This window comes from Podarcis muralis, chromosome 8, assembly GCF_964188315.1.
Source record: "Podarcis muralis chromosome 8, rPodMur119.hap1.1, whole genome shotgun sequence".
NCBI classification, from domain to species: Eukaryota; Metazoa; Chordata; class Lepidosauria; order Squamata; family Lacertidae; genus Podarcis; species Podarcis muralis.
In genome coordinates this window covers 86,310,420-86,432,315 of record NC_135662.1, presented here as the reverse complement: position 1 = coordinate 86,432,315, position 121,896 = coordinate 86,310,420, and the positions used below count along the sequence as shown (strand labels likewise).

The window sequence follows — 121,896 nt, the reverse complement described above, 5'->3', positions numbered from 1 at the left end:
ATTTGGAATGGTGCATGAGAGGTGGGGGAGGTGCCAATTTGGCATTGCACAAGGTCCCACTGAGATTTGAGAACCCGAGGTCTGCCATGGGGGGGGGGGGCAGAATCCAGACTGTGCCGTTGCACCCATGCGATGGGGTGAAGCAGTCACCTCGGGCAGTAGGCAGCAGCAAGGTGCCCCCTTTGCAGCAGTCCTGCCCACCCAACTGCCTCCACCACCGGCAGAGGAGCCAGGCGAAGTCAGTGCCTGAAATCCCTGCAGAATGTGTCCCTCCTTTAGCAGGCTCAGCTGGGGAATGGAAGGAGACAGAGAACCAGGGAGTCTCTTGTTTCTGCAGGATTGGGCAGCATGGGGAGGGAGACATTGGAGGGGAAACATAAGGGAGGGGTGTGTGTGTGTGTGTGTGTGTGTGTGTGTGTGTGTGAGAGAGAGAGAGAGAGAGAGAGAGAGAGAGAGAGAGAGAGAGAGATAACATTGGTCATTTTCTCCAGCTCCTGTGTTGGTCCCCTCTGCCAAGAGGAATAAGCCATTCTGCTTTCTGCTGGTTCTCTTCCATTCATTAAAGGACCCTTTTGTTCTGGAGTCCATTTTTTATTTATCTGAAAACAGCCGGTCTCCATGCAGAACTTTGCTCGTTCTGTGGGGAAAGTGGGTCACGCTGTGCCTATGACTCTTGGGTGCCCCCTGCTGGTGCCTTTCCACGTATGCACAGAGAAGTCCCAGACCCATTGTGCTCTTGGTGAGGATGTCTGCTCCTGTCAGCCTCCTCACTCTCCCTCCATCTTTTATAATCCTGCAGTGAGCAGAGGCTTCTGTTGCTGGAGGAGGGCAAGAAGAGATGAATAATTCAGAGACAATTCTGCAGCAGCAGCCAGGAAAGCCTGCCATTCCCCACTAGGTTTCCACAATGAGATTCGCTCTCCTTCCCCCTCAATTCCGGCATCTGATACCCAGAGCAGGTCACAGGCCTGGCTTGTGTAAAGGAACCAAAAACATCCCGCCGGAAAAGAAGAGCTGGCTCTTGGCTGCAGGCCTCCCTGTTGCTCCCGGCAAGTTTCCCCCCCCCCGAGGCCCAGCCATTTCCTCTGGATGCACCTGGGTTTGCTCTTGCTGACAGGAGGCAAAATCTATTTTAAAATCCTGAGGAAGTCACGCTGGGAAGGAAGATGCCTGCAATTTCCTGGTCCCTTATATTTGTGTCAGAATTGAGGCCGTGGAAAACAGGCCTTGATCCTGCCTGTGAGCTGGACCAAGAGAGCCACAGGCCCCGGCAACCCAATTTTCAGGTTTTAGAAATAGCAAGAGGGAGGACATACCACCCCCCCTCTACACACACACACACGTACGTAATTATCTACTAATGAGGGAAGTGATGTGAGAGAGCCCAGTACATATATATTTATAACATAGCAACAGTTTCACATGAACGAGAGAAGTGAAACTAGGACAGATATTAATTAATTATGGAGAAACAGAGAGCTGGCTTTGGCTCGCTTAGTTCTGTTCCTCGGCTCCTGTTGGGATTAGCTGTAGAGATTCTTGCTCTGCTGCTTGATTTACAGTGTTGTTTTTAAACAGTCATTTAGAAGAAACAGGACGTCCGCTCATCTTTCTCCATAACTGCCCAGTCCTCAAGAGTACACTGTACCAGCACACAAAGCCCACTGAAACGAGAGGCATTTGAGCCTATTCAGGCAATACATGAGATTTCATCCAGCTCCCCATTACTTTCAATTTGCCTTCTCCCCACCAAAAAAAGCTTAGCCACTCCTGGCTTTCCAATGTCTTTGTATTTGCTCGCCTGGCACATCCAGACAAGGTTCTTAGTGGGCAATTGCCCTGCTTTAGCCACTCACCTTTTCATGGGGAATCTTCATGTCATCAACCAGTCATTGCTCCCGTTTTCTTCTGTCTCTTCTCAGGAAGTCCAAGGGTGCACCCAGACTGGGACATTACTTGCAAATGAGCTGTTGACAACAGGCTTTAAAAAAAAAAAAAGAAAAAACTTACCAGAATAGAGGTTGGCTTTTTGATGCCAATGGCCTTGCGTGGAGGGTGCAATAAACTTCCATGCACTAGAAGTACGATAAACTGCCATCTGGAAGCTTCTCAACTTTCCTTTAGAGTGCACAATCTCTGCTTGCTTAGGAAGCCTTGGTGCTATTCTTCTGCCAGGGGCAGGTGAAGGCATTGCCAGCCAACAGACCACTTTTCTAGTTGGCATCATTTAATCAACCCCTTCATTTTTATTCCGTCTCCTAAATACAATGGTACCTTGGTTTCCATGGCTTGGGCGTGCTGCAGACCAGGCCCTGCGGTAAGTGCTGCCCCCCAGGATGTGACGCCCAGTGTGCCCCCCAGCTATGCGTCTGAACTCAACAGAATGACGTGGGGTCACATGTTTTTTGCCATTTTCTCACCCCGCTCAGTGACCCACACCCACCGCACACCCCTTCCTATGCCACTGGTACAACTGCAGTGGCCAATACACTTTTCTGTCTGTACATACAATTGTGCAATACCACCTAAATGTTTTTAAAGAGCAGTGATGTCTCCATTTATTTGCCAGGGGTGGGGTGGGAGAAAAAAGCACTCCAAAAACAGTCAGCCAAGGGCAAAAGCCCACTCCATCTCCAGCAAAGGTCCTATTGCACCAGGGTCCTGGGTGGGAATGGGTTGTGCCACTTAGTTTGGGAGATGAACCTTTCTTTCATCCCATGCAGATCAATGGAGAAACCAGTGTCTATTGGCTTACCCAAGGGTGGGAGAGAGGAGGACGCTACCCCTCCCCCAAAAAAACGAGCAACAGAGTTTTCCAAGGAGATGGCCCCACTTTAGCCCTTTACGTATTACTTACGTATTACTTAATACGTATTACGTATTAAGTGGTGCCTTTCTCCCATGCAGTGCAATGGAGACACTGAATTTTCCATTCAGTGCTCCTACCTTAAAACTAAACTGCTTATTTATAAATTTTCTGTTTTCCATCATATAGCTACGATGAAACTATACAAGGTTGTGGATTTGATGGAAGAGGGTCTGTATGCAGAGCTAGAATATAGGGTGCCTGCTTAGATGAACAAATGGGCTGCCTGAGGCTGTTCACACAAGTGCACCTCAGACACTGTGCAAGCAGGGATCCTGGATCAATCAGGATCTCCACTGTGTGGGGCGCTACACATGCAGGAATTGGGGTGCAGAATACTTTTCATGTGCATGGGTGATGGCTCTTTTATTTGGAAGGCTAGCCTCCCCGTGTCTCCCTCCAGTTTTCTGAACATGTGTGTGAGGGGGTTTATCTGAACTGACCCTCCCAAAGGAGACTTCGCATCATCATGATCAGATCAATCAGTCAATCGATTCTGGAAATATAATGACATATAACGGGCCCACTGTATTGCCTAATTAAATAAAAGGGACACAGGGAGCAAATAACTTTTTTTTATTAAAACTTTTGAGCAAAATAATTATTATATCCCCTCTCCAGAAAAAAACACCAAATATTCTATCAATTATAATTTTTACACTTCTGAAATATAACTTAAGCACTGTGAATTACTTTTTTTTTTTTTTACTTATGAAATAAAACAAAAACTACAATAAAAAGTAGGTTGGCAGTCTGCAGCAGACAAAATGACCCCTCCATGCTGGGAAGCATCCTATTGCTTTGCTTTTCCCTGAGCACCCCTAGAAAACACAGCCTTCTAAGTTCTGCCCCCTTTGGGAAAGGGTGACCAAGGCGCCAGCAAGCAAATGTGATGCTGTGGTGGTATGGTGCCTGCTCCACATCAAACCCCCCATTCAGGCAACTAGATTTCAAAGGGAGAGGACTGAGTCTTGCCATGTGCTGCTGCAGGCATCAAAAGAACCCCACCAAGATGACTCAGTTTTGATCACCTGTCCCTACAGGGGGAAGATGGAAGATTTCTGTGGGACCAGGCCAGGTTAAGCCACCAGTTGGTGCCTACATGCCTAAAACACTAAAATGTCTCTACAGGCATTCTTTGCTGAGTATGAAGACAAGCAGCATCAAACATCTGGCAAAGGGTTGTGGCTGGTCAGTCGGAGAGGGCAGGACAAGGTCAGAAGAACTGACTAGAGAGGAAGAGGCGGGCCTAGAGTTCTTCTGACCTTGCCCTGCCCTCTCCAACTGGCCAACCACATCCCTATGCCAGATGCTTGATGCTGCTTGTCTCAGAGAGCCTGTGGAGACATTTTACGCCTTTTGATACCTTTTGTACAGGACAACTCAAGAGAGGAGAGAAACCAGAGAACAGCGGGGTCCAACAAACGGCCATCGAGGCCTTTTGCGTCCCTCAGCAACATTTGATGCTTAGTTGGCACTGGGAAGGCAGCACAAGGCTGGGACATTAAATTGTGACCTTGCTTCCTGTCACCCATGCTCGACAAGGAAGTGGGGCCCGCGGGTTCCATTTTGAATTACCCTTGCTACCCAATGGTATGGTCCTCCCCACCCTGCCTGCAGGTGTGGGAGCCAACACAGCAGCAGCTCTCATCTTTGCTCAAAACTATGGTGCATGCTCAGCAAAAAGCTCTGCAGTTCTGATTTTGAGAAAGGCAGGTGGCAGATTCAAGAGGAGATGTCCTGTACTATGGTATAAAAAGGCTTAAAAGAAGTTGTAAAACAGCCCTAGAAGGGGGCAAGGCAGAAGTGATTCCATTATTTGTCTCCTCGTCTCATGCCCGTGAAAAGTAAAATCAAAGACTGCAAAGTGACTCAGTGTTTTTTAATTCCTCTGCCATGTGTCTCTCTCTCCTGCCACAGGCTTCAGTCCTAGCCTGGGCTCTAGCTCTGGCGGCTGTTCCCCTCCGTGAAAGTTTCATCTGGAGTATCTCCATTGGGGGCTTCGGCTTCTCCGTCTTTATCCTTCTTTAGCTTCTTGTTTTGCTTGCTTGAACCCAGAGCATCTTCCTTTGTCAACTCCGAGGCTAGCAATGAAGTGACGGCACAGCCAACTTTTCTGTTTGCTGAGGTGGGTAGAGAGACGAGGGGAGGAAGAGAGACAAAGTTAAAACTCCCAAAGGAAGTCCAAAGCAGAAGAACAAGCTGCTGCACTTTGGTAGGTGTTGCTCCGAAGAAAAGGAGACATGAAGCACTGAATTTACCACCCAACCTCTCCACATAATCCTTTCAATCAACCCCAACGGTAAGGATATGGGCAACGTAACACCAGTGCAGGCATTTCCAGAAGGGCAGCTGTTTCCACTCTGTTTCAGCAAAACCACCTTAAAAATTAACAAAGTTATTACAGCAGAAGCTGTTGGGGACTGCAACTCACTTCATCAGACGTCTGCTATCCTCAGCTACAAGGATATTTATGTATTGGGGCACAGGGAGGCGTTGAAACAGTGAGGTCAGAGTGGAATGAAATGCAGAAAGTTCCCAGTCAGTGATAATTATTTAATTAACAGTGCTAATTCACTAAAAAGTAGTTGTTGAAAGCACAGACAACAACTGTAGGCTGAAAAAAATAAGACTGTAGACCAGGGGTCCTCAAACTACGGCCCACAGGCCACACCCAGCCTGCCAGGGTCCTGAACCCGGCCCGGCCAGGTTTGTTGGGTCAGATTTCACGTGGTTTGAGGAGACAGCAGGCCCATACTTCCCATTGAAATACTTATAAGTTTATGTTGATTAAAATCATTCATTTTAAATATTGTATTGTTTTTCCTGTTTTTTGTGCCCTACAAATAAAATATGTGCAGTGTGCATAGGAATTCGTTCATATTTTTTTCAAACTATAGTCCGGCCCCCAACAGTGTCTGAGGGACAGTGAACTGGCCCCCTGTTTAAAAAGTTTGAGGACCCCTGCTGTAGATCTTCCCCAAGTAGGTTGCCTGCACTTGGATATAAAGGTTTATCACCACTCGACTGCTTCCATTGGTAGAAACGGCACGGCTGCAGGTGCCTGTTCTGCACCTGAATGAACTTGATTGTTTAGTGTGGCAGCACCTGCACTTGGGAACTCCCTGCCTAGGGAGATCAAGCAGGCGTCTCCACTGTACTCTTTCCAGCACCAGCTGAAAACATTCTTGTACCTGAAAACGATAAAACTATGTTTATTCAAGCACTTTGATGTTTTGGAATTATTGGCCTGGAAAATGAGTAAGAACTGACCCAATCTTCACAAAAACCAAGACTTCTGGCTTTGTGGACTGGAGAAAGGGCTGTAGTGAATGACACCATTTTGTCCTATTTTATTTAGAAGGGCTTACATAGCTGAAAAAGGGATACAGCAAACTGATTCTGCAAAAGTGGTTCTCAGAGAAAAACAGCTCAAGAGTGTTTTCTAAGATGAAGCCTTTCTGCTAATGACTGTGTCTTCTGAAGAGACAAAACACTTGTGTATACACACAGTTCTGTGCAACACAAACCACTTGGTAGGACTGTCTCCTAGAACACGCTACGTCTAGGAAGGGGCACAATCACCTGTTTCAGAAGAGACACTCCTGAGACACATGTTTTGGCACAGACTGTGTATAGAGAAGTGGATGTCTTCCAAGCTATAAATATGGATAGCTTCTAGCTCATATCAACACATTTCAACCGCCTGATAATGTCAGTACACTCTCGCCCTGGAGGTTATTGCCTCTTGTCTGGATTTTTGGTATCTGTTGCCATGCAGGCTGACCCCTAAGCGGCTTTGGTCAACGAAATCAAACCCTCTTCCCTCTGCTCCACCTGCAGCTCTGACAAGGACAATGAACAGAGAATGCCCCATGCCTGAACCTATTACAGTCACAAAAAAGCAATACTGCCTTCCTGCTGCAAAGAAAGGTATGGGCACCCCAGGTTTTGGGTATGATACCAAAGCAGCTGTTAAGCTGTGAAGATACCTCTTGAAACGGGAGATCATACAGATCACAAACCCTAAGCATCATGAGGGACTGTGGCTAGAGGTTCAGTCATAGAGAAGGTTAAGGAGGATTTGGAAAGCTGGAGGGGTCACTTTTGGCCTGCCAAGACAGGCAAACAAACATTCAACACACAGATCATAACTTGTGCAACATACACACACTTTTACATTATGGCACTGTACCACATGAGTGTGCCCATAAACCTGATCACAAACAGAAGTCTAGAGAAAACTCCAGGGTTTGGGAAGAAGAATGCAGAAGCGAAGACAACCATGGGAGAACCAAGTGGCAGCTCTGGTTGCTGATCTGAGATGCTGCAGTTCCATGGAGAATTCAGTTCACCAGACACGGAAGGAAAGGGCACACTTCTGGTGTCGCATCTAGAGCAAACACCTGAACACCATGCAAAGGGAACATGCAACTGGCAGAAGAACGACAATTCTAAAGGCAAAGAAAATGCTCCTTGTCACCTGCTTGTGCCTGCCTACCAAGTTGTACTAGGACTATCCTTGAAGGGCAAACCCTGAGAAACGCTTCCTATAGCCGTAGAGCTCAGGGTTGTAAATATATGAAGCAATAAAGACAAAAAGGAACACGTAGAGGTGTCAGCCAGCTGCACTGCCTGGATGATGGATCACTGCAGTACTGGAGTTGGGAACACTGCACATGCCGACAAGGAGGGAGGAGGGTGAGGAGAAAGACAGCAAGGAAGCAGCCTCGGAAGGAGCCAGGAGAACCAGGAAGGTTGTCCTGGGCAGGGCAGGCCCATGCTCCAAGACAGAAGTGAGGAGGGATCCACACTTCAAAGGGACCAACTATAGTGAGTCACATGTACTCAAGGTGACTCATTCGGAAGCCCAAAGACAATCAGTTCTGGGCAGACTGCTGAACCCAGCATGGGAGGCTGCCTGAACGCCCATCTCCTCTTCCAAACTTCCTGCCTGCAGCACACGAGGACGTCACACACAAATGGAGGGGAGTGGGAGGAAAGAACATCCACATGCCCATGGGTTACCCGCTCAGGTGTGTGTTCCTCCACCTCACAAAGGGACAGGACAGAGTTTGCTGCGAGGAAATAAAAAAAGCGCCCATCAGGTTACCTGTTCAGGATGCTCCAAAGCTCTGACTGCCTTCCCCACAAGAGAACAGAGGCAACAGGAAACCCCTCTGCACAATTCCAGAGTACCTGGGCTCTGTATGTATTTACAGGGGGCTTATGATCCATAAGATACTGCAAGAGACAGGGCCTTGTGTACGTTTGATCAGTTCACGCTTTCGCAGCTGACTGGTCCCTAATTCTTCCATCAATATGAGGAGCAGGGGGACAGCCAGAGACCCACAATTCAAAAGCGTGAGCTTGTGCCATACTGACTGCCAAAGCATGTGAACAAAGCAGGTGATAAAGTCATTTCCCCCCTGCAACGAAGTCAGCACAGAACCATTACATTGTGCTTTAGTTCTCAGAGGTTAAAAATTAATACCCAGGCTGTACCACTTCAGACTGCAGGGCACAGGGGCTTCTATGAACAAATGCTCTTCTCCCTAACATGCCAGATTTCTATGTGAAGGGATTCCTACCCTTTGTATGGAGCACTCCATCTTGGGAGCGCTCACCTACAACCTTAAGTACTATTACAGACCAGATTCACCACCTGTCTTAGAAATAACTAGGTCTAAAACATGTGGATGGAGCTTCTGGTGTTATGGTTTTTATTTCAGATGGAGACTAAACAAAAGGAGCTGGATCAAGGAAGTGGAATGACCTCATAATCTGAACTCCATCACCATAGCAGCAGATGGTCTGCATGATGTCAGGGCTGTGGACATCAATGACAAGATGAGTAATCAAAATCAGAAGGGCTGTCTGAATCAGGCTGAAACCATGACTGTAGGACTATCACTGAGGCAAGCTGCATGGGGACAGACACAAGGCTATTGTGCATTCCCCTCCCTGCAGACGGCAGCAACTGGCAGGCCTTTCTTAATGAACTAGCAGGAACAATAACCCTGCTGACTTATCCCACAATAACTACTTAAGCTATTCAGTGGAGCCCACAAAGGGCTATTCGCTTTTTCATTCCTTCACATCCTAGCATGAATATGCCAGTGCCACTGAATAGCGACAGCTGCTCGTCAGCAAAAGCAAAGTCAAAGATCAGAGCCAATTGTGTTGATAAGCAGTTACTCTGTGGCAGTGATAGGATGTAGCATCCCTCCCTGCCCCCAAATCTTTATGAGGAGGGGCTGTCTCAATTTCTCTTTGAGGGCACATGATGTTAGCAGTAGATGATTCCAGTGAAAGAGTAGCAAAACCCTTTGGAGAGATCAGCAGTACATCTCTGCTCTACTTTATTTAGATGGTTCCTGTTAATTTCATAGCTCTGAGCATACATGAACCTGGAAATCAAGTCTCACCACTGGGCTGAAGCAGAAAAGAGAAGTAGCTTTGGAGAAATCAGAATCAATTTGGGGTTACTCCTATACATCTTTGTCACTACAGGCCCAAGGGACCTCTGCACCTAGAAGTGCCTTTTGCCAGGTTGAAATTGGCTGAGAGGAAGAAGCAACACAGGGAAGAGGCCAGAAGAGACTGCCAGCTGGCCTGGGAATCTGATGCTGCAACCACCATTTATCTGCACAGACTCTTCATCCTAACTGGCGTGGGTGGTTACCTTCCATCTTTCCTAGCTCCTCCTCCTGCCATGTTGACTCTTAATCCTAATCAGTGGCAGCTGGAGAAGCCTAAGGTCCCCAAACTGTCCAGACTGGCCATCTATATCTCTGCAGTAAGGGCCCCAGGGCTGGCAGTTAGAGGAGCCAGTGGAGCAGGGCCAATGTGTGCACAGGGGTGGAGGGCAGCATGTTCCAGTTGTCCCTCCACGGCTCACCTGGGTAAGCTGTCACACTGTCTTTTGCAGTGCCACCTGTAGCACGAGAACATTTCTCCATTTTTATTATTTGTATAGACAGAAATATGTGGCACATCTGCAGAATGGAGCAACACAGAAACTGGCTGGAATTTCAAGTAATACTCAGCAGTGAATGAACAGTGGCTCCATTCAGACATCACACCAACCCAAATTTAAGCTTTTTAAATGGCAGATTGGTATATTGTAAGAATTGAACCAGTACTGCATGGATCTTCAACCCTTGCTCTGTTCAACACATGGGCCCCTCTTAAAGGTTGGTTGCTGCTGAGAGATCATGCCCTGCCTGCTGACTTAGCTCTCTCCTTAAGACTGCTGAAAAAGTGCAGAGCAACTTAAGTCCAACCCTAACCCTAAAAAGCCCTTAAAGGTAAAGGTAAAGGACCCCTGACAGTTAAGTCCAGTCGCAGACGACTCTGGGGTTGCGGTGCTCATCTCGCTTTACAGGCCGAGGGAGCTGGCGTTTGTCCGAAGACAGTTTTTCCGGGTCATGTGGCCAGCATGACTAAGCCGCTTCTGGTGCTATGGAACACTGAAACCAGAGCAGCGCACAGAAACGCCATTTACCTTCCCGCCGGACAGTACCTATTTATCTACTTGCACTTTTTGTGTGTGTGTGTGTGTGTGTGTGTGTGTGTGTGTGTGTGTGTGTGCTTTCAAACTGCTAGGTTGGCAGGAGCAGGGGCCGAACAACGGGAGCTCACCCCGTCGCAGAGGCTCGAACTGCTGACCTTCCGATCGGCAAGCTCAAGGCTCAGTGGTTTAGACCACAGCGCCACCCGCCTTAAAACACTCTAATAAAGTGATTGTGGCAGGCTTATTGCAGCTGCTGCTATCCCAAGAAGGAGACTGTGGCTGCTTTGCTCCTCCCCGGGCTCAGCACAGGCCAGCAGCTAAACCAAGGTTTGACATGGCATGTTGTCCAAACCGGGGATCATAGTGAAGGTTCCCCAACTGCAACCACAGTTTCTAACTACAGGATAAACCTTGAATACAGATGACTACTTTGGCTTACTGTGGCATGTGAAACAGGCCAAACCCTGCCCTACCTATTCAAAAGACCAGCTCATGCAACGTTTCCCTGCCTTAGGGATTCTTTTCCTTTCCTCCCTGCCATAATGCAAAGGCAGATCATTGTGAAGACTCTCTTGCTCTGTGAAGCACCATCTACTTGATCCCAATGGCCCAAAAGGTGGCAAAAAAAGCTTAAACCTTAGTACTGCAGTTTAAATTTTAGTATTTCAGCTTAATTATCTAAGATGCAGCAGGTTGTAACAAAATAAGCCATTTTTGTTCTGTTACCTGCTCTGGGTTGCTTTGACTGACTTTCTGCAAGTTATCTACAACTCCTCAGGTGAGTTTGGCTGCATCAAAGCGAAACTGAGGAACGACTGGTGCAGAACTACTTCTATTTAGTGCCTAACTCATAGGGTTTTGCAATGTCTGCTTCTTCAGAAAATTACTATTCAAACACATAACCATTTCTAACCTCAGAATGCCATAAGAATTTGAAACTAACATGCTTTCATATATTTAATAAAATTACTTAACACTTAAATTGGTCAATTTCTAAAGACCTGCATATTATCAAATTCTTACTTCACATTATTAAATTAAATATAACATTCCAATGATCAGTTAATGGAAAGACATATGTATATTTGTGTATGTGTGTGTATCTGTACATAATAAAGTATCAGTGAAAGGACACTTTTATTACACACATTGATTACACTTATTTCATGTTTTTCCTGTAAATAAATTCTTTGAAATGTCTACACATACACACACAGACACAGAGAGAAAGTTATTTACCATGAAGGAAGACCTTTCATTTTACAGAAAAAGCATGAACAATCTTGTTATCTTGTATATTAATGGGGCATTAAATATAATTCTGCACCAAGCAGCTTTGTCTGAATCAGCAAATTGTGCTTTTTCTTGTCAGAAATCATGTGAAAATCAGCCCTTCTGGACATGAGCTCTCCCAGAGGCTTCTTGTAGTAACGAGAGAGACTTAAAAGGAAAAAGTGGTGAAGCCATCCAAACTTTCTTTTTAAATTGTCTGTACTCCAAATGTCAAATTGAACCACAAGAACCAGGGAGTGCCTAATAGCTTAAATAGTGTTGGGACTATTGATTTCATCTTGTAATTACTACGTATTTTAGTCAACTTGAGCTGCTCACTGAACTTGTGATGTTAAATAAGAGCTCTTTAACACATTGCCCCATGTTACATGTCCTTTCCTCCATAGGGTCAACCAGCTAAAAGTGCTCCAGATTTTTCTCATGGCTTACAGAATCCAGGAAGCTGCAAGGTGTACTTTGGCTTGTAGACCACCTGGCTATTAAGAGGAAGCAACAGTCGGGCAGGGAAAAGGAGTTCAAGACAAATGAACAGTCCTGGCATGGAAACACAGCAAGCATCCTTTTGCCAATACTCTCCCAAACGTTCTTTTCATAGAACATCTTACCACTTCAGGCATAAAGGCATCTATAAGCAGATTAATTACCGAATCATTGCCACAGGTATGCATTCAAGAGCTGTGAAACCCATCAAGTTTGATGGGTGAGTTAGAGAAGTCTGGTCTTTCCCCGAATCTCAAATACCCACTCTGAAGTGAAGAAGCTGGTCTCAGTTGCACCCGCTACAAAAATGCTGCATAAGGTTGTATATAAATACAAACCAACACCCAATACTGAACATTGGCCCAAGGTCACTCACTGAACTTCAAAGATAAGCAAAGGACTTTTTAGCTGCCAGATTGAAGACTAATTTTTTAAAATCAAGTTGGCTCTTACATTGCCAGCAGAATGGCAAAGACAGAAAACTGTGAGTTGCCATCATGCCACAAATGTGTGCTTGGTGAGTTAAACTCCTTGGCATGCCTGAAGTTTCATCTTTCTTCCATACAATTCAGTTTTGATTAACAAGAGGATCCGACTTCTGGGTCAAACAGAACATACCTTGGCGTGGTCCTCTTTTCCTACGGAAGGCTGCTCCCGATTGCAAGGCCTCCATTAGACTGTCCATGACTCCTGTTTCATCGCCCTCTGCAAAGTGCAAAAAGAAAAAGAAAAAAGAAAAGGTGACTCACATTGCCTTCATATTCTTACAGATGCAAAAGATGACACCATCTACCAGGTGGATACCGCTTCCCAAGACACCTGTCCAAGGAGCGCATGGGAAGATCACCCACCAGGCTCCCATCAAATAGTGCATGGTGAAATATTTTCTGGCTCAGGGTGCAGGTATTGGGGAAAGGATGGAATGTATATTTGAATGCACTCCCTTGTAAACAAACAAAAAGAACTTTATACATGTGGGAAATTGACATGTCAAGGAGAAAGCCACACTAAAATGCTTCTCAAAGTGATTTCTAACGGACATGGGGAGTAAGTTCTTTTTATGACATGGGGAAATATTAAACTAGGCACTCACACTATGTAGAGCTGCAATCCCAAAAACAATTCTGCTGTACATTAGATTCAGAACCATACCTGCCGGTTTGTGTTAGTGTTAACTTTTACGTTAAAAGGAGGGGGGGAGATAAGAAAAACCACTCCTCCCCTGCCTTACCTCACTGCTTTAATAACTCACCTCTGATAATCAAAGTGAGAATGCAGGAAGAAAATGTCTCCAAGCAGCAAACTCTGAGAAGGTCAGGCTAGGGAAGGGGCAGGTTTTCCTTTAGTCACTCACGGGCTTTCCCCCCCACCCCAGTTTCTTAACTGAATTGGCAAGCACGGCTGGTTTGGCCTTCAGCAATCATGCTTTCTATTCTACTAATAAGAGGAAATAAATTCCTTCTTTATCAGCACAAAAACTGAGATGAAACTCCCCATCGCAGCTCTCCTCGCTTCATTCCAGTTATTCCATCACAGGGCTGAGGAATGGCTCAGGCCTCCCCTGCCCCCGCAATGGCAAGGCAGGCAGGGATGGAAGAGCCTTTTCTCTGGTCACCGTTTTAAAGGAAACTGACCTAATTCACACACACACTAAAACAGCACATGATTTGCGATAAAAAAGGAAAAGCAAAATGCAATAAAATAACATATTGATTAGTCCGTCCATCCCTAAAGACAGGCTTGGGAGGAATCCCTCTGAAAGGCAGCTCCCCCCTCTAACACACATGTTGCAGTGGGGGTGGGGGGCTTCCTGGCAGGCTCCCAGCAGCTTTTAATGGGTCCAGCTACTGGGCTATTCTGCTGCCTTGATGTGATTAGCACCCCCAGGGCTTTTGTGCCATCCATTTCCCATTAATCTCCTTTTTGCTCTCAGCTGTTCTCTGGCTACTAAGGAGATTAGCTGGCCTGTCTCAACTGATCGCCTTCCCCTAGCAACAAGGATGCTCCTGGTCCAAAAACCATGTGCCAAGGGAGACCCCTGCATTGTTCCTTTGGCAGAAGCTGTGCACTGCCATGATCCTCTCTTGCCAGAGGAGCAGCTCAGCCTCTCTGGGAGATAACCTCACTAAAGCAGCCCAAAGGAGATGCAGGAAAAAAGAACTGAGGGGCTGTGCCTTTGCTTGGTATCCCTTCTCACAGGAAGAAGGGAAACCAGCGACACCTTCTACAGACATTATGAGGGGTGAGAGGAAACATGGCAGAAGCAAAAGCTCTTGCAGCCTTTAAGGTTTTGTGAATGAAAACTCATGATTTGGTGCTGTCTCTGCATTCGGGGAGCTGGTCCCTCTAACATCCTTGCCAGGATACAAAGGCCCTGCAAATATGTCTGCTGAGAAAAGGAGAGCCCAAAGATTACATTATCTGCAGGAGCACAAATGTTTCTAATTCATTTAATTCCACTGTGGTCATCCCCGGCTCCCATCCACAGGGAGCCTGGTGCTGAAAGCGTTAACCACTAATTCACAGGCCGCCCTGCAAATCTTGGTTTCCGTGGCAACAGCTCCTGGCTAAACATAAACCTATAAAATCACACTAGAACATCTGTTGGGTACTTTTGGTGGGTCTGAATCCATTATCCACAGCGCCACCTGCTGGCAAAAATAACCTGCTACACCTGACCTATATCTGTATATTCAACCTGCTAAGCTATAATAATAATAATTTATTATTTATACCCTGCCCATCTGGCTGGGTTTCCCCATCAACTCTGAGGTGGCTCACAACAGAATATTAAAAACATGATAAAAATAATCAAACATTAAAAACTTATCTAAACAGGGTTGCCTTCAGATGTCTTCTAAAAGTCAGATAGTTGTTTATTTCCTTTACAGCTAAAAGGCATGCATATAAAAATGCCCTCTTAAAGGAAATGTGTCCACCAGTCAGCTCTGAGATAAGCAAGAAACAGTCAAGAGAGCAAAACGTTCCAAGTGGGAAATAATCACAGCAGTCCTCCAGGACCAGACCAATGACCCACCGAGTCTAACATCCTATTCCCAACTGTGGAACATGGGGACACTTGCCTAACATCAAGTCAAGATCTTGCAGGAAATCAGCACCTATACTGGCACCGCTTCTCTGGCAGAGGTGGGGGGCATGAAATGAGGCACCCATGAGGGTGCTGCCATAATAGTAGAGGGCTTGTGCGCTTTGCTCCAGAATCAGCCCCTCCCTTCAGTGTCAGTTAAGAAGGACAGTTAAGAATGTCAGTTAAGAAGGGCCAACTGTCTCTTTCTTGTTCCTTGCCTCAGACTTGCCTCATGTTGCTGTATTTTGTTTCTCTCGTTATGTTATTTTGCTACAGTTTTCTTTATTATTAAAGCTTAAAAAGGACCCCTGACAGTTAAGTTCAGTTGCGAACGACTCTGGGGTTGTGGCGCTCATCTCGCTTTACTGGCTGAGGGAGCCTACATTTGTCCGCAGTTTTTACGGGTCATGTGGCCAGCATGACTAAACCACTTCTGGAGAAACCAGAGCAGCGCACAGAAATGCTGTTTACCTTCCCGCCAGAGCGGTACCTATTGGTCTACTTACACTTTGACGTGCTTTCGAACTGCTAGGTTGGCAGGAGCAGGGACCGAGCGACGGGAGCTCACCCCATCACAGGAATTCGAACCGCCGACCTTCCAATCGGTAAGCCCTAGGCTCAGTGGTTTAGAGTAGACCAGTGTTTCCCAACCTTGGGCCTCCAGCTGTTTTTGGACTACAACTCCCATCATCCCTAGCTAGCAAGACCAGTGGTCAGGGATGATGAGAATTGTAGTTCAAAAACAGCTGGAGGCTCAAGGTTGGGAAACACTGGTTTAGACCACAGTGCCAACCGCATCCCAAATATTATTAAAGCTTAGTTTACATTTAAATAAATAATAATAATCAAGTCAAGCCACTGGTCCATGCAGTTCATTCTCACTGAACCACTCCCAACCTGACTGAATTATTCTGCAAGTTTCATGGTGCCAGCTCTTGATTTCTATAGATAAGGGACCCCTTTCTCTTCTCCCCACCTCTGTGTTTCATTAAGGGAAGAAGCAGGAAAACAGCACTGGCCTAAGGGAGATGGAGGTACCCCTTCTTACTGCTGTTTCTCTGCTTGTTCCTGAAGCTTAGTGAAATATGTGGAGAGAGGGAGAAGTGAAAGGGGTCCCATATCTACAGAAATCAAGAGCTGGCACCATTGAACTTACAAAATAGTTCAGGCAAATTGGGAGTGGTTCAGGGAGAACTATGGGGGCCCTCCATCTCCCTCACATCCTTCTTTCACTAGGCCAGGTCTGTTTTCTCTGCTTATATATTACTCACAGCACTGTTTCACCACAGTAATCCAAGACAAAATTGTGGGGGAAGGGGAAAGGAATGTGAGGAGAACCATAAGCCATGTCACTCAGCACAACTTCGAGTTGCTCAAAGGCAGGGGTAACTGGCAGGAAATTGCGGGAGACAGGAAATAAGCAGACAGGGGTAGTAATTGAGTCCATATGTTCTAACAAAGGAATGTTTTTGGTAGCTAAGAGAGGATTGTGTCTGTATGTAAGGAAGCCTTCTGGAAAGACACAGATTAGCAGACGGTCACTTGGCTGGGCGATCAGAACCAGCATTTGGAAAACTTGCGCTAATATTGGAGGCATGAATCAGAACTGTAAATTGACGAAAGGGCCTTCATTAAAGCCTTCTAAGCATCTAGGCAATTAGAAACTAAGATCTAGATAGGATTCTAATTAACAAATGCTATCTATTTAGATATGTGACTGCTGCATTAAAAAGGGGTAAATTAGTACTATAAAGTCACACAATTGCTGTTCAATTGCAAGACATGCAAGTCAAGCAAAGTGAGCTCAGTCCATAGTTCCAGGGTCCATTACAATACCCTACGCTTTCAGGGGAGTAGCTGTGTTAGTTTACCGCAACAAAAACAACAAGAGGCTTGTAGCATCTTAAAGATTAACAACTTCATTGTGGAGAAAGACAGGGGTGGAAGACCCGTGATCCTCCAGAATTGAGGCTATATACTCTGACCAATGGGCCAAGATCATCATTAATGGTAATGTTGTTCTTAAACCACAACTTCCATCTTCTCTGACCCCTAACCATGCTGGTAGGGGCTGACAGAGCCCATCATCATATGGAGGGCACCACATTGGCTATCCCTGGTGGAAGCTGTCATAGGTTAGAGTTCATCAGACATATAAAATGTTTTCCTCAGTTGGCATGTGTATATACACACACACTTTGGTGTAGAGAGAAATAATGGTGTTCAGTGGAGTCAAAGAGCAATAAAATGCAAACAGTCTGTACAGTGGTGCCTTGCAAGACGAAATTAATTCGTTCCACGAGTTTTGTCGTCTTGCGATTTTTTTCGTCTTGCAAAGCACGGTGTCGGGAAAGTTTTGGAAAAGCTTCAAAAATCACCAAAGTCTTCAAAAACGGCTACCACACTGCGTGCTATGAGTTGCTCCTCGAAGTCAAGTCGCAACTGTATTAACGGTGTTAAGAAAAAGGAAACAAACTTGCAAGACGTTTCCGTCTTGCGAAGCAAGCCCATAGGGAAAATCGTCTTGCGAAGCAGCTCAAAAAACAAAAAACCCTTTTGTCTAGCGAGTTTTTTGTCTTGCGAGGCATTCGTCTTGCGAGGTACCACTGTATAGCACTTCATGCATCTGATGACATGGGCCCTAATCTATAAAAACTTAAGCCATAATGAATTTGTTGTTCTTTAAGGTGCTACAAGACTCTTTCTTGTTTATAATGAACTACTGTCTTAAATAATCCTGGGCTAAAGTGGTACTGCTGTTATCTAGCCCCATTTATTTATTTACAAAGTGTTCTCAAAGCTGTTTGCTGAGGAAAAACTGAGCATAGACCATCATGCAAGCTGAAACATACACAAGAACAAATTCAAAGCCCTGGCAGTAAGCAAAGAGCTTAGCTCTCAAGGCTTGGCAGAACAAAGTTTTTACTCGTCTCTGAAAGAAGACAAGTGAGGCAAAGTACTGGAAGGGATTCCACAGGATTTAAATGCCATGGAAAACCATGAAAAGGAAAGGAGCAAAATCAAACTGAGCTCTGAAAGGAAGAGGAAGAGGAAGAGGAAGAAAGCACCAAAAGAAATCATTTAAGCATACCATGCTGATGAACAAAGCCCACTAAACCAGAAAATTCCTGCACAGAAAGCACTTTTATATCGAAAGTTGCATTAAACTTGTACATAGAGAATCATAAATGTAGAGTCATTTTGCTTCATGTAGATATGATGGAAATGGACCAGAAAACTGTGGTCCATCACAGTTTCCCACCCCATTTACACCCAGCTGAAGACACGCTGAGGCTATCAAAATGTGACTCCATGAATATTACTTAATCTCATTTCACTTCCAAAGTGCGTCCAGGGTAGGTCTGTGCCAAGTATGAAGAGCCTCTTCAGATTTCAAGACACAAACCTAAGAGCTGCTGCTACTGAAACTTCTATGATTGAGGTGCAAATTGGTATATAACTAGGGATGTGCCTGTCAGTTAAAGGGGCTTAAGTTTGGCTTCCTTTTCCCCTCCACACAGCCATAATGGCTAAATAGAATCTCCATGTTCAGTGGCAGTACCCCTAGGGGGCAAACAGTGCGTGGAGGGTTCTTGCCTCCTTATCTCTTCAAGGAGACTGGAAGGCAACAGTTGCAAGCAAGATGCTGGACTCCGGGTCTGATCCAAAAGAACTTTTATGGGGTCCTTAAGGGAGAGGAGGCACTGACCCTCCTTCCTGCAATGACTCTGCCCCCTTCAAAATAGCTTTCCATCCACTGAGACAACTATAGAATAAATCCACTGGCACTGTTAGGAAATCAGTATCACTAGGCCAGGATCTGTTACTGTACTCACTCAAGACTTCAGTGCCAAGTCCCTCTGTTTTGCATTCGGTCCCCTCTTCCCTATTCTTACCACCAGGCTGCTTTACATTACCTGCATTCATATCTATCAGTTGCTCTCTCTTCTGTTGTTTCTCCTGCCGTTCCTTCTCAGCCTTCTCTTTGGCAAGCTTAGCTTTACGCATCTTCTCTTCCGTCTCCCGCCGCTTCTGATTCTCCTTTACGGCTTGCTGAAAACCAGACACAGTTGGCTGGTAAGATGGACTACGGGGGAGTTATGGCAAGGATGTCCACCTGATGTTTCCTTCTCATTGGCATAAAAGGTAGCTCAAGAAAAGAATTAGGACAATGCGAGAAAAGAATTCAACAGGTTTGTGTAACTTGGGTCTACTAACAACTTTAGCTATGTTAGTTAAATGAAACCTCCAAGTTCTTAGGAAGTAAATGCTAGTTACTGGACACAATGCAGCCATATGCCTTCCAACATCTCAGATGAAAACAGACACATGCATGTTACTGCACCAAAACCCACACTACACTTCTGGTCTGACCAGAACTCTTTTAAAAAATATGCAAAAAGAAAAACCTTTGGCATGCTTTATCTCTCAGCAGATTTGGCTGTATAACTGCAATGCAAACACATTAAACAACATTTATTATCTGAATAGGCATTGACACACACACACACACACACACACACACACCTTTAGGTGAGGAGCTGAAGCCTCAAGAGTAGCAATTCTAGTGTACAAACACATTTCAAAAACACCTCCACCAAAATCTCTGCAAAAGGCCTAATAAGGGCAAAATGGAAAACTCATGCAATGAGAGGGGGCTGTCTCCCACCAGGCACTGTTTCATGTGCTGCTGGAGGCACGGCGCTGGGTGGGCTTTCACAAGTCAGACACAAGCAAAGCGGTTTGCATGAGCAGAGGGTTGTATGCAGCTTAGCAGGCCAGAGGGGATGCTCACCATAAACATGATTCTGAAGTTGTGCAAATCAGTGAAGAACTCCTCAGAAGATATTTTACTGGTGTCAAACAGGAAATACTGTCCTAATTCCATATAGAGGTTTTCCATATTTGAGTGCATCATCCGCAGCTTCTCATATTGCTCCTCAGCCTCCTTAAGAAAGCTGTAAGACTTGAGTCAAAGATCACAGTTGCTGAGTGGAGGTACAATCTAAGTTTAACAAAAGAGCTCTATCTGCAGGTGACCCTCAGTGTTCTCAGCTGCTCTCCCCATTCCATGTCATCTGCCTGTATTTCTGTTTCAAACCAACTAACTTCTCTCTCCACGCCCCCCCCCCGCAAAAAAAAACCCCACCTGCAATTCAGAGTTCTACACGCATAGCATTGATTTGTGGCGCAGGGTTGCCTAATCTGCTCACTAAGAATTCTCTATTATAAGCAGTTAGTTCCACCAGTCCTGACAGCACCCACCCATGTATTGTAGAACCCTCCCATACACATAGCTGGAGACTCCAAAGGATAGTTCAGTGGTACCTCGGGTTACATACACTTCAGGTTACATACGCTTCAGGTTACAGACTCCGCTAACCCAGAAATAGTACATCAGGTTAAGAACTTTGCTTCAGGATGGGAACAGAAATTGTGCTCCAGCGGCGCAGCAGCAGCAGGAGTCCCCATTAGCTAAAGTGGTGCTTCAGGTTAAGAACAGTTTCAGGTTAAGAACGGACCTCTGGAACGAATTAAGTACTTGACCCGAGATACCACTGTATCTTGTTAGGTGGCATACATCTGGTCCTACTGCCAACAAAATGAGCTGGACACACATGGAAAAGTATTAAGTAAGTTTGAACTTGCTCCAATTTGAGCCATAAATAAATCTGGGACCAGACCTTGTCATTGCATGCACTAACCCTGTGGTAAATGAAGAGGTCCCTTAGGTACAGAATGCCTCCCCAACACCACCAAAACCTCTCACCATATGAACTGACCTGGGCCCTGCAATCATAATCTGAGGCCCTTCTTCGTGTGCCCCCTCCATGAGAGGCCAGAGGGAGGCAACACAAGAACGGGCTTTTCCGTGGAGGTTCCCTGCTTGTGAGATGCTCTCCCCAGGGAGGCTGGCCTGGAGCCTTCATTGCATATCTGTAGGTAAAAACATTCCTCTTCTCCCAGGCCTTGGGCTTATTAAACTATCTATGGTCTTTTAAACTGGGGATTGGGGAAGCTATTAATCTAATAAACAACAACTACAGTGGTACCTCGGGTTAAGAACTTAATTCGTTCCAGAGGTCCGTTCTTAACCTGAAACTGTTCTTAACCTGCTGAAGCACCACTTTAGCTAATGCTTCACTGCCACTTTAGCTAATGCCTGCTGCCACTGCGCCGCCGGAGCACGATTTCTGTTCTTATCCTGAAGCAAAGTTCTTAACCCGAGGTACTATTTCTGGGTTACTGGAGTCTGTAACCTGAAGCGTCTGTAACCTGAAGCGTCTGTAACCCGAGGTACCACTGTACAGCCATGTGATCACAACTGTGCAGTCATTGTCTGTGACTTTGGAGAAGAGAGCCTTCCTGGCAGCTCCCCTTGGTTGTATCTTATTAGTGCCCCCCCCCTCAAATGAGGAAAGAATCCAAAAGGGATGGTTCCCCAGGAGCACACATAGAGTTCCTTATTCTACATGCTGTTCTCAGGGATTCCCAGTTCACAACGTTCTGAAGGATATCGTCATTTTCTCTTTAAATTTATCCTTCTCTTCTGTAGCGCTGGGGCATTTGTCAACATCGCGCCGCAAGTCTGAAATCTGTTTCTTCATGATGTCCAGGCTTTTCCCTAAATCCGCTGCAGGAACTTTGGGGTGGAGGGAAGACAAAGCAGGAGTAGAGGAATCAGAAAACAAGGAATTTGCTCACTGTAATTTCTTGAGGGAGGTAGGAGGGCATTTTAATTTTAACTTCAGGATATTCCCACCCATCAGACCAGAAGGCAGGGCTAGCTATTAGGGACTTCTCTGTGGTAGTGGTTTCCCCAACTCACCAGACTGGGATAGAAAAAAGTATGAACTGCTAAAACAAAAGAAACCCCAACCATTAAAAAGCACACACGGTGATGTGGTGAACAGAATGAACAAGGAATCACACAGAGGGATAATTTCTGTAACAGTACATGAGGGAAGCGACATTATCCATGATTCTCAGGGGATCTGTTTAGCATATAAAAATGCCCTCTTAAAGGAAATGTGTCCACCAGTCAGCTCTGAGATAAGCAAGAAACAGTCAAGAGAGCAAAACGTTCCAAGTGGGAAATAATCACAGCAGTCCTCCAGGACCAGACCAATGACCCACCGAGTCTAACATCCTATTCCCAACTGTGGAACATGGGGACGCTTGCCTAACATCAAGTCAAGATCTTGCAGGAAATCAGCAGGAAATGGGCACCTATACTGGCACCGCTTCTCTGGCAGAGGTGGGGGGCATGAAATGAGGCACCCATGAGGGTGCTGCCATAATAGTAGGGGGCTTGTGTGCTTTGCTCCAGAATCAGCCCCTCCCTTCAGTGTCAGTTAAGAAGGAAAGTTAAGAATGTCAGTTAAGAAGGGCAAACTGTCTCTTCTTGTTCCTTGCCTCAGACTTGCCTCATGTTGCTGTATTTTGTTTCTCTCGTTATGCTATTTTGTTACAGTTTTCTTTATTATTAAAGCTTAGCTTGTTGTTGTTGTTTAGCCAATTAGTCATGTCCGACTCTTCGTGACCCCATGTAAGCTTAGCTTACATTTAAATAAATAATAATCATCAAGTCAAGCCACTGGTCCATGCAATTCATTTTCATCACTCCCAACCTGACTGCATTATTCTGCAAGTTTCGTGGTGCCAGAAAGTGGCTGCCAAGGTCAACTAATGGGTTTATCACAAAGGCAAGATTTGAACCAGGGACTTCCTGATTATTATTTTTTACTACTTCGTTGTTTTCTCCTTTGGAAGAGTGAAATAGAAATCTAATACTAATTTTCATGCTCAGCCATTCCGAGACTTAACAGCACAATCCTAACCATGTCCACTCAAAAAAAGTAAGTCCTGCTGAATTTAGTGAGGCTTACACCTAGGTAGGTGGGCTAATGAGGGCAGCCTTATGAGCCTGTCTTATCTGGGCTGAACATTAGTGCTTCATTTACTAGGGTGCCAAAGGAAAGCGTGGCAGCTGATGGCAGCTAGCTGCAGGATAAATGTGTGTTTATAATAGGGAAATGAGCCCGGAAGGCAGCTGGGAGCTCCTGATCACGGAACAAAATGAACATCCATGGCCAGTGCTCTAATGTTTCCCTCTCCTTCCTTCCGTGTTAGGCAGTGACTCTCAATCCACAGCAGCAACCCAGCAGCCAAGGCAAGAAAGATGGGAGACAGGACAGATGGACAGCAGAGTGATTGTGACGACAATTCTCCTGCCATCATGCTCAGAATGGAATGAATGAACTTTATTACGGTCACAGACCAGGATTAAAAAAAGCATATAGATAAAATAGCAGTTAGGATTTTTTTTAACTGATAATTGTTAGAGCAAATGAGGACAAGGAAACAGGCATAGGATAAAACATCTGAATAAAATACAAGATTAAACACGGATAATGGATGGATAAAAAACTGATAATTAAAACAGATAAGAACTAAAAACAAAGACACGCAGTTAAAACAAGTGTAGAAACTCACAACATTAGAAACTGCTGTGCAAATATGGTTAAAACAGACAATTAAAACAATGTACAACACTAAATTTAGAAACAATGAACAACAATAAACTGCCCCAGGGAGTTAACTCAGAATCACCCATGGAACCGTGTTTGGGGCTTTTCATGCCTGACTATTTTGAGTTGGGCGATGGTCTGCGCCTACAGATCTGTACACAGAATCTGGCGACCATCCAGGTCATCTTCTGATCTTTGCCCAACAGCAAAAGGTCAATTTTTTTCTTTTCTTTTGTTTTTTTTAAATAAATATTTTTATTAAGTTTTCAAACATAAAGCACATATAAAACACACAACTACATCAACATTGTACATATAAAAAGTAAAAACAAAAACAAAAACAAAAACAAAACTTTTCATAACTTTTTTATATAACTTATAGGACTTCCTCACATCTCCCTTACCCTGCATTCTTGACAATAAAAATTATTAGCAAATTATTACCTTGTGTCGTATCTTAATTTGTACTTCTCAAATGTTAAGTTTCTTAACCTAAAATAGTTGTTATCCGTTAATTGCAACCTGAGTTTGCCATAACTTTGCTAGAACCATATTTTCCTAAATCACGCAATTTCTTAAGATTCATACAACTTAAACTGTTTTTGTAGATAGTCTTTAAACTTTTTCCAGTCCTCTTCCATTGTTTCTTCTCCCAAATCTCGGATTCTGCCAGTCATTTCGGTCAATTCCATGTAGTCCATCAATTGCATCTGCCATTCTTCCAAATTTTTGCTTTTGCGGGAGGTCGGTGGGCCTCACCAGTAGGGGATCTGTGATCTTACTACGTGCCTCTTCATAAAAGGGACATCTAAACAACAAGTGTTCTGGGCTTCCTATCTCTCCCAATGGACAGGTGCAAAGTCTCTGAGCATATGGGACCCTTCTAAAGGCTCCATCCAGGACTGGCGAGGGAAGAGCTGAGCTTCTGGCGAGTGTAAAGGCCCTTCTTGCATCCCTAGATACGAGAAAGAAGAGATATGCTGCCGGTGCGGCTATATCTCTCTCGATTTCTCCGATTCTATAGTTGGGGCACCTTGCACAGTCCTGCTGTCTCTCGGTGTCTAATATTCTTTGCCTGACCGTAGCTTTTGCCTGGTCCAAACCCAGACTTAGAAGGGCTTGATGGGCAAAATCCAGTTTCCGGAGGGTGTTCAGGACTGCAGTCTGCCAGCCCGACTGGAATTGGTCACAGAGGATCAATGGGGCTATCCCTCGGGGGAGCAGGTTCAATGTCAGCCATTTGTAGATTGATGTTAGGCAGATGCTAGCCTCCACTCTCATCATCCCCGTTTCCAATCTCACCCATGCGTTTGAGACACATCTGGGGACTTGGAGGAGAGCTCTAAGTCGTCTAGATTGAACTCTCTCAAGTGGGGAGAAAGCAGAGGAAGGCGGACCCAAAAAGGAACCATAGAGGAGTTGTGCCAAAGTTTTGGCCTTGTATGATTTTAGAGCTGCGGGGACGAAGAAGCCCCCTTGTGCTCTGAAGAATTTAAGAATACAATTTGCGGTTTTTTTCGCTGAACTCCCGATGCAGTTTATGTGTAGTTTGTTGGTTCCTGAGGCAACCTGTACCACCTGTACCACCATTCCTAGATACTTGTAGTTTGTGACTTGTTCTAATTTATGGTCTTGGAGTTCCCAGCTTCTAAGCTTTGGTTTTTCCCCAAAAGCGAGTATCTTGGTCTTTTGATAGTTGATTTTGAGACATAGCTCAGAATGTCCTTCTTCTCCCCTAACACAAGTGAACGTCATAAATAAAGAACCTGGGTTGCTTGTTTCATACAGTCAGTCAAAATGTCTGATATGACCCGGATTGATTTATACAGTAAACACAGTCCTCAGCTGCACTCTGCCAGTGGCTGGATGCTGGGGATGAAGAGAAGAGGGCTGTAGCCTTTATTATGCCTTGTTTTGTGAGCTTCCCAAATTCATCTAGCTGTCCACTGTCAGAACAGGACATATCTACGGCTTATGTACCACCCACATCTTAAGACCACCTTTTGCCTCCCAAAATGGAATACACCAAGGCTGAGCCAAAACGGACTCCCCCCCACACACCCCCAAAACCCCGATGCCCTAGCTGCAGGCTATAAGGCTCCTGGTGTTTGGTGGTGGAATAAGGCTCAATATGAGTGAAATGTCTTACCAGTAGCATGGCACAAGTGGTAGAATTATGGGCAAGGAAACACCTGCACTGCCTGGTTGGTAGGCAGCTGCCCACACTCCCCACCTTGTACCACCTTACTGTGGGCAATTGGATACAAGAAGCATCTCCTTCACCCTGAAGTGGTTTCAATTACTTGCAGGAACATTGCCCAATGTGACTGGTTACTGGGCACAGCAATATCATCACGGTCCCTGGGTATGGACCCAAGGCCCACGAGGCAATCAACCTTGCTGAAGCTAAGCAGGTCTGGGTCTGGTCAGCGCCCTGATGGCTGATTGCCTGGGAACATAGTGTATGTCACCTTGGGGTCCGTGATGGAAGAAACTGGGACAAAAATGGAAAAAAATAACAAATAAGGTTCACAACGGGATCTCAGGCTGGGGTGCTATTGTGAAGGAGAAGCAGCAGCCCTGGATAATAAAAGAAAAAACTGCAGCCCTGAAACAGTTGTTGAGAGGCAAAGTGAAGCACAAGCAAAGATGTTTGAAAAGGGCAAACCTTTAGGAGCCTTTAGCAGAATGCTCTGCCTCTCCGAGTCCCTTTTTCACATTAAAAAGCCTGAGATGGTAAGCTGCAGCCAGAGAACGCATGCACAAACACCGGCCCCAAAATACCTTGACAAGCCTTCTCCACGTGGATGAGTTCATCAGGAAACTTCAGCACTTCAGGATAGCGCACCTCACACGTTTCAGCTAAGAAGTGCAGCAAAGTCATCTTCTGGTCAGCTGACTTTGTGTCTCGGAGCTGAGAGTGGAGAAAGAGGCTACTGTGAGCTCTGTCAAATATGATGAATGCCATTCATCAGTTGCTTCTCCCCCAGCCCCAGAAGATGTCAGCAGCTTGTAGAGTCAGGATGACCTGAACAGCTCTGTCTGCAGAGGTTCTGCCTGTAGAAGCTCACCTTGCAGAGGAAGCTGATGTTGAAACCAAAGGCATCAGCATTTGAGGAGCCAGAATTCATGAAGTTGCCCACCAGGAGGATGATGGAGAGCAGGTTGGAGAAGCTCTCACTCTTGCGGACCTCTTCACAGGCAGCTGTCACAGAAACTATCTGTGGTTTGATGTTTTCCACCTGCTCATTAAACTGCAGCTTGAAGAGGATGGAATTGAGACGGGGCCTCAGACTGGGAACTGTACTAATCTGGGAAGGAAAGGGGACAGAATAACACTGTCATGCACAGATGGAGGAAAAGGAAGACAAGGATGACAAGGAACCAAGGTGGTCTGTAGAGAAGAGGGGAAAGAAGAGAAAGGATATTTATCAGCAATTGTGGTTTATTCAGGATCCATGTTGTGGAATTTGTATGGTGCTGAACACTTTGACACCAGCTTAATATAAAAAAACCTACCAATGCAGCACATACACTGTGATTCTTAAAGAATATTAATTGGCTTTAAAGGAGCTTGCAAAACCCATGCAACTAAATATTCTGGTTTTCCCTGCCATTATTACAAATAAAAACAAAGAGAAGATAAAGTTAAGGCGTTACTTTGTAGGAAAAGTGCATGTTGAAAGCAGAAAAAGAACCTTTCCCCTTCAGAAGTCTATAGCATCCAGCTCTGAGGATGACAGTGTAGGATGTATGGCAGCAACTGCTCAATAAGACTGAAATAAATGGAACTACAAGTTTTATTCTGAATACGGGATGAACATTGTGGAAGGATAACTAAGAAACAGTTTGACTTTAGCAAGGTCTGGTTTTCTCAGAGAAATATCAGCTCTAGCTCTGTTGCTTCTTGTATCTATGACCTTTGCAGTACTCAGTCCTAGAGACTAAAATGTCAAAGTCAGTGTTTCCTCAGAGGAACTTCTTGTACTATCTAAACCTTTCTGGCTTGTCCTTGATTATGTCTTCCTTGGAACGCACAGGCTCATAACAGAAATTGCTCACTTGTTGCTAGGACTCCTGTCCTTGCCCTGGCATCGCACTGATGCATCTAACCTTCAAATTCTCTTTCAAAGCCGAAAGCAACACTACTTGTTTGCTGAGCCAGGTGCTATCTAGCTGTGGCTTTCAGTAGGACACTCCAACAAGGACAAGGAAACAGTGTTTCCTGGCAAAGGTGTCTGTCTGACTACCAAATCTTACTTTTCTCCCAGTTTAGGGCATCAGGTGCCTTGAGGGCAAGGATAAAAAATAGTAATGACCCCTATGCAGTAGCCACGGTTTTGGTGGGTGGGTGGGTGGGTGGAGGAAGCCAATACCAGATACATATCCTCCACTGCTCTCTGATATTTTTTTTTCCATTTCCTAGAAGTCCAGATAACAGGGAACACAGAGGACTTTGTCAGTCCTCACATACAACAGTGTACAGCATGGAAGTAACAGAGAAATCTCTGGAAAGTGGATGGGACACATGAAGTTTGGAGAAAGAAAATGAAGAAAACCATGTCATGTACATGTTATGCTGAACATGTCATGTTCAGCAGCTTCTTCTCAGAAAAATATGCTTTCCCTCTGCTCTTTTCTAGAGGCAAAAGCAGCTCACTTACCACAACTGCAAACTGCTCAGGCTCAGCTAGTTCATCATAGTCTTCTTTCATTTCTGCTATCATCTTCAACTTGTCTGGTTCTGGTATAAGCTTAATCAGGTTCTGAGAAAGAAGAGAAGGAAATTGCTCGCACTGGACTCCTAGGCAAAATGACCACACTGGACCTAGGAGACAACTGGCACTTCCTGTCACGGCTAAGGAATCTTCTTCAAAGGGGCAGAATAGAGTGAGTTATTCCAGGCTGTGGGTACCTCCCCACTCAAGAAAGGAAGAACATTATGGCAAATATTTCCTCAACAGCCTTTTGGACAGAATTTGCATGGCAAGCATTAAAATAGAAAGGGTTCACATTGCAGCATGGTCTCCATTCTCTATTATACCAGGGCCTGAAACAAATTGTGATCCACAAACCTGAATGCATATGATGTGGCTATCAACTGCCAGGACCCCAGTCATGGATAGCAAAAGCAGGCTTTAATGACTGACATATGGTGGTCACAAGTTGAAAGGGGGGGGGGGACGTCTCAAATGCTCCAGTCTTTGCTCACCTGCACCAGGGACTCAGTCAACACAGTTTCATTCACCTCCAGGATGGCATCCTTGATTCCCTCGTAAGGCATGCGGAAGGAGCCCAGAAATATGGCTGCCACAGTCAAAGAGAAGCACAAAACCTCCAGTCAGACTTCCACTGACTAATTCACCCTAAGCCTTTCAAGCACACTCTGCAATTTCCCTTAGTACCACAAACACTTTGGCTAAATCATACTACTCACAAAGATTCTGTGCAATCTTCGGATCCATTACTCTCAGCTCCCTGGTCTTCTTCTTTTGTTGGACCTTCTCCTCTCCCTGCTCCTCCTTCGCTTTTGCTGTGGGCCAGAGAGGAATGAAGGGTCTTAGCAATTGAGAAGCCGTCTCACTTTAAGCTGGGGAGCATGCAATTTCTTCACAGCTAAAAAAATTAAGCATTTCACCATGAGGCATGGTGAGGCAGTTACCTCAGGTGGCAGACTGGGGGGGCCTTGGGAGGGCAGATCCAGGTCCCAAGGAGTATCCTGCACTGCTCCTCTCTGGACTCCTCCCTCCCCCCAGCCCCCAGGACAGGAGTTGGGCTTCAGCAGGCAGGCACCATTTTCTGTTTTGCTTCAAGCAGCTGAACGTCTCAGGTCGGCCCTGATTCCCCCACCACCTTTCCGCCATTAATTGATTTTGTCAGAAGTAGCTAATAGAAGACAGTAGGGAAAGACACTTAATCTTTCTCTGTCTTCTGCCTCAAATGCCACACAACTGGTAGCAACTGTAATGGGAGTGATTGAGCAATAGGAGCTCTTTCAGACGGGCGTTTGCTTGCAGGTGTATCTGAAACATGTCACTGAAACATGTCACTGGTGTGTCACACAGTGGGTCTAGCAAGATCATTATTCAGCTTCTGAATAAAGGCCTCTTTATCCTTTGACAAATCCTTTGGGACCCACCGCTCCTGTTTTCTTTAACCTAACCTACACTATGCTTCTTTTGTTCAGATTTTTTTGCTAGTTTATATAATTGTATAAACTGTTCTACTTGCTTTTAATTGCATGACTGTAATGTTTTAACTTGCCCTGGGACTATACAGTGAAAGGTGGATGAAGTATTTTATCATAAATTAAGAAAACAAAATGCAGATTTGATCTCAAGGATTCCTTCCGGACACTAGCAATATCTAACACCCTGCCAGAGTCTCTTTCCTTCTCCCTTCCTACAGACTGAGGGGTGCAGCCAACGTTCCTTCAAAGCATTCGTGTCCTGTGCTTCTATGTAAACAGAGTACAGTGGTGCCTCGCAAGACGAAAAGAATCCGTTCCGCGATTCTCTTCGTCTAGCGGTTTTTTCGTCTTGCGAAGCAAGCCCATTGACAGCTTAGCGGATTAGTGCTACAGCTGTCTAGCGGCTTTTTGCGATCAGCTGTTAAGCGGGTTATCAGCGGAACAGCTGATAGGCGGCTTAGCGGCTTAGGAAAGGGGGGGGAGTGGGGGAAAACCGCGGGGACGCGCAAGATTTTTTCGTCTTGCGAAGCAACCCCATAGGGAAATTCGTTTTGCGAAGCACCTCTGTGACGGAAAACCCTTTCGTCTAGTGGGTTTTCCATCTTGCGAGGCGTTCGTCTTGCGGGGCACCACTGTATCAGAGACACTGTTGCATTGCCACTGAGCTCTCGCGTTTATTGTTAAGTCATCAGGGTAGCCCACTAGTGCCCAAATCTGAAGGCAAAAGGAATCTCTGCTTTTTAAGAAGCTTCCCTGCAATACATTTGCAGGAGGGACTCCGCTGCCACAGGGCCAACGCCACAGCAAGTAAGTGGCACACTGAACCCAACTCCCTGGCAGGACTCCAGGGGGAGACGGGAAGATTTGGGGTGGGTTGGTGGGTGGGTAAGGGAGGAATGGGCATCATTCACTTAGAGGCAATGCCTTGTAATAGCTTCCTTTAACATTTTATCCTCCCTGTCTGATACATACTCCATAGGTTAGGAGTATTATGGGTAAGGTTTTGGAGTCACTGACCTAGTTTTCTGTGCATCTGCATCAGTGCACATATTAAATTAAGGGTTCCGAGACAGAAAGGGAGCATGGCTGCCTTTAGTATATCTACGCGGGATGGGGGGTTCTCCAGATGAGAAAAGGACTCACATGCAAGTACTGGTGAGAAGTGGGAGATGACATGAATAGAAAGAGGAATTCTGCTTTTAACTATGATGTGGAGATGGCTGGGGAAGAAATTATATGGCTATTTGTGTGGGCTGTTAAAATCAGAAATATAATCAGAAGTACAGGAAGCAAGTATTCACTGAGGTGGTAACCCTGTATCCCAGCTGCATATTTTCTGAATGAAGCAGTGGTTACAGAATATTATATTTTTTATTATTTGTAGTAGTAGTAGTAGTAGTAGTAGTAGTAGTATCTGACTGGGTAGTAGCAGTATCTGACTGGGTGGCATCCAGCAAATTAAAACATCAAACACAGTAGAACATCGGTCATTAAAAACTTCCTAATCCAGGGCTGCCTTCAGATGTCTTCTAAAAATCAGAAAGTTGTGCATTCCTTGACATCTGATGGGAAGGTGTTCCACAGGGTGGGCGTGACTACTGATAATGCCTTCTGCCTGGTTCCCTGTAACTTCTCTTCTCGCAGCGAGGGAACCACCAGAAGGCCCTCAGAGCTGGACCTCAGTGTCCAAGCTGAATGATGGGGGTGGAGACACTCCTTCAGGTATACAGGACTGAGGCCATTTAGGGCTTTAAGGGTCAGCACCAACACTTTGAATTGTGCTTGGAAACATACTGGGAGCCAATGTAAATCTTTTAGGACCAGTGTCTCCTAAAGATGGAATGTCTCACCCTACAAAACTACTCCTTGCATGCAGAAAACTAGATGCCAGGGAGAAGGCAAAGCTAGGAAGGCTAATTTTCTATGTGCAGGAAATATTTTTCTATGTGGAATAACATTCACTCATGTGAGCCTCTACCTACATTCTGAAGTTGTACCGACCAGCCACATATTTATCAGCTCAATGAGAAATGAGCAAAGATGACCTCAAATTAGTGAAGGCAAGCAGGATTGGGGGGGGGGGTGCAATGGACCCTGTGGAAGCATCTTGGTTCACTGAATAATTGAATATGGAGACAGGCAGAGAAGGGAGTCCTGAGCTATAAAACAAGGAGAAGGAAGAGAAGAAATTTGAAAGAAGCAGATACACTTTGCATCTCAAAATGAATTTAAAATAAAAATCCTTGAATAGTGGCAAAGAGAACCCAAATGACCAACTAATTTTTCATAAAGAGAACTCTGGGGATTCACATCACAGTAGTCTCCCCAAGACAAGTTCATTCACAGTGTAAGAGTCAAAGATCTCTAGACCTCTGGCCACTGCAGCTCACAAGCATTCAACCCTTCTGGCTTTCAGGTGCAGCACTGAGAAATAAGACAGGCACACACAGCAGGTAGTATAGCATTTGAGGCTATTTTTTTTGGGGGGGGGGGGAATAAATTTCCCTTTTCAAACCTCTGGACTGAGGAAAATAAAACAGACTAAGATAACAATTATATTCATCCATGACTTCTGCTTTTTCCTCTGTTGCTGTTTTGGAAAAATTTCTCACTGCAGTTCAGGGCAAAGCATTCCTTTCTGGTTTAACTGAATGATGCTGCAGACTGTGCCAGATATGTAAGCATATCTTTCCCTGTGGTGTGTTGTGGCATCATACTGCAGTTAAGTGAGTGAAAAGGAAGGCGGGCAAGCTACCCAGACTGCTAGAATTTAGTACCACAGACAGAAAATGGGTTCAGCGCTCCTATATGCAGAGCTTGGAACTGGTGCTATGCACAGACACAAGGCAAGCTTTCCTGAAGAAGCAGGGGGTGGTGGTGTTTGCTTGGGCCTGGTCTGTGTCTGCGCATGCCTGTGAGAGGCAGAGGGGATAGAAAGCAGAGACATCAAAAAGCCGCAGCCTTTGACTCAGCCTGCCTCACCCTCCCTGCAGACTCCTCCCTTCCTGAGTCTTATTTCTCTGCGCCATAAACACAAAATGGAGTCTAGAGGGAAGGCAAACATCCTCTCTAAAATGGCTGAATGCGGCAAAGGAAGACAGGGAATAGTAAAATAGGGCAACAGCACCATCTGGTGCTTGAAGAGTCCAGCACCTGATCCCTAGAAAATTCCTGTTAGTAAAGAAGCAGTGGGATTAGACTGCACTTCAAAGGGAGTTTAGGACAGATCTGTTAGAAAACATAAAAAGCTATGGTATAACAAATTATAATACTAAAAAAAAAAAGGTGAAATAATCTCTTCCTTATAAAGAGATTCTAACAGTAATCAGAAATCTCTTTTTGCAATTGCATGTAAACAGGAATTTGACACTTGCATGACTAGAAAACTACACACACAGCAACAGACCCACATTCATCTTGTACCTTCTCTCTCCTTTAAAATGTTCACAGCCAAACTTTTTTACTTTCTTGCTCACAACAACAGAATTGGGAAGGGGGGGGGGGGACGTGATTCTACAGCTGCAAAATGGGCTAAGTTAGTAGTACAGCCTTTGCATTCCCTTTCCAGCTTTGCAATGCTTTCTGCACCTGGGACTTCCTGCGTGCAAGGCATGCGCTTCACCCTGGAGCCGCTATGGCACGTCCCAATCACTGACCACAGGGGGTAATGTCCACCAAATTTAGAAATCGTACATTCTAATAGAGAGCTTACAAAAATAAATGATGATGATGAATTTACTCTCAAAAGTGGGCTCCCTGGGTATCCTCATGCTGTGCGCCAATATTTGAAAAATTATGCCAACACCCACTTGCTTTTCACAAACACACCCAAACTTTTTAAGAGAACCTCAGTGAAGAAAAGTGGTTTGAAACCACAAAAAAGTAGAAAAGGGGGAGGTGAAGCTTTGTGTGGAAATATTCACTTTCCTCACAATTCCATTCATTTGCAGCTGAAAAGATTACCTAGCCACCTCTGTTTAAACTGACTAAAAGGCATAATAACTCAACTTTTGTCCAAATCGGACACCAGGCTAAGGAGGTTTACATGACCCTTAGCAACTGCTTTCACTCCCTTGAGATGGTTGAAAGGTATGTAGGATGGAAGCAGCCCCTGAGAACCCAAGGTGGCACGCATGTGGTTCTCCAGCAATCATCCTTTCAGGAGATTCAGACATGCGTGTTGTGCGGCTTATGGAAAAAACAGGAGTACACAGAAGGTAGACCACAATCCACCAGTGAACCACTGAGCAGTTTTTGGCAGATGGGTCTTCTACTGTCTGCTGGGATTTTACCAAAGAAAGTTGAACTAGTTTGGCTCTCAACTAGCAAGGTATCTGTATATACATAAGCATATATATGCATACATTGAATTGACTCTTCTATGTTAAGAAGTATTGAGTATTGTAGTCAGCTCTTATGAATGTAACACACATGGCAGATTGCAAAATGATAAACGATGCCAGTCTCCTCCTGAGTTGCTTAGTATAGAACATAAAAGAGCTGGCAATCTGCAAAGCAGGGTGTGTGTGATGACTCAGAGGAAGATCTGAAAAACAGGCTTATACTTTGTCCTGAGGCTAGGAAATCAGAACAATGGTCAGCCTCATAACTTTAGCAATGTAAGATGACTTCAGATGACTGTGGGTGAATGCCCTGACTTGCAGGAACAGCTTACGGCAAACTTTTCCCAAGCTCAACCTGGGTGACTCAGCAGAGGAGTGCTGGGAAAGCACATTTTACACATTCGGGTGGGTCCCTAAGCCTAAAGCAGTTGCCAGGGCTGCAGGGCATGGGTGAGGCACAGAGGCGCACCCTTGTGGGGAGTTCAGGGCTAAAAAGAAGTCTATGGCAACATCAGGAAGGGCAGCAGAGTGAAGGGAATTGGAGTGACCCAGCAGTGCTGCAAAATAAGGGGCGTTCATTTTACAAAAATGCACAAAGAATTAATTTCAAGGGCAAGTAAGGGCAGTACCCAAAGCAGAATAAGGCAAATAGCCACAGAGGTACTTAAAAAGGGAAACAGCTGAGGCCGGAAAAAGCTTGCAAGAGCCCTACAGTTATTTGCTTCCCCCCCCCCTTCCCAAAGAGAGCTCCAGAATATTCATCTGCAGCATCTCCACAGCATAAAACTAAGGGGCAGGGAAGGGTTAAAGCAGGATGTGATAGTTCAGAAGCAGATGGAAGGCTTTCCCCAGATTATAATAATCACCATCTCAGGTTCTCTCTAGCCTCCCGCCCAGAAGGGACTGGCAAATTCCTCTGCCACATTAAAACCAAAAAACAAAAGAAGCCCTAAAATGTGATCTGAGCTGCTGCTAAAGTTTCCCCACTGGGGAATAGGTGGCATGAAAGGAAAGCAGCAGATGGAGGGGGCCATAGGCTCTGGCAGCAAGAGAAAAGCCTTTGTCTGTGGGAAAGAAACACCCAGGCTTTTCCTTCCTTTGTTTCTGAGAAACGAGGCCAGCTGGAGGGGAGGGGGGAGGGAGGGGAGGGGAGGGGGAAGAGGGAGGGGGAGGAGGGGAGCCACCGCCCTGGTGACACAATGTCAGCCGACTGCATCCTCCAATCCAATGGCTCTGACATCACTGCCAGGAAACGGAGCCAAAGTGGCTCAACTGCGCACATCTGGCGGATGAAAGAAGCACTGCAAGCAAGCATTCTCCCTTTTTTCCTCCACTAGAAAAAGGAATATAAAGATTCCTCACTTAAGAAATACCCCAACAATATGGGGGGAGCATAAGAAATATGAAGCAGATAAACAACCCACAGCAAGGGTGTGCTATAGTCACCTATGATTCCCCAAAGTTTCTTTAAAAATAGAATAAAATACACATACAAACCCAGAGGACAAGCGACTTATCCCAGACTGATGTCCAGTGCTATTTTTCCAACAAAAAGAGGTGCCAGAACTCTCCATGAACACCTCCCTTGTTCTCTTATACAGTGGTACCTCGGGTTATGAGCTTAATTCGTTCTGGAGGTCTGCTTTTAACCTGAGGTACCACTTTAGCTAATGGGGCCTCCCGCTGCCGGTGCTGCGCAATTTCTGTTCTCATCCTGGGACAAAGTTCTCAACTCGAGGTACTACTTCTGGGTTAGCGGAGTTTGTAACCCAAAGTGTTTGTAACCCGAGGTACCACTGCAATGGCAATGGCACCCACCTGAGAGGTGCCAGAACTAAGTTCCAGCAACTTCCAGCTGAGAAAAGCCCTGCTGATGACCATTTGTTCCCAGGACAAAGTCGTACATCTGTAGCACTCTCAGATTACTAGTATAATCAGGGTTACGAGTTATCTTCAAATATTGCTGCTGGCATGTTTCTGTGCAAGAATGAATGCAGAAAGTCACGGTAGTTGAGCCAGTGGTTTGTACCCCTATGACTGCACATCTATTCAGGTACATACATGCTCCTCTGCGGAAATTTCATCTCTCTAAAACTGTATCTTTCATTCTCTTGCGACTAATTCACATTTATTTACAGTGGGACCACTTCCCCTCCCACCCCACTTTTGACAACATGCGTGCAGTGAGGCTGCAGGTGACACCAAACTATTCACAGTCGTTCCCGCAGAAATGACTGGAATGGAGCAAAGCCACGGGAAAGCAGCGCTCAAAGCAAGGGGGTGCTGCTTCCCTTTGACGTCGCAGAAACAGCCGTGCCATCCCGGGGACATAAACCGGGCCTGGAAGAAAACAGACCCTCTCTTCTCTTCTGACACTCCAAGAGGCATCCAGTCTTATAAATACTGGCCTATCCTCACACAGGAAATGTACCAAATAGAAAAGCTCTGCCCCCCAGCCCAACCCCTGCCCCTGCAACACACTTAATGGGATAATCATGCATTTATTGAAGTTTGGAAACACAGCAATGTTCCCCCCGCCATGAAGGAAAACATACTTCACCAGAATCTCAACCTGTGGGAACTTTGAAGGGGATATGGCAGACTGAGGGGTCATGTGGCCACTCCCACTGGTAATTTCACTATTTTAGGGGCCCAAACAGGCTGGTTCCCCTTCTGTTCTGCCATGCTGACACAAGGTCCTGAACACATTTATCACCCCAGTGAAATGTCACAGCAGAGTCCTGCCTATAGCTGCACCTGAGGGATGTTCCACTGCCTATATGCTCAACAGGAGATCACATCCAATCATTGGGCCAAGTGAGCCTGTACAATTCATATGTACATGCCTGCCCCATTCATAGTTGGAATTTTTAGGTGCACTTGAAAGACCCTAATCTAAAACTAAAGAAGAAAGAAGCAATGTGTGAATGGCTCACATAAAATATTTCTCACTGTCACATGTTTTATTGCAAAAGTTCCCAACACTATGCAGATACTGCAAAGTATCTGGCCTGGAGCATTACTATTCCAGTCGTCCCCGCAAATGGAGTGTGCGCAATCCTGCTACTTAAAAATGTAGGCAATGAAACTTTGGATTAGCTAAAGGCCTGTTAAGCTGTTTAGCTATGTGAAACAACTTGACCTGGTACACTAAGAGAGATCTGACGGACGTTACACCATTATTGCCTATCCTCTGTACGATGCACAAAAAACAAGGTGTGTACATGTGCAAGCTAAAGCAAAAGAAAAGCAAGACATGCACAAAAAGGCTGATCATACAAGCCTCAATGAAAGAATTCTATCCTGGTGATCATAAGATTGCAATAGGCACAGACACCGATAGAGAATATATATATTTGCAAACGGGTTCTTTATGCTAGCTACTCCGTCTGTTTTTGCTCATTAACATTTGATGCTGAATACACAACTATTCACATAAAATGAATTTTCAAATCAGCCTTTTCTTTTGCTTTATTCTCTGTATGAAACACAGGTATTAGAAAGTTTTGAGCTCATTCATGTCCTTCTCCCTACTTCCACTAGGTGGCATTCAAAGCACACAGTTGAGAGATTCTTATTCATCATAGAAATGAACGATGGGGCTCTATTTACTTAGTAAGTTTTTGGTAAGTGTGCAATTTTGAGGAAATCCTTCTAATACGGTGAACACCGTACTCTACAGATCCTCCTGTGCTGCAGCAGGCTCCATTAACAGATCTCAGCATGCTCACCTACAGGAAAGATGGTTGCTCAACATAAAAGGGGCAAGACTTAAAAGTTCAAGACTGTTGAGAACAAAAAGCTAGTGTGTCCTGCTCTGTGTAATTATATCCTCCCCTGAAACAAAGTCTTCAGGAAGCTCTAGCGCCACAGAAAGATCCTTCCTGCAGCAAGAGACCCCTGTCGGAGCCTTAAGTCCCCTGCCAGACCTAGAATGGGAGCTAATGCAAGGCTTAGGGCAACAGTGAACCTGGCTGAGTTCTAAGTAAAGAATGAACTCCAGGATCAGCCACCAAGAGGACAGACTTTTGAGGGCTATGTAAGAATGGGAAGATCTGGCCTTTTGGGCATGACTCCCTTGAGCAGAGGGACGCGGGTGGCGTTGTGGGTAAAACCTCAGTGCCTAGGACTTGCCGATCGCATGGTCGGCGGTTCGAATCCCCGCAGCGGGGTGCGCTCCCGTCGTTCAGTCCCAGCGCCTGCCAACCTAGCAGTTCGAAAGCACGTCACAGTGCAAGTAGATAAATAGGGACCGCTTACTAGCGGGAAGGTAAACGGCGTTTCCGTGTGTGGCTCTGGTTCGCCAGATGCAGCTTGTCACGCTGGCCACGTGACCCGGAAGTGTCTGCGGACAGCGCTGGCTCCTGGCCTATAGAGTGAGATGAGCGCACAACCCTAGAGTCTGGCAAGACTGGCCCGTACGGGCAGGGGTACCTTTACCTTACCTTTACCCTTGAGCAGGGAGCTTGCAATATAGATCTAAGAAAGCATTTCAGCCAATTCCAAATGCAGGTGACCTTTGGGGTCCCTCCCAACTGTTTAATTATAATGTTACCAGGAATGAACATTTTACTCTATTCATTCTGTTCAAGTTGGATTATGATCCCTTCAACCCTGCCTCAGTTTTCCTCTGCTACTGTGTTGTGATCTAACACACTCATTAATTATCTTTAGGAAATTTAGGACATTTGCAGTTCAGTGAAGCTTGGATTTGTTTGAGTAAGAGTTTAACTGTGGGGAGAGGAATGGGGAAGTGGGAAAAGAGAGGAACCCATGCCTTTTGAAGCTTCAGCTCATGTTAAAGTGGTCCACCACGAATTGTAAAACTAAGCATGGGATAGGAGGGAAAGTCAGACTAGAAACAAGGGGCAATGAGAGGGAAGACAACCAGTCTACTTCAGATGATAAAGAAGGTATGAAAGAGCAAGGAATGGAGCTTCAGGTGTAGCACCATGAAAGATAGGAGAGATCCAGAAAAACAGGTAGAACGGGGAGAAGCAGATTTGCGCCTGCAACATCTGAATTCAAGTTTTGCCTTGGGCTAATTACTGAATCACAGGTGCTCTTTGTAAAATGAGACTAGAGACTCTATCTCACAAACATGGTGAGAATCATAACAAACTTTGCAGATCATATTAAGGATCCAAAAGCCAGATTCCTGGCTTCTGTAGTTTAGTCTCACATTACTTCCATTGTAATGTTTCATCTTGTCCACTAGAGGGCACACGTACTCTTCTGCTATGATAATTCTTCCCAGATAACCGTATCACTTTTGGGAAAGAAAGTGGTACACCTGGTGACACCCTCCTGCCTCAAGAACCTACCTCTGGTGTCAGTTTTACATCAAGGTGTGGAAGGGACGGACAATATATCTGTACACTCCTTGGAGACAAAATACAATTGAAAAAACTCGACAATGAGACTGTTAAAGAACCACAAATGAAACCCTTCTGATCAATTCATTGCCTCTGTAACAGAGCAATGCTAACAGAGCTGCACTAGCATTCACAAATATATTCTACCCAGAAAGGATTTCATTTCCTGAACATGGGGGATATTCACTGAAGACCCAGAGGGCTGGAACACAGAGCAAGAGAGGAACAGCTCAAAGGAATGGACCTTACTGGGCAGGCAATACTTCAAGTGAGACTCTTTCAGAGATAAACAGTGAAACGCACAATCTTTAGAAGGACAGCGAGAATCCGGCAAGCTAAGCTGAACAAGTGTAGCTTCGTATGTTGTACTTCATGTTTTTGTGCTTCTTTTTAAAGCAAGAAACATGCCTGGAACTTTGGTTGGGCAGAAGTCACACCTATCTCCTCTGGAGAAAATGCTTCTTGGTTCCTATGATTATTCTGTACCTAGAGACACAGGAAGAGATTGAGGCGATCGTTCTTAGAGGACTACTCACATGTGTGTGTGTCAGGTGGTTGCATGGATCTTCTATACCGAAGAATTACATCTCGAACCAAAATGTTTGCTCAACATGCATTTCCGGCTTCCAGCATGTCTAGCTGACCTACAGAAGGTACTGCCATCATGGTAAAAGGAGCCAAACATGGATCCTAATAGGAGTGGCTAGGAATTTTCTGCCAAAGAAAACAGGAAGAAACCAGTAGGAGTGCACCTGTTTGCTTTTTCCTTCGCAAACTCTGGAGCAACCATCCCAAGGACATCCAACACAGAGTCCTTGGACAGCTACACAGATTGCCCAAGACTTACTTCCTTTGAGAGAACCCAGAAATGGAGAAAAGCAGAGCTGGAAAAAAAAGAAGAGATAGGCAGCAACTGACCTTGCTTTGGAAGCATGCTTTGCTCAGGGACAGTTAATGAGTGCTTGAAGAAAATAAGCCTGTTGACATACACTTGCTTACAGGAGCTGTGAAGCGAATATGATGATCAAAAGGAGCTGGCAAAGATGGCAGTCCAGATATTGTTCGAAAGCAGTGTCAAGGCTTACAATCTGCCAAAATGAGGGTCTGCACACATCCTGCTGTCTCCTTGGTTACAAATTACGTTGATGATTTGGAAATACAGCACAAGTCTCACTAGGCACAAGTCAGCTGTTAGCACTCTTTGAAAATCCTGGAAGGATTCCTTTAAAGTATGACTCCAATGCACTCAGTTGTCATAAGACATCAGACTGACCTAATACATGACAAGGGCCAAGTTACAAAAAAATGAGAGTGTGAGAAAAGAAAAGAAAAGTGTAGAAGAGTCACTTACCTAACTCTAAAACCACAGCCCCAGGGCCCTCCCTAAAATGTTGAAATGAACTTATTGCTCCTGGAGAATGCATGACTTATGCATGGGCTAGTCTGGGGCCCAAGTACAGTCTGTGCCTTTCAGACACCACTGCTCTGCTTGCAGACAACCAACTCCCCTAAAGAGGACTAAGTGCAGAGGCAATCTCAATGAAAAATCGAAGGCTCAGGGGGGAAATGGAGCTCTCATGAGGACAAGATCCCACAAGAGATCTGTGTCGATAGCTTTAGTGCCCTTTTATATTCATTCTCATAAATAAAAGATTACCTTTTTAAAAAATGCAGAGGTGCTATTTGTGGCTTCAACATTTATGTACCACAACTTTGATCAAGGGTGAAATATTAATCCTTCAAGTGAAGCTAACCAGTGGCCACTGTCTCCTTTGTCAGACAGAAGCCAACTCAGACAGTTATCTTTTCCACTCCCAGTTTCATTTCCACAGGTGATCCAGGTAAGATCAGGTATCTCACCAGACAAAAAAGATATTTGGTCAATTGACCGCTCAGATATTAAACAGATAATGGTTATGTATTTTGAAGCTTTAATGTTATTAGAGCAACAAAGAAGATATGAACAACTAGTTGGATATCTATGTCAATTACACACACACCCAAAAAAAGAAAAAAACGGGGGAAGAGAGCTATTATTCCCACAGGCAGGTACAGCAAATTAAAGACAGCACATCCCACATCACCTTTATCAACAAGATATTCTGTCCTGACTACAGCAACTGAGAATTGTGTGCACTCAGCACAAACCGCTTGCTGTGGGCTGCGGAGAGAAGTCACAGGAAGGTGGAGAAAGAGCTCTCCACTCTGCAAGTGACATTTCCTTCATGCAAGACTGGGAGCTGCCTTCTGACAATTACTACAGGAACCCCAGAGTTGATAAAATTAGAACCTAACTAACGTGCAGGCTAGCAGCATCAGGAATAGCTTACTTTTAACTAGGCTAATTCTGCTGAGAAAGGACAACAGGTCTGATGGTGTGCTTATTAGCTTTGGTCATCAGGACCTGAGAGGAGCATTCAAAATAAAAGAGAGAAAACCCTATCCAACCAGAGAGACAGCAAAAAAACCAACTGATCAACAAGAGAATAGCTTCAGTCTGTCAAGTGACAAGTTCTTCAAACTGCCTCCTCATATGTAGGCTAAGCACTTGCATTCTTGGTTCCCTCAACAGAAAGGAAGCTGACTTAACAAAAAGCTTTAAAACTTAGAAAATCACCCTCCACACTGGGCAATAGCATGTCAGGGAGATGCTTAGGCCAGACCTCTTCTCCCTGTCCTGCTAGCGGAATAATGAAGAATGAACTAATTAACCACCTCCGTAGGAACCGAGGCCAAATGAATGAAAGCACTGAATACCATGGGACTAGGCAGCAAGTCAATGACTCCCAGAGCCTATAAGGTTTCATATTCACAATACATAATACATAGCCGTTTTCCATCTATATTTATGTATATATTGTGAGTACTTATCTACTTTTAAAAATTTTCACTTATGATCTTTTTCTTCTTTATCCTTTCTTTGTTCTTTTTTTCTTTTTTCTGATATCTTATCTTTCATTTCACTGCTTTATTGTGAATAGCATTTTATAGAGGTATAAATAACTGTAAATATGAAAAGAGACAAAATATTCTCTAATTTTTTTCCCTTGGTTAGATGTATTTTCTTTTTCGTTTGTATTTTCTTTTGTTGTGAATATGTATGTTTTCTAATTTGTACTTAATAAAAATATTTATAAAAAAAGAGAAAAATGTGGGCACAAAAAAACAAAAAAGGTTTCATCTTCAGCAACTAAAGCTCTTGCGGCTGTCAAAAATATTAATGAATGTTAAGATATCATCAGTCCAAAGCAATGCATGGTTGGGCATGGTCAGAACTACCAGGCAACTGCTACAGGGTCTTCTCTGGTCTGCACTGACCCTTTCCTGTTTTCCACCCCATGTTTCAAACCTCTGCATCCCACTATTAAATGGGACAGGAATTCCTATTCCTATTCTACAACTGAGAATTCTGGAATCAGTCTGGAATAATAAAAAATGAGAGACATAAAGGTGACAACTAATAATAGGGGTATTAATTAATATGATGAATTATATTTTTGGTTTCCTATTCTTCTCATACAAAGATGTTTTAATGATTATGGGTTTCCCACCTGCCAATATTATAAATAGGAATAAAATCCAAGTTGCAGATGTTTAAGGTACTCACCCTTGGCTGTAGCCAGCCATGACAAAATGAATCCAATTCAAGAATCACCAGTGAAGAGAGGAGAGAGAAAAGTACATATCAATATGTGTTAACACCACATGAGACAAAATGCAAACCAGCTTCAACCCACATCCTGCCTCAAATTCCATTGATCACTAAAGGTCCACAAGCCTCGTCTTCCAGTTTCCAAACCTTGCTTAGCTGTTATGCTAACCTTGAAATGCCCAGGGAGAAGCAAAGTGGCTGAGATCTGCTCCTCAGGAGCGAGTGCTTCTGGCTTAGCATGATGTGCCAATGTGGCCATTGTCGCCATCTGCTTCCCATGGAGAATTCCTGAAGGCATCTCCCCACCTTCCACTGCAGCTAATGCTGCTCCCAAATACACCACTTACATTTGGCCTGTGCAGTCGCGAAGGAAAGAGTCAGTTTGGCAAAGAGTTCATCATCCTCAAAACGATCCTCTTTAGCTTTGACCCAGAAACAGCCTTCAGAGAGCTGGTAAGCTGAAATCTATAGGGGAAGTAAGACAGGCCAAAATTATGGCACAAACGAACTCTACTTAATGTTTCTACAGGAGATTAGCAAACTCGGACGTCTTCTTTTTTTAAAAAAAAGTATCAATAATGTTGAAACACCATAAAGCTAGTAAGGTTATTATGACATAAGCTTTTGTGGAATAGAGCCCACTTCATCAGATGCATGTGGATATTTACTGCTGAACTAGAATTTAGCAGCCAATACTATTCTATTCAGTTTGGGCTTAGCTGGTATTCTGCTTCTTTCACAGCCTAACTGTCGAATTATCACCACCGATAACTGCAATAACAATTACATTGTTGTAAATGGGCAACAATGTGTTCTTAACCCATATCAGACTAATACATCACACAAACAAACATTGAGTAAAACGAACAAACAATACAAAAGAAAAGAAAATGCAAAAGCAAAATTATAAGGATGTAAACATGACATAATCTGCAATCAAAAATACAAAACAATGAAAAACAACACCAAAAAAAGAAGAGGGGGGAGGGGGAAAACCCCCCACTTCCAACTAACTCCATGTGGATCTTTATTCCTCATATCACCGGTTGTCTATAATGATTACATTTTTGGAGAATTATTCTAATTACCTGTGAGGGTTTTATTCTAAGCTAAACCAAGTATGAATCTGGGAATCAGTTCTCTTCACATACTTTATAAAGACTTCCCACTCTCTGCTTATTTTCCCATTAGAATAATTTCTTATTAAACCTGTAAATTTGGCCAATTCAAGATATTCTGACAGTTTAAAAACCCGTTCTTCTTTTGTTGGTGTTATGTTACTTTTCCAATGTTTAGCAATTACTATCCTGGCCACCGTTATTGCATACAAAAATATTCCTTTGGTTTCTTTTGGGATGTCTGTTGTTAATAGGCCCAATAAAAAACATTTCCGCTTTTTTTTGGGGGGGGGGGAAGCATATCTTAACATTTTCTTTAATTCTTCATAAATGGTCTCCCATTTTTTTAAATTTTAGGGCACATCCACCACATATGGAAGAAATTCCCTTCTTTAAGTTTGCACCCCCAACACTTTCCACTGGTGTTTCGGTAGATTTTAGTCAATTTCGAGGGTGTAAGATACCATCTGTACATCATTTTAAAAAAAAAAAATTTATTGTATGCTTTAAATCTTCTGTCTCTTTTCCATAAGTTTTCCCATTTTTCTAAAACAGCTGTATGACCAAAATCCTGTGCCCATTTGACCATGACATCTTTAACCTCTTCGCCTCTTAAGTGTCCATTTAATAATAATTTATACATTTTGGATAATTTTTTATCATCATTTATAATCAATTCTTTGTCTAATTCAGATAATTTCTTATCAAATCCATTTACTTTCTTGTCTTCCTCAAAAACTGCTTTTAATTGATGGTATTGTAACCAGCCTATTCCTGTATGTCTTATTGTTTCATATGTCTTCATTTGTAATTTATTATTTACTTCCTATAAAAGATCTTTATATGTCAACCAATTTGAATCCATATTTTTTCTTTTTACTGCCTCCGCCTCCATTGGTGACAACCACCATGGGGTTTTTGCTTCTAATAATTTTTTGTTCCTTTCCCAAACTTCATATAAGGCTTTCCTAATAATGTGATTTAGGAATCCCTTGTGAATTTTTACCCAGGTAGCTGTGCCACCCCACTATATTCTGGCCTGGTTCCATTATTCGTCAGAACAGCTAATCAATATGGCATTGTGTCCACAACCTGCATCCACTCTCTGTTTAGTTTACTTTAACCTTTGACAGCTGGGGGTAAACTTAGGAAGGAAAGGACGCTGTTTCTCTTATGCATGAATAAATTAAAACCAACAGCAACCGTAGGGTTCCCTTACACATAGGCATTGGCACTGAGGGGCTAGTTTATGGTTACCAGATTTTCCCCCACGACTCCGGGGATGCTTTTCTTTTCTTTTTGAATTTCATGCTTTATTATCCATAATTACATCTATACACCAAAGACTTATCTTCCTTATTTTACATAAATCCGGCAAACTAAGGCCCAGGGGCGAGATCCAGCCCAATTGCCTTCTAAATCCAGCCAGCAGACGGTTCGGGAATCAGCATGTTTTTACATGAGTAGAATTTGTCCTTTTATTGAAAATGTATCTCTGGGTTATTTGTGGGCCTGCCTGGTGTTTTTACATGAGTAGAATGTGTCCTTTTATTTAAAATGCATCTCTGGGTTATTTGTGGGGCATAGGAATTCGTTCATTATTATTTTTTTCAAAATATAGTCCGGCCCCCCACAAGGTCTGAGGGACAGTGGACCGGCCCCCTGCTGAAAAAGTTTGCTGACCCCTGTCAAGACAATCCCTTCCGCAACCAATGCTGTGAAAACGATGTATTCCGTAACAAACATTTTTGCTGCTATTCCACGCATAAACGGCTACGGCCACTGGAGATAGGAGGAGAGAGAATCTCCCCTAACCTTAACTTCATGAAATCAAGAGACGCTACATCGGTCTCACAGAAACTAGCTACTCTCCCTCTTCACTCAGTGCCGAAAGGCTAATCTTTCTCTTCACTAAAATTTCAATTGTTACTGGCAGACTAAGGAGCTAAGAGGGCTGGTGGACAAGGAAGACGGGGCAGGCATATTTATAAATCCACTAGCCGAACGTCACCTTGGACCAGTTCGTTCTTCGCATCTTGACCTCTGGCTTGTATTGCTTCTTTGGAGGCAACCCAAATGGGAGAACTGGAGCTGCATAGGACCCAAACCCAGGTGCCATGGGAGGAGGTGGCACCCCAAGAGGTGGTGGCGGCGGTGGCACCCCTGGCATCCCAGGAAGAGCTGGCGGTGGTGGAGGCATCCCTGGCAGCGGTGGTGGCGGTGGTGGCATCCCTGGCAGAGGCGGCGGTGGTGGTGGCATCCCTGGCATCCCGGGAAGAGGTGGCGGTGGCGGTGGCATTCCTGGCAGCGGTGGGGGTGGCGGCGGCATCCCTGGCATTCCTGGCAGCGGCGGTGGCGGCGGTGGCATCCCAGGAAGAGGTGGTGGTGGTGGTGGCATACCTGGCATCCCTGGCAGAGGTGGCAGTGGTGGAGGTGGGGGTGGAGCCGCGCCAGGAAGTGGCGGAGGTGGTGGAGGTGGCGGAGGCACTGCAGTCATGCCAGGAAGGGGCGGGGGAGGTGGCGGTGTTCCTGCCTCACCAGGTAAAGAAGCTGGCTGTTGTGGGAGTTCTGCAGATAAAGAGGAGACCTGCTCCATCTTCTTCTTAGCCTCTTCAAGTTCATTTGCAAGCTCAGCCATCTACATTTAAAAAATGAAATGGAACAAGTAAGCTTAGCAGAGCACCCGATTTCCATGACAGCAAAACAAACTGCAGTTTATTTGATCCTGCACTTTGATCTCTGCGCTGGCGCTGCTTCCTTGGTTCTTCACATCACAGCTGAGATCTGGCAAATTGGTATCGAAAATGTAAACGGGTGCAAAATGATGCAAACCTCTTTCTAGTTCTAGTCGGGAATTGGCTCTTAAAATAATCCAAAAATGGAAACTCATACCCCTCCAACCAACTCATGTTTCCTCAGCTAGCTAGCTCCTCACTATGCTGGAGGAGAGGGGAGGTAAAATGATTATTTCAACATTTGTGATAGTTTTGTGAGAGTGACCCAATTTGGGGCTAATGTCTTCTCAGAGGTTGGTAATGCAACTGGACAATGTATAATCAAATCTCTTGATTTAGCTTTATTAGATATATTTCAGGGGAGAAATACAGGTGCTCATTCCAAGCCCTTGATTGGTCATTTATTGGTATCAGCAAGGCTGGTGATCGTCTGATTCGGGGGTGGGGGTGGGGATAGCTGGGGCTTCCTTATCAACGTGGTACAAAAAGGTCTGGCCCCTTAGGATCTGAACAAACAGAATACACCACACCGATCCCCTATGGCCAATATAAATCCAGGCAATATTCCATCCTATACATTACCTTGTCATTTAGCAAGGACTTATCCTTTTCCAGGCTCTGCTTCTCTGAAATGACTTGCTCTTTCTCAGCTATTAGTTTTTCTTTCTCTTGAAGAAAATCTTGTATTTTTTGCTCAAAATCACTTTCCTTCTTCTTGATTTCAACTTGTAGTTCATGGCGTGCAGTCAACTCAGAATCCAGCTGAGGGGAAGAATATTAAATCCAAAAATCATCCCAATGTACTCCATGATGGTCGGATCTCAAGCTGAAATCCTGTGTCCCTTTTTTTGGGGACTGCATAATTACAAGATATTGCAGATTAAAAGGACAGGGAGACAAGGCTAATACCGTTGAAAATGGCTTCTATAAGCAGAACTGCTTTACAATTTACAGTCATCAGGGACAAACAGGTAACACACAAAAGGAGATGGAGATAAAGTTAGGTGCAACCAAAACACGGAACTATGCAACTAGTAAAAAATGAAGGGATTAACATATTGACAATGGAATAAAAGGGCTTTTCAAGTTTCAATCTAGTATTGATTCATAATACATCCATATATAAAGTTTCATGATATATACAAATAAACAGCCATGCAAAATATATAATGACGAGGATTTTCATTGGAATTCCTTCCCGCTAAATAGTGCCATTCACCACTCTAGGAGATGTTGTTGACAAAACCTCAGCCACCCTTGTGGTTACTTGTGGGCCTATTTCTGATATTTTCCTTAAGCTGTAATGTTAGACAACCCAGAAAAGGGGATAACATGTGTTTGTGTAGCTGGGTATACAATGGACAGAAGAAAAGAATGTGTCTGGCACATTCAAAGGACATCCACAATATCTATCATTTCTGGGGATGTTTGCGTTTGACAAAAGCTGGGGGGGAAACGTTCAGTCGGGTTAACATAAAGACTGGACTGGAATTATTAATTTTGAAATATAAGTGACCTTGTTATCTGTTGTATTTAAACCACAGAACTTGGGGGAGGTATGGTAAAAGCCTCCTCTCCTTGCTACACTGGAAGGCCAGCTCTCTATTCAGAAGAGAAGGAAATGGCTCCAAGCCAGCCACCTCAGTTTAGTTGTAGATGTTTTCAGGTATTGCATTTCAGAACTGGGAGAGTTTTAAAGGTGTCGGGAATCTCCTTTACATTTATATTGTAAAGAAAAATGAGACAGCAGATTTTAAAATTAAACAAACAAATGAAACTTGCTGGGTAGCAACAATTTGACTCACTGAGGAAGGGAAAGGTGAGGAAAGGCTGGAGGGCACTGAAAGATGTTTAAATCAAATTAATGACTACCAGTGGCTACTAGCCATGAAGGCTGAGTACTGCCTCCGGTACAGGAAAGTGGCCTTCGGCTGAATATTAGCCGCAAGTCAGTCCAAGTGGGAAGAATATTGCTGCACTCTTGTTTTGCTTTTGGGCTTCCCAATGGCATCTGGTTGGCCCTATGAAAACAGGATGCTGAACTCTCTTTGTATTATTATGAGACCTGCATTCCATGCAAAGAACTATGCAGGAACAGCCCCAGGCAATTTACCTATGAAAGTCAGGTCATGGATCCATCTAGCCCAATGCTCTCTTGCTAACAGCAACAGCAATCCAGAGTCCTAGGCAGAGATCCTTCCCAGCCTGTTTACCCAAGATCCTTTTGCTGGAGGAGCTGGAGACTGAGCTTGTGGACTTTTGCAGGCAAAGCCCTGCCACTGAGCAAGGACCCTTCTTCTGTAGTATTTAGTTTCTCTTTTTTAAAAAATAGGCACTTAAGAAGGTTTTACATTAGCCAGAGGCATTAATGCAATCATGCCTGAGTCTTTCATGGGAGTCAAATAGCATTCAGGCAGAGGCAATATAGGGGAAAGGATCCTGCCTTCCGATCAAATAAAACTGAAGCAGGTTTTCGATATGGGGCACAACTGAAGTTGACCACTTCTGATCGAGAGGGATACAGGCCAAGAACACTCTTGGGTCTCTGGGATGCCTACATTCTTTTCATAAATTAAGGTATCTTCCTGAGCTATTATGAATCCCTTCATCAGTGACCATGGTCACAATAACTGACCCGTGAGCAATTCCCCATTTTCTCCAAATCCTTTGCCCAGTGCCCCATCTCTGCTAAACTGTTAGCACACAGAAGCAACATGAACACTGCTCAGTGGCCTTATAGTCTAAACTATGGTCCCAGGGATGGTATGAAGGCACATGAGGCAACCACCTACGCCTTGTGACTGGCTTCAGCGGCCTTGGGCAGTTAGAGTGGCAGGCATTAGAGACAGAGTTTTCAGTGGTGGCCCAGCTTATGCAACACCCTCCCAAGAGATGGGCAATTGGCCTTGCTGGGGCCAGCTTTGAAAAAGGCTTTGGAAACCCTTCCGTTTCTACCCGCTTTAAATTAAGAGGAGCTTCTTAAGGTTGCTGCTGATATTTGATTATCTGATTTAGAATGCTGGTTATTGGATCTTGTAGCTATTTTTTATGCTGCACTGTATTCCATTTAAAGGGTTAGTTAATCTGTAGTTACTGCTCACTGACTGTTTGACATTTTGTTGGTTGCAATTTGGCCTTTACATTTTTTGCATTACTGGAACTCTGCTTTTATTTGTTATGTTTGTAAACTGCTTTAAAAGGACAGTCCTGTAAGGCAGTCCAAATACACTTTAGGTAAATAAGTAAGTAGAATATTAACCTTCTTCTCCAGTTCAATGGCTTTGGCTTGACTTTTTGCCACCTTGTTTTGATCAATCAAGTTATCTGCAGAGAGAGAAAAGAACAATCCAGTTAAGATCAGCATAAGGGGGTGGAGGAGAGAGAAACATTCCATTTTATATCACAATCGCATCTGCAGTGCGTTAGAGTTTATCTTCTGGGAAAAGCCCTGCCTTGTCTCCTTGAACTTCTTCACTTTTAAAAGCAAGCTGGGTCAATTCAGTGTGTGTGGCACAACCTAGCACAGCTGCTGGAGACACCTATTTGCTCCTGCCTCAGCAGGCTTCATTGAGGAACAAGGTTCATAGCCCTTGTGGGAGAGTCCTTCCTCATAACATAGAAACAAACTGCACCTAATGTGACTACTGTATTGCACTAGTATGGGAATCCTTCAGACTAGAATATTTGGGCACTTGGTACTGAATATTTTTTTTCTGTAAGTAAGAATTCTACACCAAAGTCGCCTAAAATCTACACTAAGCAAAGCTAAAATATGCAACACCTCCCTGTTTGTTGGAAATTACGTACCTTTATATTTACTCATTCGCCACAATTTTTTTTACTCGCAATGGGAAAGGGCTAAAAACTATACTTCTGCATTAGTATCTCATATCATGGAATCTTGAGAACAAAGACAGTTTTCAAAGCATAATGTGTCCAGACCCACCTATCAGACCTTCAATATTAAGGTCAAGGTGCTTGCACTTGAAATCTGGATCAGCACCATTCTTGTGCAGGACTATCTGGGAAATACATTCATCAATCAGCTTAAAATACTGAGGCCTAGCACAGGAGAAAAGAAAGGGGAAAGAGTGTTAGTGCCAATGTGCAAGAATGCAGGCTTGCTTGAGACATCCCAAGACCAAGCCAAGGCAATAATACCTTTATGTCTCAACTTCACAAAATGGCCTACCTACATGAGAAACGCTCCCCTGTCCTCTTCATAGTAACACATTGCTGAAGACACGCCTGCTCATTTACCTCCCAACTCCTACCTCTTCCTTTTCCTTCCTTCTAATTCCGTATTTACTGTCCAATCACCCTTTCTCATGCTGTGGGGGTAAAATGTTCTAATTTGAGGAAAATGTCATTTTCTGAGCAGTGGCATTTGATGACCAACTTATTCCATGAATTTTGTAGTACAGTGGTACCTCGCAAGACGAATGCCTCGCAAGACAAAAAACTCGCTAGACGAAAGGTTTTTCCGTTTTCGAGTTGCCTCGCAAGACGAATTTCCCTATGGGCTTGCTTCGCAAGACGAAAACGTCTTGCAAGTTTGTTTCCCTTTTCTTAACACCATTAATACAGTTGCGACTTGACTTTGAGGAGCAACTCATAGAACGCAGTGTACATAGTAGCCTTTTTTGAGGTTTTTAAAGACTTTGGTGATTTTTGAAGCTTTTCCAAAACTTCTTTTGCAGCCATTTGGTAAGTTAAGCTTTTAAAACTTTTTTGGGGGGGTTTGGATTTTGGGTTGGGGTGTTTGGAATTCAAGGACTTGGTGTTGGGGAGGGGTTTGCAAGAATCTGGAAGCTTGTGTGTTTTTTTCTGCATTTTTATGACTTTTTGTGACCATTGGGGCACTCTGCTTTTTAAAAAAAAAAATTCTGGGTTTCAATTTCTCTGTGATGGGTGGCTGGGGGAACAGTTGGGGAGGGGTTTGCAAGAATCTGGAAGCTTGTGTGTTTTTTTCTGCATTTTTATGATTTTCTGTGACCATTGGGCCACTCTGCTGGTTTTTTTTTTAAATTTCTGGATTTGAATTTCTGTGTGCTGGGTGGCTGGGGGAACAGTTGGGGAGGGGTTTGCAAGAATCTGGAAGCTTGTGTGTTTTTTTCTGCATTTTTATGATTTTCTGTGACCATTGGACCACTCTGCTGTTTTTTTAAAAAAATTCTGGATTTGAATTTCTGTGTGCTGGGTGGCTGGGGGAACAGTTGGGGAGGGGTTTGCAACAGTTGGGGAGGGGCTGGGGGAGCTTTTCAGGCGATGCTTCGAGGTGACTGACTGCACCACCATCACCCTGCGGGAATTCTGGAAGGACCACTTCGACATCGTCACCTGCTTGAAGATGATCACCACGGCCTGGAACGGGATCAGCCAGAGAAATTTGAATTGCGCTTGGCGCAGCCTGTGGCCGGACTGTGTGGCACCAAGTGACTCTGATGCACCAGAGTCAACAGTGGTGCAGGACATTGTTGCCTTGGGGAGGACCATGGGCCTGGAGGTCACAGAGGAGGACATCAGCGAGCTGGTGGAGGAGCACGACCACGAGCTGACCACCCAGGAGCTGGTCGAACTGCAGGCAGAGGCTGCGCAGGAGCAGGCCTTGCTGGAAGAGGAGGAAGCAACTGAGGAACGGCTGTCCTCCGAAAAACTGAGGGACATTTGCCTGAAGTGGAAGGAGGTGCAGACTTTTGCAGAGCAGCACCACCCTGAGAAGCATGTGGCACATGACGTTGGGAACATTTTTGATACGAGGGTCATGTCGCCTTTCAGGGAGGTGCTGAAAAGGCGGATGAAGCAGCAGACTATGGACAGGTTCTTGAGCAAGAAGCAAAGAGTGGAAGAGGAGCCTTCTTCGAGTGATCCCCCAGAGTCTTAGAAAATGTACTGTACACTTTGTTGATGTTTAAATGTTTTTCTGTCATGTTTATAAAGTTAATTTATTTTCCCTTCAATTTTTGAACTGCTCTTTACAGTATGTGTGACTTTAAAGAGCAGTTAATAAACTGTTGTTGTACCAAATTTGGCTTTGTTTGGACTTTTTTTGACCATAGGAACGCATTAATTGATTTTCAATGCATTCCTATGGGATTTCGTGATTCGCAAGACGAAAAATTCGCTAGACGACAAAACTTGCGGAACGAATTAATTTCGTCTTGCGGGGCACCACTGTAGTCTGAATCCCCCCCCCCCCAACAAAGAAGCCCTGATGAGCATCCCTGTCAAAGGCACACCTAAGCTCCCTTGTGCCATTGGCAAGGAGCTGTATCAGTGCCTCCAAAGCCAGGGAAACCATGGAAAAGAAACTCAAAAAGTTTGCTTTTCAAAACCTTTGGTACTCTGCAAGTGACTTCTTCTGCAGCCATCGGGGTCTGCTCTGCTGCTCCTGCTCCTCCTCCTCTTCCTCCACTGGTCGGTCTGTCTGTCTGTCTGTCTGCCTGCCGCCCTCCGTCCTTCTCTCTCTGTGCTCATTGCTTTACCTCCTGGCCACTCTGAGTCTGAGCGGAGAGGCACAGTTTTTGTGCCCACCTGGGTCTGCTCCCTTGGCAGAGGCCAATCAAATCCTAGGTACATCCCTGATCACTGTCATCCACATACTGCCAGCACCACCTTTTGTGAATCAAGAGCCGTTTCCCCTCTTTACCTGGCCTCATAGTCATTGCGGACTAGCAGGAGATGCTGCAGAATAGAAAGGAGATACTGCTCTGCTTTAGAGTCCTTTACTGTATTGTGCAGAATCTGGAAAACTTCATTGAAATCAGTGGAAATCTATGGTTAAGGATGCAAAAGCTACTTTGAAGATGCACAGATGAACTCACCTGGGAGAGCTAGTCTATCCCCTTAGACTTATCCACCACCCTCTCAACTTACACACCAACCATAAATGACTTATACCAGGCATAGGCAAACTCAGCCCTCTGGATGTTTTGAGACTACAATTCCCATCATCCCTGACCACTGGTCCTGTTAGCTAGGGATGATGGGAGTTGTAGTACCAAAACATCTGGAGGGCCGAGTTTGCCTATGCCTGACTTATACAAAACTGTATGCAATACACTTTCACCAGTGGTAAAACCTTGTTTTCACCACCATAGTCTGGCTACAAGCCTTTTGTACAACCCTTAAATAGACAGATCATGGGAGGTACCACAACTTTGGGTCCCAGGAACTAACTGTTTAGGATTCAACAGATTTCCAGTCATTCTTCCTCAAGGTGGATTACCTGCCCCTACTCCTGAACACAATCTAAGAGAGATTCCCATTGTGGGTTTGGCTACAAGTGGGCATTTAAAACAGAGATTCCTTTTGGGGTGTTCTGTTTTTGTGAATATATTTGCATATTTCAGGTGCACTCTGGTGGCCAAGCACACAAATAATCACTCTTAAAACATTGTTTCTCGTGATGCAGTTCTTCAAATCCAGGCACCAAACCTTTCCCACTAGTCCTTTGTTCTTTTCCTCTACCCTTCCACAAGCTTCACATCTCTCTCTCCTTCCCCAGAGGCAACTAGCCCCTCAGTGCCAATGCCTATGCGTAAGGGAAGTCAGCGGTTGCTGTTGGTTTTAATGTATTCATGCATAAGAGAAACAGCCTCCCTTCCTTCCTAAGTTTACCCCCCAGCTATCAAAGGCTTCATCTTAACCTGAACAGAGAGTGGATGCAGGTTTGGGGCACAATGCCATATTGATTAGCTGTTCTGACGAAACATGGAAGCAGGCCAGAACAAAATGTTAAAAGTTAAATGCTTGTAATATGTATGAAATGCTTGTAATATGTATGGCACTTCAGAAAGTATAAGTGGATAGATCCCTGCCCCAAGAAGCTTATAATCTAAAATTAGCACATCTCTCTTCTAGCTACTCAGAAGAAGGATATTCCATTTCAATGCGAATCTCCTCAAAGCGGTTTTTGAGTTCTGCAGAATCTTCTTCAGCATATTCTTCAAATAGCAACAGGTGCACCAGCAGTTCCTCATTGTCCTGAGTATGCAGCTCCTACAGAGGATACAACATTAAAGTCATCACCATTCTCATTTCTGGAGTTCCAGTTCTGTACTCTATGAGGATATCCTATTGCTGGCCAACTACTGGTTCTTTCCCTCATTCAAACACATGGTCAGTGATTAAGTGGAACTATCCAAGAACAGACACAAATGAATTAATACAGTACCATGCTCCACAATGGTCCTCTTCACATCTGCCTCCACGCATACAATGAACGTGTAGAGGAAGGCAAGACTACATCTCACTGAGCCCTGGAACTGCTGAAGCAAACTCAGTTGGGGGACTGTAAACAGGGTAGTGCTAAAAATTCTTGCAAATCTTGGCCATTTGGGGAAACTGCTGGTCCAGTTCAGATCTTCAGCATATTCAAGACAACCCACAGCTACTCTCACTTCTATCACACTTCAAACAAAGCACTTAGAGATCAGATGTCCCTAAAAACAGCAACACCTGGCAGTAGAAAAGAAAGATGTGCCTCACCTTGAGGATCTGCTGGAGTCCAGAACGCATGAGCTCACTGCGGATGTGAACTCTGAAGTCAAGTTCATCTCCTGGAATGATTAGGGCATTGATCAACTGTAGGCAGGCAACCTAAGAAAATAATGAAGAGAGGTTCCATGTCAGATCTAGCCAAGCATTCTCGGAAATAGCAGGCAAAGCCCGTGAAGCAAACCCGACAAAGAAGTTTTAAGAAGTTTGCCAGTTAAGGCTGTCTGCAGTGTGTGTGTGTGTGTGTGTGTGTGTGTGTGTGTGTGTGTACACACACAAACACACTCACTCACTCTTAACTCATACCAAAGTAGCATAAAAAAGTCCAAGATGCTGGTATAAGAAGTAGCAAATTCAAGACATAAGTACCAGTGGCTATATGGACAAAATGAGGACTGAGAAATAATAAAGATTTATCAGCAGAAGCTTGAGGCCTGAAGAAGTACAGAAAATTCTTTTTTGCTGCAGGCCCTTCTTGTTACCTTTAAGGCCACTGAGGTGTCACTCTTCAGGCCATCCAAGATGGGTTTGAATCGTTCCACTTCATCCATTTCTGCTCGTTGTGTCAGTGCCACCAGAACATGCTCATGCCTATGTAAGAGTAAGGAAAACAAATCAGTAACAGATTATCTGACAGTGCAATGCTAGCCATGCCTACTTGCTAGTCCCAATGAGTTCAATGGGATGCACTCCCAGGTGCTTTAAAGATGGCAGTCTGACTTTCATACACTCGCAACAGGAAACTATGTAAGAGTTTGATAAATTGTGCATCTACTATATTAAAATTTCTAAAAACTGTTAAGAACCAATGTTGCCTTGGATCCAGGGGACCAAAAACCCTCCTAAGCAATATGGAGTAAGATGCGGGGCTACAAAGTGGGGGTGACCCCCAAACCTTACACAAGCTTTGTTCAGCTTCTGCTTCTTAGGCTTCAGGCCGTTGTGCAGATTACATGCACATTAAAACTTGCAATTCAGATGTAGCCTTCCAGTTTTTAATGTATTTTGAAAAGGATCCCAAGTGCTAGACTGCCCACCTATGAAATACAACTAAACCAAAAGATAAATCACCCATAGTGACTTACATATCCACAGGCTGAGGCAGAATGCAGAGGGCAGACAGTAGCGTGATAGCATCAATCATCATGGATGGGACTTTGGGGTCAACGGCTCTTGCCAAAAGCAGGATCCCCTCCTCTGTTTCAAGCATCGTCTTAATTCCAAACTAAAAAAAGGGGGGACACACCCATTGAGTGCATGCACATACAGAAAGGTTGCCAATGCCACAGGAGGAGAGTAAGGCAACTGTCTAACCTGGGAAATAGGTGCAAGGGGGAAGGGAGGAGGGGCAAGCCCCCCAAAGCTGACATGTGCAAAAGTGATGTGGGGAAGATCCCATAAGTGTGCAAATTTAAGAAGGGGAGCATCTCAACTGAGAGTAATCACACCGGAGGTTTCTCACTCTTAATCTAGAAGTTCATTTACAATTCATCTCTCCTCTCCTCAAAGTTTTGATGTGCTCAGCATGAGTTTGACCAAACTGTGGGAGGCAGTGGAAGACAGGAGTGCCTGGCGTGCTCTGGTCCATGGGGTCACGAAGAGTCGGACACGACTAAACGACTAAACAACAACAACAACAAACCTATATACATTTTAGATTAGATTCCTCACACTATTTCCCTCTTATCTTCAATTCTGCTCCTTGTTTAATTTACACTGCCTCTTCGTTCTGATCAAGTTTCTCCTTTTTTCTTCTCCCCTTTGCTTCGTCTTGCTACTACCTTCCTTCCAATACAATATGGTTCCTATTTTCAAATAGCTCTACTCCCTTGCTTCTCTTACTTTCTTATTGCTTTCTTCTCCCCTCTTTAGCTCCATGCTGCTGCTGTGTGTTGGCTGGAAGGAAGGCGTGGCTGCGCTCTGCTCCAGGTGGCTGCCATCAGCCTGAGACCCTGCAATATCATCTGCCTTTCCATCAGGTATATAGAAAGGGAAGGCTTCCTGAGGCGAAGCACCATGTGCAACACTACTTGGCATGGCACTTGGTGTCGCCATGGAGCACCTCTTTTTCTCTGCCCAGCACCAGATTTCTCAGTGGTGACCCAGGACTTGGAGCCTGAGCTTCCACAGCAGTATCTGCCTGCCATGAACCAGCTTGAGCAGCAACAGCAGTAGAGCAATGTTTAATGTTCAAGGTAGTATTTTATTTATTTGACAATGATGCAATTTCAAATGTGTTTTTTATATTTGATCTCCTTTAGTAGTGTTTTATTTTGAAATGTTTAAGTTTTGTGTGTGTGTTTGCTAACTTTGTTGTGTTAATCGTGCAGTCTATATTTGAAATCTTTAAGATAATATTTTAGTTTCCTGTTAGTATTGTTGCTTTGAAAGTATACTTTGTATTTGATTTTCTTCTGTAAATGTTCTATTTTGGATTGTTTTATTTGATTTTTTTTAAAAAAGCATAAAGTGGTATAGTAATAAAAATATTATTATTAATAGTAATAATACCAACTTGATTCTAATCTGAAGAGCTCTCTCTCTCTTTCATCTTTCCCCTATTCCCAGCTACTGGAAAATTCTTGCACCATATATTCATTGGGCTGGCTCAAGTCTCAATTAAAACATTTATCCCATGACTTCTCATAGCCACCTCCATTCCTATTCCATTTTCTTCTCTTTTGTGTCTGTTCTCAACTGCAAACTGAAGAATGGTCTGGCTTCTTGAGAAATTGTTATACAGAGCTGAGTTACACTGTGTTCTTAACCACCACTCATTATTTACTTGACTTTCTGAAGTTCACCTACTGATTCTAAAAAAGTAAGAAATGGCAGTTCACAAATATTTATGTTGAAAACAAAGGACATACCTTATTGTTCATGAAAGCTTTTAAGCATCTAATGATCTCGTGTTTGATCCGGATGTCATACGGCCTAGTGGGGGATAGAGAAAGCAATCTGATTATTTATGGTCATCGGTTCCTATACAATTATGTATAATTTTACCACTCCACTCAAAGAAGCTCCTGGTCCTTCTAATAATCCAGATATCAGGCAGCATTAAGGGTTGAAAAAGATGCCCAAACCTTCAACAGAACTTTGGGGTGAGGAGAGGAGAGGGAGAAGGATGTTTGGAAAAGACTGTTTCCCTCAATCTGAGCTCCACTTTCCCCATCCGCATATTTGCATCCTTGGCCTAACTCAGCTCCTATGTTCTCTTCTCTCAACCATGTATGAAAGCAAAGCAAAACATATAATGAAAGCCTGTCTGCAGGCATATATAGAGATATCTTTGTCCCATTTATCTTAAAATGCTCCACCCCAAAGCAAAATAATCTCATTTATTTCTTTATTTTATTTCTAGCAATTGTACTCTGCTTTTCAACCATTTGGGCTCCCCAGTGTGGCTGACACACAATCATTGTAGGCTGACTCAGCAATGAAGTACATTCTTGAAGTACAAGCAAAACACATTTTTAATCTACTCCTATATTTAGAAAAATGGCTGTGAAATATTATATACATGAATTTAAGCGGGTTTGATTTAAATGTTCTCCTACCCAGAAGCTTCATCCTTTTCATCGTGAAGTCCTTTCAGTATGTTCAGCAGACAATTGAGGCCCTCAGCTCCAAAATTTTGCACCCAGCTGGAAAGATTGCACAATGAAAGCATATTAGCAGAGTTCAAAAGAATCTGAACACAGAATAAGACTCTTTGACCACCCTCTGTCTTCTCACTGCACCACTCAACTCCCTAAACAGACGCAGCATGCGTACACCTCTGAGCAACTGTGGTTTCTGAGCAGCCAACAGGGCTGGTCCCACCATTCGGCAATGCAAGAAAACCACCCCAGGCAGCAGATACTGGGGGAGGGCGTTGTTGGTAGCCCCCTGCCTGTTCCTCCTAAGCCCCTGAGCTATTTCCCTTAGCTGGAAGACATGTTACATGGCCTGGCCTGGCCTCCTAAACTAGCCTGCTGTCTCAGGGGCAGTGGAGAACATTGCTCTGTAACCAGTATTGAAACAATATTCATCAGGCAGTCCAGTTGGCTTCTGTAGATGGAATGGTACTACCCTGTCCTGTGCTTCAGGTTGCAAAATTTCTTGGGTCAGCCACTGCAGTTAAGCTGGGTCCAACCAAGACTTTTACCTGACAGGATTATTGTTGAGTGACACACGCAGAGACTCCAAACAATTAAGCAGCTGTGCATCTCTGAGACCAGATTTCAGTTCCTGGATGTACATCATAGGAGACTTGGAACTCTCCTTTTGACTCATGCCCTGAAAGAGAGGGAATGACAGTGGTCAAGCCAACTGGCTATACTATCAGGATACAGAAGGTGGTGGTCAAAGCAAACGTAGAACTTCAATATCTGCTGGTTTTCTCAGCTGAACAGAAATTACTCATTCAGAGCAACATTTCACAGAATTAATGGTTTGGGATTCGGCTAACCAGCCCCATCAGCGGAACCCCTGAGCAAGCAATTCCTCTTACACAAAATGGCTTTCCCCCCCTCCCGAAATTGGCTCGGGGCAGCGGGGAGAACCCACAGAGCAGCATTGGTGGGGGTAGGAGGATTTTGCATTTCTAAATTTCCAGGAAGATTCCCTAATTGGAACTTGGAAGGGTGGGCTCTGTTTTGTGGTCAGATTCCAAAGGAGTATTTTTTTAGTATTTCTCGGGGGGGGGGGATTGAATAGCTACCTTTTTTGAACCAATTGTTAATTTGCACACTGGTAAAGTGATAAAGTAGTGCAATAGCACAACTGAAGTCAACAGGGAGACTGAAAGAAGCTGCAGCCTAAGAATGCCTGGTTATAATAATTATCTATGTATTTCTAATAGTATAACCAAATCAGTAATTTTTGGTATAACTGTAAAAACTACTCTGAAAATGTATTATTCCAAAAATGAACCTTCATCTGGTTGTAAATATTAAGATTATACCAGCAAGAATGAGTCTTTCGGTAAAAAAATGATTTAAATCAAGTCTTGCTGACTAGTGATTTAAATCAAGTCTTACTGACTAGTGATGTAAATCGTGATTTAAATCAAATCCACCCTGCAATCTTATTCTCTAAATCAATCCTAAATATGAAGTAAAACGGCTTTTTTTCACTGAAATTGTATGATATATCATTGCTGAAAAATGCAATAAGATCTGCTTGGCTTAACCCGCAGTCCTGATTTCCAATTTCCTTATACAAATATGCCTGATTTAGCTGCAGCTGCATAATGAATATAAACTCGTGCCTAGTCCGTTGTGCACTACTTCTTAAAGTCATTTGCATAGCAGCATAGAGGACTGCTCTTACGGGCAAAAAGGGCTTACGCCCTCATAGACTCATAGATCTATGGAGTTGGAAGTGACCCCTCAAAGTGCTCCCTTATTTTGACCACTCCGTCTCAGCTTTCCCAAGACAAGAACTCACAGCTTTGGAAGTATGCAGGTACTGGGAGACCATCTCTCTCTTGATGCCAATGTCCTTCTCCCGTAGAGGTTGCTGCTTTTCCGCATTTAGATTCATATCCACCTATTGAAGAAAGCAAGAGGAAAGTGTCCTTTCATTCGCAGAAGGCTCTCTTCTCATGTCAAAATTTTAAGAGGGAATGATCCTTGGCCTTCCTCCCCAGGTGACACAGTTTCTCTTCTCCCAAATGAATTCTGGCTTCAGGGGGTATGGGAGGGGTGGGGTGGGAATCCCAGAGATCATGCAAACTTAAAATAGGCCAGGTGGGGAAGTTAAGGGACCACCAAGAAGCTCTCCGTCTATCATCTATTCTACTGTATAAGCAAAGTAGCATTTTTGCCTTGCCATTGTCATTAGTACAGCCTGGAAGTTCTGTTCTAGCCTGTGTGGCTTCCCCTGTTTCATAGCTCAGTTTCCCATAGGTCCTGAACCCCTGCTTCCCTTTTGTGAATACATGACGGTGTGTCTTTGGGCTTTGGAAAGATGAGGACTGATCCCGAACCACCACCCAATACTTAACCTTTAAGAACTTACCAGCATCTGCTCAAAGAGGGCCAGCACATCCTTGTCTGAAACGTCCTGCAGCAACTGACTTGAGCCAGAAGTATCCGGATAGGAAGCAGCAGAATTCCTATGAGCCGTGCTGGGCTTTTCCTTCTCCTTCTTTATCCTCATGCTGGTAAATCTTTCAAGCTGATTAAGAAAATTGGAAATTAGCATAACTGTCTTTCTGTCTTATTTGTAACACATTTTACATCTTGTATTATTTCCTTAAAGTTAATTATGGATGAGACTTCTTGTACATTTCTGATTTTTTAAAATAAAAATGGTCTTCAGTTATCATACACCATAGGGGTCAAACCAGATTCCTCAGTGGATTTGAAAGCTAAGCTTGTGACACTCATGTAGTATACATTTGCAAAATAGCTCTCAAAGTAGCAAAAGATGAATATTCCAATTAGGAATGAATTTGTCAGTTTCTCTCAGTTTCTTCCTCTTCCAGTCTTAAATTCAGTTCACCCCCTAGCTCCATCACTTTGCTTTAAAAGAGGAAAAAAACCCACTTGAGAATTCATTTTCATTTTCATTCATAATTCTATTATGCACATTTTATACAAATTTGCCGAATGTAACGTTTCTGCAAGCAATTTCCCCTAAAGTAGCTCTGTACATTTTTTCACTACTTTAATGCATTTTTGTATGCAATTCTCCCCATTGGAATACTGCATCACAAACTTTGAAAAATGTTAATTTTAAAGGGTAGCTGTTTCAGTTTGCATATTAGTTTAGGATGGGCAAATTAAGACAGGTTCCCTCACTCTTCTACCTTATTTATTATTTTAAATTATATCCTGCCACCTATTTACAAGAAAAATCTAAGCAGCAAACATTGCAAAAATCAAAACAACCCAAAAACCATGATGGCAACACAAGGCATGCTGGGTATCATCAGTGTACTAATAACACTTCAGACCAGATCTCTGGATGGTCTCATCCAGCAGTTTCACATGATATGAAGATATGTGGACCTCCCAATACTGCAAAAACCAGGGGGCAGAGCAGCAATCTTTGGAGGTGCACTCCAGAAATGAACTGAGGAATCTAAATATGACACCCCCACGAAGCCCATATCACTCTAGCAAGCTGAAAAGGGAACCAGATAATTCATTCTTCCCAGGAAAAACTTGAGCTGGGCCATCATGGCAGATGCCTTGCCTGAGAATGGAAAAGTGGAGACATGGTGATAGTCTATTACCACCACGCAACATTTTAGCCTGCATTCTGTTGAATTTGTTGTGAAGCTTCTTCAAATGCTGCTCTAGCCGCCATCCCACCAATTTCATTGCTCTCAGTTCTGTATGGGCTCTACTGAGCAGGAGAGGGTGCCTTGGAGCAATCATGTGAACTGCTTGGGTCATCTCACCATTCCAGAGATCAACCAGAGTTTGAAAGATTTGCCAGTCCTGTCAGCAGGAAAACCTCCCAGAGCTACCAGGAAACTATCTGAATCCATCAACCAGATTTAGATTTAACTTTCATATACCGTATATACTTGAATATGACTTTTTCAGCACATTTTTTATGCTAAAAAAGCTCCCCTTGGCTTATACTCAAGTGAGGCAGGCGGCAGCGGCGGAGGGACGAGCAGCCCGAAAGGAGCCCTTTCTCGCCACTGGTTCCGCTGCCGCCACCCGCCTGTCGCAAGGGCAGGCACAGGAGCCGCGGTAGGGAGAGGTGCTGCGCTGCGCCTCTCCCAACCGCAACTCCTATGTCCGCTCTTGGGAGTGGCAGAGGTGACGGTGGAGGGTTCTTCCGCCACCGCCACCACCACCAGGTTTGTGCTTATACCCGAGTCAATAAGTTTTCCCAGTTTTTTGTGCTAAAATCAGATGCCACGGCTTATATTTGGGTCAGCTTATACTCGAGTATATACGGTATGTGCCCTCCTCTCTACCTTTCCCAAATTACTTGAAATGCAATAAGGAGAAGACAAGACAATGTGATGAAGAGAAGATAAATGCAGCAGCAAACAATGATCTGCAGACAAGCATCAGCCTTTGCAAACAGCCCATAGCCACACACACACATTCCTTGTAAAAAGGCCAGCAAGCAAAAGAAATATAAGCAAGGAAGTAGGCTAGTCAAAGAAGGCACTTCATGCAAGGCAGCATATAGATGGCATTCCAGCAGGCACAGAACAATCAAGAAAATGGCAACAAAAATGCACAGAAAATGGCACACAGAACCCATTTTAGCAGCAAACATAATACAAAAGGGAGGGAAATCATCCTTACCTCATCTGCCATCACCCGCTTCAAATTCTGTGATTCAAGAAAAGGAGGAAAAGGGAGATATCCAAATCACTGACACAAGAAAAAAATCCAAGAGCAGAAACAAAAGGGACTGCCTAGAGATTTTTGAAATATTAAGGGATATAAAAGGTAAAGGGACCCCTGACCATTAGGTCCAGTCGTGACCGACTCTGGGGTTGCGGCGCTCATCTCGCTTTATTGGCCGAGGGAGCCAGCGTACAGCTTCTGGGTCATGTGGCCAGCATGACTAAGCCGCTTCTGGCGAACCAGAGCAGCACACGAAATGCCGTTTACCTTCCCACCGGAGCAGTACCTATTTATCTACTTGCACTTTGACGTGCTTTCGAACTGCTAGGTTGGCATAAATACATTTAAATAAAAATAAATAAACAGACATAAAGTAAGTATTAATTGTACAATTTTGCATATCATCTTCCTAACCAACCAGAACACAGTTCAACATTTACAAATGCTACATCCACATATCAAAACTAATGTTCAGTAGCTTCTGTGAAAGAGTCAAGGCCCAAGCAAACACTTGCACTCAATTCTAAAAGCACTTTAGACCAGAATACAATCTAAAGGGGAGACTGCAAGGGGTTTGGAATGTAATGGCAAGTTCATGAGAAAGCATACTACCAAAAAGTGTCAATGGTCTCCTATACTGCCTTGTTTTTTTGTTTTTTTTATTTATAGTACGTCTTAACTGCCATTCATCAAAAGGTTCCAGGGGAGTATACAAAAGTGTGAATAAAATTAAATTCACACAACGCACGTATAAATACAAAAAGCATACCAAAAGACCACGAAACAAAGAGAAAGAGTAATTAATCAAAAAACCCACACAGAACACAATTCCAAAACTCGTACACAATCCACCAATGCCTGGGCAAATAGGCAAGCCTCCTTAGTCAGGATACCTCCCAAGAATAGGCCCCCTCCTAGAATCACAGCACATACAGACGCTTCAAGGCTAGAATTCTATTTTCATAGGAATAGGACTAACTTGGCTGCAGATACAGGTATCAAAGTGTCCTGAACCACACACAGCTTTTTAAATATGAGAACAATCTGTAGAAGAAATCATTTGGAAAGAATTTGCTCTGCTAACAGCAAGTTCCACTTTAGGATCACAGTTTTACCCGTTTCCTGAAATTTTTATGTCTTTAAAATGCCTTTCTACCTCAGTTAAAGGCCCTCAAGGCAGCTTAAAACAACATCAATAAAAACAGCATTTTTAAGTAACTAAAATAGTTTTGCAACACACACCACTTGGGCATATCTGACTGCACTGTCCATTTGATTGCCCAATGTTTTAGAAACAGTGAACATACATATAAAATCTGCAGCATAAGGGCCAAAATAGACTTAGCACTTACCCTATGCAGTATAGAAATTAATAATAATAATTTTAATTCAAAATATGTCTAGGAGTAGTGGAAACTGCCTAAAATATGAAATTTAGCAATTTCCCCATATCACCACTTGGGGCACTAGCTGTCAAACATCCAGCATCCGAATAAATTATAATTATGAACCCATGTTTATAAAGTGCTCGTAGTTTGACAAATATTTTATTTTGAAATATATTCCTAGTAATTCAAAGGCCTCAGGACAGGTGTATCATGTGATATTGTTTTTTCCTAAAGGCATCATCAATATCTTTAAGTTTACTATAGTCTTCTGATGAGTACCACACACACACACACACACACAATCACACACACAAAGAGCGCAGTTTGATTAAATGACCTGGCCAAATATTTGCATACAATGAATTGTGATTCCTCCCAGACATAGGGGCTAACCACAAGGCTGCTCCACTAGACCAATGACAAGGAAGCTCTGCTCCTTCTAATTCATATAACCAAGCCCGCCAACCTAATGTTTATTAATTAGGTCCATTGTTCCAATACGTGTTGTTAAAATCAATTCCATGTTCAAGTTTCTACCTTACCTAGTAACTGCTCACTTCTATTTTCTCACCTCACATTGAGCAGAACATGATCAAACCCCGTCTCAGATTATGGCGGCCTAGATCAAAGTTCTCTCATCAGAAATCAAAGGATTCGATCCTTTTAGAACTATCTTCCAGGAAAACCAAAAACAAAAAAAGTCTTGTGGAACCTTAAAGACTAGCCAAATAATTCTGGCATTAAACTTTAAAGGTAGAGGGACCCCTGACCATTAGGTCCAGTTGCAAACGATTCTGGGGTTGCGGCGCTCATCTCGCTTTACTGGCTGAGGGAGCCAGCATACAGCTTCCAGATCATGCGGCCAGCATGACTAAGCCGCTTCTCACAAACCAGAGCAGCACACGGAAACGCCGTTTACCTTCCCACCAGAGTGGTACCTATTTATCTACTTGCATTTTGACGTGCTTCCAAACCGCTAGGTTGGCAGGAGCGGGGACCGAACAATGGGAGCTCACCCCGTCGTGGGGATTCAAACCGCCGGACTTCTGATCGACAGGCCCTAGGCTCAGTGGTTTAGACCACAGCGCCACCCCTGTCCCTTCATTAAATTTTAGTTAAGTTTAATACATGTACGGTGCCACAACCGACTTATCACAGTTACACCTCTGGAAATCATTACAATGGAAATCATCTTCCAGAAGGCAGATGGCATCTTGGTCACAAACCTCTGCTTACCTGCTTAAGAAAGCTGGAGGGGGCCACGGGCACAGCCAGGATTTATTTTAGGGGAACAGGCTTTATGTGGGGGCAGGGGCAGGGCAGAACCGAGATATCTTTGATGCAATTGGTCAGTTAGTTAAGTATTTTTATTTATTTACTTGATGGGGGGCAGCTCAATGGAGGGGGCCAACAAGATGGAGATTGTCAGTCACCAACTTGACATGTAGAGATCTCCACATGGTTGCAATTTGACCCATGCCAGTTGCAAAATGTTGAGGGATCCCTGGCGCTTGAGGGGTTTTGAACACTGCAAGAGCTTTGCTTTCAGTCCCTCTCCTCCTTTCCTTAGGTTCCCAAATACTGAGTCACTATTTTGTGCTCTTGGCGTGTTTCTTGAAAAGTCTGAGTAGAGAACAAATAAAATACCTCTGTCCAACTTCCTAATTAATTAGAATAATACACTTTCCACCACTTCCTCACTGGCAAAAAGGGGTTTCCGGCAGAATATTTAGGCAGGGCGTTGGTCTCATTTTAAGGAACTGTGTCTCAGTGATGAAGAAATGCTGTTTACTTGTCTCTACAGCAACCTGGCCAAAGTCTCCTCCCAAGGCGAGAGAGAGTGCTGTCCTTTCTGCCAAAGGGAACTTGCTGACTAGACCTGTGACACAGAAACTGTGAGCGTCTGTGTGGGTGTGCCCACATTATCACAGGCAAGCTTAAAACCTAAGCTGCAAGCAGGGAGGGGGGATCCTACTGCAGGAAGGAGGGTGAGCAAGCGGAAGGTTCAAGGGCAGGCACCCCAAGCAAAGGAATTTTAAACTTGCTCTAGAATACAGCTGAGTCTCTGAGCTCCTCAGCAACTTTTAAAAGTGAATAGAGGCAAGCTCAGTACTTTTCAGTGAGAGAGCGCTTTGCAAAGCTTATACTCTTGAGGCATTTTAAAGGCTAGAACATGTTTGTGGCATCAGCTTCTTTGGACTACATTCCACTTTAGCAGAAGTTTTATTCTGAGGTGTGGGTGGGTGGAGAATATGTACGCATGCATGCATGTACAATACGTGCAATAGGAACCTGATTAATGCTGCACACTCTGCTGGGTCTAAAGGAGAACACAGTTACAAATGCCACGGTGTTGTGTTTCATTACGCATTACATTTGCTGGAAGAGACATTCTGCTAGGAGAATACAGAGGACATCCCTGGGTGGGAAGCACTGAAGGCTGCCTACATGGAGAAGTGGCTGCAGAATCCTGGCACCTGCCAAGAGGTGAAAATCAGAGAAGCAACCAGCAAGTTAATCTGCAAACCACCCACCTGGCATTAGTCCAGCAGCTTAAAAGACAGGTGTGGTTTAAAAGGGAAACAGGTCCCACTAACTTCTTCATTCCATATCCAGCTAATTTGGTGATGTGGTTGGTGTGAGCACAATTTGGAGTTTCACAGAAAGAAAGTGGAGTTGGGGGCAGAGATGGAAGAATTGCCAACTTATCTTCTAGCCACCTGCAGCTGCGCCATAAACAGCAGCTTGATTGGACACAAAATAGGCAGGATCAACTTTTACTAGAATTCTGAACTTTTTATGAGGGAGAATAGAAAAAAGATAATTTATCATTTGTTTACACAAAGATGTTTCACTAATTAATATGGGTGGTATTAAACTCAATTTTACTCAGAGCCAGAATGAGGCCACTGAGAAACAAATGGGAGGAATCAGTATGCTCAGAGGAATCTGCAGGTTAGATGGCAGGCTGGCAAGACCCTGAACAGCAGCACTCCTGTAAGGACATGAGAGTACACTGCAACATTTTGTTGCAGATCCCATATATCTGCACTCAAGTAAAGACAGAACAATCCCAAAAATCCTACATTTGTTTCCAAAGGAAAGGTATATTTTAATCTCGCTTGTGGATTAGCACTTGTCTAGCCATGACCAAACCCATTTGACCTCTTGGTACTTGACCTCACATTTTAATCCTTATAAAATATATCCCCAAGGTTCAAAACCTTTAACATTTTCATATGTATATATCCAAAGTAAAGTGCTGAACACAGATATTTAAATCTGTGATAGTGCTCCACCAAAATGAATCTCCAATTTTGCTAGTACAAATACAATGCTGTTCTCTGATTCACAAGGGATCTTTGTGCTTCAATTAGGGATGAAGACAGAACCCAGTAACAACTAGATATTATATTTTCAAAAATGGGAGAACCACCATTATTTTGCCTTTGTCCCAGTCACCCTGGGTGAATCCTGCAGTCTGTCTTGTACCTAATGAGGCTAATCCAATTATATCTGCATAACTCATCCTGCATTCCACTTTAATACTGTTACAAACCACAGGCTTCAGGAGCAACAAGATCATGGCCAGCTCTTTTCTCTCCTCCCCCCCCCCCCCCCCAATTCTGCTTAAGATCCAGCCTGAGGAAGAGGTCTTGAGAACTAGAAGACCTGCTCATGGTTTGCAACATTTTCATTGGTCCTACCTAATGAAGGTGTAAGCATAGTGTATTTTATTTTTCAGCAAGCTAATTCGTTTGACAATGTTGATGCTATGTGATTCAACTATCTGAAGTGATAATAGCTACATTTACATTTTGCATTAAGTATTTTTTTAAAAATACTTAATACTTATTCCATCCTCATTTAAGTAAAGAGAAAGTAAACAAGCACAAAACCCAAAACAGTTCGAAGAATTATTCTTGAAATGTGTTCGCCATCTCCTTTCAGGTTATTTCTTGTGCATCCTTGAGATCAGAGGACTGCCAATTCCTTTTTCAAGACACACTCACAACCCTTTTTTTGGTAACAACTCCCATTTGCTACAAGGGGAAAATGCTGTGCTGTTTACAATCTGCTTGGCTCACTTTTGTGACCTTATATGCTGATCCTAAATAGCCATTTTGGAGATCTGGTTTTAAACCAACGTATTTGCAAATCCGGGTGTTTTGCTTCCTATGAGTTTGTGGAAACTGAGGAATTAACCTCTGCCTAGAGCAGTTTACCTTCTCAACCACAACTCTTTCTGAAGGAGGTACTGGCAGGCAAAGGGAGGTGGGGAGAGCTTAGGTTGACCATGAACCTCTACATCCAAAGGCACCGCTGACTGGAGTGTTCAGTTTTTTAAACGCACCCGACTTAAGAGAAGGAGATCAGTGTGAGGCAGCCTTCTGGCAAGTGTATCTGGCAGGAGTGGAGCAACTCAGCCTCCCTTGCCTAAGGACTACATATCCGAGTAAGGCACAGAGTCTCTTGTGGTTTGAAGCACAGGAAACAAGCTACCCACCCTTCAGCTGACAACTAACGGAACAAGCTGCAGTGATGAAGCAAATACTCAGGAAGAGGCAAAGCCTTTTCAAACAGTTGCACAGATGCAATGGTCCCTGCCATGCATTTACAGGAGATAAAGAAAATGAAGACAATCCAATGACAATTGATTAAAATGAGTCCTCTCACAAATAAACTAGATCCTCAGCTAGATCTTTGCCAGGAAGTCAAAAGGTGCAAGGCGAAAATTACCTACAGGTTACTTAATGCAGGGATAATCAATGGGATGCCTAGATGCTGCTGGATTCCGACACCAATCAGACCCAGTCAACAGGGCAAATGGTCAGGGAGTAGGGGAGCTGTTGTCCAACATCTTGAGGACACCACATTTGCTACCTCTAAATTAACACATGGAAGGAAAAACAAGCTCCAGTGACCTTGCAGCGGTATCATTATTATTGCAAGAGAGACTCTTAAGCTACCCTGTTGACTTTCGAGTTGAACTGAAGTGCTTCTTAGATGCAACCTGCCAAGTTCTCCGCTCGGAGAAGTGCTGCTTTGTGCTGCTTCTCTTTGCGCTGGCAGAGAGGGCAAGAACATAAAGCCACAGAGGGCAAGAACATAAAGCTACAGAGTATAGTTGTTTTCTTATCAAACTTATAGCTTCCTTCTTTAAAGAAAGAAGCAGGAGTGGGAGAAACACCCATTGAATTGGGGGGGGGGGCAGAAAATGAATACTATGTAAAATTCTTTTACCAAACCTAAGATTGCAATAAGAACATGAAATATATTATATATTAGATGCAGCCACCCTTGCTCCCCTTGGGAGCTCCTCATAGTCTTTACCGATCCTGCTTCTCCTTTGCCTCTCCCTCATGTTGGCGGTACAAGGGAGGAGGGCAGGGAGGATCATAAAAGGCTTAGAGCTTCTCACGCCCTCACCAGTCCACCATTACAATGATCTGGCAGGAGGAGGAGCATGGGAAAGAGGAAAGCAGTCAGAAGCTGTAGCAAGCCAGCCTGGGAACTGGTGGCTGCATGAAAAAATTACAAGGCCGACTGGCCACCACTTGTGACTAACTTCCTTGTTCCCAAGTTCCCCCTCCTGCTGAAGGCCAGGTAGTGGCAGCAGAAGCAGCAGATCCCCAAGGTGAGTGGAGAGGAGGAAGATGACCAGCAGCAATGCATGCCAGCCTGGGGATCTGAATCGCAGATCTGGAAGGCTGAAGATCCAGTGAATCTGGGGGGCTGTTGCAGCCTGTCCACAGCTCACCTAGGCTGCCTATCATGCTATAGTATGCAGCAGAACCTGTGTATGGTCCAGCAAATGCAGCATGATGACATTCTTCAATTTTTATTATATAAGTGGAGCTCAGGGCAATGTACTACATAGTCAAGATAAAACATCTACACATCAGAATAGCATTCTGCTCCCACTTCTCAGGACCCCTGCCGGGTGCAAAGCACATCACATAAATATAAGGATGAAATCTTTAATTCAAAGTAAACGTTCTCAAGTCTCTCCCATGTGGCTTGATAAAGCTATATTTGGAAAGCTGTCCTTCAACACCTAGGAGTAGTCTCTCTCTCACAGGAGACCCAATGAGGAGCATTCACTCTGTAGAAAGGAAGAGAAAGCTGAAGGCCATGAATCTCCACATGCCAGACTTTTCAGAAACTGTACAGAGAGTTCCACTTTAAAACTCCCTAGGGGGGCGGAGGTATTTGAACAGTGACTCCTGAATGCCGCCAAGGCAAAGGCAATGGGTGTGCACCTATACAGCAATTCAATCTCTCTCTCTTACACACACACACACACACACACAGTCACAAACACTTGCTGTATTATGTACATCTAGGTCTAGGGTCCTGAGACAGGGAAGGTGCATGATAAAAATTAGCATATGGCATAATGAACCTGAAACAGATACACTATTTAGAATGCTTGGTCTGCTACAAGACAAAACAGATTCTTATTTGTTGATTTTAACACCTCAAAAGGGCTGTTGGGCAAGTTTTAAGGAAATATCTAGGTAAAAACCTAGGATTTATCAAGAGAAACGGGAAATAGATTTTGTAAGGTTTGTATCAAATAGCATATGGAGTTGGTTTTGGCAAACTGTACCTAATTTGACACCATAAAATAAACCTTAAGGAAAGGTTTGCATATTATTATGTTTAAATGATACATTGGTTGAACAAAATTTACACAACAACAAAAAACATCTGTTAGATATTATGGAATATTGGAGTGAAGCTGTTTCATATTTACTGGGAATCTCCTAAGTGTTATATCAGAAATCAGTTTTGATCTTCATAAAACAAATGGATTTACATATCCAGGATGACTCTATAATGTTAATATATCATTCAAAACCTCCGTCGTTTCACATGTTAATTATGTGGGTGCATGCATGTTTTCAAGCATTTATTTCACTAGGTTTGGAAGAATCTGGGGCAAGCGACAAGCAAGAGGAGTCAATGGCTGTGCTGTACAAAGGCTATGTTGTGCAGATATTGCTTGGAAGGCTAGGTGTTTGGTCCTAGGAGTGCTGCTTGTTTAGTAATCCAGACAAAAGAAGTAGCAAGTGCTATCCTATTACTACACTTGAATATTGGTTTTATGAGTTTTTCAGCAGATACCTGTAATACTTCTTTTAAATTAAAAGGAAAGCTTTTATGATAGCCAAGAAAACTTTCTCAATAGCCTAAAATATTTGAACTAAAATATTTTGATGAGGGGAAAAACTCATACTTGATGTAATGAAAGGACTATGTTCTTACATAATATATGCACGCAAGCATACTAGGGAAAGTCACCCCAAAAAAGTTTAGGCAGGTTTCCCTAGAAAATGTCATTCCATGTGTGCAGTGCTTTAGTCATTTCAATTAGTAATATACTAAATGCATAATATATACAAGTTGAAACAAGCAAAGTCATCATCATCATAATATCTATGTGTATTACTAACTGAACAATGGGTTGCATCCAGTTAAATCACTGTGTGCATGGGGTGGCTTCTGCAGGCACAATGAAACGTGGTTTGCTGTGCAGCCCCCACTTCCCTAAATCTGATCTGGGTGTTCCTCTGGGGGAGGAAGGCATGTTCCATTGCACCACAGAAGTCGTTCCATGTGCACAGTGGTTTGGTTTAAAACAACCCAGTTTATTATTTTTATTTTTAAACTGAAACTCCATGAAAAAATACAGTAGTACCTCCGATTACGTAACCCTCTGGTTACGTAAACTTCAGGGTGCGAAAGCGGCAAACCCGGAAGTATTTGACCGGGTTTCACCGTGCGCACATGTGCAGAAGCGGTCCTCAGGTTGCAGAAACCTCAGGATCCGACCGGACCTCCGGAGTGGATCCCATCTGCAACCGGAGCTATCACTATACAGTAATAGGATGCTGATTTCTTGTGGGTAATGTGTAGATAATTGTAGGAGCTGGTGCACCATTGTGGATAAAAATCAAATCTTGCCTTTGCCATGAACTCACTAAGTAGCTTTTGGCAAATTATTCTCTCCCAGCCTCTCCATATGGCATATGGGAGATAATATGAACTTAGGACACGCCGTTATTGTAAAAATTGCAGCTAGATGATAATCCATGAGAAGCACTTTGAAAACTTAGAAGGGCTGAATGAATGTGTAAATGTTATTAAGAAACTGCTCCCATTTAGTTGTTGTTGTGACACTCTGGATTAAGCATGTAACATTTCTGACAACATCTCAGTCATCTGTGAGCGGGGGCTGCAATATTTGTAATAGTAAAGGTAAAGGTACCCCTGCCCGTTCGGGCCAGTCTTGACAGACTCTGGGGTTGTGCGCCCATCTCACTCAAGAGGCCGGGGGCCAGCGCTGTCCGGAGACACTTCCGGGTCACGTGGCCAGCGTGACAAGCTGCATCTGGCGAGCCAGCACAGCACACGGAAACGCCGTTTACCTTCCCACTAGTAAGCGGTCCCTATTTATCTACTTGCACCCGAAGGTGCTTTCGAACTGCTAGGTTGGCAGGCGCTGGGACCAAACGACAGAAGCGCACCCCGTCGCGGGGATTTGAACCGCCGACCTTTCGATCGGCAAGCCCTAGGCGCTGAGGCTTTTACCCACAGCGCCACCCGCGTCCCTAATATTTGTAATATATACTTATTAAACTGAACATTACTAAATTACAAACATAAAAATATATATGTAGCTGGTTTATTTAAGAAATGTTTCAGTGTGGAATACTCTCCTCAAGGAGGCTTGCCTGGCACCTTTAGGCACCAGACAAAAACACTCTTCTTCTTCCAGGCCTTCGGCTAATTAAACAATCCGTGGCCTTTTAAATTGGGGGGGGGGGGCAGTGCATACCAGAAGGGACCTAGTTAAATGTTTCCAATAAAACTGGCAGAAGCATTATAGATAGAGAAGTCTCCCAAGCCATCAATGAAACATTTCCCAATGAAATTACAGTGGTACCTATGGTTGCGAACAGGATCCGTTCCGGAGTCCCGTTCGCAACCTGAAATGAACGCAACCTGCGTCTGTGCACCCGCAGGTCGCGATTCACCGCTTCTGCACATGCACGTGACGTCATTTTGCGCGTCTGCGCATGCGAGAGTGGCAAAACCCAGAAGTAACCTGTCAGGGAACTGCCATCGGAGCCAGAGGGAGAGGGAGGGCTCCAGAGGGATGCCGGAGAGCGTCCCGGGAGGGAGAGAAGCAGCACGTCTTCTGGGGAAGGAAATCAGCGTAGCACCAGTGGAGAAGGGGGGCAGATGGGGGAATCGGCGAGGTGGCTCCAAGACTCCTCGCCGGGGACCAGCGGGGAGAGCACGGGTCCTCCAATGCCCACACCCTCCCTGCTCAGAAGGCTTCCGTGCAGGGAAAGTAGGCGGAGACTAGGCGTCAAAGAACTTTTATGCTGGAAGAAGTTCAAGAAACGCCCACTAACGGATTCTGCCAGCGACTGAGACAGTCACGGGCGTGTGGCTGTCCAGACAGAAAGGGTTCACTAAGGCAACCAACCAAGGGTGGCGCAGATTTACGCACAAGCAACCCCTAGAACCATTACATAACCCTTTCTGGTACTTCCGGGTCGCCACGAGACACAACCTGAAGAAACGTATGATGAAGCAAACGTAATGATAGGTATGACTGTATTGATATCTCATTCTTCCAGTTTTTCTATTAAGTCTAAAACATTTAAATAATGATCAGAGATGCTTTTGGAGCAATTTTGCTACTTGGCTGGAATGTAAGAGTTTCTGGGAAGCGATATATAATGAGTTGAAAAAGATGTTAAAATATACTTTTGTAAAGAAACCAGAAGCTTTTCTTTTAGGGATTACAGGAAAAGAAATAAGAAGAAAGGATTGTAAACTTTTTCAGTATGCAGTTACAGCAGCAAGAATTTTAGTGGCCCAGAAATGGAAACAAGAGGTAATACCGACGATACAAGAATGGAGAATGAAACTGACAGACTATGTGGAACTGGATAAACTAACCGGGGAAATTAGATATGTGCGAAACCAAAAGTTCATCGAAGACTGGGGAAAGTTTGTAGAATATATGAAAAATGTATGTGAGGTGCAAACAACGCTAGTAGGGTTTCAAAAAGCACTGTAAAAGTTTAAGATGTACTGTTAAAAAGAAATATAAAGGGGAGGGAAGTCAAATGGCAATACAACGAAGGGAATGCGTATTGAAGAATAATTATGGATCATTACCAGAGAAGCTGAAGGAAGTCCAAAAAGAATTAATTTGTTAAAATCTGGATAAAATTGTATAATTGTGTTGGAAAATTAATAAAAATGTATATGAAAATTTTTTTTTGCTACTTGGCTATAATTTAAACTGACAGAGATGGCAAACTTTATAGTCTACTACAGATGTCAGATGTGTGAGGTTCAAATCAGAAGTCCCTTTGATGCCAAGCAGACTATTCCTTGTGCCACCACCAGACCACGCCTCTCCTGATACTTGGAATCAAATGAATCAAGAAAGCCTCTCTCATATCACGGTCTTATATGTAATATTTCCAGAAGTGTCAAAGCTGTTGGAACAACCACCTTTAAAAAGGTGTTTTGGGGAAACTGGAAATATACGCAATGCTTATTTGTTTATCAGATCTGAACTTCAAAATGCATTGGCTGCCAAAGGGCCCTCCAGAACAGTGTAGGATGGTGTTCAGGGATCTGCTAGGAAAGGAGTGGAATCCATCGCATTTGGGATAATGTTATCTGATTTCCAGTGACTGCCCTCCCACACCCCAGAAGCTTCCCCTGCTCAATCCCAATTGTTCAGGAGGGGCTCCCAGTGCCATGGAAAGACTTTTCAGGGGACAAAGTTTTCATCTCATGAACTTCCTTCCATCCACTTTACTGGAAATCAAGTCACCTAGTAACGGCTTAAATTTGCCTTCTGATTGCAGGCTTGTCTTGAAGTCATTAACCATACTTCCTGCTATGCCTATAACAGGATGCTTTGGTTAAGAGCAACCTCCTTGTTTGATTTTGCTGTTCGTGTGAAGGGGAGAGTAAAACCTGACCTGGCTTAAGTGAGGATTGAATTATATGAACGTGACCATTCTGCTTATCTTGATTAACTTGTACCACTTGATGTTTTTAAAAAAATTAAAATGACTTAAATTATATCCAAACAATTACTACAAAATATCCAGGGTTAAGGACTGGAGCACAAAGCTGTTACCTGACCATATCTTAGTTTTTGCCTATTAGGAAAAGGAGAGGAAACGGGAAAAACACATCAGAATTATGGGTTGTATTCAATTTGGTTCTACTCATAGACCCACTGAAATGAATAAACCTAAGTAGCCCATGTCTATTAATGTAAATGGGTCTACTCTCAGCAGGACTAGCATTCAATACCACCCCAAAAATAGAAGCCACAGGTGCTGCAGTGCAAAATCAAGATGTTAATATTAACAGGCCTTACAAACTATCTTCTCTATATAGGTAATAGGTAATAGGTAAAGGACCTAATGATGGTTAAATCCAGTCAAAGGCCACTATAGGGTTGTAGCGCTCATCTCGCTTTCAGGCCAAGGGAGCTGGTGTTTTTTCACAGAAAGCTTTCTGGATCATGTGGCCAGCATGACTAAACCACTTCTAGTGCAACAGAACACTGTGACGAGTGCCAAAGTGCATGGAAACACCATTTACCTTCCCACCGCAGCAGTACCTCTTTATCTACTTGCACTGGTGTGCTTTCAAACTGCTAGGCTGGCAGGAGCTGGGACACAGCAACGGGAGCTCTCCCCGTCATGGGTATTCAAACCGCTGACCTTCCGATCGGCAAGCCCAAGAGGCTCAGCGCCACCCTGACCCAATAACAGAAAAATGTGACAAAAGATGTACAGTGGTACCTCGCAAGACGAATGCCTCGCAAGACGGAAAACTTGCAAGATGAAAGGGTTTTTTGTTTTTTGAGCTGCTTCGCAAGACGATTTTCCCTATGGGCTTGCTTCGCAAGACAGAAACGTCTTGCAAGTTTGCTTCCTTTTTCTTAACACCGTTAATACAGTTGCGACTTGACTTCGAGGAGCAACTCATAGAATGCGGTGTGGTAGCCTTTTTTTTGAGGTTTTTAAAGACTTTGGTGATTTCTGAAGCTTTTCCAAAACTTTTCCGACACCGTGCTTCGCAAGACGAAAAAAATCGCAAGATGACAAAACTCACGGAACAAATTAATTTCGTTGTGCGAGGCACCACTGTAATGTCTATTTAGAAAATGGCAGCAGAAGGATTCCAGACACAAGCAACAAGCCTACTTTCCAGCTTCTTCCAGCCCCCCGTAAGAAAGAAAAAAACCAACGTGCTTGAAGCCTACCACATCACAGCATTAAAGGCATATAATAATCTGAAGACTGAATTAAACAATACTGAACTATCCAGTAGTTATCATACATGCTAACTTGGTTCAGTTGGAACCCCAAATATTTCATACTATGGAAACAAGCCTTTTGCTCATCAATTCCCCTGCTCCTGCCTTCTCACATGGTCCTCTTCAATTACAGTGGTACCTCGGGTTACAGGCGCTTCAGGTTACAGACTCTGCTAACCCAGAAATAGTACCTCAGGTTAAGAACTTTGCTTCAGGATGAGAACAGAAATTGTGCTCCGGCAGCACGGCAGCAGCAGGAGGCCCCATTAGATAAAGTGGTGCTTCAGGTTAAGAACAGTTTCAGGTTAAGAACGGACCTCCAGAACGAATTAAGTTCTTAACCCGAGGTACCACTGTACTGTAGTTGCTCCCCTTTCAGTACAAACTGCAAGCTATTTTGTCAAAACTGGCAATTAATTGCATGTGCTCTCCAGATCAGGACTGCAAACCACAATTTGAAGATGGTTCACAATCATGGTCTGGAGGGCAAGCACTGTACCCACCTCAAATCCATATGTTTTAATCAGAATATAAAACAAATTCAGCATGGCTGTGATTGGGCGGCTGCTTCTCCCTCTCTCACACCCAAATACAGGTGTTGTATATGAGGGGGAAAGGTTCCATGCCTCCAAACCTTTCTAGGCCTCACACACTCCCTCAGTCAGGCCAACTCATTGCTGAAAGGAACCATTACGCTGCTTTTCTTCATTTCCACTTCACTGCTCCCTGCCAATTGCAGCCACTGCAGTTGCTGCCAAGTTTGTTCTCCAGCCTGCCCACCAGTCCTGCTTGATCCAGCTGGACTCCGCAACTGTAGGAGCTACTGCCCAGGCTCTGAGCTCCTAGCTGGATGACAGGTTTCCCTGCTCTCCATCTCCTCTACCTTCAAACAAAGGAGACCTAAACCTGCCAGTACACTCACAATGAAGCAGCACCTCACCACAGAAAATAAGCAAGAGATAATCATTCAATGCAGGGACTCTCAGACTTTTCCCTGAGCCACACTTGGAGAATCAAAATTTGATTGCATCACACGGATATATATATATATATATATATATATATATATATACACACACACACACACACACACACACACACACATATACACACACACACACACACACACACACACACATATTCATTCATATATATAACGAACAAATTCCTATGCCCCACAAATAACCCAGAGATGCATTTTAAATAAAAGGGCACATTCTACTCATGTAAAAACATGCTGATTCCAGGACCGTCCGCGGGCCGGATCAAGGCGGCGATTGGGCCAGATCTGGTCCCTGGGCCTTACTTTGCCTGCCTATGATCTATTGTGCCAAGGGAAAGGCTCATCCCTCATCAATGCTTCTCTTGCTAGTGATCCCTGGACAGCTCTCATCTCCAGATCCACCACAGTTCATCACATCTGAAGAGACAGCTGCTGCAGGGCTAAGGAAGAGACATGTTTCCAAACACTGCAACTCAATAATTAGGAGCAGGCAATTACTGGATCAAATGTGTGAAGGAAGAAACCTTATTTGCAATCGTACCCAGGATCAACCAGCAAAAAGCCAAGTTTGCTGCTCACATGCCTGTCTCACTCATAAGGTTTTGGCACATGGATAAAAAGCAGCTGTACCCTCCCTCTTCCAGCCTTATCATCCCAAGCAGGACACGGGTGGCACTGTGGTCTAAACCACTGAGCCTCTTGGGCTTGCCGAATGGAAGGTCAGCAGTTTGAATCCATGCAACGGGGTGAGCTCCCGTTGCTCTGTCCCAACTCCTGCCAATCTAGAAGTTCGACATCACACCAGTGCAAGTAGATAAATAGGTACTGGTTCAGCGGGAAGGTAAGAGGCATTTCTGTGCGCTCTGGCTTCCATCACTGTGTCCTGTTGCACCAAAAGCTGTTTAGTCATGCTGGCCACATGAGCCAAAAAGCTTTCTGCAGACAAACGCTGGCTCCTTCAGCCTGAAAGTGGGATGAGCGCCACACCCCATAGTTGCCTTTCACTGGACTTAACCATCCAGGGGGCTTTTACCTTTACCTTACCTTTACCATCCCAAGCACTCCATCACCCCACAAATTATTCTCCCTAGTTCAGCTCAGATATCAGAAGTGTAAAGCACCACCACCCAACTTTATATGTGATTGAGACAGATGTGTGAATAAACAAATTTAGCTGCTTTGTCTCATCTAGTTGGGCACTCTAAAAACCCTATTAAAATAAAAGCAGAATATCCTTCCATTGTGGCTATATTAACTAACTCTATAAAAGGAAGAATTAAGAAATCCCAGTTGCTCATTAGCCCCAGAATGTTCGATCACAGCAACTGCTGCCCCAATCATGTGCAGTTTTACTTACCTGACATGCAAGCACAGTTTTAATGCAGAGATAACACTCTCCAAGAACTGCTTAGTGAGTCTCTCAAATACTCTAAGGCAATGTAAACTGGGTTAGGGCTGGTCACTTGGAGATAGATATCTTTGTGAGACAATTATGAGGACTACATATACCTCCTAGCAGGCCTGTGCAGAGCTTGTCTGAGGCCTGGGACAGGAGTCTTGCTCTTGGCATGACAGGATAAGTGCAGCATGCCCTTGGTGGGGGGTCCTGAGCAGCTTAGCCCTCCAAGGCCTGGGGCAAATGTACCTGGCTGTCCACGACCACCCCTTCTAGCCTCAGAAGCAAACACTCCTTTCAGAACCATCAGGTATAAACAGGCTTTCCCTCCTCTCATTCTTAGGTGTGGCTCCAACGGAATTAAAGCACTTAGCAAAGAGCAATAATATAAAACCTATCAACAGGGCCCCAGTGCATTCTAAACAAAGTTTCATTTAAGCCTTTCCCCTTAACAGCATGGCAACATCTCAGAAAGATAAGATAATACAGTGCAACCTTGGTTCTCAAACCACTCCGTTCCCGAATGCTTCGGCTCCCAGACGTCGACAATCCGGAAGTAAGTGTTCCAGTTTTCGAAAGTTCCTTGGAACCTGAACGTCCAACAGGGCTTCCGATCTGCAAAAAGCCTAGCTGTCAGCCAACCGGAAGCCGCGCTTCAGAATTCGAACGTTTCAGAAGTCAAACGTCATTCCAGAACGGATTGCATTTGACCTCCGAGGTTCCACTGTAATTTATTTCATCAAACGCTACTAGTGACTTAGGCCCAATGTATAGACAGTCAAAAGCTTTGTTTTTGTTGACAATATCATCAGTATTTTGAAAATATTACTGTGACTATTATTAATACTCAGTTTGCAGCAACTAGGGTAACTCACAGAAGAAATATTTTACATCTGACAAGGATAAGAGGCTCTTTTCTGCTTGCAGAGCTTTACATTTTTACTGAAGTGACCAGTAATGAAATATGCACTTTTAATATAGAAGTCTTATCAATTTCAGTCCTCAATTGTGTGTGTGGTAGAAGTTCAACACAGAGAGGCAGAAAGACTCTTGTGCCATTTTTTCCACTTGTTGATGATCACTGCAAGTATTCTGCAGCCATTGATGTCTGTTTATAATAGGCTGAAGAGATGATACTCTTCAAATGTTAAAGGATGTAATATGATAAGACAGGTCAGTCTGTGGTAACTCCTACACTTGACCCCTTTATCTGCGTTAACCCCCAACGGCACTATGGATAAGCACAGCCAGGCATTTTCATGGTGTACAGGACATATAAATCAGGGTGGATAAAAATCGATGATTTTTTTTTAAGAAAAATAAAAAAATCAGATTTTATTTATTTAAATCAGATTTTTGAAATAAAATACTTTTGGAGGAAAAATCTTTCTAGAGATAGTTTTCTATTTAAGTTACATTATAGTCCAAAGTTACATTATAGTCCATCAGGAAATAGGAATTTGTTTTAAGTTTTTCATGTGTGCTAAAACTCAGTCTAAGATTTTTTTTAAAAAAATTGTTTAACCACATCAGTCAACAAACATGGATACATATGCTATGTTATTGCTTTAGTTAAATAAAAGGTTTAAATTGTTATTAAGGATATGATTATTTTTCTCCTTCCAATAAAGTACAGTGGTACCTCGGGTTACAGACACTTCAAGTTACAGACTCCGCTAACCCAGAAATAGTACTTCGGGTTAAGAACTTTGCTTCAGGATGAGAACAGAAATCGTGCGGCGGCAGTGTGAGGCCCCATTAGCTAAAGTGGTCTTCAGGTTAAGAACAGTTTCAGGTTAAGAATAGATCTCCTGAATGAATTAAGTTCTCAACCTGAGGTACCACTGTACAGCAGAAAAATTGTCCAAATATAAACAGTTAACTTCTTAAACTTCACTATAATTTCATAATTATCTGTCTATATATTTCTAATAATATAACCAAATCAGTAATTTTTGATATAACTGTAAAAACTACTCTGAAAATTTATTATTCCAAAAATGAAACCTTCATCTGGTTGTATTAAGATTATACCAGCAAGAGTGAGTCTTTTTGTAAAAAAAATAATGATTTAAATCAAGTCTTACTGACTAGTGATTTAAATCAAATCCAACACACACACACACACACACACACACTGAGGGCAGGTGTGATGCAGTGAATAGGGTGGTTGGCTTTTAAGTGGAAAGGTCTGGGTTCTAATCACTGCTGACCGGTAAACCACATTAAGCCAGACGTTTTCTCCTCACCTAACGCAGGTGGCGCTGTGGGTTAAACCACGGAGCCTAGGACTTGCCGATCAGAAGGTCGGCGGTTTGAATCCCCGCGACGGGGTGAGCTCCCGTTGCTCAGTCCCTGCTCCTGCCAACCTAGCAGTTCAAAAGCATGTCAAAGTCCAAGTAGATAAACAGGTACCGCTCCGGCAGGAAGGTAAATGGTGTTTCCGTGCGCTGCTCTGGTTCGCCAGAAGCGGCTTAGTCATGCTGGCCACATGACCCAGAAGCTGTACGTTGGCTCCCTCGGCCAGTAAAGAGAGATGAGAGCTGCAACCCCAGAGTCATCCGCAACTGGACCTAATGGTCAGGGGTCCCTTTACCTTTACCTAACCTACTTTATGACGCAGGTGGCGCTGTGGGTTAAAGCCTCAGCACCTAGGACTTGCCGATCGAAAGGTCGGCGGTTCGAATCCCTGCGGCGGGGTGCGCTCCTGTCGTTCGGTCCCAGCGCCTGCCAACCTAGCAGTTCGAAAGCACCTTCGGGTGCAAGTAGATAAATAGGGACCGCTTACTAGCGGGAAGGTAAACGGTGTTCCGTGTGCTGCGCTGGCTTGCCAGAGCAGCGTTGTCACGCTGGCCACGTGACCCGGAAGTGTCTGCGGACAGCACTGGCTCCCGGCCTATAGAGTGAGATGAGCGCACAACCCTAGAGTCTGGCAAGACTGGCCCGTACGGGCAGGGGTACCTTTACCTTTACCTTTAACCTACTTTATAGTGAAGGTAAAAGGGGGAAAGCCCCACATAGGTCACCCTGAACTAAGAAAGAAGTGAAAGTTTAATAATTGTAAAGATGGCCAAAAAAAACCAAACCCCACCGTGTAGCTTTCTCCTACACATTACCAAAGAGTTCTTTCATCTTCTTCTGAGCTTACTCTATTTTCAGATGAATGCAAGCATCAAAGCACACAACCTTCAAAAGATCACCTAGTCAATTGCTCTGCCCTTAAAAATAGTAACAAGTACAATAAAGGCATTTGGGACATGCACACATTTTATCTAATCGATTTCAAAAGCATCTAGAGATAAAGTATAATTTGATGGACTGTTCCAATGCACATCCATTAGCATCATTCTGAAGTTTTCTCTTCTTAAATGTGGGTTATCTTGAATATCCCAAGTTAATACACACAACCTGATAATTTAGTTTCATTGTTTTTAGAAATGAAAACTCTAAAGTTTACTGCTTCTGTTGTTCTCCTAATTTGTAAATATATTGCTGAAAGAGAAAAACCGGATGTAATTGTGAACTTTTACTTCCTTTCCCTCAGATATAAACTTTTGTTAAATTATCCAAGAATAGGACAAAACAGTCCAAATGCAAGTCAATCTGCAACTAAAAGTGCTTAAACAGATCCTTACAGAATGGTCTCATTACACATAGGAAATAAATACTTGACATCTTTCCATGTGACTGTAAATTTTAATACGTCAAGCTATCCGAACTATGTTTGTACATTTGAAACTGGAGCCTAAGCACATTAAAAAGATGCCCATTAGCATACATTTTATGGCTGCTCTCTATGCACATTCACAAAAGACAGCAAGAGAAGTCACCACCGGAAGTTAAACACCCCAGTTAAAAAACCTATAAAAAGCATAAACTTTAACATAAATAGTCAGGTCAATATTTATATTCCACTTTGATATTTTCATCAAATTCTTAACTGTTTCCTAACTGAGACACCCTCTGCTATAAAACTGCTTATAATCTAGGCAAGTGAGGAATATTATTTCTATCATTATAAAGAAATGGGAATTCAACTTGCCAGTTTCCAGCAACGGGCTTAATATCACCTGCTGAACAGTTGCACCAAGGTCAAATCCACACCATTCATTTAAGGCTTCCCCTAAAGAATCCCGGAAACTGGTAGTTTACCTCTCAAAGCTACATCCACAAGCTACATATCCACATCACTAGTTAACAGGTTAAAAAGCGACAATCCTAACACTTCCCTAACTACAATATCTAAAACCATGCCTGTTGCAACACAGTAATCGGAGGCTTTTGCACGGCATTAATACTGAACATACGGGACACGGGTGGCGCTGTGGGTAAAAGCCTCAGCGCCTAGGGCTTGCCGATCGAAAGGTTGGCGGTTCGAATCCCCGCGGCGGGGTGCGCTCCCGCTGCTCGGTCCCAGCGCCTGCCAACCTAGCAGTTCGAAAGCACCCCCGGGTGCAAGTAGATAAATAGGGACCGCTTACTAGCGGGAAGGTAAACGGCGTTTCCGTGTGTGCGGCTCTGGCTTGCCAGAGCAGCAATGTCACGCTGGCCACGTGACCCGGAAGTGTCTCCGGACAGCGCTGGCCCCCGGCCTCTTGAGTGAGATGGGCGCACAACCCTAGAGTCTGTCAAGACTGGCCCGTACGGGCAGGGGTACCTTTACCTTTACCTTTTTAATACTGAACATATACAGGCACGACCCATTATGCATGGTGCAAGACAGGGTCTTCTCTGTGGCAGCACTCCATTTGTGGAATTCTCTTCCCATGGAAGTATGTTTGTCCTCCTTGTTGACATACCTTTCAGCCTGAACACATATCAGTTTGCTCATACTTTTGCAGGACGAAGGTTATTTGGAGTATGCAAGTTAATGTTGATTATTATTTTCTTGTCCGCTGGATTATAGAACTTACTTGGTTGATAAAGTATTTTTTGCTATGAAGTTTTTAGAGGTTCAAAGATTTTCCCTCCCTTTTTGTAATTAATTGTGTTTGATTTGATTGGGACTGCCGACTACCCGGAGCCAGTATGGGAGGAAGGGTGGTATAGAAGTAAGACGAATGAACAAGAGGTCTTTCTGAACCAAGACTCCTCTCAGGAGTACAGGACATACCCAAAGTTAGTGAAGCTTTCCACACTTGACTCAAATTCCTGCCCACCTTTTGCTGCTTTGTAAAAGAAATACTCCTCTGCTGAACGCATAAATTATACTTCTAAAACTGTTTTCAACCAAACACAAGTCTGTACATGCACAAAACACTATCAAATCTTGATTCCCCCCCCCCCCGAAACACAGGGGAAGTGACAAAACTCTTCAAGAATAGACCAAATGAGAAGCGAAAACCAGCTTAGCCATACTTCTTCAAAGGAAGCAGTGAGTGATAGCTTTCTCTGACATTCTTTCACAAAGTTATACTAAATTGATCTACAACGATATACAATTTTAAAAGTGTATCTGTTAGTTCAGCAAAAAAGGAATTACAAGTCTCCTATTTCTGCAATCAAGCCTGTGTGTGTGTGTACACCTTTGCCTCAGGGCCAAACTACACTGAGGCTAGTTCAAGTTACCAGAATCTTTTTCACAACTGTAAAGGGAGAGGAGAGGAAATCAAGTTCAGGACAGCAACGTGCAGCGAGGTGTGTTTAACCCTTTTCTCTTGCTCTGCAGTCCTGAAGAACCTACCACAACAAACCAACTGGATTTATACACAGCGGAATCACCCCCCCCCCCCCGAATGCTTTCTGCACAGCTTTGTGATCTCATAGAGACTACTATTCCAATTCTCTCCCTATTGGCACATTTACAGAGCAGCTTTTACTCAGAAGCAAATCCCACTGTACTCAATGGGGCTTTCACACAGATAGGTGTGAGCTTGTGGCACTTGTTTGGAGTGAATCAGACAATACTGGGTTGGGGGAGGTACTTGTGGCCCCCAGTTGGAGTATCAATTACTCAGCTTGGGGGGTGGTACAAAACATGTCACTTGCGGTACAAAACAAGTACAGAACTTTGGCATCAGATTGGAGGGGGTCCTAAATTTCAGGCTTCCCATTTAATAAAACTATATGTGTGTGCTGCACTGCGGCCTTAAGCATCCCAGGCTCTAACAGGTAAAAGACAGTTATTAAGCAAAGAATTTGCCCTGAAACTAGAGAAACAGAAAGTTGCAGAGCTTACTGTAAATGTAGCTCATGTGGAGCCACATGACATTCAAGTCACCAAGCACAAATTCAGTCACTTGAGTCTACTTAATACTGGTTCAAAATACCTAACACCACAGACATTAGCTTGCTACACCAACCAAAAACCCCAGCATCTCTCTTACTGGGGAGAATGATAGGATCCTGCCTACAGTGCAATGAGTCTGCTCACTTGATACCAATGACTGAGCAAAGAGCTTGAACACTTTTAGTTGAAAGTCTTTCCATTCCCCAAGTAAATTTCAAGCATGCTACTGTTGTTGTTTTTTTACAAGAGTATTGCTCCTTGTTCTACCTTCTGTCCCTTGTCATCTCACTGGCTTATCTGTTCAGATGTTATAATGGCCCTGGACACAGGGCAAGCCCACCCATGAGGCGAGGTAGCCACGCATCTGCCACTGCTCACCTGGCACCCGGCAGAGGAGGAGGAAACAGGGTGGGGAGGAGAGGGGCATTTATTTTCAATTTCACCTGTAGTGGCAAAACCCCAGCATTTCCCTCCTATTAGCAGCTGCTCTGAGGGCCTAAAAAGCAGAGGGTCTTTCACAGCCTCCTGCCCTCCCTCCTCCAAGGTCCTTTTAACTGGAGAGGGAGAGATCAGAAACTGGAGTCTCTTCTATATGGAAAAACTTGGCTCAACCCCACCATCCAAAATCAAGCTTGCCCTCTTCCTGATCCAAGCCCTCTACACAAGCAGAAACTAATGGCACCTAAATCTTGCTTAATGGTGTCGGTTAGGTGCCTTTCACTGTGTTCTTTTGGGTACCTGCTGAAGACCTTCCTATTTAGAAGCAAGACTACCCAGACGTTTAAGAAAACCTACATGAGGGTTTGTTTTTTTCTATAGAAAAAAAATCTGTCTCAGTCTATTCTATTCTGGTTTCAAAACTTGCCGTGTGTTTTACAGTCATGGCTTTGTAATAGTAAAGAAGCGACGCCTTTCTTATTCCTCCTGTTCTTTGATAGACCACTCTTGTTTTCCCATTAATTCTCACGCACGCCTGCGCGCACCCAAAGGCAAGGGAGCGGGGCGAGGGGTCGAGGGGTCAGGCAGGGAGCCCTGCACGTGCGGAGGGAAGGAAGGGAGAACTTCTGCCGGGCACCGCCAGCTCCGGCCGGGCTGAGAGGGTCAGATCCGGCATCCGGGGCCGCCAAAGCCCCCCCCCCTCTCCACCCGCTGCCCGAGGGAGACGCCGCCGGCGGGACACCTGCGCGGGGAGGGAGACGGAGGCGGGGGCCGCTTCTGCCCGCCTTTCCCCGGACGAGGCAGAGGACGAGGCGGCGGCGGCCGCGGGCTCCGAAACGCCGCCGGGCGGGCAGGTGCGGCCCCGGCAGGTCCTTCCCCCTCCCCTCCCTCCCGGCCCCTCAGGAGACACTCACGAATTTGCGGGACTTCCCGCCGCCTCCTCCTCCGGGGTCTCCTCCAGGCGCGGCCGTCGCGGGGGCCTCGTCGGCGGGGACCTTGCTCTTCTTCCTCTCGCGGCCGGTCCCGCGCGAGGGTCCCCCGCCGCCGCCGCCGGCGCCCTCCATGGCGGGGCGCGAAGTCCGCCCCTCGCCGCCGCGACCAGGACGGGGGCAGCTGGGCTCTCCTCCCCCGGCGCAGGCAGTCAGTCAGTCAGTCAAGGAGCGAGCGGGCGAGCGGGCGAGCGAGGCGGGCGAGCGGCTCCTGACAGCAACGGCGCTCGACGCCCACCCGACGGGACCTCTCAACGGCCGGGCAGCCGCGCCTGCCGAGCTCCGCCTCAGCCGGGCTCCGCCCTCCGTCACAGTGGCTGCCCCGCGCGCCGGCCCGCCTCCCAGGAAACAGGGCCACGCCCACCGCGGCGGCGACGTCGCACGTGAGACGCAGCCACGCCCCCTCGGCTCCCTCGCCCGCAGCAGCGGGAGAAGAAGGCGGTTGGTTGGAAACCAGGAGAGCGCAGAGATAGGAAAATAGGGTAGAAGGGGGCATGTGAGCTCGGAGAAACAACTTCCAAGATCCTTTCGGCGCTATTTTTCTCTCTCGTTCTCTGCGACTTGGAGAAAGAGGAAGTGGCAGCAAAGGTCCCAAGGGTGGGGGCGGAAATGTGTCTTTAAAAAATTATTACTATTATTGTTAAATTTGTATACCGCACTTCATCCAAAGATCGCAGAGCGGTTCGCAGTATACTGTAAACACACACGCACACATATATAGCATAATAATAACAAAAACCAAACTCCCCCGCCCGCACATTATTATAAAACAAAGAACTTTATTTGAACAAGCTTTCTTTCAGCTCCTATCACTTTCTCTGAACAACATTGTCTACTGTCTAATGTTGTTGCAGATGGGGAGGGAGGTTAGGCTGAGATTAGTTTATTTCCAGTCAAATATCTCCCATATACGAGACACTCTACAAGTTGCAGCAAAAGTCAAAATTGTTCCCACAAAACTCCTTGCCGAGTTGTATGCATAAGCCTGGGGACTAGGCATGTAGGAGGGTTGCCATGAGTCCTCTTTTTCCAGGACACGCCCTCTTTTTCAGGAGTAAAATTAGAGAAAATGCATTTATTTGCTAACAATGGCCGTCATATTGTCCTCTTTTTTTGCTCTTCAAAATACGGCAACCCTATCAGACATGCCCTTTCAAATGTTTTAAAACTTTTTTTTCACTCGAATTAAGATCTGAGTTAAGAGTAGGGGTTAGGAGCCGGTGCTGCTCATTCAAAGCTGCGCTATTGTATTGGGTTTTGTTTTTTCCCCCGTCACCGTTTAAAGCATTTCCAAAACCAGCCCTAAAATTGGGCATTTCGCCTTATCCTATTTTATGATAGATGCAGTTTTCCGCCTTCACAATGTAAAAACAGAATTACCCCCATCAAAAACGAAATGTGTATCCCTTTGAAGCCTATGGTGCCTCTACACTTTCTATCTCTAAGGTGGACATTTTTGGTAATGAGGCAGAACTTCCGCTGCTCTCCCTTCCGAAGCCACAGAGATAAGGAAAGGAAAGCGAGGCATTGCAGAAGAGATTTCCGGGTCCCGAGAGGAAAAACCCATTTGAAAACATCCCCGGGGGCCGAGGAAGCAGTTACCTGTAAAATTCAATAGAGAAAGCGGGTGGGGAGGGGAGTGTAGTGACACTGAGATAGAGCAGCAGCAGCATGTCCATACCTAAACAAACAGCCGCAATAAAGGGCTGGAGTCTTGCTCTTTTTGTTTTTAACTTCTAAAGCTAGCCCTGCTTGTGCAAATTCTAATGCCAGTAGAGTCCAATACAGCCTGGAGGAGCTGCAGCGGAGTGTTGCTTGTGGAAACAAAAGGCTGAGTCCGGCTGACAGAGTTAACATGCAACAAAGCCTCTTAATAGTCCAGGATAATACTGCAGGTCAGACATGGGGCCTGTTGGGAAACTGCCAGGGAGATATTGTCCATCATGGCCCCAAGCCGGCTGCCGAACGTCCATCGATCTCCCGTAGCCAGGCAGATCCAGCAGTTAGCGACACAAAGCCTCAGAAATAGATTGCCACATTCCAGGCTTGTGCACACTGTTCTTTAACAGCAGAATCCACAGCCAGAAAGCTTGCACCGCAGAAGAGAGCATAATTTACAGACTTTATTTAGCGTTGAACAGAACAAAGAGAAAACATGACCGTTCTGTGTCAGTGTCTCTGACCGACTGAAATCGAAAGGAAACAGCAAGCATAAACATCCTCAACAGGAAATACGCAGACTCTGTGACTCACAAGCCTGCTCTCTCTTAAGGTGGAACGGAAATATCCTAACATCCTCCCCCTTTCCGTGTAACCTGTAGTACCTGTGGTTCACTCAATTGCAACCTTTGTACATAAACCTTATGTTGTTCTCTGTTAACAACCTTAGACAACAGATCAGCAGGAATTTCATTTCCTGGCATGTAGGACACCTGAATCAGTCCTTTCTGAATACACTCTCTTGCACGATGTAGCTTAATCTGCAAGTACTTGGTTCTTTGCTTGCAACTCTCGGAGTTCAGCAAAGCCAAACACGATCTATTGTCTTGATACACTTGTATAGGACATTTCACAGAAACCCCGATGTCCTTAAACAGTTGCATCAACCATTCACAATCCATGAGTGAAAATGACAGAGCATTGAGTTCTGCTTCACAGGAACTTAGGCTCACTGTTGTTTGCTTCTTGCACAACCAGTCAAACAGGCAGTGGTTGTACATGTAGCATACTCCAGAAGTGCTCGTACCATCCGTGGTGTCACTTCCAAAACTTGCATCTGCAAAAATTTCAAGACCTCCAGTCTTCTGACTGGTGAACCTCAGCCTGTAGTGCATAGTCCCTTTCAAATAGCGGGCTATGCGCTTCAGAGCTTTCCAATCCTGAATCGTAGGATTGTTGGCATGTCTGCTAAGCAGATTACAGCTTACAGCTATGTCAGGTCTTGAACATCTGGCAATGAAATTCAGCTTGCCTAGAACGCATCTGTATAGCGTTGTGTCAGAAAACGCTTCAGCAGTACTGTCTACCTGGTAACCTGTCACCATCGGTGTGTCTGCTGGGTTTGCATCAACCAAATTCAACCTGGTTAATACATCAGCAATTTTCTGTGTTTGGTGTACCAGAAAATTACCTGCTTGGTCCTTCTCCACCTGCAGAGAAAGATAGTTGGATACCTCACCAAGATCCTTCATGTCAAAGTGCTCCTTCAGCTGAGCTAGGGTGCTTTGATAGAAAGCCTGATTCTTCCAAAACATCAGAAGATCATCAACAAAACATAAACAATACAGTTTGTTTTGCCCCTCCTCCTTGACAAACACACATGGATCAGCTTTGCCCTGGTGAAAACCTAGAGAAAGCAATGTCTCAGTGAGTTTTGTGTTCCAACACCTGGCACTCTGCTTGAGACCATATAAGGATTTCCGCAGTTTACAGACCATTCCCTTCTGTATCTCCATCCCATCAGGTGGAAGCATGAACAGCTCTTCGTTCAAAATCCCGTACAAAAAAGCTGTATTAATGTCGTGGTGGGAAACATGCAGTTTCTCCTCCGCAGCAATCTTGAGCATCAGCCGAATGCTCTCATATTTGACTGTGGGTGAGTAGGTCTCGTGGTAATCCTGTCCTGGTACCTGTGAAAAACCTCTGGCAACCAATCTGGCTTTGTGTCTGACAACCTTGCCATTCTGGTCTGTCTTGGCCTTGAAGACCCATTTGCTGCCAACCAGTCTCATACCTGGGACTACCGGTACCAGCTCCCAAGTTTGGTTCCTGTTCAAGGAATCAACTTCAGCCTTCATGGCATTAAGCCAAGGCTCAGCATCTTTAGAGGTTAACTCCTGAACCTCTTTGAAGCTTGAAGGTTCCCACACCTTCTCTGAGCTACTAAGAACAGCAGTTGCTGTCTTAGCAAACTCATCAGCATACCTCTTTGGAGGTCTGCCTTTGGTCGCCCTTTCAGACCTACGTACTAGACGCAAGTCTTCTGGACTCATCTCCTCTTTCTTAGGAGAAAAATGACCAATGGTGAACAGTGGTTCTTCCAGTTCATTGTCAGACGCATCAGATGGTCTGACTGAGGCCTTTGCACTCTTGTAGTCTGCTGTGTCATCACTCTCACTGACATCAGCAGCAGCGCCGCCCAATGAACTGGAATCCGAACTCTGATCATCATCATCATCCTCATCATCATCCTCAGCAGCTTCCTCAGCTTTAGCTGCTTGCTTGACATCACCTTCATCCTCCTCTGGGTAACTCTGGAAAATTCCCACATTTTCCCCCCACTTAGGATTGTACTCAACACTCCTTGTGAACTTAATGGATTTGGAGTTAGTCATCCATACCCTGTATGCACCTTTTTCGTACCCCATGAACAAACCATGTGCCCCACGCTTCCCAAGCTTGTTGGTTTGTGGGGTGCGTACCCACATGTCAGAACCAAATATTCTCATGTGTTTGGTGTTGGGTTTCTTGCCAAACATCTTCTCATAGGGGGTACAACCAATGGGTGATGACAATCTGCGATTAACGGAGTAAACCAGATTCCCTAAAGCCTCCCCCCAAAACTTATCAGGGAGATTGGCATCATGCAACAAGGTTTTCATTCCTTGCAGCAAAGTTTGATTTGCTCTCTCCGCAAGCCCATTCATCCATGGCGATCTGGGGGTTGACATGTCATGCTGGATTCCCTTCTCAGTCAGGAAAGCTTCAAACGGCTGAGAAGTGAATTCCCCGCCCCGATCGGTAAAAAGACAGGAAATACGTTTACCGTGAGCATTCTCCAGCCAAGCACAGAATGCTTTGAACCTAGGAAACGCTTGCGATTTCTGCTCGAGCATAAACACATGAATGTACCTAGAAAAAGAATCAATTAGAACCATGAAGAACCTTGCTCCTCCTAAAGAGGGCGTAAGTGGCCCAACTAGGTCTGCGTGCACTAGCTGGTAGGGCTTGGAAGCCTGCCTGCTAGACACTTTGCCTTTTGGAGCAACCTTCACCTTGTTCTCTGCACAAGATACACATTTCATATGAAATTTACAGGGTTTGATGTTCAAACCCTCAACCACCTCTGGCATCTTGGCCAGTGCCTTCCAAGAGAGGTGACCAAACCTTCGATGCGCTTCATGAATGCAACCTGCATGAAGAACTTTGTTAGTTTGTGCAACACAACAAGAATCAGCATTAGATACAACAGCAGTGTCATCATAAGTTATATGGAACAAACCATCCATAAACTTTGCATGCAAATAGTCCTCTTTGCCTTTACTGATGACACAGATGCTCCTCTTGAAGGAAATCTGAAAACCACGTCCAGTAAGCTGCGGGACGCTCAACAAATTGCTTGCAGCTCCAGGAACATACAGAACATTACTGATGGTTGTATGCAAACTTGCAAGTTTCACAGTCCCTTCTCCTGCAATTTGCAACGTCCTTCCATCAGCCAGGTGGATCTCACCTTCCTGAGGCTTGAAGGAGATAAAGAGGTGCCGATCCTTTGAGATGTGGCGGGTACAGCCCGAATCAACAACAAAGCTGCCTTTGGCTGTTGGAGCAGCCTTCACAGCAAGCAAACCCTTGTTTTCCACTGGCTTGGGCTTTTGCAGCTTGCCCCCCTGCTGCTCCTGGCCAGCAGACGTGCCTTTAGCCTTTGGTGAAGCTGTGCCAGCAAACATCGCTTTGTTTTTCCCTGGCGCGGGCTTTCCACCCCCCTTCTGCTTCGGGCCACCTGCAGGCTTTTTCTTTTGTTTATTTCCAGTCTTTGGACAAAACCTCTGAGTATGACCTTGGTTCCCACAGTTCCAGCACTTCACAGCTGCCAACGCTTTGGCTCCCCCTGGAGGCTGGAATGCTGTCCCACTTTGCTCCCCCTGAAGCGCACAAGCCGACTCAGCTGCATTCCTTCTATCATATTCGTTTTGCAAAGTCGCCAAGACCTTTGTAGCAGTGAGGTCTTGTGCTGGGAGGGTCGCCAGCTGACTTGCCACGGCATGATAGCTTTCATCCAGGGAGTCCAGGATGAGAATTGCAAACAGTGACTCAGGCATATTGAAACCTCTCTGAGTCAATTCCTGTCTGAGATGCTGCAAATGTAAAACGTGGGCTCTAAGATCTTCCCCTGGCTCTAAACGCTTCCTGTGCAGTTTTCTGAAATAAAGCAACACAGACCCAGCCTCTTGTCGGAGATGACAGGCTTTAAGCCCGTCCCACATCTCACGGGCAGTTGCCTTGCCAGCCAAGGTGATTAACTCTTCAGGAGCTACTGAGAGCAAAATTATCCCCATGGCTCTCGAATCCTGTGCCTTCCACTCATCTGTCACAGGGGCTGGGGGGTTCTCAGAAATGGTATTCCACACTCCAAGCCTTCTCATCTGGCCCTCACAGTACCTTGCCCAGGTCTGATAGTTGTGGCCATTTAGCTTCGGTGGACACGGAGCTACTTCTGAGGATTGTAAAAGATCCATCTCAGGTCTTTACGTGAGCCCAAGTCTTTATGCCTTCAAAGACTTATTATCTCGGCAGCCCATTAATCACGAACTCCCTGGCTTGGCTCCCAGGCCAATTAAGCCTTGCCGGAGTTCAAAGGCTCCTTGTTGAGGTAAACAGAAAAGCCTCCGCTCTCGCTGCTTTCGCTTTTCACATACCTCTCAAACGCAGTCTGTTGCAGCTTTACTCTCCTGTAGGTGCTGTGAATCTGGGCCCATAACCTTTGTTGTTGGGAAACTGCCAGGGAGATATTGTCCATCATGGCCCCAAGCTGGCTGCCGAACGTCCATCGATCTCCCGTAGCCAGGCAGATCCAGCAGTTAGCGACACAAAGCCTCAGAAATAGATTGCCACATTCCAGGCTTGTGCACACTGTTCTTTATCAGCAGAATCCACAGCCAGAAAGCTTGCACCGCAGAAGAGAGCATAATTTACAGACTTTATTTAGCGTTGAACAGAACAAAGAGAAAACATGACCGTTCTGTGTCAGTGTCTCTGACCGACTGAAATCGAAAGGAAACAGCAAGCATAAACATCCTCAACAGGAAATACGCAGACTCTGTGACTCACAAGCCTGCTCTCTCTTAAGGTGGAACGGAAATATCCTAACAGGGCCAAGGCTGGTTTAGATTTCCAACCAAAGCTCCCCCACACAAAACCAACAGTTGCATCAAGTATGTATCAGTTTCCTTAAACTGCCCCTATGGTTTAAACCTAGATGGCTTTAAATACTGCAGGCAGGATGTTGACATGGTCTAGTTGGAGAGCCTGGGACTTTGCAGCTGTCCATCCATGCACAATGCAAGGCACTTGTTATGACCCATAAAGCTCTGAACTGCTGAAGAATAAGTTACCTGCCCATATGCTGAGATCTTCAAGTCAGGCCCTCCTCTCTGCCCCAGTAGCTCATAAGTGTTTGAAGGGAATTCAAAGGAGGGCCTCCTGAGTAGGTGCCCAGACTCCAGTACTGCAAATTCTCTCAAAGATAATCCTCCACAGGAAGCCAAAAAAACACCCTTTATTTAAAAGTCTTAAAAAATTAAATAGGATAGGCTTTTGTGTCTATTTAGTTGACCTTATTTTTTCATAGCTGTGTTTTAATTTAAAAAAATAAACTGGCTATTATTCTTTATCTGTTCTTAGAGGACTATTTATTTTCCTTAAAGATTTACTATGTATTGTACTGTTAGATTAGGGTTGCCATATTTTGCCATGCACATGAAAAGGTGGGCTAGAAAAGAAATAAGTAACTTCGAAATAAAGGTATGCTGCCATTTTGGACCCCCTCTTCCCACAGCAGCTTCAACACCAACCACCTATGAATCAGGGGACCCCAGGGTGCAGCCTCTGGCACCCTGCAACCACAGTGGCTGCAACCACAGATAAACATTTGCAAAGTCCCTGGTCCATAAGCATGGAATGCTTTGGATCCTAACCAAAATCTAGACCGTGGTTGGAGAGCCTGTGGTTTGGGACTCCCATTTCCATCAGCCCCAACAAGTGCAGCCAATGGTGAAGGATAACAGAATTGAATCACATAGAGTTGTAGGGATGGAAGCTAGAGTACCAAGCAACCTGCCGGAGGGTCAGCACAGCTCCCCAACGCTTTATTAAGGGGGGTCATGGATTGAGATTATGGCTCATGTTTTAGCGTCTTTGAATGGTACCCACAGGGAAGTATACCAGCTGTGCACAAACATGCAAACTTTTTAGGGCACACGTTTCTTTCCTTTTTTTTTTTTTTTTTTTTGCCCCATTCTGGAGACTGTAAATGAAGCCATTATCTAGAACTATGACATCTTGTCATGCTATCAGCAGCAGCGGGACTCGTTATGTACCAACATGTCACAGTTTGGTTCTGTTCACTTTGCAGCGGTCATGTTCTTGGATGAGTACTGCTATAGATATAATGAAAAATATATTTTTAAATTTAGATGTTTCCATCTTACATCAGTCACTGTAACTTGTGCTCTAATATTTTAAGTTTGAACTACATACATGGATGAGCAATATTGAGATCAGAGGAAACGGATGTTGCAATTAGAACAATGTCATTTTGGACACTTCTGGGTGAATAATCCTTCATTTCAACATACTGTCTGCAGTCTTGTGGTGAATATTGTCCCTGTCTTCAGAGGCTTAGGCTGCTTGAACTCAGCTTTACAAAACCTCGCATATGTCCTTCAGACAGTAAATTAAGGGAGTGTGTATTGCAGTTTCCAGTTACTACTAATGCACCCACACACTTCCTGAACGTGTGGCAAAAAAATCACTTTGTGCTACAGTGATTCTACAACCATGAAAAGTAATTTCGTACCCCCTCGAGACATGAAAGAATAGACTGGGCTCCATTACTATAATAATTTTTTAAAAGGACTGAAAGTGACTGTACATCACACATGAGGAACCCATTTACAGTTGGAGGGCCAAATTCCCTTCTGGACATTTATTTCTGCACTGCAGGGGGTTGGCCTAGATGACCCTTGGGGTCCCTTCCAATTCTACAATTTTATTATTCCCAGGGCCACATGTCAGTGACAAGCAGGGCTAGAGGCAAAGTAGCAACAAAGGTAAATGTTTCTACAGCAGGCTGCTTTCTATACAGTCCTTTGTATCCCCTCCAGACAAGCAAGAGTTTGAGGACAAATACCAGCCAGGCAAAAACACTCAAGAAGGATGTGAAACAGGTCCAGTGAAGGGCGAGGCATGAGGAGAGTTCTGAGGGCCAGAAAGAGAGGCATGTGGGGGCCACATCTGGTCACTGAGTCTGCTGTACAGGATGCATGAGCGCATATCAATGCAAGAGGCAGGGGGAGAAGGAAAGACACAAAACAGGTAAGAAAAACACCATCCTGTTGTTTAATATTTTAAAAGCATTAGTAAAATATGAGCATAAGGAAGAAAAGATCAGTTGCTGTTCTGCCATTCTACCCGCAGTGAAGTCTTCATAACACTGATGGCAAGTATCTGCACGCACACATACAGCTTAAGACCAGTAAGACCACAGCCAAACTGAGGCACACATTGCATCAATGGCTATGTAGTCACAAAGGAAAGAGAACTTGCAGTTAAAACTAGAGAAGCCTTTCATATGTTTGCTTGGATCCAAAAAGAACTTTATTTTTAAGGAAGTTTGCGGAAGAGATGTTTCCTGTCCACTTCTCCCCACTGTGTGCATCCCCCCCTTACCCTGAAAAAGAAAATCCTCTCTGGGTGGTCTGGGGGACTCTCCTGAACAATATGGAATGTGGTTCAGGGGGAAGAGGGGACAGGAAGCTTTCCTTTCATAAAGTTCCTTAAAATTTATTTAGGAACAAAGCCTCTGCCTGAGCACATGCTCAGAAGGCATGACTCATTAAAATATGTAAAGGGTCACAGAAGGGAGAAGCTCAACAATAGGAAGACTTTCCACAACAACATAACCATCTTTGGCCCAGGTCTTCCCCTACAATCCATGTAACATTCTTTTGAGAAGCAACATGACCTCTATGAAACCAAAGGTGACGTCTGTGGAAAGGTCACTCTTGGGGGTACACGGAGTTGTACATAGGTGCACAATTCAGCATTTCCCAGCCTTGGGGTATCCAGCTGTTTTTGGACTACAGCTCCCATCATCCCTAGCTAGCAATACCAGTGGTCAGGGATGATGGGAAGTGTAGTATGAAACCAGCTGGAGGCCAAGGGTTAGGCAACCCTGCACTAGTGTGTGAATGTAATCAACACTCATGCAAAACAAAATTCTCCATTGACAAGGGTTTTTTTTTGGATGCCACTTTGGTACCAAGTACGCAGTGTGACCTGAAGAAATATTAAGAAACAACACCCACCCACCCCCAGCCTTCTGTCCCTCAAATATCCCACATGGGTAAGTTTTTTCAACATGCCCTGATTTTGAAAATGAGCTGCTACAAAAATAACCTCCTATGAAGAAATCTGTGCTAAATGAACCAGAATTGTTGGGTCAGCCGCAAAACTGACCATTCCAACCTCCATTACTGGCTCAGCAAAATATTAACCATTATCTGGTTCTCCCTTTTATCTGATTTACTTTAACAGGGGACTCTGGCTGGCTGAAAAACTGGCAAACGACTGACTTTTACACTGCAGCTTTTTGGATTTAAAACCAGCTGCTTCAGCAGAACACCTCACATACACAAACCTGTTTCAAAAGAAGTCAGAAGACATGTCCAAGTGCAACAGTGCTTCTTGTTGTCTGCAAGGGAGACAAAGTCACTGCAGAATGAGACCCAACAGCTGGTCACACAGCAGTGAAACAGACTTGTGTGAACATGAAATTATGAAATTCTTTTTCCACAAACAGTGGCAAAGGCACAGTCTCAAGGGATGGGAAAGGCTCTGGGAGGACCATAAACCTCTCAATGTCTTTTGCGCCCCAGTAATTGCATGATTCAGCAGTCCTGCTGCCATCACTTAGCGACAGGACAGAGGCTTTCCACTGGAACCCGCTGCATCCTTATAGCACCACCATCCTGTGATCTCCGCACTGTTCACACTCCCATGATTCAGGCATCATATCTCCACATCACTTTCTTTATCGTTATCATGGTCACCATCGTAGAACTCATTTGAAGCCTCCGGCCTGCAAGACAAGTTAACACAGGAGGAGGCCAAAAATTAAGCACAGACACTGGAAACCTGCCCACCTAAAACTGCAGCAACTACATGCTTCTGGAAAACAGCAATCTAAACAATAAGCAAAAGCCCAAATCAATGTAGTGTTGGTTCTGGGAGGCACATATCATAGTTCCTCCAGTTGGGCTGGGGTGCAAACACGGGACGCTTCTACTTGAGGGATAAACAGAAACATGCCTGCTGTAGTTCTCCTCAGAACCTCTCTCTTCAGGATCAGGCTCATCTGGGCGATCAAAATTCAGCAAATCAGAAGGGACGTCATGGATCTGGACACTGGGTGCATGGTTCAGCATCTTCAAATTCTCAAATATAGTTTGCCGAATTTGATCTAAGTACTGGTCAGAAGAGAAGGGGGGGGACAGCAGGTCATATCATAGACGCTTTCAGGTATGAAAATATTTATAAAGTTCCAGCCACCACTCCTGCCTGGCTGCCAGAAATGCCAAGGGCACTAGATTTTCTCTTACTGAATGAGTAGAGAAGCCATTTGGCCCAAGGGCCGACAGGAACCTGTCCAAATTGCCAGGGCCAAAACAAAAGCAAAACTCTTAAGGGAATGGGAAGCAAAATCACACCACCACCCCCATACACAAAACATGTACCAGACACCAAGGACACGGCACTGCCCCTCTTCTCCCCCACCCTCTCTCTCACAAACAGAGCACTCCAGAAACAAAATAAAATTCCTCTCTAAGGAGCAGATGGGTCCTTTATCTAGGTCTAGGATCGGTTTAGAGATAAGCCCTCTGCCTATTCCTTCAGAGCAAAAGGCAGCATTTCCACCCACTCAGAGTTTGTGTGGGGTACAGAAAAATGCTGCTTTTAAAATCAAAGAACAGACTGAGAGCTTATCTCCAATCTAAGAGCAAAGATAGGAGCTCCTTCTGTTGTCTTTTGTCTCTCTCAACGGGGCCACTGCTAATCTTAGCACAGTGACACTTGTAACATAAATTAAAAATCCCTTTGTCACTTATGACATCAGGTGATTAGTAACGATCTAGATGAAATCCAACAATGTGAAGTCCATCTAATATATTAGGTACATTTGGCAGGCAGTTCATAGAATTAGAAAGGCAGTGCTCAGTATATTCCAATTTAGACAGGAGTCGCACTCCTCTTAAAATATCAGATTGCAGCTGGGTGGTCCTGCTTGATCTTGGTGTCTTCTACGCTTATGATAATTTTTTATTCTCTTGCTAATTATGCTGTTCTAAATATGCATTTTATAGTGGACTTCCTTTAGTAATGTTTTCTTTTGAAATGGTCAAGACAATTTTTTCCCTAACTTGGCTGTGTTAAATGTGCATTTTATAGCTGACCTCTTTTGTAATGTTTTATTTTGAAATCTTTTAAGATAATATTTTAGTTTCCTGTTGCTTTGAATGTATACTTGACTTTCTTCAGTAATGTTTTATTTGATGTTTTAATGAAGGTTGTAAACCACTTTGAGATTTTTTTCTTAAAAATATAAAGCAGTATAGAATGAAATTAAAAATGAAAATAATAACTATTTGCCCAAAATGAATTTGCAGGTTCGGAATGATCCCAATCACTCTTACTCAGGCATAGGCAAACTCGGCCCTCCAGGTATTTTTGGGACTACAACTCCCATCATCCCTAGGTAACAGGACCAGTGGTCAGAGATGTTGGGAATTGTAGTCTCAAAACATCTGGAGGGCCTGCTCTTACTGCTTGGAATGGGCTTTGGGAAACCAGAAGCACCAATGCTGCAACTTTTGAAAATGTCAAGGCAGAAGACATGGTGGGAGGTTAAAGCAGAGCTAAGTGAAATATATATGGCCAAAATTACTTACCTGCCTCGAGTTCTGATTTTCAATTCGAGTGCTGACATCAGGGTGGAGGGTAAAGTCTGGAGCAAAGTATTCAAAGTACTCTGCATAGAGACAGAAAATTAGTGTGGGTACATGCATACTGATGTTTATACATTTTAAAATAAGGAGGAAATCCATGCACAACCCCTTTCAAACAACTCTACAAGCCCGTGCAACAACTAACTGAACAGCAAGCTGCAGCTCCACTCTCCTAAAGGAGGAATCTCTCTCAATGCCTTGGCTCCCTTTATGTAAATTAATGAAATCAGCTGATTTTCCAGCTGCTTAGAACTGATGAAAACATAGAATCAAATTCTGCTTCATCTACAAAGCTGTAATGCCATCAAACCAACAAATATCTTTCTATGAAGCTTTAATGGAGAGTCAACACCCCATTTCCACTACTCTTTACTATCTGGATTGGAATTTGGTTACAGCAGAAGTACATGATAAACGATGGTCTAGGCAGATGCTGCTTCTTTCACAACATCTGTAGTATATTTTAGAGTTTTTAAATGGATAATAAATATTTTCAGTCAGTTTTCCGGTTTGCATAACACAGAATTATTGGGAATCAATATTGATGAGCAAATGTAATAACCACTGACAACTCCAAGTGGAAAAAGTAACAGGATTAAATAATCTGGTTTAAGATAATTTGCCTCCAATAATTAGAAAAGCATAGGCAGATATGAAAAGGTTGGCCAAAGGTTGGTCGCCACCTCCACCACGTAAATCTGCTTAACCCTAATATTTTGAAACAATCTGAAAGATGCTGTTGGTGAATTACAGATTAACCAACCCCAACCCCCAACAAATCCTGCTGGAGAATTTGGATGAGGTGGAGATATCCCTGCACCCAGCCCAACCCAGAGACACTGCCCTTGTTGGCAGGGCAGTTCCACCAGCAAGTGGTTCCCCACTGTATCTGCACAAGGGGCACAAGCTACCACTGGCAGCGTTGTTAGCAGCAGCCAATAGCAACCCCCAAAATGGAGTGCTTCAGGGTAGAGGCGGGCTAGAACCCAAATCAACCGGGCTGCTGTCACATGATAACAAGGGGCCCAACCACGACCTGGACACCGATATAGTGAGCTGACATTTTCCTCTACACACCACACCTGCCCTGGCCAGTACTCGCAACAAGGTTCTACAGGTGGCAGCGGCTACTCCATGAAGCCTTGTCATTGCTTTTGAACTATCCCCCTAAGTTATCTAGATACTAATAACTTGGGGAAACTAAATATGCTACAAGTGACATCAGTGACATTTGAACTTACCACTATATGGAAGCTCCTCACTAATTGCTTCATCTACAAGTAATGATGTTTCATAAGTCCTAAAATAAAAGGCAGACTACAGTGAAGTCTTCACATGACACAAACCTGTGCCATTTTATATCCAAGGAATGTAAAGCCCCCACCCATTATCAACAAAAGCTTCCAGAAGACTCACCAGCACCGGGCCACATTGCGAACTGTGTAGCCACCTCCTCCTAACACCAGGAGTGGTATGTTGAAACTCTTTACATATTCTACACATTCCCTAGGATTCAAAGTTATAAAATTTAGAAATGAATTCCTCTCAAACTTGCTTACATTCATCTATGTGTTGTACATAAACCATCACCCTTCATATGGCTACAAATAGGTTTTGGAAGATTTACAAATAACTAACAACACAGGCTCTATTTACTCAGGTGTATGCTCCTGAGCGCGTTAAAAGTGGGAGATTTATTTCAGACTGGCCAAAAGCCCAGGAAAATCTATGCAGCAGAAAGAGTCAGTGTGAACTCTCTAAAGTCCTAAATATTGAAATGATTGAGTAATGTATATTATGTATAAATACACACAATAACTTATTCTGAGTTAAATGCTGATCTTTCACTACTGACTTCAAAGGTGAAGGTTGAAAAAAAGTAAAGAGAGCCTAGGTTATTATTACTATTAACCCACCCCAAGGTAATTCTTAGTATAACTGTGGGAGGCATACACAATTAATAAAGAACAACCAAAACCTGTAAACTTTCTGCTTATCTTGTCTTTGTGAGAAAGCAGATAATTGTGCAGGTGTGCCTTATAGAACACACCTGCCTACAGAGGGGAACAACTGATCCAAACATGTTAACAAAAGTAGAACAACAATACCATCACTACTACAAAGCACCAAATCAACAAAGTGTGACCTAACACTACATTATTGCTCAGAAAATCAGAAACGAATCCTCATGTGCCAGGGTGAGAATCAATTCTCAGAATGGGGAGGGGGGAGACAGGGTTTCAAACTGCTAACTACCAAGGACCAAAAAAGATGGGACACAAAGATACATTAATGCAGGGGTCGCCAAAGTTTTTGGAGCAGTGGGCACATTTTGAATTTGGGGAAGTGCCTGTCACAAATTGACTGCCGTTGGGGCAAAGCACAATTAGAGCAAGTACACGCACTGCTGTTTCCCCCTTCCAGACCTCATGCTTATTGTGGGAAATAAGCCATGTCCTGCTTGTGGAGATCACATGGCAATTATTTACACTATTAGGAAAAATAAACAAGGTGGCCACACACACATCTCTCTCTCTCTCACTCTCTCTCTCTCTCTCTCACACACACACACACACACACACAGAGAGAGAGAGAGAACTGTCTCTCACATGCACTTCACAAATGCCTCTCCCTCTCCACCCAAGTGCATCTTTCCCTTTCTCAAAGCACACATTCATCCGTACTTCTTGTTCACATACGTGTCTGTCTCTCACAGACCATATGCATGACTCTCCCCCTTCCAGCTCTCTCTCATACAAACACAACACTACACATGCATTTCTCATCTGTCTGCTCAAGTGCATCTCTCCCAGTTACACGCAGAACCCCTTCAAGGGGTGAAGCAAGTGGACACCACCAGCTCCACATTAACTGGCAGGCAACAAGCAACCAAAGAGGATGGACCACTAGATGAGCAGAGAAGCAATCCCTGCCACTTCTCCCCACTCGAAAAGCAACCCCTCAAAAGCAACCAGAATGCAAGAACAACCCTTCCAGCTTCGCTTTATTTTTAACTGAAGAAACCACAAAGGCTCTGATTTTTATCAGACCAGCAGCACTGTTTTTGCGATATAGTTCATTCACCATAGCAAGCAGCTATTTAGCCTATATCAGGAAATATAGTACACCTGCATTTTTCCACGGGGGTGGGGGGCAATAGCAAGTTCATCAGAAAGCACATTTTACTGAAGTAGAACAGGTAGGGGTGTTAAACTTTTTCTCATACTGTTTTTCAATCACATACACACCAATTAATTCCACTGTGTTTTTCTGCTGCAGGGCTAATAGTCACTTTGTGGGAGGGGTCAACCTCTCCCTCACCCCTCCAGCACCACTAGTCCAAACAAATGTGAAGCTCCCACAGCTGCATTAAAGGGTAAAAAAGGTGGGAGATCCAATCACATCCGTTTCAGTTCCAATGCGCCCTTTTACTCAACTCATTAAAGGGACTCACCCATGTCCTCTTATGCTGAGGTTAAAGCAACCAAGACGATCACAACCTAGCGAGTCAGCACCACACTTAATGGAGGCAAAGAAGAAGAAATGAGGAGAAAACAACAGTATCGGTGCACTAGCTACTGATTATCCAAAACACTCAACAGAATATCAGGAACGCATCTCATCCCAGCCAGCCCACCTATCTCCCAACCCTCCCCCCACTAGTTCTTCTGTGTGGCCACCAAAGGAAATGCAAGTCCACACCCATGACTCTCACTGCTTAGGTCTTCCATCCTCTTACCTGCAGCACTATGCACGTGGGCTGATAGAACTCTATAACTTGATTAATGACTGGCTGGAAGAGGTGTTTGTAACCTTCAAAGAGAAGACAAGACTCTGCTGTTATAGCTCCTCTGCTGCAATCTGCACAGAAGTCAGAGTATCCAGCAAGGCCCAAGAGAAGCCTTCCACTTACTTTGGTCATCAATGCCGTCACGCAAAGGTACGTTCAGACAGTAATAACGGCCACTCTCAGCTCCCACTTCGTACATGTCACCTAGCAGGTGAAAGCGGGGCAAAGTGCAGAATTCAAACTTTGATTTTTAAAATAGTTTACTACCTAGCTAATCCACAGCCTGAAGAAATCCCATCTCCATTTTCAGCTCACCACTGGAACATCCCCACACTAATGTACCTATCCTATATCTAAGCACTCTGCAGGTATCCAAAATGAAATCTGTATTGCATCTTTAATCCAGCTTATAATAAGCAATAAAAAGTTTTGTACCTGTACCAGGGAAGAAGTAGTTTCCATATTTGTGAAAGGACACTGTCATGACACGGTCTGTCAAATAAAAAGCCTCCTGAACACCATCTCCATGATGGATATCTATGTCAATGTACAGTACACGTGGGTGATACCTGTCAGAAACCCAAAAACATGTTAGAGAAGCAGGTGGAAGCTGGCAACACCAGGGTGAAATCCTGTATCCAAGCTGCACAGCCACTCCCCTCACCCAGTTGCCAATCCAAGTTTCTTACTCACCAAAAAGGTGTATTTCATGTCGTAGATCAGAAAGGGAAACATTTGTATGTATTTTATAGTTAGGCAGCAGATAGGGAAAGGGATTGGAGACAAGCAGGTAATGTGTTTTAATTATCTGTAAAGCCAGACTGGAGGAGGAGGGAGGAATAACTTAGTCTTCTTGATGAAGGGAGCAATGCCAAGTAGTGGAAGCCAGTGTAATTTATGCCAGTTTAAGTTAGGCAAGCATAAAGTGCACCAGATCCAAACCCCGTTCAGGGTGGGGTTTTCAAACACAAGACTGCACCAAAAAATGCCAAGCCAGGGCTTAATTATTGCATTTCTTAAACTGGAACAAAAAAGTGCAGGTAGGAAAGAAGTGTACCACATCTGGACTCAGCCAGACACAACTAAACAAGAATTATCACATAATGATCAAACACTTGAAGAAGGATCAATTGAAAGGGAATGGGAAGGGCCACCAGCACAAGAGAAGCCATTTAAACACACAGTCTCTAGTGCAGCTCCATTATGCCATTTACAGCAACACCAACTCCCCCCTCCGCCTATGCACCACTTGCACCAACTCCTTACTTGAGAAGCTCCAAGATGCCGATCACAATGTCATTGACATAACAAAACCCAGAAGCCTGAAACACAAAAAAGGCAAAAGTGAGTCAGTGAAAAGCAACTAAGTTTTCTTTACCCTCCAAAGCAAGGAAAGTAGACTTGCCTCATTACCTCAAACTTCTTGGCATGGTGCAGACCTCCAGCCCAGTTTATTGCAATATCACAGATCTAAGGACAGAAGGAGGACGTTAGCTCAAATGAAAGAGGATTATGCTGCCCTAACAGCAATACTTACCAAGGGATGATGAATCCCTATATCCTAAGCTACCCCATTCACTCTGCTGACTGCCTTTGCAAAAAAAACAACAACAAACTGTTAAGGCTATCTGAGTTATAGTTTTGTACCCATGAGAGTATTTAGCATTTATACTTCCTAGCATTCTAAGCACTTCATTGCACTCCTCACAAAAAAACCTATAAGGTAGGACAGAATTAGTACCTCCATATTGGAGATGGGAGGCTAAAAACCACCAAGTGAATTCATGCCCCAGATAGGATTTGAACTGGGGGGTTCCTGAGTACCCCACCACGCCATATCAGATATCAAATCTCCCCCAGAGTCAATGATCATGAATACCATTTTAGTTGCACAAAAAAATTACAGAGCAAATTTTAGAGCAACCTAGTTGACAGCAACTTAAGGATGTGAAGAAGGTGAAGATGACATCACCTTGTTACCTTATTATTCAGTTGTGTTGCTCCTTGCAATGAAGCCCCAGTATATCGAGAACAAAATTCAAACAGCCCTGGGAACACTGGACTATGAGAGAACACAAAATTACACTTAGTTTAGGATAAAATGGCAGAAACTTTCCAATCCAAAATAGCTATTTGGGTATGGAAGATCCGACCATATCGCTAGATGTGAATAAGAAACACAAGACAGGCAAGGCAACGTTTTTGTTTAGCAGCCACAGTTGAAATAGGAGTGTGCAAGTCGTCTAATAATTCAGAACTCTTCATCTGCAAGGGTCCATGGTTCTACTTGCCAAGGCAAGTGCCTATCCCCAGCAAACATGACAAGCCCTCTCCCAATCATGGAGCAGGGGCTGGGCATTACCCACAATTGGAAACACAACTGTGTTTCCAGAGATGCTCCAAGTACCCTGAAATAACAAGACGACGAAGAGGAAGAGTTTGGATTTGATATCCCGCTTTATCACTACCCTAAGGAGTCTCAAAGTGGCTAACAATCTCCTTTCCCTTCCTCCCCAACAACAAACACTCTGTGAGGTGAGTGAGGCTGAGAGACTTCAGAGAAGTGTGACTGGCCCAAGGTCACCCAGCAGCTGCATGTGGAGGAGCAGGGACATGAACCCGGTTCACCAGATTACGAGTCTACCGCTCTTAACCACTACACCACACTGGCTCTGGAAAGTCCATAAACAGCATTCCCACTACTCCTGTTCCCTGTATTGTCTCTGATAATTGAGGTGGCATACAGAGCAATCCTAGCTGTATCGTCCTTCTATTTCTCCAACCCCCTTTAAAGCCATGCAAGTTGGCGGCCATCACTACATTTTGCAGTCTCAAATTCCACTATGTGATGTTTAAAAAGGTACTTCCTTTTGTTTAGCCTGTATCTTCCCGCCTTCGGGTTCATTGGGTGGCCCTAGTGCTTAGGGGTATACTGCCTCTGACCATGGAGTCTCCTTTTAGTAATAATGGTTATTGATGGACCTATCCTCCGCAACTCTTTCAAGTAGCCAAGGAACTGCACAAGGGCAGAATCACCCATCTCTTTCAGTATTGCACAATTGTAGCTGCACAGAGAAGTCAAATCAGCCTGGAGAGGGTGCCAAGGGGTGAATACAGCAGTGCTTGCCAGGTCCACCCACTCTCACGTTGGGTTTGAGGGCTGGCTCTGGTTGCTTTTGAAGCTCTCCTTATTGCTGTCTCTCAAGATGACATAGAAAGCTGAGAAAGCTTGTTGGAACAGAAATGTCTTCAGATGTTTCCAGAAAGTGCAGCTATCTGTGACTGCACTATCTAAGCAGGAACACTGCTCCTCAAAACAGGGGCCACCACACTAAAAGCCCTGCTCCAAGTTACTTCTGAGCAGGCTTCTGATATCTTTGCGGCTTGACGGAGAAGCTCTCCTTACTCCTACTGGGTAAAGCTGTCTCTCAAGTGAGATGGTCATTGGGATGTGAGACCCAGCCCAGTAGGAGTGTCACATTCCCTTTTGAAACTTGTCCTGGTAGCAGATTAGCAGCCAGTGCGAATCCAGAAAATACAGTGTTGCATGCTGTCAGCCATTGGCTCCCGCAAGCAACCCAGCTGCCATGTTCTGCACTAGCTGCAGCCTCTGGGCTAACCTCAAAGTAACCCCACATAAAGCATATTGCAGTAATCTCCCCCTTGAGCTTGGCAATGCATGGATTACTGTAGGCACACAGTAATATTGTGTGTGTGTGTGTGTGTGTGTGTGTGTGTGTAAGAAAGCACCGGCTTTGCTAGTCCTCAGACTTTAGTAAGCCTCCTGGTGCTCCCGTAAGCAGGGCCGACCAAAGATATTTTAGCACCTGAGGTAAACCACAAAATGTTCTGCAGTGGTCTAAGTATGACAGGAAACTACATTTTCCTCAGTATTTTCTAGCCTAACTCCATGTGCTTTAACATCACTTCAAGAATTAGGAACCATTTAGACTTTTCTTAATTAAGTCACTTTTCTCTAAAAAGCTTTGCTGACATTAAGATTTCTGCATATGAGATCTTCAGCTCTATTACAGTAGTACACATCCTTGGTGAAGCCAGGAAAATAAGCAAATATTTACTGTTGGCTTATGTTTATAGAGCACATGAATAAAGGTTGAATGAGTGCCTTCCACTTATCTCCCCCTAGTCAATCTCTCTGCATGGCATTCCATTTCCCTTCTCACACCACATTCACATCAGTCAATCATCTACCCTTCTACATCCTCACATATATTTCCACATGTAAATCTTTATGTTTCTAACCAAACAACGACATTATCTTATTTCTTTTGTCATTCACACCTGTAGAAGATTTAGCAAAGAATTTAAACCACTTGATTATACGCAGAACCCCCAAGTCATTTACAAAAAAATGAAACAAACAATATTGCAATGAAAGACCAGTACTTTTTTGTTCAAGCAGGCATTTGGGACCTCTGTTATTACCACACATTTTGGGTCCTATCTACCTGATGCATCTAGAAGGTATGCAGCACTTACCAGTCATCCCCCACATTGAAAGCATTGAGGCTCTTGGTGAATCCTTGCATGTTATTTGGAGACACTCGCTGAAGGAAGTCAATGTAATCTTCTGAATGAAAGCGGCACATATCATGTTGAGATGCTTGATATGGTTTAAATACCTGCAAGAGAAATTTCTCCCATTCAGGACTGAATTCAACAGATCAAGGTTGTACAGCTGTCAGACTCAAAGTTCCAGTTTACACTATCCCTACTCAGACTTCTATATTTATGCTCACCATGGCAAATGAGCTGCTGCAGTTTTATGAACTTAATGAACAAAACCTTCCTCTGAGACCTGAAGCTGCAGAGGTGGATAGGAATTGTCCGGGCAATTGTGCAGCAATACCCACTCTCAAAGTTCGGTATCACAGCCAAATAGGTAACAACTGCGGGAAAGGGAGGGGGGCTTTCTTAGCACAAATTGGAAAGGGGAAGGTCAGAAAACTAAAATGCTTTGGCTTGGTGGCAAAGTCAATAAAATTGCTGATTCCTGCCTCCAGTGATTCCACACTTTGTGAGAGGCTTTACATGTAGTGTATGCAGATTCTGAAATATACCTACAAAAGAATGGATAAAAATGTCCTAAAATAAATATTACTGTCTTGAAACTAGCAGCTGTCTTTGACCCAGTAAATGCAATGCTTACAATCATCTTCTTATAGAGTCCATAGTGCAGAACCAGACTGTGGGTCAGTGCCAAGCGATGAGGCTTCATGGGATGTCCCGCTCCTAACACAATAAGAAAGAAAGGAAAAAACACTGTGAAATCAACATCCCCATACCAGAAACAAAGGTTCATTAAGACCTAGCTTATTACTAGCACTCGTCCATAGAGAAAGAAGTGCAAACAGAGATAAAAGTAGTATTGTGGGAGAACATTATGCTGATACATGATTCCCTTATAGCAGAAGTATAGCCCAATGATTAAGATTTACATTGTTAAGAACAGTTGAGTGAAGTACCAATTAGTTTCATTCATTGTCTAACTTCTTCTTTGGCAATCACTCATAGCCAAGTAAGATTGCCTTCTATAAACACGGTTTTAACAATGAGTCTGTAAGTGGCTGCGGAGGCCAATTCTGGATCCACACATCCTTCCACAGTGGGAACATTGGTTTCCGGGCGGGAGTTGATCACGGTGTGGATTTGCCAAGCATGCCTTCCTCTTAGCACTTTCTCCCTTCCATCCTGAGTTCGAGTGTCTTCAAACCCCATGACAACTTTGGTAAAGGCTGTTCTCCAACTGGAGCTCTCGCAGGCCAGTGTTTCCCAGTTGTCAGTGTTTATACTACATTTTTTTAGATTTGCCTTGAGACAGTCTTTAAACCTCTTTTGTTGACCACCAGCATTACGCTTTCCATTTTTAAGTTTGGAACAGAGTAGTTGCTTTGGAAGACAATCATCAGGCATCTGCATCTTATCATAAGTGTTCTCTAAATTGAGTAAATACAGTTTCCACATAATGCATGTATGGTTCTTTGGTGGTGTGTGGTTTTGTTTTGGTTCAGTCAAAATATCCTTTCAATACCCACCACCCTCACAGGCGTGCTTGGTTAGGAACACAGGAGAGGGCCTTCTTGGTGGCCTCTCCCAGACTCTTCCCCCCCCCCCCCCCGACCGTGATAATTATTACTATTAATTCACTTATTATGACTATGTCAAATGGGGACTCGGAGCTGAAAATACAACCATGAAGAGGCAATTAAACGACTACAGAGTTAAAACTAGATATAAATATAGAAGATGCACGAGAGTGGATTTAAAAGGGGTTGGGGAGGAAGCGAAACCTCCGTGACTGGAACTCTTGCTGCTTATTTTTAAAGCGGGGGCTGTTTTCTGAAGGGCGGAGGCAGAGATCACGCGGAGGCGGAGGCAGAGGGCCACTCGGCACGGCCCGCTCCGCCCGGCAAGACCCGACCTGCGGCCTTTTCCGACCCACCCCCGGCTCCCCTCGCACCGGCCCCCGCAGAACCCGCCGCCGCGCCGCGCACCGTAGTGGAAGTTCCCCACGTCCGGGTCGTAGAAGTAGGCCACCGTCTTCGCCATGGCAACCCCTCGCGGAACGGCCCCGCCGAGTAACGGGCGACCCGCGCGCTGCCACGCCGCCAACGTCACCACGCCGCCGACGCACACACGGAGGCTCCGCCCACAAGTGACGCGCAACACCGCTCGCTCGCCCGGGCTCCTCCTGGCTTCTCGCCAGGCCGCTCTCGCGAGACCCAAAGCGAGAGGCCGGGCTCTTCGTGGGAGGAGCGTGGGCGGAATTATAGCACGCCTTGCTTGGGCTCCGTCGGTCGGGATTGGCGCGTCGGTAATGAAAGTCAATCGTGGCTCCGCCCCTCTCTGCCCCGCGCACGCGCACAGGCCGCGATCTCTGCAGTGATCCTGTTTGGAGCCGGCTGCAGCGAAGGCTCAAGAAAAGAGAACAGAATAGGAAGTGATTACATATCTGTCGATATCGATATCTGTTTATAGACATGTATACGATTACTAAAAGTCCGGAGAAAGAAGGCGAAACCTTCCATTTTATTTATTTATTTCTTAAAATGTGTACAGTACACTGCTTGATTGTGAAAAACCTCAAAGCTGTTTACAGAAAGGTAAAATCAAGAAAAATCCTCAACTCTGCTTTAAAGCATTCAAACGTTAAAATACCAAAGCAGATTAAAATCACTTCCAACTTCCTAAGCATCTGGGCAGGCTTGTCTTAGGCGCTGAAGGAGTGCAGTGAAAGTGCCTTCTTGATCTCAGTAGGCAGGCAGTTCCACAGTGCAGGCGCTGCCACAGTAAACGAGTATGTGGCAGCTGCAGTCATAGGTCCTTATGTCCACTAAATGTTTGCTCCCAGAATAATACCCAAAACAACAATGAACAGCAAAGCTTCATGTGTGGTTCTAATATAGTACTGTTTGAATTTAGGTGTTAGTAGTTACACAAATAATTTTCCCAAATTCAAAACCACATTCTTCTTTACCTGTAACACTTGAAAGAGACCCCTTGCTTTATTTTCTTATCACTACAGTATAAAATCTCCAGAATGTGCAAGTGTGTGAAGAAAGGAGAACAGAAAAGCAGGATAATTAGGAAATGGTAGAATAGCTTTCTAGAGAAATGAAGGCAGGTGGGATGTATTTTCTTTAAAAGATGGAGCTATAGATAAACCTGACTGGCTTAAACCACAGAGCCTAGGACCTGCCAATCAGAAGGTCAGCGGTTTGAATCCCCACGACGGGGTGAGCTCGTGTTGTTTGATCCCTGCTCCTGCCAACCTAGCAGTTCAAACAGCATGTCAAAGTGCAAGTAGATAAATAGGTACCGCTCTGGTGGGAAGGTAAACGACGTTTCTGTGCGCTGCTCTGGTTCGCCAGAAGCGGCTTAGTCATTCCGGGCACATGACCCGGAAGCTGTATGCCGGCTCCCTCGTCCTATAAAGCGAGATGAGCACCGCAACCCCAGAATCGGCCACGACTGGACCTAATGATCAGGAGTCCCTTTACCTTTACCTCCCTTCCTAAGCCAGGCAAAAGAGCTTTTAGGGAACTAGCCTAGTCCCCCAAATCTACTGACCGCTCACCACTGCTGAAAACTAAAGTCTGGACCAAAAAAAAAAAAAGTCTTTTATTTAACATTGCAAGCCTACATCCTTAGGTTGGGCTGTCTTCCCCAGAACTGCTTCCTCCTGACAGAACATTTATTTTCCCGCTATCATTATTTGTCCTGTGGACCATATGCATTTCCTGAAGGCTTTTCATGCAACCAATATATGACCGTTGAAATCCTCCTTCACTTTTAAATATATATGCATATATACCGTATGTCTCTCCTTCATGGATCACTGCCTTGCCGTGGCGAAGGGGCTTGAATAACTCAGAGAAGCTATGAGCTATGCCGTGCAGGGCCACCCAAGATGGACAGGTCATAGTGGAGAGTTTTGACCAAACGTGATCCACCTGGAGCAGGAACTGGCAAGCCACTCCAGTATCCCTGCCAAGAAAACTCCATGGACAAAGACAACAGGCATATAAAAGTTATGACGCTGGAAGATGAGCCCCTCAGGTCGGAAGGTGTCCAACATGCTACTGGGGAAGAGCGGAGGACAAGTACAAGTAGATCCAGAGCTGATGAAGCGGCTGGGCCAAAGCCGAAAGGACGCTCAGTTGCGGATATGCCTGGAAGCGAAAGGAAAGTCCAATGCTGTAAAGAAAAATATTGCATAGGAACCTGGAATGTAAGAACCATGAACCTTGGTAAGTTGGATGTGGTCAAAAATGAGATGGCAAGAATAAATATTGACATCCTGGGCACCAGTGAACTAAAATGGACGGGAATGGGCGAATTCAGTTCGGATGACTATCATATCTACTACTGTGGGCAAGAAACCCGTAAAAGAAATGGAGTGGCCCTCATAGTCAACAAAAGAGTGGTGAAAGCTGTACTGGGATGCAATCTCAAAAATGATAGAATGATCTCGATACGAATCCAAGGCAGACCTTTTAACATCACAGTAATCCAAGTTTATGCACCAACTACTGGTGCTGAAGAAACTGAAATTGACCAATTCTATGAAGACTTACAAGACCTTATAGAAGTGACACCAAAGAAGGATGTTCTGCTCATAATAGGGGATTGGAATGCTAAAGTAGGGAGTCAAGAGATAAAAGGAACAACTGGCAAGTTTGGCCTTGGAGTTCAAAACGAAGCAGGGCAAAGGCTAATAGAGTTCTGTCAAGAGAACAAGCTGGTCATCACAAACACTCTTCCAACAACACAAGAGACGACTCTACACATGGACATCACCAGATGGGCAGCATCGAAATCAGATTGATTATATTCTCTGCAGCCAAAGATGGAGAAGCTCTATACAGTCAGCAAAAACAAGACCTGGAGCTGACTGTGGCTCAGATCATCAGCTTCTTATAGCAAAATTCAAGCTTAAACTGAAGAAAGTAGGAAAAACCACTGGGCCGGTAAGATACAATCTAAGTCAAATCCCTTATGAATACGCAGTGGAAGTGAGGAACAGGTTTAAGGATTTAGATTTGGTGGACAGAGTGCCTGAAGAACTATGGATGGAGGCTCGTAACATTATACAAGAGGCAGCAACTAAAACCATCCCAATGAAAAGGAAATGCAAGAAAGCAAAGTGGCTGTCCAACGAGGCCTTACAAATAGCGGGGGAGAGAAGGCAAGCAAAATGCGAGGGAGATAGTGAAAGATACAGGAAATTGAATGCAGATTTCCAAAAAATAGCAAGGAGAGACAAGAAGGCCTTCTTAAATGAGCAATGCAAAGAAATAGAGGAAAACAATAGAATGGGAAAAACCAGAGATTTTAATTTCAAGTTCAAGTTCAAGAAAATTGGAGATATGAAAGGAACATTTTGCACAAAGATTTCCATAATAAAAGACAAAAGTGGAAAGGACCTAACAGAAGCAGAAGACATCAAGAAGAGGTGGCAAGAATACACAGAGGAACTATACCAGAAAGAAATTGATGTCTCGTATACCCCAGGTAGTGTGGTTGCTGACCTTGAGCCAGACATCCTGGAAAGTGAAGTCAAATGGGCCTTAGAAAGCATCGCTAATAACAAGGCCAGTGGAAGTGATGATATTCCAGCTGAATTATTTAAAATTTTAAAAGATGATGCTGTTAAGGTGCTACACTCAATATGCCAGCAAATTTGGAAAACTCAGCAGTGGCCAGAGGATTGGAGAAGATCAGTCTACATCCCAATCCCAAAGAAGGGAAGTGCCAAAGAATGCTCCAACTACTGCACAATTGCACTCATTTCACACGCTAGCAAGGTTATGCTTAAAATTCTACAAGGCAGGCTTAAGCAGTATGTGGACCGAGAACTCCCAGAAGTGCAAGCTGGATTTAGAAGAGGCAGAGGAACCAGAGACCAAATTGCAAACATGCGCTGGATTATGGAGAAAGCTAGAGAGTTCCAGAAAGACATCTACTTCTGCTTCATTGACTATGCAAAAGCCTTTGACTGAGTCGACCACAGCAAACTATGGCAAGTTCTTAAAGAAATGGGAGTGCCTGATCACCTCATCTGTCTCCTGAGAAATCTCTATGTGGGACAAGAAGCTACAGTTAGAACTGGATATGGAACAACTGATTGGTTCAAAATTGGGAAAGGAGTACGACAAGGCTGTATATTGTCCCCCTGCTTATTTAACTTATATGCAGAATTCATCATGCGAAAGGCTGGGCTGGATGAATCCCAAACCGGAATTAAGATCGCCGGAAGAAATATCAACAACCTCAGATATGCAGATGACACAACCTTGATGGCAGAAAGTGAGGAGGAATTAAAGAACCTTTTAATGAGGGTGAAAGAGGAGAGCGCAAAATATGGTCTGAAGCTCAACATCAAAAAAACGAAGATCATGGCCACTGGTCCCATCACCTCCTGGCAAATAGAAGGGGAAGAAATGGAGGCAGTGAGAGATTTTATTTTCTTGGGCTCCATGATCACTGCAGATGGTGACAGCAGTCACGAAATTAAAAGACGCCTGCTCCTTGGGAGAAAGGCGATGGCAAATCTAGACAACATCTTAAAAAGTAGAGACATCACTGTGATGGGATGATGAGCTGCTTGTGCGTAAAATCCTAGTCCCTCAGAGTTTGGCCAAGTGCGCAAACCCCTGCCTGCGACGGAGCCCCTCAGACATGGCTCTGTCAGTTGCTAGCAGAATCCGAAAGTGGTCTCTTACGAAATCTCTTCCAGCATAAAAGCTCCTTAACGGAAACACGTCTTCTGGACTCTCGGCGTGACAGTTTCCGGCGAGGAGTGGGTGTCCCTATAGGAGGTCTTGACACCTCCCCACTGTTTTCGCTGGAAGTGTCTCTGAGCCATCCCTCCGACTCACTTTCCCCTGGAGCCCCTCCTCTCCCTCTGCTGGTTCCCTCTTCAGCTGCTATGTCTGTCTCAAACTCCGGGAGCCTCTCCACCTCCTGTCTTTCCGATGGCAGTTCCCTGACATCCACCTCCCCTCCAGGGCCCCCTTCACCCCCTCCCGTCCCCTCCTCTATGGGCGGTGAGGAAGCAAAGCCCCTGAAAGAACCTCCCTCATCTTCCGAAGTCTCGAACACTTCCCTCCACCGGTTGCTGTTCCTGGTCCCCAAGTACTCCTCGTCATCGGAGTCATTTCCTTCTTCCAACTCTGATTCCGTGAATCCTTCCAGTTCCTCCTCCTCGTCGGTGGTGCCGAAGTACTCCCTCCTGAACCTTGCTACAGGCTGAGGTTTCCTCGGGAACCTTTGGTGGAATGTTTCTATTAAGACCTCGTCATTGACATCCTCTGCAGTTACCCAGGTGTTTTCTGACTCCGGTTCCCCTTCCCACACCACCAAATACTCCACCTGATTCCCCTTCCACCTGGAATCGATGATTTCCGCAACATGGCTGTTGCGTTCCCTTTCTTCTAAGGCAGGTCCCCTGGTGGATTCCCCTTCACGTCCCCCCCTATACGGTGACAGTAAGGACCTATGGAATACTGGGTGCAATTTCATGTGGTTGGGTAACCGGAGTTTGAAAGCCACTGGGTTGACCTGCCGAATGACCTCAAAGGGTCCCAACCTTTTGGGTCTCAACTTCTTGCAACCCCCTTTGAACGGCAAGCCTCGGGTTGACAGCCACACCTGATCCCCCACCCTTACGGCTTCCCCTTCCCTTCTGTTCTTGTCTGCCTGCCTCTTATATTCTTCCTTGGCCCTTTCTAAGTTAAGCTGGAGCTGATGATGGATCGCTTCCATCTCTTCTACAAAATGTTCGGCCGCCGGGACGCTCCATCTCTCCCCTCCTCCCCCTGGAAATGCCCTGGGGTGACACCCATAATTGGCCAAAAAGGGGCTCATCCCTGTGGACACATTCTCCGCATTATTGTAGGCAAACTCTGCCAGCGCCAACTTTTCGACCCAATCGTTCTCTCTGTCATTGACATAACACCTCAAGTACTGCTGGAGGATACCGTTTGCTCTTTCCGCCTGCCCGTTGGTTTCCGGGTGCCGGGCAGTCGAAAAATTGACCTCCATGTGCAGTAAGCTCATGAGCTTCCTCCAGAACCTGGACGTAAATTGTTTGCCTCTGTCTGAGACCACCCTCAAGGGGGCGCCATGCAACCGAAAAATGTGTTCTACAAACAATTTCGCTGTCTCTTCCGCTGTGACTGCATGTGAGCATGCTACAAAGTGGCACATCTTAGTTAACAGATCTACTACTACCATGATGGCTGTTTTCCCCTTGGACTTCGGCAGATCCGTCATAAAATCTATCGATACCGCCTCCCATGGCCGTTCGGGGGTGGGTAAGGGTTCTAATAACCCTGCCGGCGCCTGCCTTTCCCCTTTAGCTCGCTGGCATTGGTCACACCCTCTTACATACTCCCTTACATCTTCCCTCACCTTAGGCCACCAAAATTCCCTGGTAACCAACCACATGGTCTTGTGTTGCCCAAAATGCCCCGCTGTGGGGCTGTCGTGCAGCTGCTTGAGTACTCTCCCCCTCAATTCTCCTTCAGGTATATACAGTGCCCCTTTGTAATACAATGCCCCATTTCTTTCCTCAAAGCCTCCGGGGCTCTCTCCCTCCCCCCTGAGACCTCTGAGCTTATCCTGGGCGTATTCATCATTCTCTGTTTCCTCTACCAGTTCTCTTTGCCCCACCAGTGTCCCCACACACATCCAGCGGTCCTCTGGGATGACATGTCTCTCTTCGGTTGCCCCCTCCCCCTCCAAATACTCAGGTTTGCGTGAGAGAGTGTCCGCCCTGACGTTTTCTGGGCCTGGCACGTAACAAATTTCAAAGTGGAATTTGGAGAACTCCTTGGCCCATCTCACTTGTCGTTGGTTGAGCACTCGTGCTGTTCTCCAATACTCTAAATTCTTGTGGTCTGTGCACACTTGCACCTTATGTTGTGCCCCAATCAATAAATGCCTCCATCTCCGGAACGCTTCGTGAATGGCGAGTAGTTCTCGGTCGTACACCGTGTAGTTCCTCTCGGACTTATTCAGCTTCCGCGAGAAGAAGGCACACGGTCTCCATCCTGACTTACTCCCCCCTGGTTGCAGAAGCACCGCCCCAATCGCCCGGTTTGATGCATCTGTTTCCACTCTCATAGGTTTTTGTAAATCCACATGCAGGAGTTGTTCTTCCGAAGCGAACGCCCTTTTCAGTGCTTCAAATGCTCGCTCCGCCTCCGCCGTCCAAACAAATTTCTTCTTGCTGCTAAGACAGTCAGTGATGGGAGCCGTCAGGTGGGCAAAGTTCTTTATGAACTTCCGATAAAAGTTTCCAAACCCTAGGAATCTTTGCACATCCTTCTTCGTTTTCGGTGTTTTCCATTCCAGTACCGCTTGGACCTTGCCTGGGTCCATGGCCAATCCCTTGTCTGACAAGCGGTACCCCAGGAATTCCACCTCCTTGGTATGAAACTGACACTTCTCCAGTTTCACCCACAGCTGGTTGGCTTGCAGCTTCCCCAACACTTCTCGAACGTCCCTCACATGCTGCTCCTCATTCTCTGAATATACCAACACGTCGTCCAAGAAGGCTACACAATTCTTGTACAGCAAAGGTCCCAGGACGTGGTTCATAAAAGCTTGAAAACACGCCGAGCCTGCTTGTAGACCGAAGGGCATAACGAGGTATTCAAATGCCCCCAAAGGGGTGAACATGGTGGTTTTCCATTCATCCCCCTTTCTTATTCGTATGAGGTTGTATGCCCCCCGCAGGTCCAGTTTCGTAAAAATCTTTCCCTTCCTCACCCTAGTCAGAATGTCATCAATTCGGGGCATAGGGAAAGCCAGAGGTTCCGACACTGCATTCAGGGCCCTAAAGTCCACTACAAGTCTCAGTTTGTCCGTGTTTTTTTTGTCCACAAAAAACACTGGGCTACCCCCCACCGCTCGGGACTCTCTGATGAAACCTCGCTTCAGGTTTTTGTCAATGAACTCCCTTAACTCCTGCATCTCCCTGTCCGACATAGCGTACAGCTTGCCCACTGGGAGTTGGGCCCCCGGGAGTAGATTGATTTGACAGTCAAACGGTCTATGCGGTGGCAGTTTGTCTGCTTCCTTTTCGCTGAATACGTTACTCAGATCGGCGTATTGTGGGGGCACCTTCCCTTTGTCAGTTACTTGCGTCCCTGCTAGTGTGACTCTGGCCCCTTCCGCAGCCTTCCCCTCTTTGCAATGTTCTAGACAATGCGCTGACCCAAAGGCGACCACTCTCTGATGCCAGCCCACAAGCGGATCGTGTAGCGCCAGCCAGCTCATCCCCAAGATAATGGGAGCTCCTCCCAAGGTGGCCACATTAAACGCTATCCGTTCGGTGTGCCTTGCCACCCTCATTATCATCGGGACAGTCTGTTGGCTGACTTCTCCTCCCAACAGCTCCCTCCCATCGATCGTGGTCACCTGCAGGGGGTTACTTAAGGGGATAGTCTGTATCTGATGCTCAGCTGCAAACTCCTTACTCATGAAATTACAGGAGCTGCCTGAGTCCAATAGCGCCTTTATCTTTAGTGGGTGTCCGTTTGGCAGCTCTAGTAACACCTCTATCACTAAAGCAGCTCTTGGAGGTTCCGGCATGGGCACTTTCACTGATCTTTGGCCTGGCTGCTGTGCCCCGACGGTGGCAGCCAGGCGTTGGCTTTTACTTGCTCCTTGCCTTCCTCCCCCTTTTCCCCAACAGCTCCCGCCATCCCTTGCCATTCCTTTCTTTGTGGGCAGACTCTGGCAAAGTGACCTGGCTGTTGGCAGAGATAACATTTCTTGGCGCTCTTCCCCTCTTTCCTCCGCCCTTCGCTTGGATTTGAAACTGCGCGCGCCGTGCCAATCTCCATCGGCTCTGCCGGCGGGAAAGGTGGCTCTGGAATCTCTGGAATGCGAAGATCTCTCCAATGGTCCCCTTTTCCTTCCCGCCTCTCCAACGCTCTCGCCTCCTGGCGTGCTCCTATGGCCAGCGCGGATTTGGTCAGCTGGTCCATAGACTCCGCCCTGGGCGCCCGGGAAAGTCCGTCTTTCACCGCGGAAGAAAGTCCTTCTTCGAAAAGCATTTGAATAGGTTCCGCCGATAGATCCCACCCCAATTTATGGATCAACATGGTAAACTCAGTCCAGTACTCACGGACAGATCTGCTCCCCTGTTTGCAAGCCATTAGCTGCCTGCGCACCACTCCCTGCTCAATGTCGCTGGAAAACATCAGGTCCATGGCCCGAAAAAACTTCCTCGTATCTTTTAGAATCTCATTATTGACTGCCATCAGGGGCCTAACCCAGTCTTTCGCCCCCGATTCGAGATGGCCAATCACAAAAGCCACCCGCGACTCCTCGTCGGGGAAGTCATCAAACTGCAGATTGAGAGCATATTGCATCTCTGTCCTAAAGGCATGATAATTCCTGGGATCTCCCCCAAACTTCTGCACCAATCCTGGTACCTTCCTGGCGAGCTGGGTGGTTTTCTCTTTTCCCTTTTCTGCATCCTGAGCCCTCCTCTCCTCGAGCCTCGCTGTTTGCAGCGCAAGCTGGATCTCCAACGCCCTGTACCTTTCTTCCAGGCTTGGACCCCCTCCAGCTGCTCCTGCTTCTCCGGTTCCGGCTGGGTCGCTCATGATGCCTCACCCTGCACAAGCTGGCTTTCGAGGACTTTCGGATTGCTGTGATGGGATGATGAGCTGCTTGTGCGTAAAATCCTAGTCCCTCAGAGTTTGGCCAAGTGCGCAAACCCCTGCCTGCGACGGAGCCCCTCAGACATGGCTCTGTCAGTCGCTAGCAGAATCCGAAAGTGGTCTCTTACGGAATCTCTTCCAGCATAAAAGCTCCTTAACGGAAACACGTCTTCTGGACTCTCGGCGTGACAGTTTCCGGCGAGGAGTGGGTGTCCCTATAGGAGGTCTTGACACCTCCCCACTGTTTTCGCTGGAAGTGTCTCTGAGCCATCCCTCCGACTCACTTTCCCCTGGAGCCCCTCCTCTCCCTCTGCTGGTTCCCTCTTCAGCTGCTATGTCTGTCTCAAACTCCGGGAGCCTCTCCACCTCCTGTCTTTCCGATGGCAGTTCCCTGACAATCACCTTACCAACAAAGGTCCGTATAGTTAAAGCCATGGTTTTCCCAGTAGTGATGTATGGAAGTGAGAGCTGGACCATAAAGAAGGCTGATCGCCGAAGAATTGATGCTTTTGAATTATGGTGCTGGAGGAGACTGTTGAGAGTCCCATGGACTGCAAGAAGATCAAACGCATCCATTCTTAAGGAAATCAGACCTGAGTGCTCACTGGAAGGACAGATCGTGAAGTTGAGGCTCCAATACTTTGGCCACCTCATGAGAAGAGAAGACTCCCTGGAAAAGACCCTGATGTTGGGAAAGATGGAGGGCACTAGGAGAAGGGGACGACAGAGGATGAGATGGTTGGATAGTGTTCTCGAAGCTACAAACATGAGCCTGACCAAACTGCGGGAGGCAGTGGAAGACAGGAGTGCCTGGCGTGCTCTGGTCCATGGGGTCACGAAGAGTCGAACACGACTAAACGACTAAACAACAACAACAACAACAACCGTATGTCTGGCCATTGTGGAAGCAGTAATGAAAACCAGAATTAATCCTCATCATTTCAAATCTATATAATGTTACAGAGAAACATTTTAAAGGATCAATTCACTTTTTTATTTTTTATTTTTTGCATTGGCGTCAAGCAACAAAACATAGAACGAGGATAACAGCCCTCCAGCTATAGTTAAGCATCTAAAACA

The 121,896-nt window shown here is 44.7% G+C and overlaps 2 protein-coding genes across 4 annotated transcripts; both read right to left on the bottom strand.

The window, feature by feature from the left end:
* Window positions 1-3,427: 3,427 nt before the first annotated feature.
* DIAPH1 (diaphanous related formin 1) lies at window positions 3,428-88,095 on the bottom strand. Of its 3 annotated transcripts, XM_077933470.1 has the most exons (28): window positions 87,746-88,095; window positions 63,954-63,980; window positions 61,693-61,851; window positions 61,120-61,221; window positions 59,837-59,967; window positions 59,247-59,333; window positions 58,557-58,620; window positions 56,772-56,911; window positions 56,169-56,277; window positions 55,678-55,788; window positions 55,070-55,188; window positions 53,837-53,953; window positions 51,134-51,249; window positions 50,447-50,511; window positions 47,770-47,949; window positions 46,464-47,090; window positions 43,682-43,799; window positions 29,212-29,307; window positions 28,987-29,081; window positions 28,439-28,540; window positions 26,846-27,085; window positions 26,559-26,688; window positions 21,762-21,886; window positions 20,039-20,203; window positions 19,161-19,296; window positions 12,774-12,860; window positions 7,895-7,944; window positions 4,734-4,989 (listed from the first exon to the last, which is right to left on the bottom strand). In XM_077933470.1, the coding sequence occupies exons 1-28, from the start codon at window positions 87,893-87,895 to the stop codon at window positions 4,951-4,953; spliced, it is 3,687 nt and encodes a 1,228-aa protein (XP_077789596.1). In that variant the 5' UTR covers window positions 87,896-88,095; the 3' UTR covers window positions 4,734-4,950. The 3 variants fall into 3 exon arrangements, with proteins under 3 accessions (XP_077789594.1, XP_077789595.1, XP_077789596.1); XM_077933468.1 differs by lacking the exon at window positions 7,895-7,944 and having other exon boundaries at window positions 3,428-4,989; window positions 87,746-88,092; XM_077933469.1 differs by lacking the exons at window positions 7,895-7,944; window positions 63,954-63,980 and having other exon boundaries at window positions 3,428-4,989; window positions 87,746-88,092.
* A 9,041-nt stretch (window positions 88,096-97,136) lies between these two features.
* Window positions 97,137-111,287, bottom strand: HDAC3 (histone deacetylase 3). The gene is made up of 15 exons (XM_028738178.2): window positions 111,130-111,287; window positions 109,785-109,867; window positions 109,115-109,257; window positions 106,595-106,676; window positions 106,028-106,084; window positions 105,881-105,936; window positions 105,050-105,183; window positions 104,738-104,818; window positions 104,564-104,637; window positions 104,279-104,343; window positions 102,241-102,330; window positions 102,066-102,124; window positions 100,768-100,847; window positions 99,131-99,288; window positions 97,137-98,900 (listed from the first exon to the last, which is right to left on the bottom strand). Exons 1-15 carry the CDS (start codon window positions 111,182-111,184, stop codon window positions 98,831-98,833), a joined length of 1,287 nt encoding a protein of 428 aa, XP_028594011.1. The 5' UTR covers window positions 111,185-111,287; the 3' UTR covers window positions 97,137-98,830.
* Between the last annotated feature and the right edge of the window lie 10,609 nt (window positions 111,288-121,896).

Excerpts from the sequence above, each read along its gene's own strand:
- DIAPH1 (XM_077933468.1), bottom strand. The coding sequence starts at position 87,895 with ATGGAGGGCGCCGGCGGCGGCGGCGGGGGACCCTCGCGCGGGACCGGC. Across the intron at positions 58,621-59,246 it reads GAAAAGGATGAAGCTTCTGG|GCCGTATGACATCCGGATCA; the intron begins GTAGGAGAACAT and ends ATCCCCCACTAG. Across the intron at positions 50,512-51,133 it reads TAATATTGAAGGTCTGATAG|ATAACTTGATTGATCAAAAC; the intron begins GTGGGTCTGGAC and ends CTCTCTCTGCAG.
- HDAC3 (XM_028738178.2), bottom strand. The coding sequence starts at position 111,184 with ATGGCGAAGACGGTGGCCTACTTCTACGACCCGGACGTGGGGAACTTC. Across the intron at positions 109,258-109,784 it reads GACTCTATAAGAAGATGATT|GTATTTAAACCATATCAAGC; the intron begins GTAAGCATTGCA and ends TTTCTCTTGCAG. Across the intron at positions 100,848-102,065 it reads TGAGGAGCTTCCATATAGTG|AGTACTTTGAATACTTTGCT; the intron begins GTAAGTTCAAAT and ends GTCTCTATGCAG.